Source organism: Amblyraja radiata, chromosome 41 (genome assembly GCF_010909765.2).
Source record: "Amblyraja radiata isolate CabotCenter1 chromosome 41, sAmbRad1.1.pri, whole genome shotgun sequence".
NCBI lineage: Eukaryota > Metazoa > Chordata > Chondrichthyes > Rajiformes > Rajidae > Amblyraja > Amblyraja radiata.
In genome coordinates, this window is record NC_045996.1 from 7,588,628 (window position 1) to 7,711,023 (window position 122,396).

Here is a 122,396-nt window from a genome sequence, read left to right on the forward strand (position 1 = left end):
CGGCCCTTCGAGCCAGCACCATCATTCAATGTGATCATGGCTGATCATCCCCAATCAGTACCCCGTTCCTGCCTTCTCCCCATATCCCCTGACTCTGCTATTTTTAAGAGCCCTATCTAGCTCTCTCTTGAAATCATCCAGAGAACCGGCCTCCACCGCCCTCTGAGGCAGAGAATTCCACAGACTCACAACTCTCTGTGTGTGAAAAAGTGTTTCCTCGTCTCCGTTCTAAACGGCTTACCCCCTTATTATCACCGCTCCCTCCGGTAAACCAGCCCACTCTTTCATCACAACCGCTGGTGGTGAGCCGCAGAGCCGGGTTCAGCCCAAACCTCCAGCGACCCGGGTTCAATGTGTGCTGTCCGTGTGGAGTTTGCATGTTCTCTTTGTGGCCGCCTGGGCTTTCTCCCTCAATGCTCCAGTTTCCCAAGGAGGTGGGGCTGGCAGATCAGTTGCCCTTTGCAAATTGCCCCTGGTGTGTGAAATGTGTGTGAGGAGGTGATAGAATCGTACAGGAACGGGCCATTCGGCCCACAGTGTCTATGCTGAACATATTGCCGAGTTTAACCTCATCTACCTCCATATTATCCATATCCCTCCATTTCTCCATATCCATGTGCCTATTTAAAAGCCTCTGTCTCCACCATCAACCCTGGCAGTGTGTTCCACCCACCCACCACCCTATGTTAAAAAATATTGTCCACACATCTCCTTTAATAGTAAGATTAAACGAGAACTTACCAGTTTGAAGTTTGATCTGTATTTTATGAGGAGTTACGATGAGGGATTACGTGAAGAACCCGTTCAGCGCGCAGGCGCGGCATACTTCCAAGCAGCGGTGTGGAATCACAGATAGACACAGTTATTTGAAGTAAACATAGTAAAGATAAGGAGACATCAATTTATTAGTTTGATCCATATAATGAGGGTGGGAGCGGAGGGCACGTAATCCCTCATCGTAACTCCTCATAAAATACAGATCAAACTTCAAACTGGTAAGTTCTCGTTTAATCTTACTATTTTACTTCGGAGTCACGTGAGTGACTACGTGAAGACTTCAAAGCTCTGTGATTTCAAACCGTGTAACAGTTTTATTTCACTCACTGCCGAAGTTCTTGAGGGAGGAAGTGTTATCGTAATCAACCAATGAATCTATTTGTAGAAAAAAAAAAAACACAATGGTATTTTTTAAACAATAACAACAAAGAATTAAATTGCTCCCCTGGGCTTAAATTAAATATTTGCAGTCCGTAATCTTTACTGCAAATAAAACAGGTTTTGCCAACGGCTTATTATAAAATTTCTGAACAGTCTTTTCCCCCCACCATCCTGCTGTAGCCAGGATGTGGTCTATAGGCATGTCCATTCTTTTAGCCGTCGACATGGATGCTGCTCTGGTGGAATAAAATTTGTACATGTTAGTGTTTATCCCAGCAGTTTTTGGCACCTGCTTGAGCCATCTCGCAATGGTTTGGCTCGTCACCCGACCATAAGGTTTTTATGACTGACCCACAAGGCTTTTCATCTCCCTCGAATATTTTGGTTGTGTCTATGTAGGATAGTAGGTGGGTCATGGCACATAACCGTGGTTCTGGTGGGTAAGCCTGGAATTCCACGACTGGATTAGGTGTTCCTGGTCTGCTCTGTTTGATCAGTCGCTGGATAACGACAGATCTGGTCTGGAGCTGTGATCATGTTGTCCAGTCGCAATAGGTGTAGTGACTGGACCCTCTGTGCAGATACAAGTGCCATCAACATGAGTGTTTTGAGCATAGATTGTTCCAGGTTAAGGGGTCTAGCTGGTGGCCATCCCCTGAGGTATGTCAGGACCACACTGACATCCCATGTATGGGTGTACCTTGGTCTAGGGTTTAGAGTTGTAAATACCCTTTATTAGTTTGACCACCAGCAGATGGGACCCCATTGCCTGTTGTCCTGGATCTGGTTTTAAATAGACAGGCAGGGCACTTCTAGCTGTGTTGATGGCTCTGTAGCTGAGTCCTTCATCGTGGTGAAGGTTCGCCAGGAATTCCAGTACGTTGGTAACTGTAGCGGTTGAGTAGGTGGTCCCTTTATCCAAGCAGTACTTCTCCCATTTCTTGATGCTGGACAAGTGCTGTTTTTCAGTGGATGTTCGAAGGGATGCTGACATGGTGTTGATGGTTTGTTCTGATAATCCCAGTCCCAGAAGTGTTTTTTTGTGCAGAATCTGCAACCCAGGAGTTTGATTTTCATGGCACGGGTGGCTTGTGCCCGACACTGGGTGTTAATAACTCTGGGTCACTGGGGATACCATCGGAGTTTCAACAACCATGTCATGGAGTTTTAGGCCAGTCGGGTACTATCAAAATACCTGAAGCAGAGTCCATTTGTATTGTGCGTAGTCCCCAACTGATGAGGCAGAAGGGAGGAAATGCATAGAAGAAGAATTTCCCCAATCCAGCGCGAACGCATCTACCGCTGCTGCCTCAGGGTCTGGTTCCCAAGCGACATACATAGGTACCTGGTGATTTAGCCTTGATGCAAATAAATCGATATCTGGCGTGCCATATTGCATGATAACTTTGCAAATTATTTGGGGTTTAACATCCATTGTCATTAAATTTACGTGACCTGGTGTCTGCCACTGTATTTAGCTTACCTGGCAGGTAAGTTACTGATAGCCAACTATGTCTTTCGACACACCATTGCCAAATTGTGTTGACCAACTTGTCGCATGATACCGATTTTATGCCGCCCATATGGTTAACGTAGGCTGCCACCGTAGTATTATCTATTTGTGACCGTACATGCAAGTGATGCATATTTGTGCATATGCTTTTAAACCATAAAATTATGCCAAACATTTTTTGCCCACCACTGTAGTTATGATATTGCTTCAGTGGGTGACTTCAATGACACGATCATAATGACCTGTATGTCGTTTTGGTGCCTGTACCTTTGCTCTTTGTAAGTTTTGACAGTGCAAAGGTCTGAATTGTGTAGCCGGAAATGCTGCTACCATATTCCCAATTACTCTGTTACTTGTCGAATAGTTGGGAGTACGTGGACCATTAATTGCTGCATGATTGTGCCAATTCAACTGTTTTGTCTCTTGGCAAAGTTACAGTCACGTAGACTGAATTAATTGTGAAGCCCAAGTAGTCCATGATTGTGGATGGCTTCAACCTAGATTTATCTGGATGTAAGACAATCCCAGGGTTTCGAATAACTGTTTGGTAGCTGATACAGCTAACATAGTCAATTCCATGGTCTTGCCTATTTTCCCATTGGGTAACGCTTTAAATTGCCATAGCTGCCCCATCCAGGTAAATTTCAGGTATCTGCGATGATCCTTGTGAATGGTACTAAATTAGTAAACATCTTTAAGATCAATGCTTGCCATGAAGTATCCTTTGGAAATTAGTTGTTTGGCAGTAACAACCGTTTCCATTTTGAAATGTATATACTTAACAACCATATTTAGTGAAGTTAAGTCAATGATGATGCGACATCCACCATCTTTTTCGGTTTAGTGACGAATATTTGATACGAATTCCAAGGGTTCATGTTTCCCATGATACCCTTTGTAATTAGTCTCACCAGTACAGCTTGTCCCTCTCGTTTCTTTAACGGAGAGGGAAAATACCCTCTGGGGTAAATGTTGAACTGGTGGCAATTTTTCTAGTATGAATTTTACTTCGGAGTCACGTGAGTGACTACGTGAAGAACCAGCTCAGTGCGCAGGCGCGGCATTACGCCAGCAGTGCAACAGCGGCAGCGGGAGCTAGGCACTCCCACAACAGATGAAACGGACCGTCAGGTGAGTATCCTGAGGTCGGGTTTCTTTTACAGGGGAGCCCCTTTTTCTGCTTGTGTTTTACAGGCAGAGAGAAAAAGGCTCTGGAACAAAACTGTCCCCCGTTCGAGGAGGAACGTTTCCCGTCGGGGGGGAAGGGGGGCAGCAACAGGCGGTAGGAGCGACCCGGTGTTCCTCTATTCCCCGACACCATGCCGAGCCCAGCCCGCTAGCGGGCTGGATTATAGCCACCCGAAGAGGCATCCGGCAGGTGTTCCCGATTTGGGACGGGACGTCTCTCCACCCGCACGGGGGGAGAGAGAGCCGCCTGAGCCGCTGGAGCGGCTCTCGGAGCAGGTGCCTGCGAGACGCGCTGCTTGAGGGGCGCTCTCGCTACTACAAGGCACAAAAGCTCCAGAAGAAGGCGGTAGGAACATTTAACCGGGCGTTCCGCTATCCCCACACCGCGCCGAAGCCAGTCCCGCTAGTGCCTGAGCTGCGGGCTGGATGTCTAGCCATCCGAAGAGGCATCCGGCTGGTGGCTTCCGACTTGTCGGAGGGGACGTCTCTCCACCCGCAGGGAGAGAGACAGCCGCCTGAGCCGCTGGAGCGGCTCCTGGAGCAGGAGCTCCTGCGAGACACGCTACGTGAGGGGCAGTCTCGCTGGAGGGTTCAGGCATACCCTCCACAGTGCCTAGGCACTGCCCATCGCTTCCTCCTTAGTGTGGTTAGCTTTGGGGTGACCAGTGGCTGGGCTGGTCATGAAGAGGGGTCACTGGCTGAACAATATCGGGAGTATGCTTGAGGTACAGGATCAGGAAGAGCTGCTGGGTGTGGCCGCTATGTGGCTCCACCACTAGCGAGATGGCTTTTCAGTCTCAACTGATGGCCAGCTTACTACCTGTCTTTTCCAAAAAAACCTCTCCAAGACAGGTAGCCATGAGGCGTTGGTTTTATCACGCCTCCCCTAAATTGCATTTACTCAAAGTGCCCGCCATTATTGGGGGATACATTGAGCAGCGCGTTTAACCTAAATATTTTAAAAATGCATTTGGTACCCTGACGTCGGCTATCATGTCCACCTGCTCATTCCAGAAGGGCAGGGTAGTATGGCAAAACACCTGACCCTACTGTTCAACGGTATACCTCATAACTTCTGAAATGAACTCACAAACCTGCCCTCAATCTATGAAATTAACAGGACTATGAGAACGCCGACCTCATAAGCACAGATCCTGCTACCTGGCACTTACCAAACCAGTCCTAAAAAACTGGACGAAGTGTTCAAACTATTCGGCACAAGAGGGCAGAGTCTGGAATGAGCACCACACTAAACCAGACAGCAGTACCTCTACGTGTCCACCAGGGGCGTCTACCTCATGGTACTGGTGAAAGCTCGGGGCCTGCATGCCAAACCTGTAGCATTTTAGGCCACGGCCCAGAGCAGGCCCCAGGGGAAAATGTGCCACCCCCCAACAAACATCGTCCCTACAAGAACAAGGAACCAGAAACCGAAGAAAACAACAATGAAGACAGATAAGTATGGTTCCTACCATCACATAAAGGTTAAGGGTTGTACTAACAAGGGGTGGATGAATCACGCCTGGTTAGGAAGCTATCACTCTTGGTAGTTATATACCAAAAAATAAATACAAGGGGAATAGAATTAATATCTTGCCACCAATTCAGCAAGCACCCCAAGTGGTCTACCCTCCCACGATGGTGAATGTCGCACCATCGTTGATAAACCACTTGAGTATTTCACCAGGTATACCCATTCATGGGATTTGTAACTACTACCATGGATCCAAGGATACTTTATGGTAGACATCGACCTTGAAGATGCACACTATTCAGTACCTTCTCATATAAGTTTCGGATATACCGCAATTACCTGGATGGAGTAACCATGATGAGCGTTGCAGCATTTAAGTCAAAGTTATCCAGAATCAACTAGCCCTGACACTTAGAAACATTCCGTCATGGCATGTCTATATATTAACGACAAACTATCCTTGGATACAGCTTTAGCTGCATCGCTTCTCGGCCTTTTGGCTAAGATCAAGTGTAGTATCTGTTCTTATCAGTTTAATAATCTGATACGTCCCTTATCTAGGGACCATATATTAAATTGAACTTTGGAACAGGGAGATGGAATAGGGGCTTGCTCCGTCCACTCCACGCATCGACCCAGTATTGCAGTGCCTCTGGGAACGGTGCACAAAATATATATCCAGATATTTACGTTGACCATCCACAACGTTGTTATCTGGTATTCATTAAGACTATCAGTCATGGTGCATTAACCACCAATCAACTACGTGGCAAAGTAATTGGGATATAGCAGCATTACCAGCTACTGAACTTTGTACCTTTCCTATGAGCTGAGATACTAGTGTTCAAAACTATCTCCATACCTGTAATATGGGGGCAAATGGATTAATCTGTAGTGTTATCATGGAATTTATCGGCAGGAAGGATTATGGTTGTACACTTCCACCTGTTTTGAGTAACATCTTATGTGTCCTGATGTGTTACTGAGCTTGTAATACTTAATGCCAATATGAATTGACTTAAACATGTTATATATTAACTTACTTAATTCTAGTGAAGCATTTGCTCAGTAATCCACCAAATTTGCATGTTCGTTTATAAGATAACAACATCAGTGGTGGCATATACCAAACCACTTGGCGGAGAACATCGATATTAGGGGACAATTTATTAACAATTGGAAACCGTATGTCGTCAAACATGTTTGACCATCAGTAACTCACCTATCAGGTGAGCTAAATACTGTAAACATACATTTAAACCAAAAATATTTGCTGAAATCACTAAGCAATATGGACACCAGATATCGATTCCTTATATCCAATTAAATCACCACGTACTAACTTACGTCACATGAAACCAATCTCAAGGCAGCGGCAATGGAGACATTCCCGCGTATTGAGGGGTGGGGGGAACCTAATCTCTATGTTTTCCTTTCCTTCTACCTCTTCAATAGGTACTACGGCTTCATCAGTCGGGTACTACGCAAATTACAGTGGACCAAGTCCACAAGCATGGTTCCCAGTGATCCTCGACATGGTCATTAAAAGAATTGCAGAATTGGGAAGACCATTGCTGTGCTTGGATCAGGAGCACTATCAACCTGATGACAGCATTCCGTCGCATATCCTAGGGAACATACCTGAGGAGCATCAAGAAATGGTACACTGTTTCCAAAACAGGAATTACACATTCAACTATAACAAAAAACTGTACTGGAGCTCCTGGCAGGTCTTCACCACAATGAAGGACATGTTCTGTTAGCCTACTCAACTTGGGTACCGCTCACTGGTGATCAGATACAGGAGAGGTATATCAATCCATTCCCCAGAAATAGGTACACCCAAATTGGGATGTCAGTGAAATCCTGACATACCTTAGGGGATGATCACCAGCCAGGTCACTCACCCTGGAACAGCCTACCCTGAAGATGGACATGCTGGTGGCCTTACATCAACACAAAGAGCCAGCTCTCCCATCTACTGCGATGGGACAACATGGTTATAACACCAGATAGTGTCACATGCCCATTCAAGGGTTGGCCAAACAGAACAGACCAGGAACATCAGGTCCAGTCATGAAATTCCGGGCATACCCACCTGAACCACGTTTTATGTGTCATGACCCACTTAGAGATCGACACAATAAGGAATACCGAGGGAGAGGAAAAAGCCTTATGGGTCAGCCACAGGAAACCTCATGGTCGGGTGACGAGCTAAACTATCTCTAGTGGCTCAAGCAGGTACTGGGAGTTGCTGGAGTAAATACTAACGTGTATAAAATCTTATTCCACCAGAACAGCTTCCACGTCAGTAACTAAGAGGATGGACGAGCCTATGGACCACATCCTGGCTACTGCAGGGTGGTCTAGGGAGTATACGTTCCAAACTTTTATAACAAACCACTGACAGAACCTGTATCGTTTGCAGAAAAAGAATCTGCAAAAAATATATAATTTAAGCCCGGGGGAGCAATTGGTCTTGTTGTTGTTAATAACACCATTATTGTTTTTACAAACAGATTCATGGTTGATTACGATAACATACTTCCTCCCTCGAATGACTTCGGCAGCGAGTGAAGTATGAACTGTTACACGGTTTGAAATCACAGAGCTTTGAAGTCTTCACGTAGTCACTCACGTGACTCCGAAGTAAAATAGTAAGATTAAACGAGAACTTACCAGTTTGAAGTTTGATCTGTATTTTATGAGGAGTTACGATGAGGGATTACGTGCCCTCCGCTCCTACCCTCATTATATGGATCAAACTAATAAATTGATGTCTCCTTATCTTTACTATGTTTACTTCAAATAACTGTGTCTATCTGTGATTCCACACCGCTGTTTGGAAGTATGCCGCGCCTGCGCACTGAGCGGGTTCTTCACGTAATCCCTCATCGTAACTCCTCATAAAATACAGATCAAACTTCAAACTGGTAAGTTCTCGTTTAATCTTACTATTGTATTTTGTATCCACTAAGCCATTGAGTATAGTGTTCAAAAGCGAACTGCAGATGCTGGAATATCGAAGGTACACAAAATTGCTGGAGGAACTCAGCGGGTGCAGCAGCATCTATGGAGCGAAGGAAATAGGCGACGTTTCGGGCCGAAACCCTTCTTCAGACTGATGGGGGGTGGGGAAAGAAAGAAGGAAAAAGGGAGGAGGAGGAGCCCGAGGGCGGGCGGATGGGAGGGTGGGAGGAGACAGCTAGAGGGTGAAGGAAGGGGAGGGGACAGCACAGGCTAGCCAAATTGGGGGAATTCAATGTTGATGCCATAAGGGCGCAAGGACCACAGACGGAATATGAGGTGCTGTTCCTCCAATTTCCGCTGTTGCTCACTCTGGCAATGGAGGAGACCCAGGACAGAGAGGTCGGATTGGGAATGGGAGGGGGAGTTGAAGTGCTGAGCCACCGGGAGGTCAGGTAGGTTAAGGCGGACTGAGCGGAGGTGTTCGGCGAAACGGTCACCCAACCTACGCTTGGTCTCACCGATGTAAATTAGCTGACATCTAGAGCAGCGGATGCAGTAGATGAGGTTGGAGGAGATACAGGTGAACCTTTGTCGCACCTGGAACGACTGCTTGGGACCTTGAATGGAGTCGTGGGGGGAGGTGAAGGGACAGGTGTTGCATTTCTTGCGGTTGCAACGGAAAGTGCCGGGGGTGGGGGTGGTGCGGGAGGGAAGGGAAGAATTGACGAGGGAGTTGCGGAGGGAGCGGTCTTTGCGGAAGGCAGACATGGGGGGAGATGGGAAGATGTGGCGAGTGGTGGGGTCACGTTGGAGGTGGCGGAAATGGCGGAGGATTATGTGTTGTATTTGCCGGCTGGTGGGGTGAAAGGTGAGGACCAGAGGGACTCTGCCCTTGTTGCGTGTGCGGGGATGGGGAGAGAGAGCAGTGTTACCGCAAGAAATGCAACACCTGTCCCTTCACCTCCCCCCTCGACGCCATTCAAGGTCCCAAGCAGTCGTTCCAGGTGCGACAAAGGTTCACCTGTATCTCCTCCAACCTCATCTACTGCATCCGCTGCTCTAGATGTCAGCTAATTTACATCGGTGAGACCAAGCGTAGGTTGGGTGACCGTTTCGCCGAACACCTCCGCTCAGTCCGCCTTAACCTACCTGACCTCCCGGTGGCTCAGCACTTCAACTCCCCCTCCCATTCCCAATCCGACCTCTCTGTCCTGGGTCTCCTCCATTGCCAGAGTGAGCAACAGCGGAAATTGGAGGAACAGCACCTCATATTCCGTCTGTGGTCCTTGCGCCCTTATGGCATCAACATTGAATTCCCCCAATTTGGCTAGCCTGTGCTGTCCCCTCCCCTTCCTTCACCCTCTAGCTGTCTCCTCCCACCCTCCCATCCGCCCGCCCTCGGGCTCCTCCTCCTCCCTTTTTCCTTCTTTCTTTCCCCACCCCCCATCAGTCTGAAGAAGGGTTTCGGCCCGAAACGTCGCCTATTTCCTTCGCTCCATAGATGCTGCTGCACCCGCTGAGTTCCTCCAGCAATTTTGTGTACAAGCCATTGAGTATATACTGATCACTTGTGATAGACTCCTGTGCTTCTTAAAACAGGTGGAATCTCCCCTGTTAGTATTAAGCCCCTATTTTGTATACGTTGGTAGGAACCAGACCCACCTACCTCCATGGTTATGGGTATTCTTCTGTTTCCTGCCGGTCCAACGAGTCTTGTACGTTGTCTGACGTGGTGGTGGTGTTGAGGGGTGGTGCATTTTCCATGGGGCCTGCTCTGGGCCTTGGCCTGAAAGGCTTACGGGTTTGGCATGCAGGCCCCGAGCTTTCACCAGTACCATGAGGTGGACCCTCCTGGTGGACGCGTTAGAGGTACTGCTGACTGGTTTACGTGTGGTGTTCATTCCAGACCCTGCCCTCTTGCGCCGATATTTTGGACACTTCGTCCAGTTTTTGTGAGGTCGGCGTTCCTTGAGGGCAGGTTTTGTAACTTCCTGAGAAGTTGCGGAGCACTGCGAACAGTCGGTCAGGTGTTTTGCCATACTACCGTGACCCTCTGGAAGAGCATGCGAAAATGATAGCCGACGTCAGGGATATCAAATTCATTTTTTGATTTTTGGCTTTTTTAAAAAGCGATGCTCAATGTACCCTCAATGGGGTGGCCACTTTGAGTAAATGCAATTTAGGGGAAGCGTGATGAAATCCAACGCCTCATGACTACCTGTCTTGGAGATTTTTGACAGAACAGGTAGTAAGCTGGCCATCAGTTGAGACTGAAAAGCCATCTCGCTAGTGGTGGAGCCACATAGCGGCCACACCCAGCAGCTCTTCCTGATCCTGTACCTCAAGCATACTCCCGATGTTGTTCAGCCAGTGACCCCTCTTCATGACCAGCCCAGTCACTGGTCACCCCAAAGCTAACCACACTAAGGAGGAAGCGATGGGCAGTGCCTAGGCACTGTGGAGGGTATGCCTGAACCCCCAGCGAGACTGCCCCTCGCGTAGCGTGTCTCGCAGGAGCTCCTGCTCCAGGAGCCGCTCCAGCGGCTCAGGCGGCTGTCTCTCTCCCTGCGGGTGGAGAGACATCCCCTCCGACAAGTCGGAAGCCACTGGCCGGATGCCTCTTCGGATGGCTAAACATCCAGCCCGCAGCTCAGGCACTAGCGGGACTGGGCTCGGCGCGGTGATGGGGATAGCGGAGCGCCCGGTAATTGTTCCTACCGCCTTCTTCTAGAGCTTTTGTGCCTTGTAGAAGCGAGAGCGCCCCTCAAGCAACGCGTCTCGCAGGCACCTGCTCCGAGAGCCGCTCCAGCGGCTCAGGCGGCTCTCTCCCCCCCGTGCGGGTGGAGAGACGTCCCGTCCGAATTCGGAAACACCTGCAGGATGCCTCTTCGGGTGGCTATGCATCCAGCCCGCTGCTCAGGTACTAGCGGGCTGGGCTCGGCACGGTGTCGGGGAATTGTGGAACACCGGGTAAACGCTCCTACCGCCTGTTGCTGCCCAGCTCCCCGACGGAAAACGTTCCTCCTCGAACGGGGGACAGTTTTGTTCCAGAGCCTTTTTCTCTGCCTGTAAAACACAAGCAGAAAAAGGCTCCCCTGTAAAAGAAACCCGACCTCAGGGTACTCACCTGACGGTCCGTTTCATTCTGTAGCGGGAGCGCCTAACTCCCGTTGCAGCCGCTGTTGCACTGCTGGCGTTAATGCCGCGCCTGCGCGCTGAGCGGGTTCTTCACGTAGTCACTCCGTGACTCCGAAGTAAAATCTTACAGCTATGACCTCTAGTCTTTGACATGTCCATCCTGGGACAAAGGTTCTGATTGTCTACTCTGTCTATGTCTCTCATACTTTTAGTTTATTTAGTTTAGAGATACAGTGCGGAAACAGGCCCTTCGGCCCACCAAGTCCGCGCCGACCAGCGATCCCCACACATTAACACCATCCTACACACACTAGGGACAATTTTCACTTACACCAATCCAATTAACACACACACATGCACGTCTTTGGAGTGCGGGAGGAAACCGAAGATCTCGGAGAATATCCACGCAGGTCACGGGGAGAACGTACAGTATAAACTCCGTACAGACAGCACCCGTAGTCGGGATCGTACCCGGTTCTCTGGCGCTGTAATGCAACAACTCTACCGCTGCGCCACTGTGACTCCCTCTCACTTTTATATACTTCTATCAGGTCTCCCCTCAACCTGCGATGATCCAGAGAAAATAATTCAAGTTTATCTAATTATTTAACTTAATTATTTCTAACTTCAATTATTTTACGTTGAAGTGATTGAAATCCAAGTGAAGTTTAAATGGCATCAGAAAAATAAAACCTCCAGAATGGATGATATTCATTATGTGGTTGGTTGGAGTCAGTATCAGCACAATTACTATATTAAACTTTGAATCTTCAGATGTCCTTGTTGCAGGAACCCTCTAATCCAGGCAGTGTTCTGATAAGCCTTTTGTGCGTGCTCTCCAAAGCCTTCCTGTAATGGGATGACCAGAACTGCACGCAATACAGTACTCCAAATCCAGCCTAACCGATAATAAGGATTAGTGTAAATATACGCTGGGCTTGGTAGGCTGAAGGTGTGTTTCCTTATTTTGCTGTGAGATCAAAGTCAGATCACAGCACGGTTTGGGAACAGCTCCATCCAAGACCACAAAAAAATTGTAGACGCTGCCCAGACCATCGCACAAACCAACCTCCCTTCCATTGCCTCCATCTACACCTCACGCTGCCTCGGCAAGTCCAGCAGCATCATCACAGACCAGCCTCACCCCGGCCACTCCCTCTTTAAATTAAACCAAACTAAAGGAATTTCTCAATTGAGATCAGACATCATATACATAATTGGGCTCTTTGACGGATTACATTTCTAAAGGCAATTCATATGTAACTAAATCAAAAATTATTTGTAACCAAACCTCACAAGGTAACCAAAATTTGAAACGGCATATTCAAGTCAAGTCAAGTCAAGTCAAGTTTATTTGTCACATACACATACAAGATGTGCAGTGAAATGAAAGCGGCAATGCCTGCGGATTGTGCAAAAACAACTGAACAGAATAGAACAGAATCAGTATTCACATTTTAGAAAACAAAAAGACAAAACAGTGAGTTAGTCCCTGGTGAGATAAGAGTTTACAGTCCTGATGGCCTGTGGGAAGAAACTCCGTCTCATCCTCTCTGTTTTCGCAGAGGAGGCGTTTGCCTGACCGTAGCAGCTGGAACAGTCCGTTGCTGGGGTGGAAGGGGTCCCCCATAATGTTACTGGCTCTGGAGTTGCACCTCCTGATGTATAGTTCCTGCAGGGGGGGCGAGTGAAGTTCCCATAGTGCGTTCGGCCGAACGCACTACTCTCTGCAGAGCCTTCTTGTCCTGGGCAGAGCAATTCCCAAACCAGATCGTGATGTTACCGGACAAGATGCTTTCCACAGCCGCTGAGTAGAAGCACTGAAGGATTCTCAGAGGCACTCTGAATTTCCTCAGCTGCCTGAGGTGGTAAAGGCGCTGCCTTGCCTTAATGTTTCAATGAGATATCCTCTCATCGTTCTAAACCCCAGAGTGTACAAGCCCAGCTGCTCCATTCTCTCAGTATATGACAGTCCCGCCATCCTTAGTGTTCACACCCGCCCTCCCTCCCCCAATCACCATGCCTCAGTAGCTCACTAGAAGATCGGTCCACATTTACCAATGAGTTTGATGACATCTCCTTGCGCTGACATGAATGTGCAGTTCTAGGAAACGGTGACAACCACATTGTCTGTGGTGGAGTTCGTCACTGAAGCCCCTTATCATAGACATCCTACACAGAGGCTGAAGATAGACACAAAAAGCTGGAGTAACTCAGCGGGACAGGCAGCATCTCTGGAGAGAAGGAATGGGTGACGTTTCGGGTCGAGACCCTTCAGACTGAGAGTCTGGGTGATTTGTGGGAGATTTCAATTTTCCACACATAGACTGGGAAACACATTCTGTAAATGGGCTGGATGGGTTGGAGTTTGTAAAATGTGTGCAGGATAGTTTTTTGCAACAATACATAGAAGTACCTACTAGAGAAGGGGCGGTACTGGACCTCCTGTTAGGAAATGAGATGGGTCAGGTGGCAGAGGTATGCGTTGGGGAACAGTTCGGGTCCAGTGATCACAATACCATTAGTTTCAATATAATTATGGAGAGGGACAAAACTGGACCTAGGGTTGAGATTTTTGATTGGAGAAAGGCTAACTTTGAGGAGATGCGAAAGGATTTAAAAGGAGTAAATTGGGACAGTTTGTTTTATGGGAAAGATGTGGAAGAGAAATGGAGTACATTTAAAGGTGAAATTTTAAGAGTACAGAATCTTTATGTCCCTGTTCGGTTGAAAGGAAATCGTAAAAATTGTAAAGAGCCATGGTTTTCAAGGGAAATTGGACACTTGGTTCGGAAAAAGAGGGAGATCTACAATAGTTATAGGCAGCATGGAGTAAATGAGGTGCTTGAGGAGTATAAAGAATGTAAAAAGAATCTTAAGAAAGAAATTAGAAAAGCTAAAAGAAGATATGAGGTTGCTTTGGCAAGTAAGGTAAAAGTAAATCCGAAGGGTTTCTACCGCTATATTAATAGCAAAAGGATAACGAGGGATAAAATTGGTCCATTAGAGAGTCAGAGTGGCCAACTATCTGCAGAGCCAAAAGAGATGGGGGAGATATTGAACAGTTTCTTTTCTTCGGTATTCACCAAGGAGAAGGATATTGAATTATGTGAGGTAAGGGAAACAAGTAGAGTAGCTATGGAAACTATGAGGATCAAAGAAGAGGAAGTACTGACACTTTTGAGAAACATAAAAGTGGATAAGTCTCCAGGTCCGGACAGGATATTCCCTAGGACATTGAGGGAAGTTAGTGTAGAAATAGCAGGGGCTATGGCAGAAATATTTCAAATGTCATTAGAAACGGGAATAGTGCCGGAGGATTGGCGTACTGCGCATGTTGTTCCATTGTTTAAAAAGGGGTCTAAGAGTAAACCTAGCAATTATAGACCTGTTAGTTTGACGTCAGTGGTGGGCAAATTAATGGAAAGAATACTTAGAGATAATATATATAAGCATCTGGATAAACAGGGTCTGATTAGGAACAGTCAACATGGATTTGTGCCTGGAAGGTCATGTTTAACTAATCTTCTTGAATTTTTTGAAGATGTTACTCGGTAAATTGATGAGGGTAAAGCAGTGGATGTTGTGTATATGGACTTCAGTAAGGCCTTTGACAAGGTTCCTCATGGAAGGTTGGTTAAGAAGGTTCAATGGTTGGGTATTAATGGTGGAGTAGCAAGATGGATTCAACAGTGGCTGAATGGGAGATGCCAGAGAGTAATGGTGGATGGTTGTTTGTCAGGTTGGAGGCCAGTGACTAGTGGGGTGCCACAGGGATCTGTGTTGGGTCCACTGTTGTTTGTCATGTACATCAATGATCTGGACGATGGTGTGGTAAATTGGATTAGTAAGTATGCAGATGATACTAAGATAGGTGGGGTTGCGGGTAATGAAGTAGAGTTTCAAAGTCTACAGAGAGATTTATGCCAGTTGGAAGAGTGGGCTGAAAGATGGCAGATGGAGTTTAATGCTGATAAGTGTGAGGTGCTACATCTTGGCAGGACAAATCAAAATAGGACGTACATGGTAAATGGTAGGGAATTGAAGAATGTAGGTGAACAGAGGGATCTGGGAATAACTGTGCACAGTTCCCTGAAAGTGGAATCTCATGTAGATAGTGTGGTAAAGAAAGCTTTTGGTGTGCAGGCCTTTATAAATCAGAGCATTGAGTATAGAAGTTGGGATGTAATGTTAAAATTGTACAAGGCATTGGTGAGGCCAATTCTGGAGTATGGTGTACAATTTTGGTCGCCTAATTATAGGAAGGATGTCAACAAAATAGAGAGAGTACAGAGGAGATTTACTAGAATGTTGCCTGGGTTTCAGCAACTAAGTTACAGAGAAAGGTTGAACAAGTTAGGGCTTTATTCTTTGGAGCGCAGAAGGTTAAGGGGGGACTTGATAGAGGTTTTTAAAATGATGAGAGGGATAGACAGAGTTGACGTGGAAAAGCTTTTCCCACTGAGAGTAGGGAAGATTCAAACAAGGGGACATGACTTGAGAATTAAGGGACTGAAGTTTAGGGGTAACATGAGGGGGAACTTCTTTACTCAGAGAGTGGTAGCTGTGTGGAATGAGCTTCCAGTGAAGGTGGTGGAGGCAGGTTCGTTTTTATCATTTAAAAATAAATTGGATAGTTATATGGATGGGAAAGGAATGGAGGGTTATGGTCTGAGCGCAGGTATATGGGACTAGGGGAGATTATGTGTTCGGCACGGACTAGAAGGGTCGAGATGGCCTGTTTCCGTGCTGTAATTGTTATATGGTTATATGGTTATATGGGTGGGGAGGGACATAGGTAGAAGGTACAGGAGCCTGAAGACTGCAACGACCAGGTTCAGGAATAGCTACTTCCCCACAACCATCAGGCTATTAAACTCAACTCAAACAAAACTCTGAACATTATTAGCCCATTATCTGTTATTTGCACTTTATCAGTTTATTTATTCATGTGTGTATATATTTATATAATGGTATATGGACACACTGATCTGTTCTGTATTCATGCCTACTATATTCTGTTGTGCTGAAGCAAAGCAAGAATGTCATTGTCCTATCTGGGACACATGACAATAAACTCTCTTGAATCTTGAATTCTTGAATATATGGAAGGGCAAGGTGTGAAAACACAGCTTAAAGGAAACAACGATCAAGGAAATATAAAATGGAGAGACGGAATAAGCGACGTTTTAGATCGAGACCCTTCTTCCGACATCAGTCTGAAGAAGGGTCTTGACCCGAAACGTCACCTATTCTTTCTCCCCAAAGATGCTGCCTCACCCGCTGAGTTTCTCCAGCATTTTTGTCCACCTTCGATTTTTCCAGCATCTGCAGTTCTTTCTTAAACAAAGGAATTGTAAAAAGGTACATTGTTAACTGAGGGGAAGGTGACAACGAGGCATACAATCAGTTATATTTAATCAGGCAAACAAAAAAACAGTCAGGGAAGTAGGATTGGGGAGGGATAGAGAGAGAGGAAAACGTTGCCCGTTCCTTCTCTCCAGAGATGCTGCCCGTCCCGTTGAGTTAAGGGCCTGTCCCACTTGGGCCGTCACTTACGCGACAGGACGGTCGCGCGACGGTCCCGCGAGAGTCGCGCGCGCCATCATGAGCCCGCACAGCCGTCTGAAGCGCGTGATGTCATTTGAAGATGGGCACAAAATGCAGGAGTAACTCAGCGGGACCGGCAGCATCTCTGGGAGAGAAGGAATGGGTGACATTTCGTGTCGAGACTCTTCTTCAGTCTGAAAGAAGGGTCTTGACCCGAAACGTCACCCATTGCTTCTCTCCAGAGATGCTGCCGGTCCCGCTAAGTTACTCCTGTATTTTGTGTCTATCTCCAATCGCCTTGGCCACGCTCTGGGTGTAGAAGTCGGGTGCGGATCCGGATCCGCAACAACCGTGAGCCCCAGGCTGAGTTCGGCCATCGTTTGCCAAGCCGGCCATCCATCCGCGAGTCACAGCGCCAGGTGGAAGAGGGCTCTGCCCGAGCCAGATGCCTGCCCCTTTCCCGGGGTTACGTCTGCGCCCGGGTGGTGTTAGAGAGGGACATCATTGTATTGTAGTTATTCAGTATATTTGTAAGGATTGTAACATGGTTGTTTGAGAATGTAATGACTAGATATTTTGGTGATGTTGTACTATGGTGATGGTTTTGTATCATCATCCTAATGAAATAAATATAATGAAATAAATTATTTTTGATAGAAGAAGAAAAAAAACATGTCATTCCATCAGTATGTGGCATCATCGGGCAACACACCATCGGTTACTTGAAGTTAGAGAAGTCAATGTTCATACCGCTGGGGTGTAAGCTGCCCAAGTGAAATATGAGGTGCTGCTCCTCCAATTTGCGCTGGGCCTCACTCTGACAATGGAGGAGGCCCAGGACAGAAAGGTTAGTGTGGGGATCGCCTAAGCCGAGGCAGAACGATCGCCGAGCCTGGCGCTTGGACCCGCCGATGTATAGGAGTCCACACCTGGATCAGCGGATGCAGTAGATGAGGTTGGATGAGGTGCAAGTGAACCTCTGCCTCACCTGGAAAGACTGTCGGGGTCCTTGGACAGAGTCAAGGGGGGAGGTAAAGGGACAGGTGTTGCATCTCCTGCGGTTGTTTAGTTTAGAGATACAGCGCAGAATCAGGCCCTTCGGCCCACCAGGTCCGCACCGACCAGCGATCCCCGCACACTAACACTACCCTAAACCCACTAGGGACAGTTTACATTTATACCAAGCCAATTAACCTACAAACCTGCACGTCTTTGGAGTGTGGGAGGTAACTGAAGATCGCGGAGAAAACCCACGCAGGTCACGGGGAGAACGTGCAAACTCCGTACAGACAGCACCCGTAGTCGGGATCGAACCCGGGTCTCCGGCGCTGCATTCGCTGTAAGGCATCAACTCTACCGCTGAGCCAGCACCACCGGTTGCAGGGGAAGGTACCTGTGGAGGGGGGAGGTTTGGGCTGGAAGGGATGAGTTGACCAGGGAGTTGCGGAGGGAACGGTCTCTGCGGAGAGCGGAAAGGGATGAAAATATTCTTCATTCTGAATAAAGTTGAAGTTGGGTTTTTTTTTAAATCCGACCCGTAACTCACAGAACGGTGACCTTTCAAGTCACAAGAGTTTTTTTAACACAACTGACACAAAGTGAGCCAACACCTTCAAGAGCGAGAATGTGCTTGGATGGTGGAAAAATGGTGAGGTTGCTTCTGCAGAAACACACAATGGCAAATCCTAGAAAAACCTAAAGGAACATGAATCACAAACATATTTAAACAGCGGTAAAATGGTGTGGGGGGGGGGGGGGAGGGGCAGCACAGTTGCGCAGAGATAGAATTGCTGCCTCACAGCGCCAGAGACCCAAGTTCGATCCTGAATACGGTCGCTGATGGTATGGAATTTGTACCTTCTCCCCGTGACCTGCGTGGGTTTTCTCCGGGTGCTCCGGTTTGCTCCCACACTCCGAAGACGTGCAGGTTTGTAGAGTAATTGGCTTCGGTAAAATTGTAAAATTGTCCCTCGTGTTAGTGTAGGGGTGCTGTTAGTGCGCGGGGATCGCTGGTTGGTGCGGACCCGGTGGGCCGAAGGGTCTGTTTCTACTCAGTATCTCCAAATTAAACTAAACTAAACTAAACTAAATTCTGGGGCGTGGGTTTTCTCCGAGATCTTCGTCTTCCTCCCACTTCCAAAGACGTACAGGTTTGTAGGTTAATTGGCTTGGTAAATGTAAAAATCGTCCCTAGTGTGTGTAGGATAGTGTTAGTGTGCGGGGATCGCTGGTCGGCATGGACCCGATGGGTCGAAGGGCCTGTTTCCGTGCTGTATCTCTAAACTAAACTACACTAGTAAGTAAGTAAGTAAGTACGTTTTTAAGAAGGAACTGCAGATGCTGGAAAATCGAAGGTACACAAAAAAGCTGGAGAAACTCAGCGGGTGCAGCAACATCTATGGAGCGAAGGAAATAGGCGACGTTTCGGGCCGAAACCCTTCGTTTATTGGCCAAGTATTCACATACAAGGAATTTGCCTTGGTGCTCCGCCCACAAGTAACAACATGACAAACAGTGACAGTTACGAATGACTCAGAAAACACTAAACATTATTAATAATAAAACATTAAGGATAAAACACCATTGATCAAGCATGTGAACCAACAAAATACCAGGTCAAAGGGAGGCTACAGATTTTTGGCTGTTGAGTAGAGCTACTACTCGTGGATAAAAACTGTTTTTATGTCTGGCTGTGGCAGCTTTGACAGTCCGGAGTCGCCTTCCAGAGGGAAGTGATTCAAAGGGTTTGTGGCCAGGGTGAGAGGGGTCAGAGATGATCTTGCCCGCTCACTTCCTGGCCCTTGCAGTGTACAGTTCATCAATGGAGGGAAGGTTGCAGCCAATAACCTTCTCTGCTGATCGGACGATTCTCTGCAGCCTCCAGGTGTCGTGCTTGGTGGCTGAGCCAAACCAGACCATGATGGAGAAGGTGAGGCCAGACTCTACGATGGCCGTGTAGAATTGGACCATCATTGCCTGTGGCAGATTGTGTTTCCTCAGCTGCCGCAGGAAGATAGAACGAAGGAACTGCAAATGCATCAGGAATGAATGTGGCCACAACCAACGAGGGGGTCGGTGTGGTGGTCGTTGAGGTCGATGGTGGTCGCGGGCACCGCTGGTTGTGGACAGTCCACGTGGGAACCGGAGGATGCGCCTCCGGGAACAAAGGAGGACCCGGCGTGGGGGGACTTTGTAACTTTCTCTGCGCCCTTTATGTAGCAACTCTTTGCATACCTTGAGTCCGCAAAACAAAGAATATCACTGTGACGTCACATGTGACAATAAAGTATTCGTTAATTAATTTATTAATTCATTCATTCGTGCTGCTTTATACCGAGGATAGACACAAAGGGCTGGAGTAACTCAGCGGGTCAGGCAGCATCTCTGGAGAGAAGGAACAGGTGACGTTTCGGGTCCAGATCCTTCCTCAGAACTGCTGCTGCTGATTTACGCAAAGGGACACAAAATACTGGAGTAACCCTACAGGTCAGGCATCATCGAAACCATTCTTCACAACCCGAAATGTCATCTATCCATGTTACATAGAAACATAGAAAATAGGTGCAGGAGTAGGCCATTTGGCCCTTCGAGCCAGCACTGCCATTCAATGTGATCATGGCTGATCATCTCCAATCAGTGCCCCGTTCCTGCTTTCTCCCCCATATCCCTTGATTCCGTTAGCCCTAAGAGCTCTCTCTTGAAAACATCCAGTGAATTGGCCTCCACTTCCATCTGTGGCAGAGAATCCCACAGATTCACAACTCTCTGGGTGGAAAAGTTTTTCCTCATCTCTGTCTTAAATGGCCGACCCCTTATTCTTAAACTGTGACTCCTGGTTCTGGACTCCCCCCAACATCGGGAACATTTTTCCTGCATCTGGCCTATCCAACCCCTTGGAAATTTTATTTGTTTCGATAAGATCCCTCCTAATCCTTCTAAATTCCAGTGAGTATAAGCCCAGTCGATCCATTCTTTCATCTTATGTCAGTCCCGCCATCCCGGGAATTAACCTGGTGAACCTACGCTGCACTCCCTCAATCGCAAGAATGTCCTTCCTCAAATGCGGAGACCAAAACTGCACACAATACTCCAGGTGTTTAAGAAGGAACTGCAGATGCTGGAAAAATCGAAGGTTAGATGAAAATGCTGGAGAAACTCAGCAGGTGAGGCAGCATCTATGGAGCGAAGGAATAGGTGATGTTTCGGGTCGAGACCCGAAACGTCACCTATTCCTTCGCTCCATAGATGCTGCCTCACCCGCTGAGTTTCTCCAGCATTTTTATCTACCTACAATACTCCAGGTGTTCTCCAGAGATGCTGCCTGACTCGTAGAGTTGCTCCAGTGTTTAGACTTGTTTTGAACAAACCAGCATGAACAAACCTTCCTTTACAGGCTCACTGTGACCTCCATGTTTTTGGACTCTCTGCCTCGGTGTATAAAACCTTTGATCTCATACAGATTTGTCAATAGCTTTCTAAATCTGCCCTGCCGTGCAATGAGCCACTTGGTACGGTGCCAACCATGAATCACCGGTCCGAACAAGGCAGACATCTAAGCGATCAAGTGAGGCAAGGTTGGAGAAGCCTGTTCCAAAAGACAGCAGGGAACATGTTAGTGAAGATAGACACAATAAGCTGAGGTAACTCAGTGGGTCGGGCGGCATCTCTGGAGAAAAGGAATTGGTGAACCTTCTTCAGACCTGAAACGTCACCTATTCATTTTCTCCAGAGATGCAGTCTGACCCGTTGAGTTACTCCAGCTTTTTTGGTCTTGAAGCCATCTTGAAGCAGTTCCTAGGGAACATGTTGGCTGCAGAAGCAATTTGGGAGGTAGAAGATAGGGTGGCAGGGTGGCACAGTGGCAGAGTCGCTGCCTTATAGCACTTGCAGCGCCGGAGACCCGGGTTCGATCCCGACTACGGGCGCTGTCTGTACGGAGTTTGCACCTTCTCCCCGTGACCGCGTGGGTTTTCACAGAGATCTTCGGTTTCCTCCCACACTCCAAAGACCTGCAGGTTTGTAGGTTAATTGGCTTGGTGTATGTGTAAATTGTCCCCAGTGTTGGGGTGGGGAGATTGCAACCTTCACGTGGTCCGCCCTGTTTCGACGAATGCAATCAACCCAGCGTGCACAATCAAATAAGATTAAATAGAACAAGTTGTCCTACAACTTTAGGCTGTGCACGCCATACACAAGAAGAAGATGTCCCTAGTGTGTGTAGGATAGTGCTAGTGTGCGGGGATCGCTGGTCGGCGCGGGCTCGGTGGCCCGAAGGGCTGGTTTCCGCGCTGTATCTCTAAACTAAACTAAACTAAATAAAACTAAGGATAAAAAGCCATTTGGAAAGATGCACGCAACAGGTAGCCAGGTCTAGTCACTCACCTAGCTTAATATCGCCACTATCATTGATGAGAATGTTTGCGCCCTGCGTGTTGTACGTTCTCTCCGTGACCGCGTGGGTTTTCTTAGGGTGCTCCGGTTTCCTCCTGCACTACTAAAGGGCCTGTCCCACTTTCACGACCTAATTCGCAATCTTTTTTACTCGTGGACATTTTTCGACTGGCATCACGGCCTGCTACGGCCTACCTACGACCTTGTGATGACCATGCTGTGAGTATGAGTCAAGGGCAAACTCGGCAGAGGTCGTGAATTAGGTCGTGAAAGTGGGACAGGCCCTTAAGTCATAGGAGCAAAAGTAGGCCCTTCGATCCTTCGAGACCACTCCGCCATTCAATCATGGCTGATCTGTCTTTCTCTCTTAACCCCATTCTCCTGTCTTCTCCCCATAACCCCTGACACCCATGCATTGCCGCCACAGCCGTCTGTGGCAATGAATTCCACAGATTCACCACCCTCTTGTTAAAGAACTTCCTCCTCATGGTACGTCCCTTTATTCTGAGGCTGTGCCCTCTGGTTCGAAACACTCCCACTAGTGGAAACATCATCTCCACATCCACACTATCCAGGCTTTTCGCTGTTCGGTACGTTTAAAAGATTCCCTCCTCATCCTTCTAAACTCCATCGAGGACAGGCCCAGTGCCATCAGGGCAGAAGCAGATTAAAGGCACAATAGGATGACGTGTTTTATTCAGCGCCTGGTTTAGTGATACAGTCACTGTGGTGACATTGCGAACCCTAGATTGATTGATTGAATGAATGAATGAATGAATGAAAGATATATAGCAGGGAAACAGGCCCTTCGGCCCACCAAGTCCACACCGGCCATCGATCATCTGTTCTCATTTTCACACCTTACCCTTCCTTATCTTTGTTTCTCTCTCTCCCCTGACTCTCAGTCTGAAGAAGGTCACCGATTTCTTCTCTCCAGAGATGCTGCTTGTCCCGCTGAGTTACTCCAGCATTTTACAAGATTACAAGGCCAATTCCACTTAATCCCACTTACAAGGTTAATTCCCGGGATGGCGGGACTGTCATATGCTGAGAGAATGGAGCGGCTGGGCTTGTACACTCTGGAGTTTAGGATGAGAGGGTATCTCATTGAAACATATAAGATTGTTATGAAACATATAACATATAAGATTGTTATGGGTTTGGACACGCTAGAGGCAGGAAACATGTTCCCGATGTTGGGGGAGTCCAGAACCAAGGGCCACACAAAGTTTAAGAATAAGGAGTAAGCCATTTAGAACGGAGACGAGGAAACACTTTTTCTCACAGAGAGTTGTGAGTCTGTGGAATTCTCTGCCTCAGAGGGCGGCAGAGGCCGGTTCTCCGGATACTTTCTAGAGAGAGCTAGATAGGGCTCCTAAAAATAGCGGAGTCAGGGGAGAAGGCAGGAACGGGGTACTGATTGTGGATGATCAGCCATGATCACATTGAATGGCGGTGCTGGCTCGAAGGGCCGAATGGCCTACTCCTGCACCTATTGTCTATTGTCTATTTTGTATTTATCTTTGGTGTAAACCATTATCTGCAGTTCCTTCCGACACAGATCACCTGTTCAAATGTTATCCCACTTTCTCATCTTCTCCCTACATACGCATGGGTGGAAATCCGGGGGGGGGGGGCTGTCGTCCCCTGTTTTGAGAGGTGGGGGGCCAATTCCCCCCCATGTTTCGCCTGCGAGCCCTCGGACTGGCTGCAGTTCCCAGGTCAAGAAAACTAATTTTTTTTTAAAAGGCCTGCGGACCGGATGATTTCTGCTTACGTGGGCCTAGGTTACTGACCCCTGTCCTAGATGTTAAGCCTCATTGTGTCCCCCCCATGTTTCAAAAGCAATTTCCGCCCATGACGAGGGGCAATTATGTTTAACCATTGAACATTGTGTTTACAGGTCTGTTAAGGGCCTGTCCCACTTTCCCGAGTTATTCGCGAATTCTCCCGAGTTTTCCCCTGATTCAAACTCGCAGGATGTTCGTAACGAGTCCGTAGGAGGCCGTAGATATATCGTAGCGGCTCGTTATGCCAGCCGTAGGTACTTGCGGCATCAGGTAAGTCGGGACGTTTTTTCCAGCCCGATAAAAAATGTCGACGAGTAAAATAAATGGTCGGGATGAAAGAAATTGCAACTTTTTACTCGTAAGGAGGGCATCGAAATAGTCGTGGGAATTCGTAGACATACTCGTAGGAGTTGGTGAACATAGTCGTGGAAGGTCGTAGGAGTTCGTAGATTAGTGCCATCTTGATTTTATTTTAGGTCCTTTAAACGCGGCAGAGGTTTTGAATTAAGTTGTGAAAGTGGGACAGGCCCTTTATGCTGCTCCAAGTTAAAATGTCATTGTTTCGATTTCAGTGCAGATGAGAATTAAATACTCTTGACTTTCGACAGTCTCTTGCGGCCAATTAACCTACAAACCCACACGTACGTCTTTGAAGTGTGGGAGGAAACCGGAGCACCCGGAGAAAACCCACGTGGTCACAGGGAGAACGGGCAAACTCCACACACAGACAGTGCCCGAGGTCGGGATCGAACCTGGGTCTCTGGCGCTGTGAGGCAGCAGCTCCACCCGCTGCGCCACTAGTACAGTGCTGGCGAGTCCGCTGCTTTTCTGAACTACAGTGTTGCGAAATGTTTTCAGTTCCCAAGAAAAGCTATCTTAATCATCTCGTGTGAAAATGACACCTCTGACAGCATAACACTCTCTCTCTGTACCACAGTACAGTATCAGCACAGCTATTTATGTTCCTGCCTCGAGACCTAGGCAGGGTCTAAGGGCGTTGACGGTGGTGCAGCGGTAGAGTTGCTGCCTCACAGCGCCCGAAACCCAAGTTCGATCCCGACTACGGGTGCTGTCTGTACGGAGTTTGCACGTTCTCCCCGTGACCTGCGTGGGTTTTCTCCAGTTGCTCCGGTTTCCTCCCACACTCCAAAGACGTACAGGTATGTAGATAAATTGGCTTGGTGAATGTAACAAAAATTGTCCCTTGTGTGTGTGTAGGGCAGTGTTAATATTCGGGGAAAGCTGGTCGGCACGGACTCGGGGGGCCGAAGGGCCTATTTCCGCGCTGTATCTCTAAACTAAACTAAACTAATCTCAAGACTCCAAACCTCGAAATCATAAGCCGCGACCAACATCAACAGTGATGAATATGCGGCCCAAACAACGATGGGCCGAATGGCCTAATTCTGCTCCTATGACATATGAAGCTATCTAGCTCTATCACTCTGAAGTGAGTAAATTTAAAAAAAATAATCAGACATTTGGAGCAATTGGAGTATGTATAGCCTCCGAGAATGTTGGATGGAGTCTTGTCATGGGCCTGTCCCACTTAGGCGATGGAAGACAAAAGTGCTGGAGAAACTCAGCGGGTGCGGCAGCATCTATGGAGTGAAGAAAAAAGGCAACATTTCGGGCCAAAACCCTTCTTCAGACCTCAGTTGCCTATTTCCTTCGCTCCATAGATGCTGCCGCACCCGCTGAGTTTCTCCAGCACTTTTGTCTACCTTCGATTTTCCAGCATCTGCAGTTCCTTCTTGACCACTTAGGCGATTGTTTAGGCAACTACAGGCGACTAGTTTGCCGCCACGTTTGCCGGTGGATGCCGGGTGAAGTCATCTCAGTCGCGCAAAAAGTCGTAGAGTCTTTCTATCGCCGCGACAGTGGGCTTGATGCCAATGAGCGTAGCGTGACTTCTCCTGACGTAGGTGCTGTCGTAGGTTGTCACCAGGATGACGTAGGTCATCGCCAGTTTTTCAGCGACCTGCCACGACTATGACAGTCACCCGCAGTTGACTAACAAATCGCCAAGTGAATAGGCCCAGAAGTATCATGTATTGGAGATCGCTTCGCCCAACACCCCCACTCGGTTCGCAATAACCAACCTGATCTCCCAGTGGCCCAGCACTTCAACACCCCCTCCCATTCCGAATCCGACCTTTCTGTCCTGGGCCTCCTCCATGGCCAGAGTGAGTCCCACCGCAAATTGGAGGAGCAGCACCTCATATATCGCTTGGGCATTTACACCCCAGCGGTATGAACATTGACTTCTCCAATTTCAGGTAGTCCTTGCTGTCTCCCTCCTTTCCCGTCCCCTCCCCAGCTCTCCCACAGCCCACTGTCTCCGCCTCTTCCTTTCTTCTTCCCGCCCCCACCACCCCCACATCAGTCTGAAGAAGGGTCTCGACCCAAAACGTCGCCTATTCCTTTGAAGAAGGGTCTCGACCCGAAACGTCACCTATTCCTTCGCTCCATAGATGCTGCCTCACCTGCTGAGTTTCTTCAGCATTTTTATCTACCTTCGATTTTTCCAGCATCTGCAGTTCTTTCTTAAACAAATGTATTGGATATATGTATATCTCGAATAAAATATATTTTTAAATGTACAAAATACAGTGAAGGTGCAGCAGGCAGTGAAGAAAGCGAATGGTATGTTAGCATTCATAGCAAAAGGAATTGAGTATAGGAGCAGGGAGGTTCTACTGCTGTTGGACAGGGTCTTGGTGAGACCACACCTGGATTATTGCTTACAGTTTTGGTCCCCTAATCTGAGGAAAGACATTCTTGCCATAGAGGGAGTACAGAGAAGGTTCACCAGACTGATTCCTGGGATGTCAGGACTTTCATATGAAGAAAGACTGGATAGACTCGGCTTGTACTCGCTAGAATTTAGAAGATTGAGGGGGGATCTTATAGAAACTTACAAAATTCTTAAGGGGTTGGACAGGCTAGATGCAGGAAGATTGTTCCCGGTGTTGGGGAAGTCCAGAACAAGGGGTCACAGTTTAAGGATAAGGGGGAAATCTTTTAGGACCGAGATGAGAAAAACATTTTTCACACAGAGAGTGGTGAATCTCTGGAATTCTCTGCCACAGAAGGTAGTTAGGCCAGTTCATTGGCTATATTTAAGAGGGAGTTAGATGTGGCCCTTGTGGCTAAAGGGATCAGGGGGTATGGAGAGAAGGCAGGTACAGGATACTGAGTTGGATGATCAGCCATGATCATATTGAATGGCGGTGCAGGCTCGAAGTGCCGAATGGCCTACTCCTGCACCTATTTTCTATGTTTCTATGTTTCTATGTTAGTAATCCATTTCTTAACTGCTTCAAAGGTATTTCCGTTCTTCTATACACAAGCAAACCAAAACTATGCGCGCGGTACCTGAATGTGGTCTTGCCAATGCCCTGTGCAAATGAAACATAACTCCTCTTTGTTTCCAATTTTCCCAGCAGTAAATAAAAGGATCCTGTTCACTTTCCTAATCACTTGCGGCTGCACATTAATCTTTTGTGAGTCAGGTATTTGGTCTCGCAAGTTTCCTGGTAGCTCAATCTGTAATCTCTTATTGTCTAAACAACATGCATCTTTTTACTCATTTTTCCTGTGAAATTGGATGATTTTTCATTGACCCACCTAGTTCTCCGACGACCTTTTCATTGAATTGATTTGCCCCTCTCTGCAGTATCCTTGCATCCTCTTAAGTCATGTCAAGGCATGTTGAGTTCAGTTTAGTTTAGTTTAGTTGAGAGATACAGCGTTGAAACAGGCCCTTCAGCCCACCGAGCCCGCACCGACCAACGATCCCCGTGCACTAGCTCTATCATTCACCCACTAGGGACAATTTACACTTATGCCAAGCCAATCAACCTATAAACCTGTATGTCTTTGGCGTGTGGGAGGAAACCGAAGATCTCGGGGAAAACCTACGCAGGTAACGGGAAGAGCGTACAAACTCCGCACAGGCAGCACCCGTAGTCGGGATCTGAGGATATGACATGGACATCACACGCCGCATTGAGGAAATTCAGAGTGTCTCCGAGGATCTTCCAGTACTTCTACTAAGCGGCTGTGGAAAGCATCTTGTCCGGAAATATTACCATCTGGTTTGGGGAATTGCTCTGCCCAGGACAAGAAGGCTCTGCAGAGAGTAGTGCGTTCGGCCGAACGCACTATGGGAACTTCACTCGCCCCCCTGCAGGAACTATTCATCAGGAGGTGCAACTCCAGAGCCAATAAGATCATGGGAGACCCCTTCCACCCCAGCAACGGACTGTTCCAGCTGCTACGGTCAGGCAAACGCCTCCGTTGCCATGCGGTGAGAACGGAGAGGTTGAGAAGGAGTTTCTTCCCAGAGGCCATTGGGACTGTAAACTCCTATCTCACCAGGGACTAACTTTACTGAACGTTTTTCCTTCCGCCCACAATATTTAATATGTAAAAGAATATGTGATTCTGTTTGTAGTTTGTTTGTCTTTGTGCACAAAGTCTGCGAGCATTGCCACTTTTCATTTCACTGCACATTTCGTATGTGTATGTGACGAATAAACTTGACTTGACTTGACCTGGGTCTCTGGCGCTGTAAGAGCAGCAACACTACCACTGCGCCACCGTGCCGCTCTCGGAAGAAGAGTCTCGACCCGAAACGTCACCTGTTCCTTTTCTCCAGAGATGCTGTCTGATCCATTGAGTTACTCCAGCACTTTGTGTCGATCTTCAATATAAGCCAGCATCTGCAGTTCCTTCCTGCACAGGCTGTGTTCATTGTCAGATGCATAGGTATGATGAGGTGCAGTTACAATGCAAATCTAGCTTGCAGCAGCATCACAGGTACATAGACTCAAACAGCATTTAGAAATAGAAATAGTATATAAATTACTCATAACACTATGACTTATATCTTCATGTTCATAAGTGAAAGGAGCAAAATTAGACCAATCATCCCATCGTCGACTCCACCATTCAATCATGGCTGATCTATCTCTCCCTCCTAACCCCATTCTCCTGCCTTCTCCCCATAACCCCTGACACCCGCACTAATCAAGAATCTATCTATCTCTGCCTTAAAAAATATCCACTGACTTGGCCTCCACAGCCTTCTGTGGCAAAGAATTCCACAGATTCACCACCCTCTGACTAATAAAATTCCTCCTCATCTCCTTCCTAAAGGAACATCCTTTAATTCTGAGGCTGGGCCCTCTGGTCCTAGACTCTCCCACTAATGGAAACATCCTCTCCACGTCCACTCTAACCAGTGAACTCTAACAAGCAAACAGCGAAAAGAAACACACTGTTCAAGAAACAAGATGGGGGGCCACGGTGGCGCAGCGGTAGAGTTGCGGGTTCGATCCCGACTACGGGTGCTGTCTGTACGGTGTTTGTACGTCCTCCCCATGACCTGCGTGGGTTTTCTCCGAGATCTTCAGTTTCCTCCCACACTCCAAAGATGTACAGGTTTGTAGGTTAATTAGCTTGGTATAAATGTAAATTGTCCCTAGTGTGTGTAGGATAGCGTTAGTGTGCGGGGATCGCTGGTCGGCGCGGACTCGGTGGGCTGAAGGGCCTGATTCCATGCTGTATCTCTAAACAAAACTAAACAAGACATTAGCAAACGCACAATTAATGAACAAGTCCACATTTGTGCAAGAGGCGTGGTGTTGTGTCCAATTGCCGAGGTAAGATTAGGCTCCGTCAAGAACTAGATAGTTGTAGGAAAGTATCTGCTACTGAACATGGTGGCGTGCAACTTCAGGCTTCTGTACCTCCTGCCCGATGGTGGCAGCGAGAAGATGGCACGGCCTGCGTGGTGGGCATCCTTGATGGTAGATGCCATCTTCTTCAGGCAATGCCACATGTAGATGCTTTCAGTGACTTTAGACCACCAAGGTCTAAAGGATGGCCACCAAGCGGTCACAGGAGTGGAAGGCAACCTCATCTCCATTACACAGCTACATCTCTTCACCAGATAAAAGCTGTCCAGGGTCTGACCTCCCCAGAGGAGCGTGGGTGAAGCTCAACAGACTTGGTACTGGAGTTGGGCATTTCAATGCCAGCGTGTGGAGATGGGGGCTCCCTCTGCCAGAGTCCAGCCTGTGAATGTGGAGCAGAACAATAGACAGCCAACCATGTCATCTCTGGGTGCCCGCTCTACCACCCACCAAATGCAGCTCAGGGTCTGGCAGACATCGACGCAGAGACAACAACCAGGCTGCTCAACACCCGGCTTGAGATCTAACTATTCCTTTGGTTTATTTATGTTTCATTCCCACGAAGAAGTAGACTTTAGACTTTAGAGATACAAACGTAGACACAAAAAGCTGGAGTAACTCAGTGGGACAGGCAGCATCTCTGGAGTGAAGGAATGGGTGATGTTTCGGGTCGAGACCTTTCTGCTAACCGAGTCCGCGCCGACCAGCGATCACATCGTACACTAGCACTATCCTTCACACTAGGGGCAATTTAACAATTACAGAAGCCAATTAACCTACAAACCTGTAGTGTAGGAATTAAACTGCAGATGCTGGTTTACACTGAAGATAGACACAAAATGCTGGAGTAACTCAGCGGGACAGTAATGCCCCTGTCCCACTTAGGAAACCTGAACGGAAACCTCTGGAGACTTTGCGCCCCACCCAAGGTTTCCGTGCGGTTCCCGGAGGTTGCAGGTGGTTGCCGGAGGTTGCAGGTAGTGGAAGCAGGTAGGGAGACTGACAAAAACCTCCGGGAACCTCCGGGAACCGCACGGAAACCTTGGGTGGCGCGCAAAGTCTCCAGAGGTTTCCGTTCAGGTTTCCTAAGTGGGACAGGGGCGTAACTCAGTATCTCTGGAGAAAAGGATTGTGTGACGTTTCAGGTCGAGACCCTTCTTCAGATGTCTCGACCCGAAACGTCACCTATTCCTTTTCTCCAGACTTGCTGCCTGACCCGCTGAGTTAAGGGCCTGTCCCACTTGGGCTTCATTTGCCCGTCACGCAGATGGCGCGCAAAGATTTTTATACGTCCCAAAATCCTGGGGAGCCGCACGCGACTGCGCGTCACTGCCTACGTCACCATGCACCACGCATGCGTAATGCGCCGTCACGCGTAAATTATGTCGCATAAATGACGCACAAGTGGAATTTGGTGCCAGCCAAGCCACGGGCTTGCCTGGCACCCCCGCCTAACACAGTTGCCAACATGTTTAGCAAACACACCTTGGGCTGTTTCACACACTTTGCCAAATGTGGTTCCACACCTAGAACCTCAATACACGTTCCATCTTGCCAGCTCAAAAAAAGATTGTCCTTGTTTATTCCCTGTTTAGACAGCTAATCTTTGAACCGTGCCAATATGTTTGGGTTTCTCCAGTATTTTTGTCTACCTACGCCAATATGTTACCTGCTTTGAGCACAAGAGACCGGAAATCATCTTGCAACTTTCTAGAAGATAGACACAACATTTATAGTCTGAAGAAGGGTCTCGACCCGAAACGTCACCTATCCCTTTTCTCCAAAGATGCTGCCAGACACACTGAGTTACTCCAGCTTTTTGTGTCTATCTTCAGTTTAAATCAGCATCTGCAGTTCCTTCCTACACATTGATACATACTGTCCATACATATATATACACACACACACACACACACACGCACACACATGCACGCACACACGCACGCACGCACACACACACACACACACGCGCACACACACACACACGCACACACGCACGCACACACGCACACACATACACACACACACACGCTCGCATGCACGCACACACACGCACGCACGCACGCACACACACACACACACGTACACGCACACACGCGCGCACACGCACACGCACACACATGCACACACGCACACGCACACACGCACACACGCACACACGCACACACACACACATAAGAAGATAGACACAAAATGCTGGAGTCACACAGTGGGACAGGCAGCATCTCTGGAGTAAAGGAATGGGTGATGTTTCGGATCGAGACCCTTCGTCAGACTGATGTTATTTCAAGATTCAAGAGAGTTTATTGTCATGTGTCCCAGATAGGACAATGAAATTCTTACTTTGCTTCAGCACAACAGAATATAGTAGGCATGAATACAGAACAGATCAGTGTGTCCATATACCATTATATGAATATATACACACATCAATAAATAAACAGATAAAGTGCAAATAACTGATAATGATCTATTAATGTTCAGAGTTTTGTTTGAGGAGTTTAATAGCCTGATGGCTGTGGGGAAGGAGCTATTCCTGAACCTGGACGTTGCAGCCTTCAGGCTCCTGTACCTTCTACCTGAAGATAGTGGGGAGATGAGTGTGTGACCAGGGTCCTTGATGATGCCAGCCTTTTTGAGGCAGCGCTTGGTGTCTGTGTTTGGGGTAAACCTACATCTGCAGTTCTTTGTTCTTACACTTCAAGCTTCTTATTGTGCCTGCCTCACCCCCCTCCCCTTGCAGCTGGTTCCAGGGACCTGTTGCCGTGTTTGCGGGCTGTGAATTACAAATGTGGGCATCATGAGTGGCTGTGTAGGCGGTGACACAGCGAGGAGTCATCGCCTCTTTCATTCAGCGCCGCGGGGTCATTGCAATCTCACCCCACCCTACCCCACCCCACCCATGTAGGAGGCAACACGGCTTCCCCTTTTAACAGAGGCAGCAAGGCACGGGACTTTCAGAAGCCAAGGCTGCAGCAGCAGCTAGTGACCAGTGGTGCCGACCGGACCAGCCATGGAACTGAGTGTCACCGCTGTGATCTTAACTCTGACTGCAATCCTCTGTCTTTACTACTGGAACAACAGGGGGAGGAGAAGCCGGCTCCCCCCGGGACCCCCGGCCCTCCCACTCATCGGCAACTCGCTACACATCGACAAGCGAGCCCCCGATCGCTCACTCATCCAGGTAAGGGCGCTGTTATTTCACTTCAGGTCTCTCAGTTTCAACGTTGTATCATTCCCAATATGAACAAGGGCTAGGTCATTTATATTAGTATCATATATAATATAATAACATATAAAATTCTTGGACAGGTTAGATGATGGAAAAATGTTCCTGACGTTGGGGGAGTCCAGAACCAGGGGGTCACAGTTTAAGATTAAGAGGTAAGGCCATTTAGGACTGAGATGAGGGAAAACCTTTTTCACCCAGAGAGTTGTGAATCTGTGGGATTCTCTGCCACAGAAGGCAGTGGAGGCCAATTCACTGGATGAATTTAAAAGATAGTTATAGCCCTGTCCCATGGTGTGAGTTCATTCTAAGAACTCCCGAGGTTAAAAAAAAATCAAACTCGTGGTAAGCACGGAGAATGAACGTAGCGGGTACGTCGGAGCTCGGGGACGTCTCTTAGCGGCTCGTAACGCTAACGGCAGGTATTCGGGAAGACTCGCTAACGGCAGGTAAGCACGGGAAGACTCGTGAAGATTTTTCAACATGTTGAAAAATGTCCACGAGAGCCCCGAGTACCGACGAGAGGCCATTACCGTAAATCTCCGAGTTCGAATCAGGGCAAACTCGGGGAGAACTCTTGGAATGAACTTGTGCCGTGGGACAGGGCTATTAGATATAGCTCTTAGGGCTAACGGAATCGAGGGATATGGGGAAAAAGCAGGAACTGGGTACTGATTTTGGATGATCAACCATGATCATATTGAATGGCAGTACTGGCTCGAAGGGCCGAATGGCCTACTCCTGCACCTATTTTCTATGTAAGTGCAAAGTGTAATTTCACTGTAGGTACTTTCCTTTTTAATCTATCCTCCTTAAAGATCAAAGCACAAGGAACTGCAGATGCTGGATATATCGAGTCACAGAGTCTTACAGCAAAACTGGCCCTTCGGACCAACTTGCCCACACCGACCAATATGTCCTATCTATACTAGTCCCACCTGCCTGTGTTTGGTCCATATCCCTCCAAATCTGTCCTATCCATGTACCTGTCCAATTGTTTCTTAAACGTTACGATAGTCCCAGCCTCAACTACCTCCTCCGGCAGCTCGTTCCATACACCCACCCCCTTTGGGTGAAAAAGGTTACCCCTCATATTCCTATTAAATCTTCCCCCCCCCCCCCCCCCCCTCACCTAAAACCTATGTGTAGGAAGGAGCTGGTTTAAACCGAAGATAGGCACAAAAAGCTGGAGTAACTGAGCGGGTCAGGCAGCATCTCTGGAGAGAAGGAATAGGTGACGTTTTGGGTCGAGACACTTCTTCAGACTCCAAAAGTCTGAAGAAGGGTCTCGACCCGAAACGTCACTTAAACCTATGTCCAGTGGTTCTCATGTAAAGTATTTGTTTAAAATCTGCTCTGCAATCAAAATTCCAGGAACTTCCTTTAAAAAACAAGACGAGAAACAAGGAACTGAAGATAAACACAAAATACTGGAGTAACTCAACGGGACAGGCAGCATCTCTGGAGAGGAGAAGGTTTCGACCCGAAACATCACCCATTCCTTCTCTCCAGAGATGCTGCCTGTCCCACTGAGTTACTCCAGCATTTTGTCTCTATCTTCGGTTTAAACCAGCATCTGCAGTCCCTTCCTGCTCAAGAAACAGCAGATGCTGGATAGTTTTAGTAAATAAAATTTCATTCTGCATACACAGCCTTTAAAAATAAAGACAGAGGCAGAAGGAACTGAAAATGCAGAATATTTGTAAAAAGAAACATTTTACTTTTCAACTAAAACTGCATCCACTTCCTTAAAAAAATAACTTTCCTTAAATATAGAGGCAGAAGGAACTGCAGATGCTGAAATCTTAAGCAATAAACAAAATGCTGGAGGAACTTAGCGGGTTTGGCAGCATCTGTGGGGGGAAATAGGCAGATGCCATTTTGGGTCATAATCAGTTAGATGAGACAAGAGTCTTTGATTTTCACGTCCCAAAACAGAACTATGAAATTCTTACTTGCAGCAGCATTGTAAATATAGAATCCTGTAAAACTTGTAATAAACCGAAAAAATTCAGTGTGTATCGGAGTTTGTTTGGAGGTTGAAGTGTTTAATCTCTTTGAACTTCTTCTTCTTGCGAATGAAACATAAATAACCAAAGGAGTAGTTAGATCACAAGCCGGGTGTTGAGTGCCAGGTTGTTGTCTCTGTTGGCGTCAATGTTGCCAGACCCCTGACACAGCTCAAGTCAAGTCAAGTCAAGTCAAGTTTATTTGTCACATACACATACGAGATGTGCAGTGAAATGAAAGTGGCAATGCTCGCGGACTTTTGTGCAAAAGACAAACAACCAAACAACCAAACAAACTATAAACACAATCATAACACACATATACCTTTACATAATAAATAATGGAAGGAAAAACGTTCAGTAGAGTTAGTCCCTGGTGAGATAGGCGTTTACAGTCCGAATGGCCTCTGGGAAGAAACTCCTTCTCAACCTCTCCGTTCTCACCGCATGGCAACGGAGGCGTTTGCCTGACCGTAGCAGCTGGAACAGTCCGTTGCAGGGGTGGAAAGGGTCTCCCATGATATTGTTGGCTCTGGAGTTGCACCTCCTGATGTATAGTTCTTGCAGGGGGGCGAGTGAAGTTCCCATAGTGCGTTCGGCCGAACGCACTACTCTCTGCAGAGCCTTCTTGTCCTTGGCAGAGCAATTCCCAAACCAGATGGTAATGTTCCCGGACAGGATGCTTTCCACCGCCGCTGCGTAGAAGCACTGGAGGATCCTCGGAGACACTCTGAATTTCCTCAATTGCCTGAGGTGGTAAAGGCGCTGCCTTGCCTTACTCACGAGTGCTGCAGCGTGTGATGCCCATGTCATATCCTCGGAGATGTGGACTGCCAGGTATTTAAAGCAGTTCACCCTATCCACAGGATCCCCATTTATCCTCAATGGAGTGTACGTCCTCGGATGATGTGCCCTCCTAAAGTCCATGATCAGCTCCTTAGTTTTTTTGATGTTCAAGAGGAGGCTGTTATCCTGGCACCAGAGTGCTAGATCAGCCACCTCCTCCCGGTAGGCCTTCTCATCGTTGTCTGAGATCAGGCTCACCACCACAGTGTCATCAGCAAACTTAATTATTGAGTTGGAGCTGAACCTAGCCACACAGTCATGTGTGTACAGGGAGTACAATAGGGGGCTGAGGACGCAACCCTGGGGCGATCCTGTGCTCAGGGTGAGGGACTTCGATGTATTCCCTCCCATCTTGACTACCTGGGGCTCCATTTGGTGGGTGGTAGAGCGGGCACCCAGAGATGACATGGTTGGCTGTCTATTGTTCTGCTCCACATTCACATGCTGGACTCTGGCAGAAGCCCCCATCTCCACATGCTGGCATTGAAATGCCCAACTCCAGTACCAAGTCTGTTGAGCTTCACCCATACTCCTCTGAGGAGGTCAGACCCTGGACAGCTTTTATCTGGTGAAGAGATGTAGCTGTGTAATGGAGATGGTTGCCTTCCACTCCTGTGACCACTGTTACAGTTTTCAGGGAAGATATCGCTACACTAAACTAAGCTAAAAACCAATGTTCAAGATGAGATGGGGCACAAGGTGTGAGAATCACACTCCCTGCTTATCCATAAGCCCCTTAAATGCCACAGTCGTATCGGCCTCCACCACCAACCATAGTTACATTGATTCTATGTTTAGAGATATTCGGCCCACCGAGTCCGCGCCCGCCAGCGATCCCCGCACACTTACACTATCCTACCAACACGAGGGACAATTTACAATGTTAATCGCTGCGTATCGTGACGTATCGCGTACGCACGCTGACACATTGGCGTTGCACGCTGGCGTACCGACGTCTCACGTGTATGGTGTGGTGATGCATGGTTACATCACCATGCGTAACCATGCGTCACTGCTGGGTACTCTAATGACATCACGCGCACCAGACGGCATGATGACGCGTGATTTGCGCGTGACGTAGCACGTAACAACACGTCTACCTATTTTACATGAGGCGCAAATGATGGCCAAGTGGGACAGGCCCTTAAAGTGCAAGGTGTACAGTAGTATATGGATTATCCAGCAATGGGCATTGCAGTGGGTGTTGTATTGTCTGGGTCTGTGTGCCACAGCCACAGGTTGTTCTACCCTCCATGTAGCCCCATTGTCACCTTGACGGCCCGACCCCGGTTCACAGTCGGTTGAGACATCTCCAGTTCGACCAGTGTTCATCAGCACCTGGTGGTAAGCGCTCGGCTGCTGGTATGTGCCCATCTTGGTGGAACTAGGAACAGTGGCTAGTCTGTTCTTCCACATCTGGAGGTGAGCTTCAGTTGGTGTCGTTTCCAATGGGGTGATGCTGGTTAGGGGGCTTGTATGGGATTCTACCCGCCTAGGAGGGGGCACATGGTGGTCTATCGTCTGTCAGTTCTGCCCTACTTGCACACAAAACACTGGAGTAAAGGGCCTGTCCCACTTTCCCGAGTTATTTACGAATTCTCCCAGGTTTTCCCCGTGATTCAAACTCGCAGAATGTTCGTAACGAGCCCGTGGATATATCGTAGCGGCTCGTTATGCCAGCTGTCGGTACTCAGGGCATCAGGTAAGTCGGGACGTTTTTTCCAGCCTGATCAAAAATGTCCACGAATTTTAAAAATAGTCCCGAGTACCTACAGCTGGTATAACGAGCCGCTACGATATATCCACGGACTCCTACGGTCCCGTTACGAACATTCTGCGAGTTGGAATCGAGGGGAAAACTCGGGAGAATTCGTGAATAACTCGGGAAAGTGGGACAGGCCCTTAACTCAGCGGGACAGTTAACTTCAAGATGGAGAAGTCGATGTTCATACCGCTGAGGTGTAATATGACCTCCAACTTCAAGTAGCCCTTGCTTTCCCTCTCTCTCCATCCCCTCCCCCTTCCCAGTTCTCCCACCAGTCTTAAGGGCCTGTCCCACGAGCATGCGACTCCATGCGGCAAGCGCGACCTAACGTGGTCGCTTGAGCCGTACGGCCTCGCGGGGCCGGTCCCACTTCGATCGCCGGAGCCGTATGGAGTTGTGCGGAGATGGTCCCGACATCGCGCGGGGCTCCGAAAAACTGACCGTGTTCAAAAATGCCGGCCCGCAGCTGCCTCGACGGGCTTCGACGCCATTCGTCACGCGCGAACTTCCCGCGGACTTCGCTCGAACTTCACGTCACTCACTCGACCTCCGCGCAACCCCCGCTTCTGGTTTGGTCGCGCTTGCCACATGCAGGCGCATGCTGGTGGGACCGGCCCTGTACGGGGATCACTCGACCTCCGCGCGGCCCCCGCTTCCGGTTTGGTCGCGCTTGCCGCATGCAAGTCGCACGCTCGTGGGACAGGCCCGGCAACATTTTATCTCTGTACCGCCCACTCCCCTGACATCAGTCTGAAGAAGGGTCTCGACCTGAAACGCTCCAGAGATGCTGCCTGTCCCGCTGAGATACTCCAGCATTTTGTGTCGATCTTACAGTGGCGATGTTGGCTTGGCAAAAACGTCCAGCATTTTCCTTCCTCCACCCCCCCCTCACTAAAGATTGGCAGCAACTTCCGCTCTGCCTATCTTGGTTAATTTTCCAAGTATTTTTACACCCCGACGCCCAACAGGAAATACTTAATGATAGCAAAAGCCAGCAGGCTCGAGTCAAGAGTGTTTTATTGTCATAGATACTGAAACGGAACAGTAAAATTCTTACTTGCAGCAGCACAACAGAATGTGTACGTCTAAGATAGGCACAAAATGCTGGAGTAACTCACCGGGACAGGCAACATCTCTAGAGAGAAGGAATGGGTGATGTTTCAGGTTGAGACCCTACTTCAGACATATCTCGACCCGAAATGTCACCTCTTCCTTTTCTTAGGGAGTTCGCACTGTGTCCGGCTACACAGTCATGAGTATAGAGTGAGTACAGCAGCGACTGACCACACAGCCTTGATTTGCTGATGGTTATCAAGGATGAAGTGTTGCAGCCAATTTGTACAATGGATACAATGGTCTCAAGGACACAAGAAGATAGGAGCTGGGGTAGGCCACTCGGCCCATCAAGCCCACCCTGCCATTCATAAGAACGTAGAACATAGAGCAATACAACATGGGAATAGACCCTTCATCCCACAATATCTGTGACAAACATGATGCCTATCCAAAAACCTCAAACACCACTGTCATATCTGCCTTCGCCAGCACCTCTGGCAGTGCATTCCACACATCCACCACCCTCTGTGTAAAAGAAAACTTGCCCTGCACATTTCCTTTAAACTTTGTCCTTTGCACTTTAAGGTTATGCCCTCTAGTCTGAAGAAGGGTTTCGGCCCGAAACGTTGCCTATTTCCTTCGCTCCTTAGATGCTGCTGCACCCGCTGAGTTTCTCCAGCACTTTTGTCTACCCTCTAGTCTTTGATATTTCCACCCTGGGAAAATGGTTCTAATTGTCTACCCGATCTATAAAATACCCACTGTGGCGCAGCGGTAGAGTTGCTGCCTTACAGCGCCAGAGACCCGAGTTTGATCCTGACTACGGGTGCTATCTGCGTGGAGTTTGCACGTTCTGTGTGGGTTTTCTCCAGGTGCTCCGGTTTCCTCCCACACTCCAAAGACGTACAGGTTCGTAGGTTAATTGGCTTGGTGTAAATGTAAATTGTCCTGAGTGTGTGTAGGATAGTGTAAGTATGCGGGGATCGCTGGTCGGCATGGACTCGGTGGGCCGAAGGGCCTGTTTCTGCGTTGTTTCTCTAATCACTAAACTCCATCTATACGATAACTCATCATTTTATATACATCTATCAGGTCTCTCCTGAATCTGTTGATGTGATCATGGCTGATCCAATTCAGGCTTTGACTCCTTTCCCGTACCAAATATCCACAGCCCTCAATTCCCTGATCTTTCAAAAAATGCCTCCGCAACTCCCCAAATAACTCCAGTGAAATGAAGTTTAGGTCATTGAATACGTCTGTTACTGATGTATTGACATCTGCTAGAGATGATGTTGAAACCACCAGGAATACCCAGCTTTCCAACTGATGAACAACAGGGCAGTAATCTGACCGCTCTGCCTGGCCTGGTCAACATCCGACTCCTGAACAGCTCGTGGAGTTGGTAACTGAAAACTGTAATGTCCAGGTTCAGGAGCAGCTTCTTCCCTACAAGCATCGGGCTATTGACCACTGCGACCTCCAAATAAGCTCCGAACTACATAGACGGGGGCATTATTTCATCTTTGTTCATTTTCATGTCTGTTTATTTGCTTGTGCCGGTGTGCACACACACACACACACACATTTTTTTATTTTTTGTCCATGTGTCCATAAATAAGGGTGCCACCCTGTGACATGGGTGGCTAAATTTGAAAGTTACTAAGTCATATTGAAATACCACAGAATTAAAAATGGGCCTACCTATGACCCTTTTGAGCTAATTTGAGATCAAAATTTAAAAATTTGGGGGGAAAAACGAGAATTAAAAAAATAACAAAAAAAAATCTATATATACACACACATGCACACATATATATATATCTATCTGTGTGTATATATACACACACATTTATATATCTGTATATATATATATATACCACACACACATATATCTGTGTGTCTGCACGTGTATATATATACTCACATAGATAGATATGTAAAGTTCAGTGTGCTTGTATTTATATACATATACACTAGACCAAGTGCTCCCCCAACACAAGATTCCACCACTCACCCGTTCCCCCAACACAATATTCCACCACTCACCCGTTCCCCCAACACAATATTCCACCACTCACGCATAGCCCCCAATTGCGCAGGCGCGGCTCATTTCTCCTCACCCCCTAGCACTCCTTCCTCCACTCTTCACCCTCCCTCTTCAATCCCTTAGAGGGAGAGGGGTAGAGAGGGAGGGTGGGGTAGAGAGGGAGGGAGGGGGGTAGAGAGGGAGAGGAGTAGAGAGGGAGGGGGTAGAGAGGGAGGGTGGGATAGAGAGGGAGGGAGGGGGTAGAGGGGGAGGGGGGCAGAGAGGGAGGCGGTTAGAGAGTGAGGGGGATGGGAAGGGGATAGAGAGAGGGAGGGGCAAAACATATACATAAACATAGTATTATGTAAAACCCATAAGTGTGTATATACTGTATATATACACACACACACACTCAAACACAGACACACTCAAACGCGCACACACACACACACTCAAACACACACACACTCAAACACACACAGACACACACACACACATTAACACACACACACATTAACACACACACACACATATATATATTTTGGGGCATATGATAATGAAACACTGTAGACTCATGAGCTTGGGGGAAGCAGTGTTGGGTAATAAGTGCTGTGTGAACATCCGTACGTACTGTAGATGATATCAGTAGCAAGGTCTATGCTCTGTAACAGACAGTGTTCTAGTCATGAACGAGGGAGCCCTCATTTGTCTCCTGTTCGTGCCAGTTAGACCAGAATTGAGCCATGGTGGTTAGTGTCAGGTAACAGTGAGCACTGCTGCATCTGACTACTGTCGGGGGCGGGAAGGTCGGAGCAGTAGGCCCATCTTCCTTATCTGCTAACAGTGGAATTTATAACCCGTCTGCTGGGTTATCTGAGCGACTCATCACCTTTTTCACAACATTGCCTAATGATGGGATCATTGTTTTTATCAGCCGTCAGAAAAACATTACGATCATAAAACAATCAGGGAGACTCAAGGCCAGAATTCTGCCACACCCTCTCTCGGTTCAGTTCAGTTTAGTTTATTGTCACAGGTACCGGAAAAGCTTTTTATTGCGTGCTATATACATGATAAGGGAATAAGGTTTAGTGCAAGGTAAAGCCAGTAAAGTCTGATCAAAGATAGCCCGAGGGTCACCAATGAGGTAGATAGTAGTTCAGCACCGCTCTCTGGTTGTGGTAGGATGGTTCAGTTGCCTGATAACAGCGGGGAAGAAACTGTCTCTGAATCTGGAGGTGTGCGTTTTCACACTTCTGTACCTTCTGCCCGATGGGAGAGGGGAGAAGAGGGAGTGGCCGGGGTGAGACTGGTCCTTGATGATGCTGCTGGCCTTGCCGAGGCAGCGTGAGGTGTAGATGGAGTCAATGGAAGGGAGGTTGGTTTGTGTGATGGTCTGGGCTGCAATGTCCACAATTCTCTACAATTTCTTGTGGTCCTGGATAGAGCTGTTCCCAAACCATGCCGCGATGCTTCCCTCTGCGATTCCTCCTGCACTCTAGCTCTATGGCCATGTTTTAACACACTCACTACCTCAGCCCTAACAATGAACCATTCTACATTTCCTTACCCTCATCTGCTTTGATCAGTCATTTTCACACCTTACCCCCTCCACCTGGAGTATTGCGTACAGTTTTGGTCTCCAGATCTGAGGAAAGACATTCTTGCCATAGAGGGAGTACAGAGAAGGTTAACCAGACTGATTCCTGGGATGTCAGGACTTTCATATGAAGAAAGACTGGATAGACTCGGCTTGTACTCGCTAGAATTTAGAAGATTGAGGGGGGATCTTATAGAAACTTACAAAATTCTTAAGGGGTTGGACAGGCTAGATGCAGGAAGATTGTTCCCAATGTTGGGGAAGTCCAGGACAAGGGGGTCACAGTTTAAAGATCCTTTAGGACCGAGATGAGAAAAACATTTTTCACACAGAGAGTGGTGAATCTCTGGAACTCTCTGCCACAGAAGGTAGTTGAGGCCAGTTCATTGGCTATATTTAAGAGGGAGTTAGATGTGGCCCTTGTGGCAGGTACAGGATACTGAGTTGGATGATCAGCTATGATCATATTGAATGGCGGTGCAGGCTCGAAGGGCCGAATGGCCTACTCCTGCACCTATTTTCTATGTTTCTATATCTCTATATCCCTCTCCCCTGACTCTAAATCTGAAGAAGGGTCTCGACCCGAAACGTCTGGAACAGAAATGCTGCCTGTCCCGCTGAGTTACTCAAGCATTTTGTGTCTACCTTCGAATGAAACCAGCATCTGCAGATCTTTCCTTCTCATTCTTTCCCACTGAGTAAAGGAGTGTTTGTTTTCCTCAGTGTTTGTTTACCCGCAGCATCCTGTGGAAAGAAAATCTTGTTCCTTCTCGACATACACAGTAAATTCTCCGTTTCCCTGATGGACCGCAGCTGTTCGACCAACTATTCTCGTGTTCCCGTCCCTAAAGGCGATCTCCAGCGCTGGTCTGCAGTGAGGTCAAAGTATCCAACTGGCGGTCAGAAGCTTTGAACGCCACGGAAGTGATTTGAAAGTGTGTGTGTGTGTGTGCGTACAAATATTTGAACAGCAAGGTGCGGCTGGCTTCTGCAAGCAGAATCATAGGCAGCAGTCACAGGCAAAGATCTTAGAGCAGAGATCTTTGGTCACAGGCAGCGTATGTCAAAGCAAACTATTTCTCTTCTGATTAGAAACATAGAGAACAGGTGCAGGAGTAGGCCACTCGGCCCTTCGTGCCAGCACAGCCATTCAATATGATCATGGCTGATCATTCAAAATCAGTACCCCGTTCCTGCTTTCTTCCCATATCCCTTGATTGCGTTAACCCGTAGAACTAAATATCACGCTCGCATGGATTAGGCCCGCAGATGTCCCACCCCACTCTTGCCTGCATGGTGGCACGGTGGGTAGAGCTGCCACCTCACAGCGCCAGAGAACTGGGTTCGATCCCGGCACACGTAATACTGGCAATTATTTCAAGAGGGCTAGAATACAAAACAAAACAGGGATGTAATACTGAGGCTCTATAAGGCGCTGGTCAGGCCACATTTGGAATATTGTGAGCAATTTTGATCCCCATATCAGAGGAAGGATGTGCTGGCTCTGGAGAGGGTCCAAAGGAGGTTTACAAGAATGATCCCAGGAATTAATGGGCTAACATATGATGAGCGTTTGACGGCACTGGGCCTGTACTCGCTGGAGTTTAGAAGGATGAGGGGGAGGACCTCAATGAAACGTACAGAATAGTGAAAGGCCTGGATAGAGTGGATGTGGAGAGGATGTTTCCACTAGTGGGAGAGTCTAGGACAAGAGGTCATAGCCTCAGAATGAAAGAACATTCCTTTAGGAAAGAGATGAGGAATTTTTTAGGCAGATGGTGGTGAATCGGTGGAATTCTTTGCCACGGAAGGCTGCGGAGACCAAGTCAATGGATTTTTTTAAGGCAGAGATATATAGATTGTTGATTAGTACGGGCGTTACGGGGAGAAGGCAGGAGAATGGGGTTAGGAGGGAGAGATAGATCAGCCATGATTGAATGACGGAGTAGACTTGATGGGCCAAATGGCCCAATTCTCCTCATAGAAACATAGAAAATAGGTGCAGGAGGAGGCCATTCAGTCCTTCGAGCCAGCACCGCCATTCATTGTGATCATGGCTGATCGTCCCCTATCAATAACCCGTGCCTGTCTTCTCCCCATATCCCTTGACTCCACTAGCCCCTAGAGCTCTATCGAACTCTCTCTTAAGGTCATAAGTTCTCCTATCACTTCTGACCTTATGACATCGCTTCCCACTCTTAAATCTCTACTCCTACAGCAATATTTCTTAATTTAACTATGATCTTCTTAAAACCCTTGGACTATCCTTGATCGGACTTTGCTGGCTTTACCTTGCGCTAAACGTTATTCCCTTATCATGTATCTGTACACTGTAAATGGCTCGATTGTAATCATGTATTGTCTTTCTGCTGACTGGTTAGCGCGCAACAAAAGCTTTTCACTGTAACATGACCATAAACTAAAGTAGACCTGATAATGAACCAAAGTAAACAAAAGCCAACTGTATCTCTGTCTACTGGCTGTAGAATGTACACACCAGAGTGGTACGGTGCACAGCGGTAGAGTTGCTGCCTCACAGCGGCGGAGACCCTGGTTCGATCCTGACTTGGGGTGCTGTCTGTACGGAGTTTGCACGTTCTCCCCGTGACCTGCGTGAGTTTCCTCCGAGATCTTTGGTTTCCTTCCACACTCCAAATACGTGCAGGTGTGTAGGTTAATTGGCTTGGTATAAATGTGAAATTGTCACTGGTGCGTTAATGTGCGGAGATCGCTGGTCAGTGCAGACTCGGTGGGCCGAAGGGCCTGTTTCCATGCTGTATCTCTAAACTAAACTAAACTAGATCAAGTGCAATCAAATGATAGAGCAGACTCGATGGGCCGAATGGCCGGATTCTACTCCTACATTTATGGTTATTGGTCCTGATCTGAAACATCACTTCTTCATGTCCTCCAGAGATGCTACCTGACCCACTGAGTTGCTTTTCATGTTCTCTGCAAACCCACATCTGGGTCTACATTCCATATACATCACCATTCCCTTATCGAAGGGAGACACAAAATGCTGGAGTAACTCAGCAAATGAGGCAGCTTTGATTCCTTCTCTCCAGAGATGCTGCCTCACCCGCTGAGTGAAGCCTCTGTCCCACTTTCACGACCTAATTCACGACCTTTTTTACTCATGGACATTTTTCATCAGGCTAGAAAAATGCCCCGACCTACTTGATGCCACGAGTACCTACGACTAGCATCACGGCCTGCTACAACCTACCTACGACCTCGTGACGACCATGCTGCGAGTATGAGTCAAGGGCAAACTCGGCAGAGGTCGTGAATTAGGTCGTGAAAGAAGGTCCACCTTCGATTTTACCAGCATCTGCAGTTCTTTCTTAACCATTCCCTTATCCCTACTGGGTCAATATCCATGATATTCACCGCTAACACCACTGTTTTACCTCCAAATATGACACAGAAGGATGCCATTCGGCCCATTGCGTTCATACAAGCTCCCAGCAGAACTCATTAAGAAGCCGTTCCTCCATCTGGTGGTGCGTGTTTTCAAGCTTCTGTACCTTTTGCCCAAAGGGCAGATCATTCCACGAGTACATTAGCCAATGCAAAAGAGAAAATAAACAGAGTGCAGAACATGATACATATTTTTATAATGGAGGTGAAGAGGAATTTCTTTAGCCAGAGGCTGTTGAATCTGTGTAATTCATTGCCACAGACGGCTGTGGAGGCCAAGTCATCGGCGTATGTGTTCAGGTGGAGATTGATAGGGTTTTCATTAGTAGGGGCGTCAAATGTTACAGGGAGAAGGCAAGAAATCGCAGAGAATTGTGGACATTGCAGCCCAGACCATCGCACACATAAACCAACCTCCCTTCCATTGACTCCATCTACACCTCACGCTGCCTCGGCAAGGCCAGCAGCATCATCAAGGACCAGTCTCACCCCGATCACTCCCTCTTCTCCCCTCTCCCATCAGGCAAGAGGTACAGAAGTGTGAAAACAAACGCACACCTCCAGATTCAGGGACAGTTTCTTCTCAACTGTTATAAGACAACTAAACCATCTTATTAACAATTAGAGAGCGGTCTTGAGCAACTATCTACCTCACTGGAGCCCCTCGGACTACCTTTAATCGAACTGTATTGGACTTTATTGAGCACCAAACGTTAATCCCTTTATCCTGTAGATAGGATGGCTCAATTGTAATAGACAATAGACAATAGGTGCAGGAGTAGGCCATTCGGCCCTTCGAGCCAGCAGCACCATTCAATGTGATCATGGCTGATTATCCCCAATCAGTACCCCGTTCCTGCCTCCTCCGCATATCCCCTGACTCTGCTATCTTTAAGAGCCCTATCTAGCTCTCTCTTGAAAGTATCCAGAGAATCTGAGGCGGAGAATTCCACACTCACCACTCTCTGGGTTTCCTCGTCTCTGTTCTAAATGGCTTACCCCTTATTCTTAAACTGTGTGTGGCCCCTGGTTCTGGACTCCCCCAACATCGGGAACATGTTTCCTGCCTCTAGCATGTCCAAACCCTTAATAATCTTATATGTTTCAATAAGATAATCTTTCCGCAGACTGGTTAGCATGCAATAAAAGCTTTTCACTGTACCTCGGTGTACATGACAATAAACTAAACTAAACTAAGATTCGGACGGAGGGAAAAATAAATCAGCCATGATTGAATGGCAGAGCAGATTCAATGGGCTGAATGGCCTAATCCTGCTCCTAGATCTTAAGTCTGTCTTATAGATTCCAGAGCGGCCAGTGAGTTTTGGATTCCCACCTTAGCTGTGTAGAAGGGATCACTCAGTTCTGAAGAAGGGTCATGGCCCGAAACGTCACCCATTCCTTCTCTCCAGAGATGCTGCCTGTCCCGCTGTGTTACTCCAGCGTTTTATGTTGACCTTCAGTGTAATCAGCATGTGCAGTTCCTTCCGACACATACGGTTTTAGCTTTTAGTTTTAGTGATGCAGCACGGAAACAGGCCCTTCGGCCCACCGAGCCTGTGCCGACCAGCGATTCCCGTACACTAACACTATCCTACACACACACATAGGGAGGATTTATAATCTTCACCACTGCCAATTAACCTACAAACCTGTAGGTCTTTGGGGTTGGGGGGGGGAAGTGGAGCACCTGGAGAAAACTGAGCACAGTGGGTGCGTGCAAACTCCGTACCGACAGCACCCGTAGTTAGGATCGAACCCGGGTCTCTGGAACTGTGAAGCAGCAACTCTACCGCTGTGCCAGTGTGCCCCCTGGGGTATTGAGGGAAGCAGGGCAGGCGTGTGTGCGGCGTGAGAGACTCTGAGGCGTTTTCCACTGGGCGAAGGCCCTGGGTACAAACATGGCCGCCTGGTGCCTCGGCGGTTACCGTGACGACACTGACCTCCGGCACTTTGTTCCCCGCAGCTCGGCAGGAAGTACGGCCCGGTGTTCACCATCTGGCTGGGCCCCAGGCCCGCCGTGGTGCTCTGCGGATACAAGGCCGTGAAGGAGGCTCTCGTCGACCAGGCAGACGATTTTGGTGCCCGGGGAACGATCCCCTCGATCAGCAAGGTGACGAATGGATACGGTAAGAACTTGCTCAAAGATGGCCCTGTGCCCCCTGACCCCTGACCCTAGCAACAGCAGGAAGTTACAAAAGGTGCTTTGGAAACGTGCGATCATGGGTTTAGTTTAGTCACCCACGCTCCAAAAACGGACAGATTTGTAGGTTAATTGGCTCGGTATAATTGTAAATTGTCCCTAGTGTGTGTAGGACAGTGTAAGCTGGGATCGCTGGGCGGCACGGCCTCAGTGGGCCGAACGGCCTGTTTCATTGCTGTATCTCTAAACAAAACGTAACGGAAACTAATTGGTGGAAGGTGAAGGCGAGGAGGGGAGAGAAATTAGAATTAGGAATCTAAAGGCCAAAACCTATATGAGTGTTGTAGGACTGGTGGAGGTTAGGGGGGGGGGGAGAGAAGGGGAAGGGGAGGGGAGAAGAGAACGGAGAAGGGAGAAGGGGGGGAGGGGAGAAGGGGAGGGGAGAAGGGAGAATGGGAGGGGAGAAAGGAGAAGGGGAGGAGAGGAGAGAAGGGGAGGGAGAGAAGGGAGAAGGGGATGAGAGAAGGAAAGTGTGAAGTTGAGTGGAATGGATGGAAGGGGGAAGAAGGAGGGGGGTAGGGAGGAGGCATGAGGGGGAAGATGTGGGGAATGGAGGGGTGGAAGGGGGGAGGGGAGAAGGGGGACTGGAGATGGCGGGAGGGGGAGGGGAAGGGAGGGAGTTGAGGGGAATCACGCTGAATCACGTGCGTTGTGGTGCAGGGATCGCCAGCAGTAACGGCCCGCGGTCCCGCCAGCTGCGCAGCTTCGCCATCACCGCCCTCGGTCACCGCGGCAACGGCACCTCGACGCTGGAAGGGTTCGTGCAGCAAGAGGCTGAGACCCTGGTGGAAGCCTTCACAAAGACCCAAGGTCAGTTCCCTCTTCCGTCAATGCCAGTGCCTGTGCAGCACCTCATAAGGTCATAGGTTCTTGGAGTTCTAGAATTAGGCCATTCGGCCCATCAAGTCTACTCCACCATTCAATCATGGCTGATCTATCTCTCCCTCCTAACCCCATTCTCCCCATAACCCCTGACACCCGCACTAATCAAAAATCTGTCAAAGTCCGTCTTAAAAACATCCACTGACTTGGCCTCCACAGTCGTCTGTGGGAAAGAATGCCACAGATTCACCACCCTCTGACTAAAGAAATTCCACCTCATCTCCTTTCTAAAGGTACATCCTTTTATTCCGAGGCTGTGATCTCTGGTCCTAGACTCTCCCAATAGTGGGAACATCCTCTCCACACCCACTGTGGGAAGCGTAGTGTAAGGTTATAAGTGATAGGGGTAGAATTAGGCCATTCGGCCCAACAAGTCTACTCCACCATTCAATCATGGCATTGTGGATGATCAGCCATGATCGCATTAAATTGTGGTGCTGGCTTGAAGGGCCGAATGGCCTACTCCTGCACCTATTGTCTATTGTCTATTGGGTAGGATAGGTTTTGTGGGCAAGTTGGGTTGAAGGGCCTGTTTCCACACTGTTATCACTCTATGACTCTATGCTGCCTGACTCGTTGAGTTACTCTGGCATTTTGAGTATGTCTACGATGGCTGATCTGATTACTTCCTATCCATTGCGAGCCCTGCACTGATTCATTGTCAAGCTTTTAAAACAAAAGTTTCTGTGGTCAGAGTGTGTCATAGCTGGAATTGCGCGCAATGTTGCAATCCTATCCAACAATGACTAGGAAGCAGGTCAACCCTTCAATAAGGTTGTTCTCTCAACACACCTTGGAGTCTGAACGATGTGAGCTAACAGTGACTGCAGTCAGTATCATACAGGTAGATACACACACCTCCTCAGTCTGAACAAGAGTCTCGACCTGAAACGTCACCCATTCCTTCTCTCCAGAGATGCTGCCTGTCCCGCTGAGTTATAACCATATAACAATTACAGCACGGAAACAGGCCATCTCGGCCCTACAAGTCCGTGCCGAACACTTATTTTCCCCTAGTCCCATCTACCTGCACTCAGGCCATAACCCTCCATTCCTTTCCCGTCCATATACCTATCCAATTTATTTTTAAATGATAAAATCGAACCTGCCTCCACCACTTCCACTGGAAGCTCATTCCACACAGCTACCACTCTCTGAGTAAAGAAGTTCCCCCTCATGTTACCCCTAAACTTTTGTCCCTTAATTCTCAAGTCATGTCCCCTTGTTTGAATCTTCCCTACTCTCAATGGGAAAAGCTTATCCACGTCAACTCTGTCTATCCCTCTCATCCAGCATTTTGTGTCTATCTCCAGATACACACTGTGTGCGTAGACATGCAGATACAGCCGGAGACAGGCCCTTCGGCCCACTGAGTCCGTGCCGACCAGTGATCCCCGCACGCTAACACTACCCTACACACACCAGGGACAATTTACACATTTACACCAAGCCAATTAACCTGAAAATCTGTACGTCTTTGGAGCGTGGGAGGAAACCAAAGAAATCGGAGAAAACCCACGCAGGTCACGGGGAGGGCGTACAAACTCCGTGCAGACAGCACCCGTAGTCTGGATGGAACCCGGGTCTCCGGCGCTGTGAGGCAGCAACTCTACCGCTGCGCCACCGTGCCGCTATTGTAACCCCACTATTTACAAAGGAAGGTTGAGGGAAAACAGGGAACGACTAACTGGTTCAGGATTAGTAGCAGGGAGAATGTCGGAGCTGTTGTAAACAATGAGTTGACAGGACACAATATCAACAGGATGAGACAAAGTCAACATGGATTTATGAAAAGGAAATGGTGTCTGACAAGCCTGCAAGATGTAACTGGTAGACTAGCAAACATCATGCCAGTGGCTGTTGTACATTTGAATTTTCAGGTCACGTGGAAAGGGGCCCTTCGGCCCCACTATCCCATGGTGATCAACATGTCCCATCTACACTAGTCCCACCTGCATGCGTTTGGCCCAAATGCCACTAAACCTATGCTATCCATGTACCTAAATGTTTCTTAAACGTTGCGATAGTTCCTGCCTCCACTGCCTTCTCCGGCAGCTCGTTCCATACATCCACCACCCTGTGTGTACAATAGTTAACCCTCAGGTTCCTAAACCTTTCTCCCCTCACCTTAAACCTGTGTCCCCTGGTTCTGGTTTCCCCTACTCTGGGCAAGAGACTCTGTGCATCTACGTATTGAGGAGACAACAATAATAGTCTGAAGAAGGGTCTCGACCCGAAACGTCACCTATTTCCTTTGCTCCATAGATGCTGCCTCACCCGCTGAGTTTCTCCAGCATTTTTGTCTACCTTCGATTTTTCCAGCATCTGCAGCTCCTTCTTAAACAATTACCCGATCTGTTCTTCTCTTGACCATGTACACCTCTACAAGATTATCCCTCATCCTTCTGCCTCCAAGGAATAAAGTCCTAGGCTGCTCAATCGTTCCCGATGGATCAGGTCATTCAGTCCTGGCAACATCCTCGTAAATCTCCTCTTCATCTTTTCCAGCTTGACAACATCTTTCATATAACATGGTGGTATAACAGGGGGGATCTTATAGAACAGGGGGGATCTTATAGAACAGGGGGGATCTTATAGAAACATATAAAATTATAAAAGGACTGGACAAGCTAGATGCAGGAAAACTGTTCCAAATGTTGGGCGAGTCCAGAACCAGGGGCCACAGTCTAAGAATAAAGGGGTAGGCCATTTATGACTGAGGTGAGAAAAAACCTTTTCACCCAGAGAATTGTGAATTTGTGGAATTCCCTGCCACAGAGGGCAGTGGAGGCCAAATCACTGGATGGATTTAAGAGAGAGTTAGATAGAGCTCTAGGGGCTAGTGGAGTCAAGGGATATGGGGAGAAGGCAGGCACGGGTTATTGATTGGGGACGATCAGCCATGATCACAATGAATGGCGGTGCTGGCTCGAAGGGCCGAATGGCCTCCTCCTGCACCTATTTTCTATGTTTCTATGGTGACCAAAACTGAACGCAAGACTCCAAATGTGGACTCAACAATGTTTTACACGACCTCCCAACCTCCATGTCACTGAAAAGATTTAAGAAGGCATCAAGGAGCTGGAATTCAGTTTAGTTTATTGTCACGTGTACCGAGGTACAGTGAAAAGCTTTTGTTGCGTGCTAACCAGTCAGCAGAAAGACAATACATGATTACAATCGAGCCATTCACAGTGTACAGATACATGATAAGGGAATAACGTTTAGTGCAAGGTAAAGCCAGCAAAGTCCGATCAAGGATAGTCTGAGGGTTTTAAGAAGATCATAGTTAAATTAAGAAATATTGCTCCTCTCGCCACCGTCTCCTCAGTTAACCAGTCTCAGTGTCTTCCGTCTCCTTCCCTCCCCAGAGTTGCCCTTTGACCCCACCTTCCGGCTCACGTGTGCCACGGCCAACATCATGTGCGCGGTGGTCTTTGGCTGCCGCTTTGACCACACGGACCCCAAGCTGCTGGCTCTACTCCACATGATGGATGAAAACATGAAGGTCATCAGCAGCCCTTGGGGGCAGGTGAGCCCGCGAGTCGAGAGCGTTGTATTGTCACGTCTCGTGTGCCCCCACCTCCACCACAATCAGCCTGAAGAAGATGTCTTGACTCAAAACGTCACCTATCCATGTTCACCAGATTTTGTTTTGTTGAGATCCAGCGCAGAAACAGGCCCTTCGGCCCACCAAGTGTGCGTGCCGACCAGCCATCCCCACACACTAACACTAAACCTACACACACACTCAGACTCAGAATCAGAATCACACTTTATTCACCAAGTATGTTTTGCCACATATGAGGAATTTCACTGGCCAGGTCAGTCATACAATTCAAAGCAACAGATCACTCAAAAACACATTTTAACATGAACATCCACCACAGTGACTCCTACACATTCCTCACTGTGATGGAAGGTGAAATAAAGTTCAAGTCCTTCCCTTAGTTCTTCCTCGGTCGTGGTCCTCGAGACCCCCGTTGACGGGACAGTCTTGACTCCCATAGCTGGCGGCGTTAGGGCCCTCTGCGTCGAGGCGATCAGCTCCTGCATCTGGGGGGATGTCAGCTCCCCCGCGCCGGGCGGTCGAACCTCGCGTCGGGGCTGGTCAAACCTTCCGCGGCGTTGGAGCTCCCGACTCAGCCTCACCCGAGACTGCGAGCCCTTGGTGGTGATTCCGCGGTGGGAGCGATCCCAGGCAAGGGATCCGCTCCGATGTTAAGTCCGCGCCCCGCGGTGGGGCTCACGACAGTCCAAGGAGGCTTCCAGCTCCATCGATGGTAGGCCGCAGAGCCCGGAGAATGTGATCCGAAAATTGATCACATCTCCAGGAAGGTAAGAACCTGAAAAAAAGTTTCCCCCGATCCCCTCCCCCCCCTCCCCCCACATAAAACAAACCGAAGTACATTAAAACAAAACTTTTATCAAACTAAAAAATAACAAAAAGAGTGAAAAGACGAACAGACTGCCGGCAGGGCATCCATCTCCCCGGCGCCCCTGGTGGTTCCAATTGTCCACTCGGGACAGTTTACAGTCAGACCGAGCCAATTAGCCTACAAACCGGTTCGTCTGTGGGAGGAATCCGGAGATCCCGGGAAAAAAAAAACCCACGCAGGTCACGGGGAGAACATATAGACAAGCACCCGTAGTCAGGATTGAACCCGGGTCTCCAGCGCTGTAAGGCAGCAACTCTACCGCTGCGCCACTGTGCTGCCCCTATCTTACACTCTCTTGTGAGGAGATGTCAGAACAGAGGCCTGGCCAAGTAAAGTGGGGAGATTTTTTTCCCAAGGGGAAAACCAGTGAATCAGATGGTTTTCGTGATAATCCTGGAGGTTCCAGGTCATCGGGCTGGGATTTGGAAATTCGGTTGCGTCATGCTATTCCGTTTAGGTAATTAAAATCTGGCTTTACTGGAAAGTAAACAACATAATGCAATCTCTTCTCAGTAGCTTTGAGATCATTTGAATAGTTTGACTGGACACAATGATGTTGTAATTTCCTGTGAAACCTTACCTTCAAGGAACTTGTGTACCTTTTCCTGGAAGTAGTATTATCATTAATATAACCCTGTCATGATGGGTTGGGGTAGAACAATGAAGGAACTGGCATGGGGGAGGGGGAGGGTGGGGGGGAACAAAGGGGAACTTTGCGTAACAGGAAGTAAAGGGAAATGACTTTGTAACGTTGCCGCTGCCCTTTATGTGGCAACTATTGGCAAACCTTGTTGACGCGAGCAAAGAATTTTACTGTGACTTGTCACATGTGAAAATAAAGTATTCCATTCCATTAAACCAGGGGGGTCGGCAACATGCGGCCCACGGGCCGAATCCGGCCCGTAACCCGAAATCATCCGGCCCGCAGGCGTTTTATTTTTCAATTAGTTTTCACGACCTGGGCGCTACAGCCAGTCCCGGGGCAGGCGAGGGACCCTAGAACTGCAGAAAACACGTGCAAAACACTTTGTATCTTTTCTGCAAAAGCACAATCGTCCATGAGAAAAGGTCTCATGAATAAACCTGGAGACCATAGTGGGAGAGGAAGCTCTGTGCTGAGACCACGGGGGTGCATGCTGGCACCACAGGGGAGCTGCGTGCCGAGACCACGGGGAAGCTCCGTGCCGAGACCACGGGGAAGCTCCGTGCCGAGACCACGGGGAAGCTCCGTGTTGAGACCACGGGGAAGCTCCGTGCTGAGACCACGGGGAAGCTCCGTGCTGAGACCACGGGGAAGCTCCGTGCTGAGACCACGGGGAGCTCCGTGCTGAGACCACGGGGGTGCGTGCTGACACCACGGAGAGGCTCCGTGTTGAGACCGCGGGGGTGCTCCGTGCTGAGACCACGGAGGAGCTCCATGCTGAGACCACGGGGTGGTCTGTGGAGGGAAATTGAAAAACACGTGAATACTAATGGGAAAAACAACACCAAGTGTCACACTATGGCAATGGATGTGGCCCGCCATCTGCTCACAGACATGGGTCCTGGCCCCGCTGCAGAACAAGGTTGCCGACCCCTGTTTTAAACACTCCAGGGACAATTGGATTTTGGAAACGGGCTCACCGATTCCACACCGACCAGCGATCCCCGCACGCTAACACCATCCTACACACACTAGGGACAATTCTACATTGATACCAAGCCAATTAACCTACAAACCTGGCCGTCTTTGGAGTGTGGGAGGAAACCGAAGATCTCGGACAAAACCCACGGGGAGAACGTACAAACTGCGTACAGACAGCACCCGTTGTCAGGATCGAACCCGGGTCTCTGGCGCTGTGAGGCAGCAACTCTACCGCTGCACCGCACACAGATAGAACAATGAAATCCTTACTTGCTGCAGCACAACAGAATGTGTAGACATAGTACTCTGTAAACAATATGATAAACAAGAGGAATACGTTCTGAGTATATTAGGGGCAGCACGGTGGTGCCGTGGTAGAGCTGCTACAGGTTTGTAGCTTCATTGGCTTGATAAAATTGTAAATTGTCCCTAATGTGTAGTGTGCGGGGATCGCTGGTTGGCACCGACTCGATGGGCCGAAGGGCCTGCTACTGTGCTGTTTCTCTAAACTAGACTAGACACAAAATGTAGGAGTAACTCAGCAGGTCAGGCAGCGTCTCTGGAGAACATGGATGGGCGATGTTTTGGGTTGATTGCAGGGGGTGGGGGGGGGAAGGAGGGGACTGGAAGCAAGAAAGGACCAGGACAAATCGGGCCGGCAATCGGGCCGGCAATAGATGACTTCAGGAAAGGAGGACCCCTGATGGGCCTATTTTTGGCTTGGGGCGGTGTGATCCCAAGAGGGATACATCTTGGGAACTTTGAACTGGTTAGCTGAATGGAGGAAGAGGGGGGAGGGGACAGGACGGGGGAGTGTATGGTCAGGCAGCATCTGTGGAGGGAAATGGCCAGGCGATTTCCCAACCTGAAACCATTGCCTATCTATTTCCTCCAGAGATGCTGCCTGACCCGCTGAGTAATGCCCCTGTCCCACTTAGGAAACCTGAACGGAAACCTCTGGAGACTTTGCGCCCCACCCAAGGTTTCCGTGTGGTTCCCGGAGGTTGCCGGAGGTTGCAGGTAGTGGAAGCAGGTAGGGAGACTGACAAAAACCTCCGGGAACCGCACGGAAACCTTGGGTGGGGCGCAAAGTCTCCAGAGGTTTCCGTTCAGGTTTCCTAAGTGGGACAGGGGCATTACTCCTGCAATTTGTCTAGTTTAGTTTAGAGAAACAGTCTGAAGAAGGGTCTCGACCCGAAACGTCGCCTATTTCTTTCGCTCCGTAAATGCTGTCTCACCCGTTGAATTTCTCCAGCTTTTTTGTCTACCTTCGATTTTCCAGCATCTGCAGTTCCTTCTAAAACGCTGAGTTACTCCAGCATTTTGTGTTTTGTTCATGATTCCAGCACCTGCAGTTTTAGTTTTAATTTTTTTAGCTTTAGATTTAGAGATACCAGCTCGGAATGAGGCCCTTCGGCCCACCGAGTCCGTGCCGGCCAGCGATCACCCCGCACTAGGGACAATTCACGATTTTTACTGAAGCCAATTAGTCGACAAACCTGCACACATTTGGAGTGTGGGAGAAAACCGGAGCATCCGGAGAAAACCCACACAGGTCACGGGGAGAACGTACACACTTAGTACGGACAGTTCCTGTAGTCAGGATCGAACCCGGGTCTCTGGCGCTGTAACGATATGATACGATAGAACTTTATTCATCCATCCTCGGAGGGAAATTGGTTTGCCAACAGTCATAACACACAATGACACTTGAAATTAAAACTTAAATGAAAAGTGAAAGTGTATAAAAGTGCTGTGCAGTAAAGCCCCTGTCCCACTTAGGAGACCTAAACAGCAACCTCTGGTGACCTTGCCCACCACCCAAAAAATAATCAAGGTTGAGGTGACCTGCAACCTCCTACCACCTCCCACGCACATGTTGAAAACCTTCCTCAACTATGAAGAAAACCGGCTTCGACTAGACCTGCGACTAAAAAATGATCGATTTTTAAAACGGCAACATATTTTTAGTCGAGGCCGGATTTAATTATGATGAAAAAATAGCAGCTACCTCGATGAAGCCTCGACCACGCGGAAACCACTTTCCACCATTAGGGAGAGTGACCAAAACCTCCGGTGACCTCATGGTGACCTTGGGTGGCGTGCAAGGTCACCAGAGGTTGCTGTTTAGGTCTCCTAAGTGGGACAGGGGCGTAACTGTCTTGCAGCAGCACCTTGTGCCTCCATTAAACACTTGCCATCTCCTCTCTCCAGCTCTACGACCTGCTCCCAAACCTCCTGGACTGCCTCCCAGGTCCACACAACAGGCTCTTCGAAAATGCGAATAAAATAAAGAGCTTCCTGAGAGAAATGATCCAGCTGCACAAGGACACGCACAGGGAGGGCACGCCTCGCGACTTCATCGAGAGCTTCCTCGCCAAGATGGACGAGGTGAGTGCAGAACCAGGCTGTCCTTACAACAACTCGAGCGCGGTGGTCCTGAGCCACTGTCTACCTCATTGGATGGCTCGACTGTAGGTAACTAAAAAACCCTCTGCCCCCTTTCGTACCCCACCTCTCCGGCTTTCCAGATAGCTCCCCATATCCCTTGAGCTAGATAGGGCTCTTAAAAATAGCGGAGTCAGGGGATATGGGGAGAAGGCAGGAACAGGGTACTGATTGGAGATGATCAGCCATGATCACATTGAATGGCGGTGCTGGCTCGAAGGGCTGAATGGCCTACTCCTGCACCTATTGTCTATTGATTCTGTTAGCCCTAAGAGCTGTATCTAACTCTTAAAAACATCCAGTGATGAATTGGCCTCCACTGCCTTCCATGGCAGAGAATTCCACAGATTCACAACTCTCTGGGTGAAAAAGTTTTTCCTCATCTCAGTCCTAAATGGCCGACCCCTTATTCTTAAACTGTGTGACCCCTGGCTCTGGACTCCCCCAACATGGGGAACATTTTTCCTGCATCTAGCCTGTCCAATCCCTCAAGAATTTTATATGTTTCTATAAAATCCCTTCTAATCCTTCTAAATTCCAGTGAATATAATTCCAATCGATGCAGTCTCTCATCATATGACAGTCCCGCCATCCCGGGAATTAACCTGGTGAATCTAAGCTGCACTCCCTCAATAGCAATAATGTCCTTCCTCAAATTAGGAGACCAAAATTGCACACAATACTCCAGGTGCGGTCTCACCAGAGCCAGCTTTTCACTGTACCTTGGTACATGTGGCAATAAAGTAAACTGAACCACAACTCTCTGGGTGAACAAGTTTCTCCTCATCTCAGTCCTAAACGGCCGACCCCTTATTCTCAAACTGTGTGACCCCTGTTTTTATGTTTTTCTTTTTCTCAGGAGAAAGGTAACCCGAGGTCGGAGTTCAACGATGAGAATCTTCTCCTGTCCACGTTTAACATCTTTCTTGCCGGGACTGACACCACGGGCTCCACCATGCGCTGGGGGCTCCTGATCTTTCTCAAATACCCAGAGGTGCAGGGTGAGTACACACACAGGAGCCCGGCAATTCCCGCACATTATCCCGGCCTTCCTTCACCCTCCTCCCTGGGGTCTGCATTCCCTGGGATTATCCTGTGGGTGGATCAGGGCTTGGACACGCTAGAGGCAGGAAACATGTTCCCGATGTTGTGGGAGTCCAGAACCAGGGGCCACAGTTAAAGAATAAGGAGTAAGCCATTTAGAACGGAGACGAGGAAACACTTTTTCTCACAGAGAGTTGTGAGTCTGTGACAGTGGCGGACTGGGTCTAAAAATATTGGTTGCCAGGAGACAAAGGGGGCCCACTTCATCAGGGACCCACTTGCCATCGGGCAAGCTGACACCCTGGCCAGTCCGCCACTGGTCTGTGGAATTCTCTGCCTCAGAGCGCGGTGGAGGCAGGTTCTCTGGATGCTTTCAAGAGAGAGCTAGATAGGGCTCTTAAAGATAGCGGAGTCAGGGGATATGGTGAGAAGGCAGGAACGGGGTACTGATTGGGGATGATCAGCCATGATCACATTGAATGGCGGTGTGGCTCGAAAGGCCGAATGGCCTCCTCCTGCACCTATTGTCTATTGTCTATCACAAGTTAAGTCCCGTTCTCACCTAGCCCACACCTAACAAGTTCAAATGTATTTGTCACATGCACCATTTTTTTTATATATCAAAAAATGTATTCACTTATTAAAAAATAATATTACACTACAATAAAACAAACCAGAACCCACCACCATAATACAGTACAAATATATATCCATAATAAACTACTATACAACTATGTTACATAGAAACATAGAAAATAGGTGCCATTCGGCCCTTCGAGCCTGCACCGCCATTCAATATGATCATGGCTGATCATCCAACTCAGTATCCTGTACCTGCCTTCTCTCCATACCCCCTGATCCCTTTAGCCACAAGGGCCACATCTAACTCCCTCTTAAATATAGCCAATGAACTGGCCTCAACTACCTTCTGTGGCAGAGAGTTCCAGAGACTCACCATTCTCTGTGAAAAATGTTTTTCTCATCTCGGTCCTAAAGGATTTCCCCTTTATCCTTAAACTGTGACCCCTTGTCCTGGACTTCCCCAACATCGGGAACAATCTTCCTGCATCTAGCCTGTCCAACCTCCTAAGAATTTTGATAGTTTCTATAAGATCCCGCCTCAATCTTCTAAATTCTAGCGAGTACAAGCCGAGTCTATCCAGTCTTTCTTCATATGAAAGTCCTGACATCCCAGGAATCAGTCTGGTGAACCTTCTCTGTACTCCCTAGAATGATTCCTGGGATTACATAAGGTTACAATCCTTATTGAGGATACATTCAACACCTTGCGGTCCCGGAACTCCCCCAGGGTGCCCGTGGACAGGGCGTAGTCCCTTTCTAAACCCAGCCGGGCACGGATGTAACCCCGGAAAAGGGGTAGGCAGCCGGCTCGGGCAGAGTCCTCCACCGCCTGGAGATTTTTTCTCATGGACGATTGTGCTTTTGCAGAAAAGATACAAAGTGAGATTGATCGGGAAATCGGGATGGATCGCACACCGTGCATGGGAGACCGGGAGAAGATGCCATACACCAATGCCGCCATCCATGAGATCCAGCGATACGCCAACATTATCCCTCTCAACCTCCCCCACACCGTCACCAGAGACACAGAGTTCCGGGGATTCCTGATCCCAAAGGTAACGCTTAGATGGTTTTCCTCTCCTTCTACCCATATAGATTGGGTAGACTCTATGGATGGAGTGGATGGGTAGGCACATGGATAGAGTGGATGTGCGGAGAATGGTTCCACTAGTTGGAGGATCGAGGACCAGGGGCCACAACCTCGGAATATAAGAATGTCATTTTGAAAACGGACAAGTTTCGGTGATGTGGAGGAATGAAAGGACATACTTTTAGAAAGGAGATGAGATATTTCTTTGGTAGATAAAAATGCTGGAGAAACTCAGCGGATGAGGCAGCATCTTTGGAGAGAAGGAATAGGTGACGTTTCGGGTCGAGACCCTTCTTCAGACTGATGTGGGGGGGGGGCAGGAAAAAGAAAGGAAGAGGCGGAGACAGTGGGCTATGGGAGAGCTGGGAAGGGGAGGGGAAAGAGGGAGAAAGCAAGGACTACCTGAAATTGGAGAAGTCAATGTTCATACCGCTGGGGTGCAAACTACCCAAGCAAAATATGAGGTGCTGCTCCTCCAATTTGCGGTGGTCTTCACTCTGGCCATGGAGGAGGCCCAGGACAGAAAGGTCGGACTCGGAATGGGAGGGGGAGTTGAAGTGCTGGGCCCCCGGGAGATCAGGTTGGTTAATGCTAATCAGATTGGTTAGTGCTAAATTTCTTTAGTCAGAGGGTGGTGAATCTGTAGAATTCATTGCCACAGACAGCTGTGGGGACCAAGTCAATGGATATTTTTAAGGCCTACATTGAGTTTTTTTATTAATACGGGTGTCAGGGGTTATGGGCAGGAGAATGGGGTTAGGAGGGAATGATAGATCAGCCATGGTTGAATGGTGGAGTAGACTTGGATGGGCCGAATGGTCTTATTCTGCTCCTAGAACTTATGAACATACCTCTGGCCTCACCCCCCCATGGTGGAAATGTCAACAGCCAGAGGGCATAGCTTTAAGGTTAGAGGGCAAAGTTTAAAGGCACAACAGAGGATGTACTTCCTACGGCAGCTGAGGAAGCACAATCTGCCACAGGCAATGATGGTCCAATTCAACACGGCCATCGTAGAATCTGTTCTCACCTTCTCCCTCATGGTCTGGTTTGGCTCAGCCACCAAGCACGACACCTGGAGGCTGCAGCGAATCGTCCGATCAGCAGAGAAGATTATTGGCTGCAACCTTCCCCCCATTGATGAACTGTACACTGCAAGGGCCAGGAAGCGAGTGGGCAAGATCATCTCTGACCCCTCTAACCATGGCCACAAACTCTTTGAATCACTTCCCTCTGGAAGGCGACTCCGGACTGTCAAAGCTGCCACAGCCAGACATAAAAACAGTTTTTATCCACGAGTAGTTGCTCTACTCAACAGCCAAAAATCTGTAGCCTCCCTTTGATCTGGTATTTTGTTGGTTCACCTGCTTGATCAATGGTGTTTTATCATTAATGTTTTATTATTATTAATGTTTAGTGTTTTCTGAGTCATTCGTAACTGTCACTGTATGTCATGTTGTTACTTGTGGGCGGAGCACCAAGGCAAATTCCTTGTATGTGAATACTTGGCCAATAAACTTACTTACTTACTTAAAGGAGATGAGCAGGGCAAGTGGGAGCCTGAAACATACTACGCGGGTTGGTGGTGGAGGCAGATATCTTCTTCTCAGGCCCCCTTCGGTCATGGGTGTCTCCATGGTGTTCATCCCTATATCAGACAGAATAGGTGATATCCCAGGTAAAGTCAATCATGAGAGGCAGCCCACAAATACATCAATGATCTAAACTACAACAGAATCCACAGAGGCCAGCAGACTTAAGGGCCTGTCCCACGAGCATGCGACTGCATGCGGCAAGTGCGACTTAACATGGTCGCTTGAGCCGAAAGGCCTCGCCGGGCCGGTCCCATTTCGATCGCCGGAGCCGTATGGAGTTGTGCGGAGCTGGTCCCGACATCGCGCGGGGCTCCGAAAAACTGACACTGTCTAATAATTCCGCGCGGCAACGGCCTGCCGGCCCGCAGCCGCATTGAGGCCATACGCACCGCCTCAACGTGCGTGCGCAGCGTCTTGACGCCGTACGCAGCGTCTTGACGGTGTACACCTAGCGCGAACTTCCCGCGGACTTCGCTCGAACTTCACGTCAACTTGTACGGGATCACTCGACCTCCGCGCGGCTCCCGCTTCCGGTTTGGTCGCGCTTGCCGCCTGCAGTCGCATGCCCGTGGGACAGGCCCTTCAGGGAGATGATGTTAAGGCAACTGGTGCATCATTGCCGATTATTATCTAACCAACACCTCTCAACTTTGTGCCTTTATCTTTCAGGGAATGCTTGTGATTCCACTGCTTTCTTCTGTTTTGTACGATCCCAGTTGCTGGGAGACTCCAAAATCGTTCAACATCAACCATTTTCTGGATGAGAGGGGTCAGCTGAAGCACAAGGACGCCTTCCTGCCATTTTCAATAGGTTTGGCCAATACCCATTTCTTGCATGTACAGCGTATCCCATTTGTTTGCAAAATTCGGCGAAACGGTGGCGCAGCGGTATAGTGACTGCCTCGCAGCGCCAGAGACCCGGGTTGGATCCCAACTCCGGGCCTGTCTGTACAGAGTTTGCACGTTCTCCCCGGGACCCGCGTGGGTTATTTCCTCCCACACTCCAAAGGAAACACTTGTTCACAAAGAGATTTGTGAGTCTGTGGAATTCTCTGCCTCAGAGTGGAGGCCGGTTCTCTGGATGCTTTCAAGAGAGAGCTAGATAGGGCTCTTAAAGATAGCGGAGTCAGGGGATATGGGGAGAAGGCAGGAACGGGGTACTGATTGGGGATGATCAGCCATGATCACATTGAATGGCCTTTTCCTTCGCTCCATAGATGCTGCCTCACCCGCTGAGTTTCTCCAGCATTTATGTCTACCCTGTTCAACACTCCTCACTCTCTCTCCCTCGCCTTCCCTAATTACTCTCTATCCATTCCTCTTTCTCACTCCCTCCCCTCCAGCCCCCTTCCTCTCCCATCTTTCCTCCTTAATCCCGTTCCACTGCCTTTGTTGATGGTGTCAGCAACAGGAGTTGGTGCTGGGAACCTGTTCATCTCTAATCCTGGGCGTTGATGCCTCATTCATGCCTCAGGGAGTGTCGTTCTGCCTTTTAGTTTAGTTTAGTTTAGAGATACAGAGCCAAATAGGTTATTTGGCTGACCCAGTCTGCCCCGACCAGCGATCCCCGCACACTAATGGGCCTGTTCCACTTAGGTGATTTTCTTGATGACTAAAGGCAACTGCCGCAAAATTTTCAACATGTTGCGAATTTTTCAGGCGACAGTGGTGACAATTTTTGTTGTCGCCGGGTGTCGGAGTTGTTGTCGTAGGTGAATTCCATTAAAACTAGTCCCTGGCAGTCGCCTAAAGAGTCTCCCAAGTTGGACAGGCTCTTAACACTATCCCACGCACACTAGGGACAATTTACATTTACACCAAACCAATTAACCTACAAACCTGCGCGTCTTTGGAGTGTGGGAGGAAACCGAAGATCTCGGAGAAAACCCATGCAGGTCACGGGGAGAACGTACAAACTCTGCATAGACGGCACCCGTAGTCGGGATCGAACCTGGGTCTCTGGTGCTGCAAGCGCTGTAAGGCAGCAACTCTACCGCTGCTCCACCGTGCCGCATTGATGGTGGATGGGTTGTGGCGGGGAGGGGTGGAGTTTGAGATGCCCCTTGGTGGGTGACAAGCCTCGTGAGTGGGCGCGGTGGATGTTGTCACTGTAGTGAGCCTGGCCCTGGGGGCGGGTGGATGGGGGGGGGGGAGCGTCGACTGGCTTATTCCCTCCTCCTCCCCCACCGTGACTTTGTCCAAGGCTCTCACGCTGACGCTGGCGGTGGAGGCCGATTCTCTGGATACTTTCAAGAGAGAGCTAGATAGGGCTCTTAAAGATAGTGGAGTCAGGGGATATGGGGAGAAGGCAGGAACGGGGTACTGATTGGGGATGATCAGCCATGATCACATTGAATGGCGGTGCTGGCTCGAAGGGCCGAATGGCCTACTCCTGCACTTATTGTCTATTGTCTATTCTAGTCACAGTCTAAGTTAAACTGATCTCATCTGCCTGTACTTGATCCATATCCCTCTATTCCCAAGATTTGACATAAATCTCTCTAAGCCTATATACCTGTGCATGTTTTGCAGGGAACCGAATGTGCATCGGTGAGAAGGTGGCTGAGATGCAACTCTTCATCTTCCTAACCACCCTGCTACAGAAGTTCACCTTCAGGTCGCCGGTGGAACCCTCTGCCATTGACATCAGTCCCCTGTCGAGTGGGTTTTCCACGCTGCATCACCCCTACCAGCTCTACTGCATTCCCCGCCGGCCAGCACGAAGGCCAGCCAGCGAGTGAAGTTGCCAAGACCGCCACACGCACACACACGATCCGCCAAGTGTTGGCGCGCTACAAGTAAAGGCAGGAAATGCCGGAAACCCTGATCAAGTCAGGCAGCATCTGTGGAGAGAGAATCGACGTCAATAGTTCACCGTGACGATTTTCATCAGACTAGGATATTTTGAAAAACGGACAAGTGGTGGAGAAGTGGGGAAATTGGAGCATGTCCCTTTAGGAAGGAGATGAGGAGGGATTTCTTTAGCCAGAGGGTGGTGAATCTGTAGAATTCATTGCCACAGAAGCCTGTGGAGGCTAATTCAATGGATATTTTCAAGGCGGAGATTGACAGATTCTTGATTAGTACGGGTGTCAGGGGTTATGGGGAGAAGGCAGGAGAATTGGGGTTGAGAGGGAACGATAGATCAGCCATGATTGAATAGACCTGATGGGCCGAATGGCCAAATTCTGCTCTTATATCTAAACAAAACGTGAATTAAGACCATAAAACATAGAAGCAGATTTAGGCCATTCAGCCCATTGAGTCTGCTCTGCCATTCGATCTATTTTTCCTTCTCAAACCCATTCTGCCTTCAAACCATCATCACCCTTGACGCCCTTGATAATCAAGAACCTCTGCCTTAAAAGTGCCAATGTCTTGGTCTCCACTGCCATCCGCGGCAATTAATTCCACAGATTTACCATTCTCCAGTTAAAGAAATTGCTTCTCATCTCCATTGTGAAGGTACGTCCTTGTTTTCTGAAGGGAATATATGGCAGAGCATTCGAGCAAATACTGTAGACACTGCCTGGCATTCTTGGCATTCTCCTTTATGTCAGCAACTGTTACTTTCTCCATCCAACCTTTCCAATAATGTGTAGGAAGGAACAGCAGATGCTGGTTTGGACTGAAGATAGACACAAAAAGCTGGAGTAACTCAGCGGGGCAGGCAGCATCTCCGGATAGAAGGAATGGGTGACGTTTCAGGTTAAGGATGTTTAGAAGGATGAGAGGGCATCTCATTGAAACAGATAAGATTGTTAAGGGTTTGGACACGCTAGAGGCAGGAAATGGTTCCCGATGTTGGGGGAGTCCAGAACCAGGGGCCACAGTTTAAGAATAAGAGGTAAGCCATTTAGAACGGAGCCGGGGAAACACTTTTTCTCACAGAGAGTTGTGAGTCTGTGGAATTCTCTGCCTCAGAGGGCGGTGGAGGCAGGTTCTCTGGATGCTTTCAAGAGAGAGCTAGATAGGGCTCTTAAAAATAGCGGAGTCTGGGGATATTGGGAGAAGGCAGGAACGGGGTACTGATTGGGGATGATCAGCCATGATCACATTGAATGGCGGTGCTGGCTCGAAGGGCCGAATGGCCTCCTCCTGCTCCTATTGTCTATTCAGACTGATCCAGTCAGTTCAGTGTGAAGAAGGGTCTCGACCCGAAACGTCACCTATTCCTTCGCTCCATAGATGCTGCCTCACTCGCTGAGTTTCTCCAGCGTTTTTGTCTACCCCTTACTCCTCTCATCCCTTTCCTCTTTATGCATCCAAAAACAAAGTTGCCTACTCACTTTTTCACTTCTGATGAAACGTCATTGATCAGAAATTGAGTTTCTCACTCCGTAGATGCTATCTGACCTGCTGGGAATTTCCAGCATTTTCTGATTTTATCTCAAGATTTACAGCATTTTGTTCTGCTTTTTTTATTCATCGTATAAGGAAATAAATGTTTTTTTTTAATCGGTTATATTTGGGAATGTAGACCATCACTGTGCCTGTTTTATTATTAGGACCCTCCGGGACAAAATGAGAGAAAGATCATTAAAATAAAATGATTTTTTAAACAAAGGTTTGTTTTCTCATTCAAATAAATTGTAAGATAGCAAATCTAAACTGGATGACTAGAAATGGGAGATTCAGTACACATTGACGGCAGCATGGTGCCTGTATTTTAACATCATCCCATCCCTAACACACCACTGAACTTGCAAATGGTCGCCATTCTGAATCCTTTACTGCAGAAGGATTTCTCCTTTGGCACCAATGAATTCTTCGGACCAGCATGAATTTAGACAATAGATAATAGACAACAGGTGCAGGAGTAGGCCATTCGGCCTTTCGAGCCAGCACCGCCATTCAATGTGATCATGGTTGATCATCTCCAATCAGTACCCCGTTCCTGCCTTCTCCCCATATCCCCTGACTCCGCTATCTTTAAGAGCCCTATCCAGCTCTCTCTTGAAAGCATCCAGAGAACCGGCCTCCACCACCGACCGAAACAGAGAATTCCACAGATTCACAACTCTCTGTGTTAAAAATGTGTTTCCTCATCTCTGTTCTAAATGGTCTTAACTGTGTCTGTGTCTTAAATTGTGTCTTAAGCCCTTAGTCATTAAACTGTGGCCCCTGGTTCTGGACTCCCCCAACATCGGGAACATGTTTCCTGCCTCTAGCGTGTCCAAACCCTTAATAATCTTATATGTTTCAATAAGATATCCTCTCATCCTTCTAAACTCCAGAGTGTACAAGCCCAGCTGCTCCATTCTCTCAGCATATGACAGTCCCGCCATCCCTGGAATTAACCTTGTAAACCTATGCTGCACTCCCTCAATAGCAAGAATGTCTTTCGTCAAATTAGGGGACCAAAACTGCACACAATACTCCAGGTGTGGTCTCAGTAGGGCCCTGTACAACTGCAGAAGGACCTCTTTGCTCCTATACTCAACTTACTTCTTAAAACAGCTTCTGCAGTGTCTTATATCCCCATTATTTTCTTAATTACAGTTATTTAAATGGTTAATGCAAATGTTTTTCAGGTTATTTAGAGTTCAGCATCGAACTCTTTGTATGAATTTACATATGAAAGATCTTTATCAGGGGTATCACATTAACTACTGTATCTCCAGCTGAACGTATTGCTCAAAGCATAACTGCCCCCCCTACTGTAAGAAGGTGGATACTGCAGAAGCTGCTTCATAATCTGAGAAGAGTTTTATCTTGCCTCTGCCTCCTCTTGTTTTCCATTGGGGACTCTGTCGCTGTGTCACTGAGCGGCCCATAGTTCTGTATCACATGCATTTCTTCCCACGCCCCAAAGACGTGCGGGTTCGGAGGTTAATTGGCCTTCTGTAAATTGCCCACGATGTACAAAGAGTAGATGAGAAAGTGCAATTACGCCCATGAGAACAGGTTATCGATGGTCATCGTGAAGTCATGCTGCATCTTTAACCATAAAACAATCAAAGTTCTCTATAAGGCTTTTTTTTTAAAATATGAGTCGAACCAGGATTTTAGCCTCAGTTGACCAGTGAGAGACATGGTACAGAAAGAACAATTTCCCACTTGGTTTAAAACCTATCCTTTAATGGCGATTGTAAACCTCTGGACATATTGCCTCATTCACATAGATGCAGACTTTATTTTGAGCAAAAGACACAAAGTGCTGGCATAACTCAGCGAGTCAGGCAACATATCTGGAGGACATGGATAGGTGACATTTCAAGTCAGGACCCTTCTTCTGACTGATTGCGGTGTGGGGGGAAAAGCTGGAAGAGGGGTTCGGGCAGGACAGCGCATGGCAAGTGATAGGTGGATACAGTTGAGGGCGGGGTGGGAGAATGCAACCTTCACGTGGTCCACCCTGCTTCGACTGATGCAAACAATCGACGTGCACAAACAAAAGATCAAACAGAACAAGTTGACCTACAAACTTTAGGCTGTGCACGCCATATACACAAGAAGAGGGTTGTTGAGGGTGCTTTTTGATCGGCACGTTTGGACAAAGGCCAGAGATGAAAAGACAAAAATGAATAGAAGAGGCGTGAGATGTGAATGTGGAGTTGAGTTGGGAGGTACAGTATAGGTGGCAGGGGACATGGAAAATATGGGTACACAACCAGGAATGCAAGGGTGAAAAATTGGGAGCGGGATGGGGGGAGGTGGTATTTATAGTTAGTTATCCAAAATTGGAGAATTCAATGTTCATACCATTGGGTTGTAATTTACCCAAGTCCATCCAATCTTCCCTGTCCTGCCTGCAATTAGTTCCAAACGCCGCAACGAGACTTCTGACGGGTACCCGTAAATAGGACCACATCACCCCGATTCTGGCCTCTCCACTGGCTCCCAGTACGGTACAGAATCAACTTCAAGCTCCCTCCCCCCCCCCCACCCCATATCAAACAGCTACTAACCCACCATTCTACCTCCAGGTCCCTCAGGTCGGCTGACTTGGGGCTACTGACCATCCCGCGGTCTAGGTTTAAGCTCAGGGGTGACCGCGCTTTTGCGGTTGCAGAACCTAGACTGTGGAACAGCATCCCTCTCATCAGAACTGCCCCCACCATCGACTCCTTTAAATCGAGGCTCAAAACCTATTTCTACTCCCGAGCGTTTTTGCGGTCCTCTGAGGGGGCGCTGTAAACAGTTCATGTACGTATCGTTAGGTCTGTGTACCATTGTGTGTAGCACATTAGTATCTGCTCTGATGTGAAGCACTTTGGTCAATGTGAGTTGTTTTTAAATGTGCTATACAAATAAAATTGATTGATTGATTCTCAACAGATTGGGAATTCATCTGTTCCACATTTCCATCCCAAATTTACAATTGTGGATTCATCGATAGTTATGTTAGTGCAAAGCTAGACAGCCCTGTGTGTCTGTTCAAGGATAGAGAAATCCTGACTGAGATTCCAATCCAGGGCTAATAATGAATGAGGATATCCAGCAGCTGTTCTGGGTACCTTTTCATACCTCTAGTTCCCCTCTCTCCTGACTCTCAGTCTGAAGAAGGGTCTCAACCAGAAATGTCACCTATTCCTTTTCTCCTGAGATGCTGCCTGTCCCGCTGAGTTACTTCAGCATTTTGTGTCTAATCCCACGTCTGGTCTCACCACATAACCGTGTAGCTTGCAGCTACAATCAGCCATGGTAAATCTAAGGCAGAGACTGTTGGCATTATTCAGCAGGTCAGTCAGCATATGTGCAGGGATAAACCAAAGATCCTAGAGCGGAGCAAGATAGACGACTCATGCTAAATACAATGGGCTGACGTGTAGTACGCAACAGAACGGAACGTGGGCCTTTTTTTCATCCATTTCCGTAACCCGACCCGACTCGCAGTGTAATCAACATTGCCGGGGAACAGTTTGTGTTAATAAATTAAAATTATGAAAATGAGGTGGTTTTTCCCAAATAACTTTTATTTTTACGAGGATGTTTCCGTAACCGGCTTCCGTCTCCGCACTATTATCCTACGGGATCTTTGGTGTGGAGACGGAAGCCGGTTACGGAAATGGGGCCGAAAATTACCCATGAATCTGCCCATGACCGTACTACGTCTTTTTCGTCGAGTGATCTATCTTGCTCGCTGTAGGATCTTTGGGATAAACCACGGACAAGGTTGATTTCCTAGATTAGTTTTTAAAGTGCACATCTTACTATTTTTTCTAAGCAATGGTTCCAACCTCTGGTCCTGAGTTCTAGACTTCTATCGCCCACTAGTTGAAAATACGTTTAATCAAATCCCTTTGAATCCTGTTAATCGACTTAAATGTACGAGCTTATGTAAATTTCAACTCTAAGGGAAGTGGAACTATACTACTATTCTTAATTACTCATACTTGATAACTAATATATAACATTTTAAAAAGATTGTTATCCCAACCACTGGAAAGAGTTGGAAACAAGGAACTGCAGATGCTGGCTTACAAAAAGACACCAAGTGCTGGAGTAACTCAGTGGGTCAATCAGCGTCCCTGAAGAACATGGATGGGTGACGCTTCGGGTCGGTACCCTTGCGTGGATTCAGCAGGTAATAAAGTTGAGGGCCATTGCAGGTTTGGATGAGTGAAGTCCAGAGCTGTGAGAGAGATAGAGCGAGGGGCTGATGTGCCAGCGCATGGCTGTGTAAAACACAGTCGCAACTGTTTGCATTTCAGACCTGATGCTCCCATTTTAGTTTGCGTGTCAGTGTACCAGCATGGCTGACATTAATAAGCAACCAGCAAATTGAATTACTTCCTCCAAACCTAAGACGAGTGTTACAAGATGGGAAATTTGGTCAAAGTAATAAGACCTAAACAGCACGGACACAGAACTTTCGGCACAACTCATCCATGCGGCCAAGATGCCCTATCCAAGCTAGTCGTTTGTGATAGACAAAATGCTGGAGTAACTCAACGGGCCAGGCAGTATTTCTGGAGAAAAGGAATAGGCGATGTTTCGGGTCTAGACCCGTCATCAGACTAAGAGTCAGGGAGAGGGACACTGGTGGCATAGGCTGTGTGTTTGGCCCATCTCCTTCCAAATGCTCTTCTCGTACTTGCTTCAACTGTCTCTGGATTTGGTCTTGCTTTGGTCTTGGAAAACAGAGCCTGATATCAAGTTTGAGATACAAAGGGTTGCAAGATATCAAACGGCGAGTTGGCCTTTATAGCTTTGAGTACAAATATAGAGAGCCCTGCTGAGACCCCACATTAAATATTGTATATAGCATTGGGTTCTCCCTCCCAGAATGTACGAGCAATGGAGGTTGTTGAACAAAAGTTCATCAGATTCCTGGGATGGGCAGCAGCAGTGTTGATGGTTTTCTCATTAGAAATTGAGAACGCTGAGCAGGTACTGTCTTGAATATGACAAAAAGAGGCGATCTCTGACACACAAAATTCTAATGAAACTTGACGGGAAATGTATTCCCTGGTTTGTGTGTCTGAAACCAGTAGTGAATTTCCTGTAAAGACTCCACCATCAATTCTAAGGTTTGGAGTCACTTCAACTAGAATTCAGCGAACACAAAGCGCTGGAGTATATCAGAGGGTCAGGTTGTATCTCTGCAGAACATAGATAGGTAATGTTTTGTGTCAGGACCGTCTAAACGTCACCTACCTACAGTGCCCTCCATAATGTTTTGGACAAAGAAATTACAGCAGTGTTTATACATAGTCCCATCTTCCCCCCTCCCTCCCCCATTTCAAGGCCCATAATGTTTTGGACACAGCAATGTAATGTAAATGAAAGTAGTCATGTTTAGTAGTTCTAAACACATTTTCACTTCTTCATTCTGGGGTATTGTGTGTAGATTGATGATAAAAAGAAAATGAATTTAATCCATTTTAAAATAACATAACAAAATGTGGAAAAAGTGAAGGGGTCTGAATACCTTCTGAATGCACTGTATGTCCTTGTTCACTGATGACAAATTCCTTTGCGAGTCCCCCGAGAATGTGAAAAGTGGTGTGAAAATACAAATAAAACCTGTGATATCTCTCGCACTAATCAATCCAACAAATAGTCTTCAGTTTTACCACATACGTAAAGGCAGGTATGCAGCCTATCTGTTTTCCAACCAAAGGGTAGTATCCAGAGATAGAACAAGCATCAAGGAAGTCTCTGGGAATCTTGCTGGATTCACATCTCAGCACAAGCAGCAGTTGGGATGAAACCTTCAGGTATTGATTCCCGGTACACCTGTACAACTAAAGGGGCTGTCCCACTGGGGCAACCTAATCCGCTAGTTCTGGCGAGTTTCATACTCACAGCATGGTCGACACGAGGTCCTAGGAGGTCTTCGTAACTCTCCTTCATGCTCGAGAGTGGTCTCCTCGTACTCGAGGCCTCAGCTAGGTCACAAAGTTTTTTTCGATATGTTAAAAAATGCCCACGAGTAAAAAAAGGTCACCATGGAAAAAAAATGGATACTTTTTTTACAGGTAGGTTTAGTCGTAGTTAGTTAGTCGTAGGTAATTGAGGGTAGTCGAAAGCTAGTCGAAGATAGTCTTCATCATAGTCGAAGGAGATCGAAAGAGGTCGTCTTCACTATTTGGTGTTCAATTTTCCCAGTTAGTCGTAGCTCGTTGAAGGAGGTCTTATTCTACATAGTCGAAGGAGGTCTTCAACATGTCATTTTTTTCAAACTCTTCTAAACTCGCCAATTAGGTCGCCCAAGTGGGACAGCCCCTTTAGGATGCAGCAATACTTCCACCGATAACATGCTGGACATCCTTGGCCCCTCTCAGGTTTGCCAATAAAAAGGTGAACGCAGGACTAGAATCCTAAATTGGACCCGTTAGAAACCAAACCAGTCACAACTACACATGGAAGATCCAGTTTCATTATCCCACAGGGTGTCATTGAGGTCTGAGGGACCCAGCTGCTGAACATTCGAACAACTAATTGCAAACAATGTGCAGCTGAGTTTAATAATGCATGTTTTAATAACTTTTTTTCCGATGCGACATAATTGTTCAGTTTTAGGCAGAATAACAAAGCACCAATGTAATCACAGAGCAACAAGTTCAGTACTTATCCAAAGGTAGCGTTAAATAGCAGGCAGCGTTAGGGAAAGGAAGCACGCAGTCTCATACTGTGAAGCATTTAATCTAGATCAACAGCCTGACCGTACATAGGCATTTCGTGATCACATTTGCAGTAGAAACCAATGGGATAAAATTCTTGGCAATAACTAGTCTTTGTCGAGGTCAGTCTTCTATTCTAATAGGCAAACAGTGACTAATGGAAAACAAAATTCACCAATTTTTTTTCTTCACAATGCAACATACCACAACAAACAATTTCATGTCTATAACTATGAACTTTTAAATTAAATGCCATCAAGAGAATACCAGCTACCTTGCATTCCTCCTAGGGACTTTAAATCTCCCATCAGAACCCTTGGTTTGGTACCTCATACTGATGACCTTCAAACCACCCTGTGTTGGTCATCACTGATAACAGCATGGCAGCTTGTCACTGACATAGCATCAATAGGCAACATAAATTTACCTACGTTCTGCTTTGTGGGGCCAACCCGGTTAGTTTAGAGATACAGCGCGGAAACAGGCCCTTCGGTCAACCGAGACCATGCCCACCAGTGATCCCCGCACAAACACCAGCCAACACACTCACACCAGGGACAATTTATACATTTCCCAACCTAATTAACCTACAAACCTGCACGTCTCTGGAGTTTGGGAGGAAGCCGAAGATCTCGGAGAAAATCCACGCAGTCACGCGTAAAACGTACAAACTCCGTACAGACAGCACCCGTAGTCAGGATCGAACCTGGGTCTGTGGTGCTGTAAGGCTGCAACTCTACCGCTGCGCCACTGTGCAGCTTGTTACAATCTTTCAAAGCAAGTATGTTTCCCATGGCTCTCACTTACCTTTCCCCCAAGATCCCACACGACATTTAAATTGAAATCCATGGACTGAGAAACCAAACATCGTGCAATCTACCCCACCTGGCTACTGTGTTTGAAGGATAGTGTCTGATGAAGGGTCTCGACCAGAAACATCATCTATTCCTTTTCTTCAGAGATGCTGCCTGACCCACTGTGTCCATCTAGCAGATTACTGCCTAGGCTGTGAAGATAGCACTAATGCCCGTGTCCCACTTAGGAAACCTGAACAGAAACCTCTGGAGACTTTGCGCCCCACCCAAGGTTTCCGTGCGGTTCCCGGAGGTTGCAGGTAGTGGATGCAGGTAGGGAGACTGACAAAAAACCTCCAGGAACTTCACAGAAACCTTGGGTTGGGCACAAAGTCTCCAGAGGTTTCCGTTCAAGTTTCCTAAGTGGGACAGGGGCATTAAGCTAGTTATAGTTCGTCCTCCTAACCACACACCGATTGGGAATCAAAGCTGGAATATTTCTGGCATGTAATGTTCTGCAACTTATTCAGGGATCATTTATTCACCATCAAGGGAAGTCGACAATTTCTATGCCCTGGGATAAGCTTCCACACTCCAAAGTGACAGCAAGCTGATGTATAATCAAAGGTTACAATGGCAATGGATCCAAATTGAACACAGTATGTCAACTACCCATTTTGAAAATGACACCACACAGAAAGAAGCTATCCAGCCTGCTACAGTGATGGTTAATTTAGATTTGGAATAAGTGGGTAAGTCGGACAAACACAAGAATCAAGATCAGGAACATGTGGCCATTTCAGACCAAATAGGTTCCTATTTTTGATTACTTTGACAATGCAAGGCAGAATGAAAGGCTGGAGTCACAGCTCCATATACACAGGGAGACAACTAGCCAAATCACCTCACCTGGAGGCGACTCTTACAAGTATCTCTCACACGCCTGCTTGAAGTCTAGAAAGCAAGTGAGGTAAAAAACACCCAAAGCTGAAAGATAGGCAGATTTGATTTTATTAACAGTATGTTTGTCCGCTTCTAGTGATGGAAGACAACTTTTCAGTTTGCTGGCCAAACTGGCGGTGAAAGAAATCAAATGCCTGAAAGATATTCTGATGTGTTTTGTTTGTACATATATATCTGGAGTGTTTGTTTAGTCGGCTGATTTCCCGTCTATTTACAAGCGAAATCAGAGATAGTTCTGAGCATTCCTTGTCAAAACAATACTAAAAACCAATGTCACCATCAAAGATATTCCTCGAGGCCTTCATTAGACACGGCGTAAACACAAATCCTTGTAAGACATAATCGAGAGCAATAACACCAAAAGCTTTGTAGGTTGTTAAATCTTAACTTTATCCCAGATACAAAAGCAGTTTCAAACAGACTCAACAGAAAAGCACAAGCAAAGACATGAACCTTATACATTATATAAAAAAGTTAACATATTCGAAGTATCACCCAATTGTTTTTGAAGTTTTGTCATTATTTATCTTGACAAAATAGCTTACCGACAAGTAAAAAGTTACATAAAAATCTAAAAAGACGTCATTACATTAAACATCTCAGAATCTTAAATTGTTTAATTATTCCTTTTGCATCTTTTCTTTAATTTTACAATCACTACTACTATATGACACAAGAAAATGCCAGAAAATTGAGGTGTGTCACAGACCCAAACAGAGCTTTTAAATCTTTGTACAACCGACTGCTCATAGAATTATTCTGTTTTTCTTTTTAAAAAATGGTTTGGGCAAAAGCTTCAGCATTTACTGTGTCCCGGAGCCTTGGGATCCTCCTGAGTAATTCCCATAGTTGTAGTTTCCGTAGTATTGATTCCACTGATTCTGGTTCTGGTAATACTGGCTCCACTGCTGCGCATACTGGAGAACAAACAAAATATGGACAATGTTAAATCAGCAGAGAACCGAGACATTTCGGAGTGAGTCCAAGAAGAATGAAAAAAAAAATCTTTAAAATAAATATTTCATTAGGTCAGGGTATTGGTTCTAGGAGTCACATGGTTTGAGCATGCTGACCGGTTGCATCGTGGCTTGGTTCGGCAACTTGAACGACCAGGAGCGGAAAAGAATGCAGAAAGTTGTGACCACTGCCCAGTCCATCATCGGCTCTAACCTACCCACCATCGAAGCGATCTATCGCAGTCTCTGCCTCAAAAAGGCAGCCAACATCACCAAAGACCCACACCATCCTGGCCACACACTCATCTCTCCGTTGCTATCGGGAAGAAGGTACAGGAGCCTGAAATCAGGAACATCCAGGTTCAGGAACAGCTTCTTCCCCACAGCCATCAGGCTATTAAACACGACATCAAACAAACTCTGAACTATAACAGCCTACTGCACTTTATCTGTTTATTTATATGTGTATATATATGGTCTATGGTATACAGACACACAGAACTGTTCTGTATTCCGCTTACAATATCCTGTTGAGCTGCACCAAGCAAGAATTTCATTGTCCTATTTGGGACACATGACAATAAAACTCTCTTGACTAAAACACAAAGTACTGGAGTAAAGGAATTCTGGGTGGCATGGTGACGCAGCAGTAAAGTTTCTTCCTCGCAGCGCCCAGAGACCCACGTTCGATCCCGTGATCTGTATGGCGTTTGTACGTTCTCCCCGTGGGTTTTCTCAGAGTACTCCGGTTTCATCCCATATTCCAATGACATGCAGATTTGTGACATGGCACTTGGCCTCTGTAAATTGTCCCTCGTGTATAGGATGGAACTAGTGTGCATGGGTGATCATCGGTTGGCATGGACTTGGTGGATTTTAAGACCCATTTCCACGCTGTATCTCTAAACTAAACCACTCCACTGGCGTGTAGTCCGCCATTTTAGGAATAAGACCCCGACCTCCATTATGCCTCTGTTTAAACCAACTCCCGCTCTTACGTCACATGCACCGAGGTACAGTGAAAAGCTTACATTTGCATGCTATCTAATCTGATCAGATAATACTATATATAATTTTATTTGTCAAACTCAAGAACATGAGATGGATTCCCTGGAACATCGAAGGTTGAAGATAGACGATGGAAGTACATATTATGAGTCATATATAGGGAAGGCAATCAGAACCTTTATCCCCAGGGAGTTAATGTCCAACTAAAGGCATCGTTATAAGGTGAAAGGGGAAATTTAATGGAAATGCAAGGGGGCAAGTTTGTGTTTAAAGCACAGAGTGACGGAGGCCTGCAACAGATCGGCAGGGGTGGTGGTGGATGCGGACAAGAGGATTTTAGATAGGCACATGGAAGTGGAAGGAATAGAAGGATATGCATCAGGGAGAAGCGACGCCCAAGTCGGGGCAGCCCGGCCAGAGGGAGAAGCGACGCCCATGTCGGGGCGGCCCGGCCCGGGGGAGGTTCGGCGCCCATGTCGGGGTGGCCCAGCCTGGGGGAGGTTCGGCGCCCATGTCGGGGCGGCCCGGCCCGGGGGAGGTTCGGCGCCCATGTCGGGGCGGCCCGGCCCGGGGGAGGTTCGGCGCCCATGTCGGGGCGGCCCGGCCCGGGGGAGGTTCGGCGCCCATGTCGGGGCGGCCCAGCCCGGGGGAGGTTCGGTGCCCATGTCGGGGCGGCCCAGCCCGGGGGAGGTTCGGCGCCCATGTCGGGGCGGCCCGGCCCGGGGGAGGTTCGGCGCCCATGTCGGGGCGGCCCAGCCCGAGGCTGAAGACGGTACGGTACTCACGTGAAGGTGGCTGGGACGGTGTTCTGGCGGTGGTGGCCTGAGTCCGGGGTTCGGCCGCGGGCCAGCGGCTGCGTCTACAGGACTGGTGGGCGGCAGCTTCAACCACCCCGGGCCGCGGTGTTTGAGCCGCGGGACTGATTTGTAACATCGCCCGGGGGTATCGCCTCAGCGCAGAGGGAGAAGAGGAGGGAAGAGACTGCAGACCTAATTTTGCCTCCATCACAGTGAGGAGATGTGGGGTGGACTCACTGTGGTGGATGTTAATATGTGTTTATTGTTGTTTTTATTGTATTATATGTATGACTGCTGAACTTTCGTTGAGACTTCGGTCTGAATGACAATAAAGTCTGTCTGTCTGTCTGTCTGTCTGTCTGTCTGTCTGTCTGTCTATCTATCTATCTATCTATCTATCTATCTATCTATCTATCTATGTACAGATCAGTTTAACTTGGCATCATATTCGGCACAAACATTGTGGGGGCTGAAGGTTCATTTTCTGTACTGTACAGTTCTAAGTTCTAAAGAGCAAAGGGAAGATGCAAAGTGCAGAATATAGTTCTCTGCATGTAGCACACCAGTTCCATAGACAAAGTGCCATGTCTGCAATGGGGTTGGGGTGAATCGGAGTTTGTGCTTTATTCAAACATGTGTGTTTTACTCAATGCTTTTGAGAGATTGGGCATAATACCCAATTTGCCCAGACATCCATAAGAGCACAATCCACTCCAAAAACCAGGGTCTGCCCTGCCCCACTTCAATCATCTCAGCAGCCTGTTTCTGGCCTGGCCATGCACTGGCTTCAAATGGCCCCGTATTAAGTTTGCCAACAATTAAGGGACTAGTGTAGATGAGACACGTTGGTCTGTGCGGGCAAGTTGGGCCGAAGGAACGAACTGCAGATGCTGGTTTAAACCAAAGATACAGAGGCATAATGGAGGTCGGGGTCTTATTCCTAAAATGGTGGAAGTGACATTCCGTTGCGTACTACACGTCAGTCCATTGGATTTTGTAGGAGTGGTCTATCTTGCTTGAGTATATTTGGTTTAAACCAAAGATAGGCACAAAAAGCTGGAGTAACTCAGCGGGACTCATGATTTTATAACAACCAGATGGCCTAGAGAACAATTCAGGCACTCACCTGCTGGTACTGGTTTGGATATTGCTGGCTGTAGGCCTGTGTTGCAGCTTGGGGCTGAGTGTAGGTTTGGTTGTAGTTCCCATAGTTGCCATAGGTGCCGTAGCTATAATTAGGATTGTATGCTTGATTATAGCTCTGGGCATAACTCTGCCCGTAGGTTGCTGGAGCCGGGGGAGCTGGCGCCGGGGCAGGAACTAGCGGTGCAGGTGCAGGGGTCGGCGTGGCCGTCGGTGCAGCTGGCGCTGGCTGAAGTAGGAACAAAACATGTAAAGTTTGTTTTTTAGTTTTTGAAGAGATACAGCACGGAATCAGGCCCCTTCAGCCCACTGCCCATCATTCACACAAGGTTTATTCCATTTTCTCATCCACTCTACACATGAGGGCCAATTAACCTACAAACCGCACGTCTTTGGGATGTGGGAGAAGACTCATGTGGCACAGGGGAAACGTGCAAACTCCACACAGGCAGCACCTGATGACAGAATCAAACTGAGGGCTCTCGTGGCGTGAGGCAGCGGTTGCAGAGTTCAACTGTTTAAGATGTTTAGTATTATTGACACACAAATAAATTCAACCGAGGAAAGATATCCAGTACAGGAAGCACTGGCTGACAGGTGAATGAATATTAAGTCAGTACCTCTCCCCACAGATGCGCCTGGCCTTCCCCGTGGTCCCTTTCCCCCTGTTTTTGGGCTATGTGTTTTTGGTTTATTATTGTCACTTACACTGAAGTACAGTAGGAAACTTTGTTTGCGTGCGATCCAGTCAAATCATGCCCTACGCGAGCACAATCAAGTCATACATAAGCATAACGGGTTGTGCAGAGAAAAATAAAGAGTGGAGAATATAGTGTTACACCATTAGTAACAGAGAAAGCGCAAATTGAAAAATAAGTACGAGAGGCAGGCTGGAAGATCAGGACTACACCCGAGCTTCTGGGAGGACTGTTCTGTAGCATGGTGACAGTAGTGAGGGGGGGGGGTTTGACGATTGCAACCTTCACAAGGTCCGCTTTGTTTCGACGAATGCAATCAACCCGGTGTGCACAATCAAATAGAACAAGTTATCCTACAACTTTAGGCTGTGCACGCCATACACAAGAAGAAGTAGGGAGGGGGTCACTCCTGTATAAATGCAAGCTCTTCCTGTTTTCACCGCTGGCATTGAGAGAAATCCTGCAACATTGCTGCTCACTACTTCCTCCACCTTCCATAAAAATTGAAACGCTAATTTCCAGATGACTGACCCGCTCTCGTCCATTTAATTATTTGACAGCAATTACCAGGCTCTGGGTGTAGGCGGTCTTGTTGTAGGTGGTTGGACGCGTCTGGTTGTAGCTCGGGGAGCGACTGTAGGTACCGCGACTGCTGTTGTTGTTGTTGTTGGGCCAGCGGTTAGGTGGGTTACCTGCATGGTTAAAACCTACATTTAAAAAGAGACATGCAAGTTGTATGCATAACAGGCAAAGGACTATCCACCAATTGTTAAATAGTAACAAGTAGTGGGCCTGTCCTACTTACGCGACCTTTACAGGCGACTGCTGGCACCCGTCATAGGTCGCCGAAAAATTTCAACATGTTGAAAACTCAGCAGCGACCAGAAAGACGCCAAGACTCTCACGACCATACAGGCGACCCCTGGCGACCTCTCACGACCATACAGTCTGTAGTCGTGAGTGGTCTCCCATGGTCGTGAGAGGTCTCCAAAGAGTCGTAGCGTCTTTCTGGTCGCCGCTGAATTTTCAACATCTTCAAATGTTTCCAGTCGGCTGCATTTTTTTGAGGAAACAAGCTCTTGGTTTTTATGAGCCTTCACACGAGTGCTTCAAACCTGAAGGATCTGGTGTTATGTTTGGCATATAGTCATTGGGTTATAACGGCAGTGAACCAGGCCATTCGACCCACCACGTCAATGCTGACAATTAAGCACCCAGTTTCACATTTATTCTAACCCATCTTATTCTCTCCATATTCACATCAGTTCCCTGCTAGATTCTGCCATTCAGATATACATCAAGGGGCAATTCACAGTGGTCAATTAGCCTACTAATCCACACATTTTTGGTGCATGGAATGAAATCCCAAGTTGGCATAGGAAAATTCTTGTTTCGTCAGGACGTCAAAGGTTACAGTGAGAAGACAGGAAGGGAAAATAGATCAGCCACGATCGAACGGCGGAGCAGACCAAATGGCTCCTATGTCTTATGGTATTTCACAGGTGATTGTGCAAACATCACGCAGACAGGAGTTCAGGATTGCACCCAGGTTGCTGGGAGCCATTGAACAAGAGCTTCACTAGCTATGCCATGGCGCTGCCCAGGTAATGATCGGGTCACTGGAAATAAAATTCTCGTTCAGCATCTAGTAAAATTTCTAAACGGAACTGTATATAAATAATATTCACAACTTCCAAAGCAGTTCAGCATTAACTGGGATAGTTTATGTTCATAAGTTCGAGGAGCAGGACTAGGCCATTTGGCCCATCAAGTCTACTCCTCCATCCAATCATGGCTGATCTATCTTTCCCTCTAAACCCCATTCTCCTGTCTTCGCCCTGTAACCCGACACCCGTACTAATCAAGGATCTGTCAATCTCTGGCGTAAAAATATATATTGACTTGGCCTCCACAGCCGTTTGTGGCAACGAATTACAGATTCACCACCGTCCGACTTAAGGAAATTCCTCCTCATCTCCTTTCTAAAGGTACTTCTTTTTATTCTGAGGCTATGGCTTCTGATCCTAGACTCTCCCACTAGTGGAAACATCTTCTTCACATTCACTCTATCTAGGCCTTTCACTATTCTGTAAGTTTCAATGATGTCCCCTCATGCTTCTGAACTGCAGTGAGTACAGGCCCAGTGCCTTCAAACGCTCATATGTTAATGTGGAGCAATAATTACTAACCTCCTCGGAACCCACCACGGGTGAAGCCACGAGATGCCTGCCCGCCGCGATTGTCAAATCGGTTGAAGTTTCCGCGCCCGCGGAAGCCTGAAGACCGGTTGTCGAAGCGTTTATCGGGGGGAGGGCCGGCCCTCTTTCCTTCATCATTGTACTCGCTCACCAGCTTCTGCGACTCCTCCTTCTGCAGCTCCACGTAGGACACGCCATCGAGGAACTCGTCCACCACGGGCAGGGTGAAGTTCGCTGCATGCCACAAAAGAGAAGACAAGACACAGCGAGAAGGTACAAGTTAATGGCATCACCCAGAACTGGCAAAACCTATAAATCGAGCCGCCACAGGACGGACCTTGGCGCCAGTGTGCCAACACCACTTGTCACTGGGAGAAAGCAGGGTTCAAAGAAAATAAAGGTGCTGCAGACTCCAGAAAACTGGTTCTTAATTTCCATTTGGCACAAAATGGAAACTGGTTATCATCAATGCATTTATGGATATCACATCAATCGGAGAATCTGGTGATCCCCATAACATTCTCAGTGTACTGACCTCAGCTCTACAGTACGTCTGGCAAGAGGGAAGAGATGGTGAAATGGGTTTGATGCGGGATAAGTAACAAAGGATGAAGGGGAAAAGAGCTCTCTGACTTGATGCTTTTTTTTCCTTCCAACTGTTTTTTTATATTTAAAAAAACAGGATTTGCATTTCTAGATTCCTACCTTTCATTTCTAAAACTGCATGATCAGGAACATCCTTCCCTTCCTCATCAGTGCGCTTTATTGTTCGTTCTTTTAAATCGTCATCCGTGGGACAAATTACAATAGCCTTGCGTTGAAACCCTTCAAAAGGACGCATTTTTCGTCTCTGTGCTGATCCATAAACATTTGTCTAGCAATGGTGACAAAGAAGAGGCAAAATTGTTGATTATTTGTTGCTTGGCTTGCAGACAATGAGGCCTGTAAACGACGAAATAAACACTTTTACCCCCTCATAGCTCACGCTTGCAGGCAGGGTGGCCACCTCTGCTCTCTCTCTCTCTCTCAAAAGAAACTTACCACTGGATTTAGAGGCTCCGTACTCAACGTTTTAAACGTTTACATAAATCCGACGTGGGCTTGTGTGCAAGGCGGAAAGAGATTTAAGAAGAATCCTTGCTGCTCCTTAATTTGGGCGATACTAAACCAATAATTCAAGATAAACGGCAAGAAACTGGAACATTAACAGTTGCTGTGCAATTTGCCTATTATTTCCAGCATTTGCCATATATTTATTTTACGGGATATACAGATTTACAGTTTACACCCCAGCAGTATGAACATTGACTTCTCCAATTCTAGGTAGTCCCTGCTTTCTCCTCCCCTTCCCAGCTCTCTCTCAGCCCACTGTCTCCGCCTCTTCCTTTCTTCTTCCCCCCCCCCCCCCCCCCCACCCTCGTTGAAGGGTCTCGACCCGAAATGTTGCCTATTTCCTTCGCTCCATAGTTGAGTTTCTCCAGCATTTCTGTCTACCTTTTATTTTACGAGAGTTTATTTTCAACATATGGTCTTAGGTTCTACAAATTGATATTCGATACAAATTGCCAAACAGGCGATCTCAACATCTGTTAAAGGACTCTGAACACTTGGTCCTATGACAGTAATTAAACTATTACAAAGCAAATTCAACAAAGACTAGGCAAAATGAACAACACTACAAGCATCCCCTGCACAAAACCGTTCAATTTGACTAATACAAAGTCCAACTGGCTCACAGTTTAAATGTGTATAATTATAAATCACAATTAATGAACAGAAAATGTTGGTAAAGTAATTTTGCTAGAATACATCTAAAGAAGGGTCTTGACCCGAAACTTCACTATTCCTTCGCTCCATAGATGTTGCTTCACCTGCTGAGTTTCTCCAGCATTTTTATCTACCTTCGATTTTTCCAGCATCTGCAGTTCCTTCTCAATCATTCATTGCATGTTCCTTTTCCATCATTTCACCTTAAAATTTGTCATTAAAACTAACAAGTACTAGTTTGACAAATGTATCTGAAAATGGGGGCAAGTATTTTTCTGAAATATCTGTTCAGACTCCTTTTGGTTCCAAAGGATTGTAAATAATACCGCTAGTCCATCTAGAATGATGATGGTTGAATAGCTGTCCACCACACAAGTACATCATGATTTATTGTTGTTATTTGTATTGTGGAACTGTATTCCACGTTGCAATTTGCTGGATAAATAATCCTAGTGTTAACAGGGCACCCTGTTGTATGTTCAATCATGAGCAACATTTAAGTAGACAATGCTGTGTAACTAAACAACCAACTCTTTGTTAGTCTCTGCACTGCTTGCAATTCAGAATATGATATAATGGTTTAATGATTAGGGTTTTTAAAGACCAGCTTGTTTTGCACTGCACAGAAACATTAGTATCCATATCAGATCTGAGGGGCTGCTTGTTCCTGACATTATGAAAATCCTTCCATCAGCAACTGCCCACAAGTGCTACCTGACTACAAATAACAATAATCCTGGTTGAGAATTTCAGCCTTTCTGTGCACTGAATGAACCAAGCAACACACAACCACAACTCTCCCCAGATCCAACACCATTGAATAGAATTATTAGCAGATCATTGAGCCGTGCAGCACAGAAACAGCCCCTTAGGCCCACACCAATCATCAAGCGCCCATCTACATTCAACATTTTTGATCATTGGATGTGCTGCCCACCTCCAAATTGGCCACATCAATACAGCCAACCCTCTACTAATATAGTAAACACACAGCCAGGACATAGCTCCAGCTTTTTAGAAACACTGCCTCACTTGAAGAAAGGCAGCTTGCAATTAAAAGTATCACATCAAATGGGATTTAAAATTACACTGCCCACTTGTGTCCATGCTTTGTTTAGTTTAGAGATACATCGTGCAAACAGTCGCTTCGGCCCAGAGTCCATGCTGACCAGCGATCCCCGTACACTAACACCACCCTACATACTAGGGGCAATTTACATTTTTTCTCAAAGCCAATTAAGCTACAAACTTGTACGATTTTGTTGTGTAGGTGGAAACCGGAGCGCCCGGAGAAAACCCATGCGTCATGGGGAGAGCGTACAGACCCTGTACAGACAGCACCCATAGTCAGGATCGAACCCGGGTCTCTGGCGCTGTAAGGCAGCAACTCAACCACTACGCCATTGTGCCTTTTGTAATTCATAAAGATTCCTGATACCCTAATACTCCAGATTTCAGATGATTTATTAATTGAACATGCCGGTGAAAAAGTTTAGGTTTTTGTTTTCCTCTCCCCTAGATGAGTTCTTTTCCATTTCTACATTCTATCCTATAGCTTGTGGAATAAATTTTGTTTTTCCAATATTCACACTCAAACTCATAAGGCAAGGCAAGGCAAGGCAAGGCAACTTTATTTATATAGCACATTTCATACACGAGGCAGACTCAAAGTGCTTCACATAAAAACATGTCATACAATAAATGAAATAATAAAATGAAATAAAATAGAAGAACTAAAAGAAAAGAAAAGCAAAATTAAAAATGCATTATAAAAAGTGCAAAAGTTAAAAGTGCAATGTAGTTAAGATTTAGCTGAAAGCTAAAGTAAACATAAAAGTTTTCAGTCTTGTTTAAAAAGTGGTCAAAGTTGAGGCAAGTCTTAAATCTTCAGGAAGTTTATTCCAGCTATTTGTTGCATAGTAACTAAATCCTGCTTTCCCATGTTTTGTATTTACTCTGGGAATCACTAGCAGATTGGTTTCAGAAGATCTTAGCGGTCTAGAAGGCTTATATAGTGGAAACATGTCAGTGATATACTTTGGCCATAAACCATGTAGTGATTTATAGGTGAGCAGCAGGATTTTAAAATCAATTCTCTGACATACAGGGAGCCAATGTAAGGATTTAAGAATTGGTGTAATATGCTCAAATTTTTTGGTCTTTGTTAGAACTCTAGCAACAGCGTTCTGAACAAGCTGTAGCTGCCTGACAGTTTTTTTTTGGAAGACCTGCAAGGAGACCGTTGCAATAATCTAGCCTACTATTAATAAAGGCATGTACAAGTTTTTCTAAGTCTTGAGCTGACATGAGTCCTCTTAATCTTGCTATGTTTTTGAGGTGATAGTAGGCCGATTTTGTTTGATTTGATGTGACTGTCGAAATTTAAATCTGAAACCATAATGACCCCAAGATTTCTGGCTTTGTTTGCAGTTTTCAGGGACAGAGAGTGAAGGTGTTGGGTTACTTTAAGCCTTTCTTTTTTAGCACCAAAAACAATTATCTCCGTTTTGCCCTTATTTAGTTGGAGAAAATTTTGGCACATCCAGTCTTTGACTTGCTCAATGCACTGGCACAACAGATCTATGGGGCGATAGTCATTTGGTGATAGCGCTACATAGATTTGAGTGTCATCGGCATAGCAGTGGTGGTCAATATTATTATTTCGCATGATTTGCCCTAGTGGGAGCATGTAGATGTTGAATAAAGAGGGCCCTAAGATCGAACCTTGCGGTACTCCACACGTCACGTTGGTTGGTTCTGATACAAAGTCGCCAATGGAAACAAAATAGTTCCTATCTTGTAAATATGACCTGAACCAACTTAAGACTGCGCCTGAGAGCCCCACCCATTTTTCCAACCTGTCCAAAAGTATTGAGTGATCAACAGTGTCGAATGCAGCACTGAGGTCTAATAGCATTAATATTGAAACTTTGCCAGAGTCTGTGTTAAGACGGATGTCGTTTACAACTTTAATAAGAGCGGTCTCGGTGCTATGAAGAGGTCGAAATCCTGACTGGAAGTTGTCGTAGCAGCCAGTTGAAGCCAGGAATTGATTAAGTTGCTGGAGGACAACTTTCTCAATGATTTTACTTATGAAAGATAGGTTTGAAATTGGTCTATAGTTGTTAATAATAGAGGCATCTAGGCTCCGCTTTTTAAAAAGAAGTTTAATAACTGCAGTTTTCAAGGCTTTTGGGAAATTGCCTGATTGAAGAGAGCTGTTAACTATTTGCAGTATGTCTATTGCTAGGCAGTCAAAAACATTCTTAAAGAAGTTGGTAGGTAAAGCATCAAGGCAGCAGGTGGATGGCCTTAGTTGTGTCACCGTTTCCATAAGAGTTTTAGAGTCTATGACATTAAAGCATGTCATCATTGCCACGTTACCTTTGCCTAAACAGGGTGGTGATCCAACATTTTTGTTTGAAGCGGTGATATTAACTCAAATCAAAATCTACAGTTGTCAAAATACTTCTGCTTTATGCTTCTAGTCAGAACCCAGTCTTCCAGAGACCCCACTGAACATCTAGGACCCCATCTTTGTGCACTAGTTAAAATTCTAACATTTAGATTTTTTCAGTTGCTCCAGCCTCCTTTTGCAAATTCCTCCAGTTTCAGCTTTGCCTGCACGCTTGATGGCCTGACTGTAACCAGTTACACGTGAACCTCTTCCAACCGGATTTTAATCAGGATAACTTCCAATTCCTCACTTTCTTCAAACTTATTTTGCATTGCTTGCCATCCACTTCATTTTTATCCACTCCGTTTGCAAGACAGCTAAGAGGCATTATCAAATCAAACATGCACTTGCAGAAAATTAGTATTTATACCCCTCCCCTATTCATCAGCATTTCTGTGTCATATGAATATACTCATTACTTTTCATTCTCAAAATGAATTAGTTAATGCCACACACACTGAACCACAGATCACCCTGACCATCCTACTCTAGAGTATTTTACTTTCTTCCTTGCAAACTTCCATTTGTCCCATCAGCAACGGCTACTAAGCAACAGTTACTATTTCTAGCTTATTAGCTTACTATCTCTATTACTACATCTGTAAATACCGAACTGGCCCAAGCTATGACCCTGGGGTCCAGAATCAGTTGTTACCCCACCCTTCCAAAAGCAAGTAATGACCATCTCTAACTTAGTTTCCCACCCATTCTTCAATCTATCCTCTTGCACCACAAACCTGAGTGTGTCAGCTGTGAGGCAACAATTCAATACTTCCTGAAAAACCATTCAAACTATGCCAACGCTATTATCCAGTCTACCAAAAACTAGTGCACTTGTGAAATACAACTCATGCAAGAGCTGGCTGCCTGGACCACCCCAAGTGTTTCTGGTGATTAAAGATTTTAATCCACCTGATCACAAGAATGTTCTCAACATTCACCCTGGTGTAACTCATCTGCCAGCTTACCATTCATTTTCTTCAAGAATAAATCAATATCGTGGTTCATCTTTGGTCCTTGGCAGTTTTTGATAGAGAAGATTTAGGAGTTGTGTTTAAAGTTCCTGCCATCTCCTGTGGCTTGCGTTAAGAGCCAATGGTGCATGCACCAAAGTCTAATAACTTATCCACATTAAAGGCTAGCCTGTTTGAGAAATGACGTCCTTTCACACTATTTTCCTGACATGAGAGAAAGAAGTATAATAAAACAAATCTGTCTCCATTTCTAATCTTCCAATTTGGAATTTCTCAAGAAATAGAAGAAAGCTTGCAAGGTACCTCGAGGTTAGTTTAATTCAAATGTTCATATTGAAGTTACAGACAATAGGGTGATTTCACGAAAGGTCACTGGAGCATAGATCCTCACCCACATGACTGCAAAATCCAACTAGGGTACAAGCGTCACTTCCGGTACATGTTAGTGATGTTGAAAACGCGCACTTTCACACCCGTTAAAAACCGCGAAAACGGCCCATTTTTGAGCTGTAAATAACTGTGCCAGTCGGGGTGACCGTGAGACAGTTATCTAACTTTACAGTCCAGAAGATAGATAAAAACGAAGGTAAATACAAGAGGGAGCTGAAGGGGCAAAAACAGCGGAAGTGGTTAGCGGACATTCGCCGCGGAGATATAAAGATCGAAAATATCGGGAATTATCGCGTTTGCTCGCTGCATTTCATCAAAAGTAAGGCATTATTGACGTTTTATCTTTATTCATTTGTTATATGAAAAGTTTTAAAAGTGAAAAATCCGTCAGTAAAATTGCAAAATCGCCCATGGTTCTCAGGTGGGTTTTAACATGCAAAATGAAAACGCCTCTGAAGCTACATTTACCATTAAAATAATCGTAAACTATCAATGCGTTTTGAAATAAATTTTACTCAGATGCAAGCTAAGGAATGGGATAATTGTCAGCTGGCTCACTGGGTGCCCAATCAGGAATGGTGACATCATTCCATGCTGCAGGCTTGTCTGTTATTAGATGATAAATAAATAGGTAGTTTGGGTGATTGTGCAGGCTTTAAACAAGAAACATTGAGAAATATATTTTGGCAAATAATAAAATGTCCTGATTTTGTCCAATTAACAGCTGACAATTATCCCATGCTCCAGTGACCTTTCGTGAAATCACCCTATACTCAATTTCGGCAACTTTCCATCACACCACCACTCACGTACTTGGAATAACAGATCTTACTATTTTTGTTGGTATCCCATTTTATTCTAATCTGTACCAGCCTCTTAGTATTATTACCACCAGCTTAACAGAAAGATTTACTTAAAACCAAGCAAAATTTGGCTGAATAGTCCATTCCCCATCTAAATTTAATTCTTAAGCTTGCTTTGTTGGAGCCACTTACATTTTTTGAACTTGTGTTCAAGTTCACACAGATAGCTTTTACAGTTTCTGAAGACTTATTTTCAGAGTATTCATCTAAATATTCACAAAAATACCTCTTGGAAAATTAATTTTAGAAAGTTATAACTGAGATAAAAATTAAAATGAAACACAAAGCACAATTTGTTAAATTCAAAGACAAGCTATTTCAGCTCGACCATTAGAATATGTTTTCTCTTGGCATGAATAGGACTACATAAAGCAATCAGTTTAGCCAGCTAATATCAATCTAAAAATCTAAGTATACGAAATGAGAAAGCACAAATTCCATCAGGTTTGCAACGGTATACTTCTAGTACAAAACAAACATAGCATCCTTCAGGGAACATACTTGAAGAACATGGATAGGTGACATTTCGGGACCGGACCCCAAACATCACATATCCATGTTCTCCAAGGCTCCTGCTTGATCTGCTGCGTTATTCCAGCACCGTGTCTTTATCTGCGGTAGATAAGCGCACCAGTATCTGCGGTTTCTTGTTTCTACACGACTTCCTGCAGGCAGTTTTCCAACAAGCACAACTATGCACAATTCCTTTTCACAGTACTGCTGGCAACATACAAGCCACAAACCGACACAGTAGCGGAAAGTTTATTAAATCTGTTCAGCAGTAGAATTAGATTGTAACTCATTTCCATTCCTCAAGCACTTTTACGCTGGGGTAGAGAACAATACCAAGCCATTTTCAAAAGTACATTTAATCTTCTCTGAAAGTCGGCATATTAGCAATTTGAGCCACCATAAAATCTGTCTGATTTACATTTAGAATTCAAAATCTTTTCACACCAGCATTGTAGAAATTATGGAGCAGCAAAGAATGCAAAACCTTGGCAGTAATGAACTGCAACAAACACATCAAACATGCACGTGAAATTCAGAAACTGCACAAAGCTTTAACGTATTTCAAGGAGCGATATTGTGATTTCTTTAGGGTATGTGGAAGATGTAATTATTTAATTCATTTATGATGTAAGAAATATGCTTCTAGATTGGAGAATATTTTTTACAACAATCCCATTAATTTTCTCAAATTTAAAAAAAAAACAAAATTCAATGAAATTACATCAGGACTTTTGAAAATAGGACAAATTGAATAAATATAATAGACCACCTTTGTGACACTGACAGCACGTAGTTGACTCCGTTCTAGGGTGTGGTTGGAACCTGGAAATATAACTAGGATCCCATTCTTTACAGTTAAATGGTCAAATTATTCCCCAAAACACTGCCCTTAAAAAGAGTCTATTTATTGTTGATCCTGCCTGCAACTCCACATACTTACCTCTACTCGCCAGTTCTTCAACAGAGCATCTGTCCCAGACAAAAACAACATACAACTACTTACCGGGGTACTTACAATTATCCTGCGCCAAAGATTATTCTTTAGACCAGTACTTACCATAGCCATCTTGCAGGTTCTGGAAAGTCAATGTTCATTAGTATTAACTTACCTGCACACCAATTATTTAACAATCAACAAAGTTCCAATCACTACCTTTATTTTACAAATTATTTTACTTTAAAACTCATTAACAATGGAGATCATCACTTACTCACCACAGATCTTTTACTTTCTAAGCAGCACACCATTAAATCTTGATTTTTTAAACTTTTGTTCTTTACTTCGTGTGGATATTTTCATTTGATCCCCAAGCAATGAAATAAAATCCATCTATATTTACAACGTATTCACAAAATGTTACAAGAGATTTACTTATGATGCAACGTCATGTTAGCGTTATTTTATCGTCGTATGCAAGCTAACTCGGGTATCTCATCTAATGTGTCAGAGATCCATGGAAGCACAACAGTACCTGATCAAGAATGTAGTTGCGTTTCTTGCGAGCTGCAATCTGGATGAGACGGTTCAAGCACTGTGTGGCTTGCTGAATGAGGACGTCCCAACGGCCAGCATAATTACGTTGACGCCGAAGTCCCATCACCTGTGAAAATGGCAAAGATGCCTGTTGAAAGGATTCTTTGGCTCTCAGTCACCACTTTTTTTCAGTGAAAACTCACTGTCTTGTAACCAACGCAACTGGGGTACCCCATCTTTGAGAAAATGTCAGCCAATCTCGTCTGCTGAAGTCATCAAATGTCCTTTAACCAAGCTTCTGCTTTTACAATCCCTGTTCCTGACAAAATGGGGGGGGGTGGGGGGGGGAAGGAGAGACAATTTGCAATTCATGCAGAGGAAGCACTTTTGACATTCATAGGAATGACGGATTAAATAACATTTAAGACAAGTTCAGCCTACCCGCAGCGATTATTCAACATTTGTGAATGCACCTGTATTATGGTATTCTGTAGCAGAATAAAAAAATTGAAAATATCACCGCATTAACTGCAAACTAATCTTTGACCCTCATACAACACTAGTGTTAGAGCTTTATCACAGAATTACAATTCTACTACATTCCTCCCACATTTGGACAAAGGCATGTGAAAAATCCAACCAGCATACAGAATTGCTAATATACAGTTACCTCCCAAAAGTACTTTTTACATGTTCACTTTTTGTAAACTTCATATTTGCAAACTGGGCCAGTGTTTACAATATTGTTGGGAAAAGCAGAACACAATGAAGTCATCATCAGAGCTCCGTACAATTCAGGACATGTTAGAAAACGGGCCACTCCACACGCTGTGTAGCTACCTTCATCTTTTCCATTATGGCGTTTGTCCCGAGGATGTTGTACTTCTTCCGTGGGTTGCTGGCCGCATGCCCTGCAGCCCATGTTGTTTTCCCCGCTGCAGGTAGGCCAACCATCATCAGGATCTTGAAACAAAAAGACAACATTGTGCACTTTCAAGGTATGTCTCTTCTCATTTTTGCCAAACAACAATTATCATTAGCATTTATTCAATAAATGAAGCCTTGCAAGAACTTTTATTGCATCTCCAGTATGGAAAAATTAATGTTTCCATTTTGGGCAATATTAACAACATTTGACACTAAGTACTCAAAGAATTCGTCCAGTGGGGAGCTGGAGACACGGAGTGGAATAATGAAAATATTAAGGATGCAGTTCTCTTCCTATTGTGATTTTCCAATTATCATGTTTCTACCATGGCAAGCAACAAACATCCACTGTAGTAAGAGCGGTGTTAGGGATGGTACAGTGTAGTCACGGAGCCTGTTCATGTGTACCTGTCAGCACAGTCCCATAAACTTAATGGGAAAGAAGTTGTTGACACAATGCTACATTCCATCCTATAGTCAATATATTGCTTAGACATTTGTATGCACAAAATAACACATATCTGTGCATTTCATCAATCAAGATTTATCAGTGGTACACAAAAAAGCTGGAGAAACTCAGCGGGTGCAGCAGCATCAATGGAGCGAAGGAAAAAGGCAACGTTTCAGGCCGAAACCCTTCTTCAGATACTGTTTATGGCTTTGGTTTAATGTTGTGCATCTAGCGGATGCAGAGAGGATGTTTCCAGTAACGGGAGTTTAGGACCAGAGGACACGGCCTCAGAATAAAAGGACTGCACCTTGAGAATGGAAATGGAGGAATTTCTTTAGTCAGAGGGTGGTGAATATGTGGAATTCAGTGCCACAGATGGCTGTGGAGGCCATGTCATTGGGTAGGTTTCAAACGGATTGATAGGTTCTTGATTGGTGAGTGTGTCAAAGGTTATGGGGGGGGGGGGGGGGGGGGAAGAGGCAGGAGAATGGGGTTGAGAGGGAAAAACAGGAGAATGGGGTTGAGGGAAAAACAGTTCAGCCATAATCGAACGGCAGAACTGACTCGATGGGACGAATGGCCTAATTCTGTTTCTATGTCATGATCTTATGAACTAAATAGTAATTATCAGCAACTCAATATCTGAATTTAAACCATGATATTAAAATTAAGCAGATGGCCTTGGAATCAGAAACAGCACAAGAACATCCTGTCCAATAGATGCAGAGATAGCAAAAGCAGAATTGCAATCTTTACAAATTCTCTAAATTTTAAAAGGAGGGAGGGAGGGTGTGCGTGCGTGCGTGTGTGTACACCTTCCCTGCATGGAGGGACTACAACTAGAGGGGATTAGTTTCAGAATGTGGCCTGCTATAGTTGCTATTTCTCCGTAACCAATCAGCTATGCTGTGGGGGTTCAATAGACTGACTCAAGTGTCAGAATGCAGTGAGTGGCACAATGGGACAAATTAGGAATGTATAATAACAGCAAAGGACCTCAAACATGAAATGTTAACAGTTTTGCCTTTCCGCAGATACTGTCTTAGCTGACAGGGGGTCCATATTCTTCTACTTTTATTTCAGAATTCCAGCAACTGAAGCTTTTGATTTTCAATGGATATCTTGTCAGCAATATCCAAACACACAAATGAACAGAAGTCAGTATTGGGCAAGTTTAAAGAGAGACCTGAGGTGGGAATTCAACAAATACCTACTTCACACTCTGACTTTGACTTTGGTGCTGCTGTGCCTGTCATCCGCTGATCCAAGGGCACATGCTGAATGTATGTGAATCCATCGGGAATTCTGCACCATGGCTCCTTCTGCCCAAAGTTGAATTCTATGGCGCAGTTTTTTGACAACACATGCGGGAACAATGGACGTCCGCCAAGAGTTGTTTTCTTGGCTCTGAACGCAACACCAAGCCACCTTCCGTTCTTCGTATAGGACATCTCCACATCTTCACCAACGTCATAGTTCTAAAGATGCAAAGGACAGTAAAGCTGGAATGTTCAGCAATGAAATGTTTCAGAACTGGATAAAGCAGCAATTACAAGCCAACAACAAATTTGCTTTCACACCAGCCTGCGGGTGCTGCCTCGGGTAGAGTTACCAGCCTGCACCTGGAGACCAAATGTTATTCCTGGCAATCTACTCAAGACTTAATGTGACACAATGTTTTTTTTTAAATTTGTACCCTCACTGTAGCTAACACTATATTTGGCAAAAAGAAAAAAACAAATTGCTGGAAGAACTCAGCAGGTCAGACAGCATCTGTGGAGCAAATTCAAAAAAATCTGCCCAATCCACTGAGTTACTGCAGCAGTTTGCTTTTTGCTCAAGATTCCCACATCTGCAGTTCCTTGTGTCTACACTATATTCTTCATTTGGTTTCTTTTTTTCTTTTGCAGCTCATGTATGGTAATAGTTTGCCTGGACAGAATGCAAAACATCAGTACACGTGACAACAATAAGCAAGTACTAACACCAATAGATGTTTTGATATTAAGGGAACCAAGGGATATGGAGTTAGCACTGGAAAATGGTGCTGAAAGAAAAGCTCAGCATGATCTTATTGAATGACGGAGCAGAAGTGAAGGACCACTTGTCCTGCTCCGAGTTCTATTTATGTTATGTTCTTAATACAACATAGATTCAAGCTGACCAGCACAGACCAAATGGTTGTAAGCTCCATCACAGATTGATGTATGAACCTTGTGAATAACCACAAACCATGCTGGGCAGCAACCACCAACTCCAGGGGAAGCATGCCAATACAATAGTTACTACAGTTTACCCAAAGACATTCGGTGGGCGGCGCGACTCTCGTCAGCAGCGGCCTCTGCAGTCCGTCTGCGTTTTTATTATTTTATGTCTATGTTTTTATGTAGTTTTTGTTATTTTTTGTTGGGGTATGTGTGTGGGGGGGTGGGGGAGGTGTGGGGGGAGGGGGTAACTTTTAAATCTCTCCCTGCACGGGAGACCCGACCTTTTCTTTGTCGGGTCTCCGTTGTCGTTGGGGCTGCAACGAGGAGCGGCCTCCAACAGGAAGACCGGGGGCTGTGGTGCCGACTACTCACCTCACCGTCGCGGAGCTGGCCGAGTCCAGAGCGGGTGGAGCTGTGGTGGACGCTGCTGCGGCCCGACCCCCGGAGATTCGGTGGCTGCAACTGCGGGTTTGGCGGACAGTGACACCGGGAGCCCGCGGGTCCCTGGAGGGAGACCGCTTTTCGGGGCTTCCGCAACGGCGACTTCTCCCGCCCGAGTTGCGGGGTTGAAGAGCTCCTGGAGCGGGGCCTTACAGCACCGCCCTGCGCGGCTTGGAATGGCCGCGGGATTTCAAGCGCGCGCCGGGGGCTCTAACACCGGGTGATGCGACCTTGCATCACCCGGCGTGGCTTTAATGGCCACGGGACAATCGCCATCGCCCGCCGGGGGCTTTGACTTTGACTTTGACATCGGGGGGGGGGGGGGAGTGCAGTGGAGAGAGAAGTTTTTTTGGCCTTCCATCACAGCAATGTGATGGATGTTTATGTAAATTATGTTGTGTCTTGGGTCTATTTGTTTGTAATGTATGGCTGCAGAAACGACATTTCGTTTGGACCTCAAGGGGTCCAAATGACAATAAATTGAATTGTATTGTATTGTATTGTTGTATTATTCCAACTTGAAACCGGTCTTCTAATATCCTGCAACATTTTAATTATCTTTTGTCGTATTGCTCTAAAGGGAACATCAAGCTAATTCAAAAACAAGTCGTAGTCAAATGCCAACCGTCACCTGTCACACCAGTCTTTAGGTTTAAAGAAAGAGAATATAACACAATGCAGCTACAAGATAGCATTTTAAATAAAGAATTGACTTGTTCAAATCATAACTCCAGGAATCCCTGCTTGTGGCCTTGAGTGAAATGGTATTGTCAAACGTTTAATTCAATTATATTTTCAATACTTACAATTAGACACCCCATCACATCGTTTTCAGAAAATCGTTCCCCGTAGTCCAGAAATTTGCAGTTTGATGACTTCTTTCCTGTCCCTCCAAACCCATATGAGAATGCTTCCTCACCTAAAAAGGACAATTAATTTGAGATTTGAGATTTGAGAGGCTAAATAATAAAACTTCACAAATTTGCACGATCAAATTCTGGTGATTTGCTGGATGTGTTTTTATAGCCAATCAAATATGCATCTTACTGACATTGGATGTATGAATATGAGAAATATCCTGAAAATATTTGGGCTCGGGTTCAATAGCACTCATGAAAATAAAGCAATATATAAAATTCAGTCCAAAAAACAAAACAGTAATCCAAGACCTGGCATCTTCCAGTTGCATGCAATCACGGTTAGCATGGCAGCCAGCACTAGATCATAAAATGTGTGACCAATAGAAAACAGACATGCAATGTGGGATAAAATATAGAATTCAGAACGGAAACAGGCCCTTCAGACCAAAATATGTGCTGAATGGTGCCATGGTAGGTCAATAAACATATTCTAGAAAAAAACTTACACTAAAATCTCTGCTTCAGTCACAATATTCAGACTATTATAGTACAACACGGAACACGATAAATTGAATCCAACAACATCAATCAAATAATCGAACCAAGACCATGTCAGTTGAGAGGATCAATTTCAAATGACATGGCACTTTTTTTAAACCAACCTCAATCTATGGAATGTATTATAGATCAACAGGATGATGGGATACATTTTTAAAAGACTCAGCTTAAATTCTATTTGTAATTCTCTTTTTCCCTTCCAAGAACAGGATACCTGCTGTGTTACTCCAGCTTCTTGTGTCTGTTGATGAACAGGTAGCTCTGCAAGAAGGATTAGAATGGATTATCTGATTCTACAACTAATTGTTGAAGTGGGTGAGAGGCCATTAAAGAATTAAAAAGCAAATGTCCCCATCAGGATTCTGGAGGAATGCGTGGTGCACAGACGTCAGATGAGCTAACCTGCAAAGAGCAGCCTGCTGCATTGGGATATGAAGATGGTAAATCACTGCTGCACGAAGCATCACTATCTGCTGAGAAAGGAACCACCAGCACATGCTTGAGAATTCTAGTGTTGAAGAATTATAATCTACATCTAATATCATGTACAAAAAAGGAAAAACTAGTAAATAAAATGTAGAAAACCACAGTCAAGTAGAGCCCATCTTGAAAACAGAGCAATGAGTTTGCTCCTCGATATGACAGATCCCGTCTCATCGTCCAAATATTTTACTTTTTCTTCAGTTTAGTTTAGAGATACAGCGTGGAAACAGGCCCTTCAGCCCACATCGACCAGCAATCCCCACACATTAACATCACCCTATACTCTCCAGGGACAATTTTACATTTATAATACCAAGCCAATTAACCTACAAAGACCTAGTCTTTGGAGTGTGGGAGGAAACACAAGATCTCGGAGAAATCCCATGCAGGTCACAGGGAGAACGTATGAAGTCCATAAAGACAAACACCCGTAGTTAGGAGCAAACCCGGGTTTCTGGTGTTGGAAGGCTGTAGCTCTACCGCTGCGTCACTGCGCCGCCCACAAGGACACAAAAATCTGTGCCATGGGAAACACATCCAAAGCCAAGCAACAGGCAGATGGCATAGAACTGCATGCAGTCCTACAAGCCTGGCACGGTTCAATGCCTTATGGGAGACTGAAAATTCTGAAATCTCCCACAAGGAGAACCAGGAAAAAGTAGAATAGAACAGTAGACCAGTGAGAAACAAAAAAACAGAGCTTCTGTACATAAGTAAAAGGCAAAAGAAGATCAGCCGAAGTTAATGTGGATGTCATACAACCAAGGCAGGACAAGTAAGTAGTAAGTAAGTAAGTACATTTTATTTATATAGCACGTTTAAATCAACTCGCGTTGAAACCAAAGTGCTTTACATAGAAGAAATCATTAAGGTTCCGTACATCCATAGAAAAATTTAATACAGAATAAGAAAAGAGTAGAAAATGTTTTATGTATTTTGAGTGACACAGAAAATGTTTGCAAGACAGTGGAGGTCTACTGTGAACAAGCAGCAGAAAGTCTTCTACAAGATGGCACACAAGGCGCTATTAAACAAAATTGTGAATGATTTGAGAGTAACATACTGGCAATATATTGAGGAATAGTTAATGGAGAGAAAACACAGTAAAATAAATGTTTGGGAGCGTGTGATACTGCAAGGATCTGCAGAAGCCCCAGCTGCTCACCATTTATAGCGCTGATTTGGAGGGCAGAGCCAAGGCAATATCTCCAAGTTTGCTGAAGATACATAACCAGGTGGCTATAAATGGGCTAGATGAATGATAAGGATATTGTGCATGGAACAATGTGGAAAAACACAAGGTCACCTCAGGTGATGGGGAAAAATATAGAGGAGGAGGATATTTTATTTCAATGACGAGTGATTGGAAAGTGTTGGTTTTGACAAGTCACAAAACTTTACGTGAAGCACGTGAAGCACAAGTGAGAATGCAACCAATATATTGCACCTCTATTATGTGAGATTTTGAGTGTAGAGATGTCAAGCTATAACTTCACTGGGCGCGAGGCAAGACTGCGTTTGTAAGTGGCCAAGTCTAGTCTCCCTTACAATGGATCCACTTCTGATGGAGGGAGTACAGGAATGGTTCAGTGTTGATTCCGGGGATGGAATAAGAGTTGTACTGGTGGTCTTCACAGGAGGAGAATGTAAGCAGACGGCTGGCTGTTAGAATTTGTCGAATGAGAGGTAATCTCATGGAAGCATACAACATTCTTACAGGTTTTGAAGGATAGAAATGTTCCCCCTGGTGGACATGTCTGGAACCAAGAGCAAGTTCAGAGGATTGAGAGTGACCTCATCATGTTTAATTTTTTTTTACAAGCATATGGCATGGTAGATGCAGAGTGGGTTTTCCTGGATAGGATGTCTTGAATCAGAGGCCACAATTTCAATGTAAAGCATCAGCCTTTCAGGGCAGAGATGAAAAGAAATGTCTTCACCCAGGGGGAAGTGAATCTTTGAATATTTTTATTGAGGGATATGGTGTTACTGCACGAGGGTGGTACTTAGGTAAAAAGCTAACGAATGGTGCAGCACTCACAAGAGGCTTAATGGGCTACTCCTGCTTCTAAAGTTCTTCATGTTCTCAGTAATGCTCCCTCACACAAAAAACTAATTATCTTCATCACTCCTTTCAACATTAATACTTTATTGCCATCACTTAAGGTAATAAGTGATAAGAGCAGAATGAGGCCATTCAGCCCATCAAGCCTACTTCACCATTCAATCATGGCTGATCTATTTCTCCCTCCTAACCTTCACCTCATAACATCAAACAAAGAAAATTACCAACATGTATGAGAATAACCTCCTTATTAAAAAAAAGAATTCCTCCTCTGTAAAGCATCAGTAATGTGGAAACTGCCGCTTCTATCAGCAGCCGTGGCAAAGCTTACAAACCTGAACAACACCATCTATCCAATTACACGGCCACCAAAACAAAATATAACAATGCTCAAAAGTTAATTACTAGCAAAATCTGTTTTTAGACAAGCCTGATCAATCTGGAAAGCTATTTCCATTACATCTTAAGAAGACCAAAATATCTAGAAATTCATTGAGTGTATTTTACATCCGGTCACAGACTGATTCGACATTTCAATGCTTATGACAGCATAGATTGTGGTGGTGCATCACTTCATTCAATTGCCGTTAGGATCTCACTGGATTTGCACAATGAACAAATGCATAATGGAGATTCCGGGAAAATAACTTTCACCAACTGCTTTCCCTCAATGTGATTTGAATTGACGGGCACAATATAATATAAAAAGCTAATATCAACGTTGATGAAAGTGACGGGTGTTAAGTCAAAATAACAAAGCAAAAGGGATCAACTGACTACTTGGGATCAAAGCAAGTCAACAGCCAAAAACTAATGTTGTACACTTCAGCTGGAAGCATAAGTAGTAATTGCATAACTAACAAATAGACAAGAAATCTAATGATAAAAGACTGCATTTAGTACCTTTCTAAACTTATGTCACAGGATATCATTAAAACCATGATTTGAACAGAAAACAATCTAGTTTAGTAATAAGATACCCGATGAGATGGCTAATACAAAGAAAATATAGAGGAACTAAACAGACAACATCTAAGAATTAAGAATAGTCCTGCCAGGAAATTAAGAAGCAAACCCAAATCAAAATATGGACACAGGATAGAGCTCGATTTGTCAAGGAACTGCTTTGGTCTTCTTTCAGAAGCTTCTGTCAAGAAGCATGCCAATGGATTTGGAACGCAAATCCCAATGTGTTAGAAAAGCCTGCACTGCATCCGATTGTAAGAATAATGCATAGCAAATAATCTAAATAAATTCCTTTTACTTTCCATTCTTTTCATAAAAGAACTCAAATTCTTGAAATGAATTTGAACTCAAAGTAGGCGTCATCACTGACACAACACTAAATTGTGTTAGTTTCGAAGCATGATTCTCTTTCAGTTCGCATAATGGATTCAACCGAATAAGCTTTGACCTAGAAAACTAGTTGGCACAATACTTCCACCAAAGCACAGCATAAATCCACATTGTATAATCCAAGTCACTTATTTAGATACCTGAAACAAATGAAGGGTTAAACATAAAACAAACCCCAAATCAAATTCAATATAATGAATAAGCATTTATGGATTGTAAAAAGATTAGAATTAATTTGCTTACCTAACTGCGTACTGCATGAATCAAGTGACCAGCCAACACGAACGACATGGGGATCAGGCTCGGTTGAAGGAAGATGCTTAACTGGAATCTCTTCGTTAATCTAGAAACAAAATTGGGAATTGCTAAAACTTAATTAGTATTACATACTAAATTACTAACTGAATTTAAAAACGAAGAATGACAACATAGATTCTGAATTAAAAGAGTCAGTTCAGCAAAGAGCACAACAATCACCATCTGTGTAAAACTGTTTCTACAACAATTCAATGCTAAATAGCTGATTCACAAATCTGGAGTTCATTTCCACTACTGTTTCTCTACATATTACTAATAGATTGCTTATTTCCTCCTGTCACCAAAGAAACATTGCTTATATCTCAAACACTGATCACTGATGCAAGGGATAAACATAATATTAAGCTATTAAACTGGAAGGGCATAAAAACCAACTGTCCTCCATATCCACACAATAACTTCCAGCAAAAGTCAATGGATAACTATTAGAAAAGGGTACCCAAATTAAGATTCTATCTTTAAAACTGAAGGACTAAGGGTATTTGTAATATCTCAAATGAACTCAGCATGACTGAATCTGGGCCTTTCTACTCTGGACACCTCAAATATCCATTGAAGCATTTGGGTACAAGGAGTCAAAGCACCAAACTCACATGTATTTTCTCTGCAATGTGGGCAGCTTCTGAAGAGAAATCCCATACTTTTCAGTTGTTAACACAAAAAAACTTCTCAACCACCAAAACTCAGTGGAACACAAATGAGTTTTACATACTCTTAGAATGCAATCATTAAGAGCTTGATGCCCTCTTGTGAACTTATGGTGTTCCTCTACAATATCCACTATTTTTTTGAAGTTTGGTACCCAACTGAATATACTGAGCCAGCTAAATTCTGATTAATGGAATAATTCCATATGATTATATAATTTTGAGATAAATGCGAACATTGTGCACGGTATAAAAAATTTCTTGATCTGTCAATCTCAAAAATCTTTTTGCTCTCATGTAGTAACTAGATTCTCTTTACAACGACAAGAATTCAGGCATCCTAGAAATAATTATATCCCTCTTTCCAGCATTCTAATCAAAGCTTAGTGCAGTCATTGAAATCTTTTAATTTTCCTTGCTAACTTTTTATTCCCCTATAGGCAGATATGCAGCTCACTGCGTTGTGTAATCTTTAAACTGGAAAACAACTTTTGTTCCTTCTAATGCATTATACAGTAAACCCTTGTTTTAACCAACCCCTTTATAACAGATTTTGGTTATAGCGGACGGATCTGCCGATGCCACTCCCGCCCGGTTTACACCGCCTCCCAGCTACATACAGCCCTGACTTCCAACGCCACCCCTGGCTCACAAGATGCACCAGCCCCAGGGAACAGCGTTTCTTCAGGCTGCTGCCATCAACACGACGTGCTGGGTCACCGTGGAGCTCCCTCCCCTCTCATCAGCTGCTGCATATTTCTTGGAAGGTGCTGGCGAGTGCAGGGGAGAAGGAGACAGCAGCGGAGCGGGGTATGGACAAAGCGACGGCCGACAGGAAGAGGCGGCAGCTGCTGGTGAAAGGGGAAGGAGCCCCACGGTGACCGAGCTCAACTTGTCAATGGGAGCAGCTTGAAGGAAGAGCTGACGGCCAGGGACTACAGCATGAGCCACAACAACAGCCATGTCAACTGGACCATGCGGTGGTTGGCGAAGATGTACTCGCTGGTGTAGACCAGAGGCATCGGCACCTAGTTTTAAGGTGAAATGGCACACAATGCTGGAGTAACTCAGCAGACTGAATCAGTCTGAAGGGTCCCGACATCACCTATCCATGTTCTCCAGAAGTGCTGCCTGACCCGCTGAGTTACTCCAGCACTCCTGTCCTTATGTGTATTAACCATCATCTGCAGTTCTTAGGTTCATCTACATACTATGATTATACCTTACTCGGTTATCCCAGACAGTCGGCAATAATGAACACCACCCCCCCCCCCCCCCCCACCTTCCCCCTTAATGTGGAACTGAAAATACAAAATGTAATAGAAAACAACTCAGGATTGCATAATTGTTAAATAGCTTATATCCCATATGGCACCATCCAACAAGTACTTATTTTGCTGATCCACTGCATAAGCTTGGTCAATAAGGGATTTAGTGAAATATTCTGACGTGCAAAAAAACACAGTTCATAGCAGAAACACCTGCACTGCAGGAATGTTATAAATCTGAGATTAATCCAAAGTAAAAAAGGTTTGGACCTTTCATAGTCAATCTCACCCTTGACATATGATTTACAGTTAACGATTTTACCATTGCCAATAACCTGCAACATGAATATCCTACATGATTTCTGTAATGAAATATTGCAATGTAATAGTCGGACAGTTATCGTCCAAAATTAATAAAACAGGCAATTAAATTGCAAATTTTAAAGTGGCATTACAACAGAAAGCTACAAAATGCTCTTATAACAGCCTTAATAACCCACCTGTATAAAGCCTAATAGGACAGTTGAGTAATGAAAAGAACGTTGGTCCAGGATGAAAGCTTTCATAATTAAAGTTAAGATATTATTCCTTTTGCCTCTAAGATCTTGGGAAAACTGAAAGGCTGCATAAGAAAATGTCCATTCCAAAAGCGGTTCTTGCAAAATAAATGGTTTTGCTCTTTGCTTTCATAGCTTGCCATGATCTCCCTTCCCATATAAAGCTAGCAATTGGGCAAGTCATCACTGCAACATTTTATCCAAAGTGTTCAGATCAACCTCCGTCATTCAGTTACTGGCAAATAACTAATGACCCAAGAGAACTTTTAACATTCCATGTAAATTACTTCACCCACTCACGCACGACCAACTATTCATTACCCCCATTCCATCCGCTCAAATTCAAAAATATATCAGCATTTATCCAATCTGTTATTAAATAGTTCCACCAGAAATATCGGCAACCTTCTAAGCCATCATAATCAAATCCTTACCGTCGCCAGATTACTCGTATTAAATCACACTCCTTTTTCACTTATGTCCACAATGAATTATGCAAAATCCCTGCCCCTGAGCAATTAATTTAGTGTTAACAACCCATGTCACACCCTGGATCCATTACAAACTTTCATACCCGTTGCTCTCCAATGCTGTTCTGCTGTACCTTTGCCCATTCTTTGCTCAGCACCGTACAGTTTTCAAAATGTACCAAATTCCTCACCTCCACCATATTGAATAACATCTTTCATGATCTGTTACAAGATTCTCAAAACCCATCTCATGCTCAAGTTGCATTAAAGCTACTGTTTCGTTCAAAGTTGACTTTGCTGAAGTGAGTATGTTTCTTTGGTACCTGTTAACATTAGGCTGGGTGCGTTTTCTGCCTTCCTAGGAATGATACAACGACTACATTGAACAGGACGGAACTTTAGGAAATGCATTTACTAAAAATACAGTTTCATTAAAAGTTTGATTATTTGCAGGGCAATTTTAAATGTGGAATAATAACTTTTGCCTAAATCTCAATGGAAACGTGGCTCAATACGGGGAGTTCCAAGTCAGCACAAGGAAATCCAGGGATTCAGAAATGATACCACCCCTCCCACCCTGGATTCTTACTCCGAACAGCACTACTGGAAGCAGTGAACAAAGTTCAGACACATCACTATTGGCGCAGGAAGGAAGAATCGGGGTTCTGTAGGGTCACTGTCAAGTACATCCCAGCAAGTGGCTCATGAGCAACACTGGCAGAGATCCAGGAGCAGTTCACTTGCCTAGCCAGAGGTACTTAGGAGACACGTACGGGGAGAAAAGAAAATGGGCGTTGCCATGCCCTCAAAAGAAAAATGTAAGTACCTTAACTTCAAAACAAACTCTCCCCTTGTTGACCCCATATGTTGCTCGTGCTCCTGACCACAGATATGCAAATCCTTCAATAGTCAATGGGTAGCCACTCAAGCGGTCTCTAGCTACTTTAAAGTGCAGATCACAGTTATCTAGGATGGAAAACAGGGAAAATGTAAGACAGTGAAACAAGAAAATATTAAATTAAACCAGTTAAGACGAGCCTGAAAATAGTTTGTTACCAAGGCACCATCTAATACTTACAAGTATCAATGGCCACACAAGTTTCATCAAATTCTTCCTCATCATCCTCTGCTGGTGGCTGGGGAGATTTTGCTCTGTAAAAAGGTCGTGAGAAAAAAGTTATTATCAGCTCCATAAAGAACAACCGCATACCGGCTCAATTCATGATCAGAGATGACAGCTTTTTCACCACTTTTTAGTGCATATTATTCTTTTTGGCAATAAAGTCCCAAGTTAAAACCTTTGATTTGACTTTATTATCAACCAAAATTGCTGACATAATTATGTTGTATATTGATTAAAATTCCATTTTCTTAACGGTCCTACTGATTTCTTAATTCATAGCGAGACCAAAACTTTAAGAAAACAAACCTAATTCTAATTTCAAACATAATCTCTAATTTCAGGTACTTTCTCCTTCCCTTCTCAGCTCTCCCTCAGCACACTGGCTCCACCTCTTCCTTTGTTCTTCCTGCCCCCCCACCCTCACATCAGACTGAAGGGTTTTGACCCGAAACGTTGCCCATTTCCTTCGCTCCATAGATGCTGCCACACCTGCTGAGTTTCTCCAGCATTTTTGTCTACCTTCGATTTTCCAGCATCTGCAGTTCCTTCTTCAAACCTTTGAACTGCATTTTTTAAATATTCTCCTTTGGCACTAGACTGTGACCCAAAGGATCAGTCCTCATAAAACTGAATATTACGCTGATTACACATGAACTATTACGGTCACTCTCCGGCACGGGGAGAAATTACCATTCAGTCTATCCAACTGCTCTGGGCCAAGAACAACAAACATTGAAAACCCCAATCAAAGTGAAACCACCACACTATAAACAAACTATATACATCCTTCCCACCAAGAAAGCAGCAATGGGAAATGAAAACACAACTCGATTATTTCAACTTGTTCCATCATGACATTCGGAAGCAAGGCAAGAGCTATTTTCAGGGATAATCTTACTGAAATGGGTTAGTCAAACATTGCACAAATTTCACTGGCACACTATGAATCTGTTACCTTTTCCATTCAGAACAGTGGTTGAAATGAATGAGCCAACTATGGAGATAAAGTGAATGATCTTCAAATTAAAGTCATTATTATCTTGTAATTCTTTAACAATAAACTCAAGAGGGGATTTAAACCGAGAGAGCAGACGTTTCCAGCATTTACAAAACCAAATCGTCAGCAAAATGGGTGGTCCTGATGAAGACTAGCTTAGTTAGTGTGTTACTCACCGACCATAACTCCTGTCCTCTCTGTATTCATAATATCCATGCCCTTGGTCAGGAAAGGGTCTCTTTCTGCTTGGCGGTATCGACTGTTTGATTGCAGATTGATCCACAAATTCCTCCTTAACTTCAACTGGTTGAAATTCTATACAAACAATACTGTATATTAGACAAGTCGCTCCATCTACTGCAGGTCTTGTTCAAAGAACCTGAAGCTGCCATACAGGCAGATTTCAAGTGATTAGAATACACATTTCCATCGGAGAATAATAAGAGTAGATAAAGAAGAAAATTGGTCATGCAATCTGTTGTAATTACAACAATGGTCAAATACAGCTCTCGAGACACTTCGGAAATGTATTTAAATCCAAGCGAACATTGGAAATTAATGGCCTTACCAAGACAGAGCTCACCAAGACAGATGCTCAGATTCTGACTATACTAAATTAACTTGCCAACTGACAGTTTTAGGCACCAGCCCAAATTTAGTATTGCTAATAAAATGATACATGTTATTAGTTTTGTCCTTGTTTTAATACTTGAATAGAGCAAAATCTCAGGTACAGCTTCTCTACTGTTTAGATAACAGACCCACAAAGTTTCACAAAGATTTGTATGACGCAAGGGCTTGCATCTATTTGGTGAGCCAATTACAACATCACCATGCATTCCGTTTCTGGATTGAAATGACAGGTCCTGTGCATAGAAAGCTACACTCTATCCTGCAAGGAACAAGGCTCACTTACAGTTGGTTTTGGCACAGAGATTAAAGAAATATCTGAAGGCCTTAAAAACATGATTGGCTTGAAAATGCATGGGTGCCATACTGCAGTGATGGAAAGTCACTCAATTATAATAAACTAGTGAATAGCAAACATATCCTACAATTCTCCCATGGAGAGATTTGGAAATCAGGAACAAATCAGGAACTGCTTGGAAGCAATGTTGAAAGTTAAAAAGGAAATTATATGGTAACTATAGCAACAAAATATGGTGGAAATATACAACTAAGAAAACGTTCCATCGGGAGCAGCTTTATAATATTTCTGGTTACAGGGTTCTAAAAATAAAATCAGGGTGTAGGAAAGCTTGGTTTTTAACAGTTGTGGTATAATCTAGCGTGAAAATTAACCAGCAGATTTGAATTATTAATGTTTCCCAGACAATTTTCGACATTAGACAAAAGAACATTCTAGTGGGCTTTCAACTGTATGGTTAAGGATGTCATGGATAGTTGTAGATTAAAATGGACATAATATTATCGACAGTAATGAGCAGAGAGATTGGACAGTTTTCCAACGAATGATCTGAAAAACATGGTAGGGAAAAGATAAGAGATTAAATTGTCAAAAATATGTCATGGGATAGCTTTGGCAGAGATTAAGGAGACTTCAATGTGATTTTAAGGAAGGAACAAGATAAGGAGCCCTCAGAGACTAAGTGGACATCTATGTGTGGAGATGCAGGAGATGAACACTTCACTTCAACTTTTACTGTGGAGAAAGACTGAGGGAACGCAGGAAAGATCATGGGGATGTCTTGGAAAGGTGGTGTATTAGAGGTGGTGCTGGATGAATGTAGGTAAATATTCGGATTTGGATCAGGTACATCCAGAAATTGAGAGAAACAGAAGAAATTGTAGAAGCCCTGGCTGAGATATCTTCATCATCATTAACATGGATGCAGCCGCAGAAGACTTGAAGTTTGTAAATATCATGCCTTTATTCAAGAAAGGCTATTCAAAAAAACTGGGAATAATAGACCAGCAAGCCAAATATCTGTGTTGGTAAATTACACCCAGGAATTCTGAGGGATAATATATACATATACATTTAGAAAGAGGGGTTGATTAGGAACAGCCAGAAAGGTTTAGTGTGTGGGAGTCTAGTCTGATCATTCTGAAGAAAACCCCGACCTGAAGTATCACCTATTCATGAAGATAGGCACAAAGTGCCGGAGTAACTCAGCGGGTCAGGCAGTGTCTCTGGACAAAAAGGATGGGTGACATTTCGGGTTGGAACCCTTCTTCAGACCAATTAATGTTCCCCAGAGATGCTGGCTAACCCGCTGAGTTACTCCAGCACTTTGTGTCTGTTTGGTTATGAATGAGGTTCAAGTGACAAATAAATTGTATTGTGTATTGTGTAAAGTGTCCAGCAACCGGCAGATCAGGTAGGTTCAGGCGGGCTGAGCAAAGGTGTTCCGCAAAACGTTCTTTTTTTTCTGCGTTTGGTCTTGACGATGTACAACGGTCTACATCTTGAACAATGGATACAGTAGATGAGGTTGGAGTAGGTGCAAGTGAACCTCTGCCTCACCTGAAAGGACTGCCGGGGTCCCTGGACAGAGTTGTGGGAGGAGGTATAGGGACAGGTGTTCATAACAGGACAATAAAAGCAATTACCTAGTTTTCAAGTGAGAACTTTAAAAGATGGACATAAGGAAGGCTGTTTAGTGATTATTTAACGGGCGTTTATAGTGCACCAAATCTGTATGTCAACAGATTGAACAAAGTGCATTATTAATAACCAATAAAATGCATTATTCTTTTAAAATTCCAGAGAATTGTTCAGAAGCCAATTTCTCTGTTAAATCAGAAAGCTCAATTTTCTATAGCAACCCACTGTATCATATCACTGTACACACTCACTATAATTCTCTAATTGAATAATCACCCTGCTACCTATAATTGAAATAAAGAAATTCATAGTGCATCCAGTCACAAATAAATAATCTGAACTAGGTTACTGTTATTATTATTAGCTGCAAAAATGCTTTAAACATGCATGGGAATCTTTGAGTAAAGTCATATTTTTGCAAGTCAGACCAATCATAATACAGGTTGAGATATCACTTTTTGGGGAATCAAGGAAAATGTGGCAATTAATGCAGCCAATGTACAGGATGACCATGATCTTACTAAAGAGTGGAGATGTCTAACATAGTTTACATATGCTTTTAAAGATTGCTAACTTAATCGGCAAACCATAAACAAATAGATATATTCACCTAACTAGGTATTCAAATTGCAGACACTAATCTAAAAGCATGATACAAAATAACTGCATTTAACAAAAACATCCATAGACAGGTGTGTCTACACAGACAGTCTTCCAATCATTCATACTGAGCGTGTGAAACTAGTTAATCGGGAACTTTGGTCAAAAGACTGGTAATTAAAATCTGCATTTCACAAAAAATAAAAAAATAAAACGTGTGTGTTTAAAATAATTCAGAACCACTTGATTTAATAGGCTTACCCTGCTTTGTTGTTGCTGCTTGTTCGATGGCTGGTGCCTCCCAGCTTCTGTCGACATTTCCTTGCCTGGACCCTCCAAAATCACTGCATTGATTATCACACTGATTAAAAGAGTTCACAGTACCATCATAATTTGAATCACCAGCATTAGTCCCATCATCTGAAAGAAATTGAAAATAAACCAAACTGAAAAGATGCAGATAGAATTTTAAAAGAATAATGCATTTTATTGGTTATTAATAATGCACTTTGTTCAATCTGTTGACATACAGATTTGGTGCACTATAAACGCCCGTTAAATAATCACTAAACAGCCTTCCTTATGTCCATCTTTTAAAGTTCTCACTTGAAAACTAGGTAATTGCTTTTATTGTCCTGTTATGAACACCTGTCCCTATACCTCCTCCCACAACTCTGTCCAGGGACCCCGGCAGTCCTTTCAGGTGAGGCAGAGGTTCACTTGCACCTACTCCAACCTCATCTACTGTATCCATTGTTCAAGATGTAGACAGTTGTACATCGTCAAGACCAAACGCAGAAAAAAAAGAACGTTTTGCGGAACACCTTTGCTCAGCCCGCCTGAACCTACCTGATCTGCCGGTTGCTGGACACTTTACACAATACAATGTATTTGTCACTTGAACCTCATAGAGGCTCAAATGAAATGTTGTTTCTGCAGTCATACACACAAGAAAAAAAGACCCAAGACACAACACAATTTACACAGACATCCATCACAGCGCATCTCCTCCTCGCTGTGATGGAAGGCAAAAAAAATTATCTCTCCCCTGCACTCCCCATTCCCCTCCCGATGTCAGAGTCAAAGCCCCCGGCGGGCGATGGCAATTGTCCCGCGGCCATTAACGCCGCGCCGGGTGATGCAAGGCCCTGCTCCGGGTCTTGTTGTTGGAGCCCCCGGCGGGCGCTAGCAAAGTCCCGCAGCCGTTGAAGCCACGCCGGGCGGTGATGTAAGGCCCCGCTCCAGGCACTCCTCGACCCCGCGACTCGGGCGGGTGAAGTCGCCGTTGCGGAAGCCCCGAAAAGCGATCTCCCAGCAGGGACCCGCGGGCTCCCGGTGTCACTGTCCACCGGGCCTGCGGTATGCCTCCGAATCTCCGGGGTCGGGTCGCAGCAGCGCACCACCACAGCTCCACCCGCTACGAACTCGGCCAGCTCTACGATGGTGAGTAGGTCCGCAGCTCCGCGTTGCAGCCCCAATGACAACGGAGACCCGACAGAAAAAAGGTCGGGTTCTCCGTGCAGGGGAAAGATTTAAAAGTTTAAAAGAATAAAAGTTTCCCCCGCACCCCCACCAAAAAAAAATAAAAACTACATTAAAACGGGACAAAAAATAACAAAGACAGACGGACTGCAGAGGCCGCTGCGACGTGAGTCGCGCCGCCCACTAATTCTCCTTCCCATTCCCACACCGACCTTTCTGTCCTAGATCTCCTCCATTGTCCCAGTGAAGCTGATTTGATTTGATTCAATTTATTGTCATTGCACTTTTCAGTGCAACGAAATGGTTTAGCCTGCAGTCATAACATAGAATAAATAGCAAACACTCAACACAGTTTAAAGTTCCAAAGTCATTGTCTCTTCCCTCCTTGCTCTCCCTCTGCGCTGAGGCAATCCAAGCCTCCGATGTTGTGACCCCGCCGGGTGATGGTAGGTAAAGTCCCGCGGCTGAATCCGTGCTCCGCAAATTGGTGGAACAGCATCTCATATTTCGCTTGGGCAGCTTACAGCCCAGTGGTATGAATATTGATTTCCGGCAGCCCCGGCATTCCCTCTCTCTCTCTCTATCCCTCCCACACCCAAGTCGCGCTAACTTCTCATGTTCACCCTACAAACAGCTAACAATGGCCTTAATCATCGTTACTTTTTTGCATATCTTTCATTCATTGTTCTTTATCTCTCCACATCACCGTCTATAACTCTTGTTTCCTTTATCCCAAACCAGTCTGAAGAAGGGTCTCGACCTGAAACGCCACCTATTCCTTCTCTCCAGAGATGCCGCCTCTGTCACTCCAGCTTTTTGTGTCTTTCTTCGGTTTAAACCAGCATCTGCAGTTCCTTCTTACAAATTGCTTTTATTATGTGTAATCCAATAAGAAATGTTATCTTGCACCGGCTAAAGACAAGACTGGATGCCAAACCAGCCAAGGAGATATTTGAACTAAAGACATTGTTTTTTATGGAACCGCTTCAGCTTTATAAAACGTTGGTAAGGGACAATTTGGAGTTCTGGTTGCCCCATTACTGGAAGGATGTGCAGGTTTGGAGAGAGTGCAGAAAAGGTTTATCCAGATAATCCCTGAAAGTTTTCTGATCAGCCTGAAGGCAAGTCACGACCCAAAACATCGTCCATCCAATTCCTCTACAGATGCTGCCTGACCTGCCGAGTTCCTCCAGCACTTTTGTTTTTTGCTCAGAAATTATATCTCATTCGTTTCAAAATTCGGTGACCATCTGACCCATCTGATCAACTGGAAAACTGGAGCCAAAAACTTCGGGTTCTGACCAAGTCTGGTAACATTTTGATTATACAAAAGAGAACTCTCGACCTATCCGCACACTGGAAGTATCTTCACACAGCTGCAGAAGTTGCCACCATTTTTTCCAAAGCTAGGGATCAAGCCCAACAAGATTTAACCACATCTAAATTAGCAATCTAGGATGGCATTAATGTATTACTAAACTGGTGATCCTGGGTGAATGCTCAAGATTACATAGCACTTTAAGACAACCTAGAACATTTTTCGTGGTATGCCAATCCTCAACCACCTTCATTAAGTTCTGATCATACATCTTTCCAGAGTGGGAATTTGCATTTAGATTGCTGCCCTCTTCAAAGTTGCACCTTTCAGACAAGTTGTTAAATTCAGACCATCTATCGGTCAGACAATGAATACTAGACAAAGGTAGACGTAAAATGCTGGAGTAACTCAGCAGGACAGGCAGCATCTCTGGGGAGAAGAAATGGGTGACGTTTCAGGTCGAGAGGTCTCGACCCGAAATGTCACCCATTCCTTCTCTCCAGAGATGCTGCCTGTCCCGCTGAGTTACTCCAGCATTTTATGTCTACCTTCGATTTAAACCAGCATCTGCAGTTCTTTCTTATACAAATGAATACCAGACAATATATACTGGAGAGTTAGGATTTTGCAAGTGTAATAACACTAAAATAATGCAAGTGGGAATGCTTCTATTCAAAATATGCCTTTAGGCCCCAAAAACAACTCAATACAAATGCAAGTTAATGGTGAGTATAAAATACTCAGAACATTGGATGCTGCCTGGACCATGATCCAGTTCAAATGTGAATCACACTACCCTATTGTATCATGCAAGGCACAATGTATCACTATTCTCAGAGGAGTATTGTTGTTGTCAACTTCCACGCAAGCAGCACCACACATTAAATAACTACTGAATAGCAACATGTCGACTTGCCATATTGGCGTACAACTGTTAAATGGAACTAGCCCATCTCCTCAATGCAATAGGAAAGACATGCCACACTCAAATAAAAGAATCTCACTCAAAAATCTATTTTTACAGAATGTTATAAAGCCTGTTATCCAACATTTCGTCCTAATAATGTATTCCCAAAAGTAATTTGTAGTTAGCATTAAATTCTTAAAAACCATTGGACACATTTTCTGATAGAAAATAAGTTTATAATTTCCAATTGACATTGCTGATCAATAAAACTAACTCCTTGCAGAATTTCTGTTTACTACCTCAAAAAGCTCCAAGATCCAAATGTACAACTCTTGATTTTAGTATGTTATTTAATGACCAAGATGAAATGCCATTTCTAGTGCTGTTCATTAAAATCTTTTCAGAAACCACAATGGTTAGATGAAAGTGCGAGTCTACAGACATAAAAGGATTAATTTTAAAATCTGGAGCCATTTTAGAACCCAGTCAAGAAAGCAACACATTCTAAACCATTTCTGGTGTTGGAATATGTAATATCTTATTCTCTGCTACTCAAAATGCCATTCAAACTCCATTACAGAATGTATTCAAATTCCATACAGAATGTATCCATAAATTAGATCACAACACAATTAATCCATTACAAAATATCAAGCCTGCTATTGCGTCATCAAAATGTCCAACTGGTTCATACCCATCCTGTTCGACATTCTAGTCATGATGAACAGCCAAATCCAGTTAATTACCCTAGTTTGCCATTAATCTGTGTCTGGAGATATCTGGAAATACCAATAGATGTTTACATATCAATCCTATCCAGTGCTTTTACAACCATCTACTTAAAACATTTTTCAAAACTAGTAAACTTTTCAAGCGACTCCTCAGCTTGGCCAGCACAGCCTTACATTAAGACAGCAGCATCAGGTTGATGGGAATCTACAACTAGCACAAGGTACAACAAGGTGGAGTCAATGCTCTCTTTACTGGATGGTTTGAAGATAAAAGATCCACTGTAAGATATGACCACCAACACTTCACGCAACCATTATCAAAATTTGTATTGAACAAGATATTTTAGATGCTTCTTCACAACACTACTGGCTATTATGGTTACCTAGCTGTAAAGTGAAGTGTGGAACAAACAACTCTTCCCACTTTCTTCATAGTCTTAAGTGCTGGAGAAACTCAGCGGGTGCGGCAGCATCTACGGAGCGAAGGAATAGGCAACGTTTCGGCTCGAAACGTTGCCTCTTTCCTTCCCTCCGTAGATGCTGTCGCACCCGCTGAGTTTCTCCAGCACTTTTGTCTACCTTCGGTTTTCCAGCATCTGCAGTTCCTTCTTAAACATTATTCATAGTCTTTACCTCTTATGCAAGTCTTTGACAGTTTACCAGTGCAAGCAAGACCCACATACCACACACAAGTGCATTTCACATTTATCACAGCACTAGAAGCCACAAGGCCATTGTCTATGCCAACCTCCAACAGAGCAAGTCCATTAATCTCATTCTCATTAATCATATTCCCCCGTAGACCTGCAACTTATTTTATCTCCTATGCTTCACAACTAAATCACCAAATGCAGTGAAGCAATATCAATATGCTGAAATACTGCATCATAAAGTAACAATTCATTACTTTATAGTTAGAATTTCCAGCAAATATCAAAGACCAGCTGATCCAACATACCATGACTGGCAAAGCCAAGAGGGTAGATAGATAATCTGTCAGAGAGTGCCTTAATGTTAATCAATCCAGCCTGCATTTTGACAACAAAAAACTTATACTTTCATATTCCAATTTTAAACAGCAATTCAATAGATCCATCATTTAAACATATGAATGAAATAGAACACAATTCTATGTTGAACATGAAAAATTACCCACCTATTCTCTCATTGGATCAACTTGCTCATGACAATGAACTAAGTGGAAATGTCAGCATGAATAGGGATGCAAAGCACACGTACCAGCTGAGAGTGGGTAGCAACATGGCACACAAAATACAATGTGGATAAATCTACGGTTATGCACTTCGGATAACAATAGAAGGCACTTAATGTTGATGATATTTTAAATGGGAAGAGGGTTGGGATCGTTAATGTTCAAAAGGGACCAGGAGTAATTGTATACAGTCGCTGAAAGATAGCACGTAGGCTCAGCAGGTAGTTCGAAAGGCAAGTGGTATACCGTGGCTTGTGTGGGAAGGATTTAAAAGTACAGATGTCTTACATTACATTTTTACATTAGATCAGTTGGAATATTAGGTACATTTTTAATCTTTATGCTTACAAATATATATGTACAACAAAGATTTAAAATGATAGACAAAGTGCTGGAATAACTCAAAGGGGTCAGGCAGCATAGCATCTCTGGAGAAAAAAGATGGGCGAGACATTTCCAGTCGGGACCCTTCTTCAAAATGTCTCCTTGAATGGCAGGAGCTATATATATTTTTGCCTCCACCACAGTGAGGAGGTGCTTGGAGGACTCACTGTGGTGGTGTTAATTTGTGTTTATTGTTGTTATTATTGTATGATTGTATGTATGACTGCAGGCACGAAATTTCGTTCAGACCGTAAGGTCTGAATGACAATAAAGGCATTCAATTCAATTCAATATATGAGAAGACACCAAGATTTATTCACCTCTGATTGAAAGTTTGTAAGAATATGAAGAGACCTCATTGAAACATACTACAGAGTTGATATGGATAGGATGTTTCCCTAGCAGAGAATCCAGAGCAAAGGGAGGTCATTTCAAAACAAAGAGTAAGCCATTCAGGTTTCCAGGAAGGAGGTACATGGAGTCAAACAGCATGGAAATAGGGCCTTCAGCTCAACCTGTCCATGCTGACCAAGATGCCCCATCTCCACTGTTTCGATCTGCCTCTGTTTGGCCCATAGCTATGTCCCCTTGTTCTTGATTCCCCTACTCTGGGTACAAGACAGTACATGTACCCTATCCGCGAGCATTGCCACTTTCATTTCACTGCACATCTCGTATGTGTATGTGACAAATAAACTTGACTTGACTCTATTCCCTCGTGATCTTATACACCTCCTATTCCCTCATCATCCTGTGCCCCAAGGAAAAAAGTCCCATCCATCTTCGAAAGAATGGTCAATTTTGGAATTGTTAACTCCCAAAGGCTCGGTCATATAAATCTGAAATTGACAGACTTTTCAGCATTAGAGGATCCAGGGAAATTCAGGAGAAGAGTGTTATACAAGGAGATCGGCCGTTACCTGGTTGCATGGGAAGTAGATTCAAGGCACTGAAAGATTATCTCTCATTTCTACATAATGTTTCCCTTGAAGTACTGAACAATTCACATAATTAATTGTCACCCACATCTTTGAATAGTACTGAATGTATTCATCTGCAGTTCTTTTTAAGGCTGAAAAGAACCATGGTACTTCTGGCAATGTTTCAGAGCCTGTGTATGGGCACAGTTTCAAGTAGCTCATATGATTTAAAGTTTTTGGTGAAAATCTAAACTTGCACCCAGGCAATCGATTTCTATGCGTCAGATCTATTTTCATCCAAGGTCAAAAATCTGAATTTACAGTGCAGATTCTCAAACTTCTTCCTGGCTCATAAGGTTATAGATGCTCTCACCAGTGTGTTAGATTTTGTAATAATCCATCAGCTGGTCATTAATTTGTTCTTATTCATTCCCGATATAGCAATTTACATTCCAATAACACAGCTAACATTGTGAAATATCCCAAGGCACTTCATAAGAGTTGAGAACAAACCCTCACATCACGCAAAAAGAGACAACATAAATGTTACTAAACATAATTAGCAAAAGTAGGTTATCCAGTTCTTTTAAATTGCTCCATCATTGCTCCTCCACCTCAACTCTATTTTTCTGCACTCTCTGAATTCCCTTAATATCCAGAAATCTACTGATCTCTGAATGACCTCAATATCTAAGCATCCACAACTGTGCAGGGTACAAAATTCTGAGGATTCACCATCCCGATGAACAAATGTCTCCTTATCTTAGTCCTACACATTTTGAAGGGGTGATATGATTACAGTATATAAAATTATACCAGGCATAGATCGGGTAGAATATCTTATCCATGGTAAGGGTATTGAAAACAAGAGGTGAGAAGAAGGAATAAAAGTGTTCTGAGGAGAACGATTTATACACAGACGATGGACACAAAATGCTGGAGTAACTCAGTGGGACAGGCAGCATCTGGTGAGATGGAACGGGTAAAGTTTCGGGTCGAGACCCTCCTTTTATACACAGAGCCATTGTTGAGATCTGGAATGCACTGCCAAAGGAGGTGGAATCTGATTCAAGCACTCCATTTAAAAGACATCATATGCCTAAGTAGGCAAGGCATAGAGAGATACGGATCTAGTGTGAGTTAATGGGATTAGCGTAGATAGCCTAAAAAGGTCAGCGTGACATTGTGGGCCAAAGGGACAATCTCTAACCAACTCTATGATACAGTACGTCTCAACTCTGGTGTATTCGTTTGCATTCTTTCCTCCGAATGTTTGTTCTTACAGGATCCATTACAAAAACTAGATACTGCAGTGCAGTAATGTGGAGGTACCTAACTGACTGTAATCTTTTGTCTTACTTACTGTCATCTTTTAAATCAAATGTCATAAAGGACCCATCTGCATTCGCAGAAGTTCAAAATAAAAGTAAGGTTGTATTGGAAGAATAAGTGTTAGTGTATATTTCAGACCAATGCTCATCCTTCAGTGTTAGTAAAACAGACTAATATTCAACTGGGAGCACGAGTTGGTCCACCAGGCCCCTCAATCCTGCCCTGCCATTCAATATGGTCATGGCTGGTCTATGTTGGCCTTGCTTCATTTCTGTGCCAGTTCTCCATAATCCTCAATTCCTTAATTTTTCACTTAGCTTTGCCATCCCCTTGTTTCTGGCTCCCTTGAGCAAAAACATTTCACCGTCCAGCCTGTCAAGCTTCCTTGGGATCTTGTATGTTTGAATAAGGTCACCGCTCATTCTAAACTCTATTCTAAGGAATACTGACCTAAACTGTCCAGCCTCTCTTGATAGGACAACCTTCTCATCCCAGGTCATTTTCAAATTACAATGTGTGGGAGCTTGCATATCTACATTTGATGGAGCGATATGATCATTCTTTAGCCTGAGTGTTTCATTTGCCTATGGTCAGAGAAATTTTTGTTCGGTATCTTTGCCCCTCCGCCTTCTCTTTCATAGCAAACAATTGTGTAATTAACTCTTTGAACAAATGTTTGCAATTACATAGTGCCGATTGGATCACACCTGGTGTATCGTGTAGAGTTTTAGCAGGCTAGTTCCTGGAATGATGAGATTATATAAACTTCAGTGTTCGCTCCAGTTCAGAGGACTTAAAGATGATTTTATTATTTCCAAATTCTCAATGCTTGAGTGATGTTTCCGCTGAGTTACTCCAGCATTTTGTGTCCATCTTCTGTGTATAAAACGTTCTCCTCAGAACTTTTATTCCTTCCTCTCACCTCTTGTTTTCAATACCCTTACTATGGATAAGACATTCTACCCGATCTATTATCTATGATAATTTTACACACTGTAATCATATCACCCCTTAGCCTTCAAAATGTGTAGAACCACCCATTCCTTCTATCCAGAGATGTTGCCTGACCCGCTGAGCTACTCCAGCATTTTGTGCAGCAGGGAAAACAAGCTCAACCTATTCAATCTCTCTGCATCACTGAATTCCGCCAAAGCCAGCAATGTATCGAACAAAACTCACATTGAATAAAAAACAAAACAGTTCTTTCTGCACATGGAGACACCAGGAACTGCAGATGCTAGAATCTTGAGTAAAACACAAAGTGCTGGAGGAACTCAGCAGGCCCAGCACTTTGTGTTTTAGGTTTAGCTTACGTTTATTAATGTCACATGTACTGAAGGTACAGCGAAAAGCTGTAACTCAGCGGGACAGGCAGCATCTCTGAAGAGAAGGAATGGGTGTGAAGAAGGGTCTCGATCTGAAAAGTCACCCATTCCTTCTCTCCAGAGTCCCGCTGGGTCTATGTTAGGCCTAGGGCAGAAGTGTGCGGGAAGGAACTACAGTTGTTGGTCTACACCAAAGATAGAACACAACAAAACTGGAATAACTCAGCGGGACAGGCAGCATCACTGGAGAGAAGGAATGGGTGACATTTCGGGTCAAGTCAAGAAAAGTTTATTCGTCACATACACATACGAGATGAGCAGTGAAATGAAAAGTTGCAATGCCAGCAGACTTTGTGCAAAAAACAAACAAACAAACTACAAACAGAATGGAACAGAATCACATATTCTTTTACATATTGGGGGAAAAAACAGCAATTAAAATTTTTTTTAAAAAGTAGAATGGTGCAGTTTCGAAATGTACAGAATGGTACAGACCGTTCTTCAGAAAGGTCGGTGTGGGAATGGTGGGAGGATCTGGAAATCTCTAGGTAGAGCATCACTCAGCACTAGGGTGAGGTGAAGTGTTTGGGAACTGGGAGACCGTGTAGGCCCAGGCGGGACTGACTGAGCGATGGTGTTCAGTGAAGCAATCGCCCAGTCTGACTGAGGGAATTAATGCAGGGTCTGGGAGTCGCCTAAGTTCATGTTGACAACACTGACAACTCCACTCAGCCATGGAAGCGGAACTGCGGCTCCCCTCTCCCTCTCCCCGCCGCGGCCTAGCAACAACTCACCGTCCGCGGCCCTCGCCTGCAGCTCTTCCTCTTCCTCCTCCTCCTCGTCCTCCAACAACAAATGCCCCTCCATCGCCTCCTTCACCGGGTACCCGTCGCTGGCCGAGTCCGGGTCTTGGTCGGGGTCGTGGTCGTGGTCGTGGTCGCGGTCACGATCGCCCCCCCGTCTCCGCTCCTCCTCCTCCTCCCCCCCGAGCCCGGCCTCGGTGGCGGCGTCTCGGTCTCGGTCGAGCGCGGCCTGCAGCCGCTCCTGCAGGTTGGCCTTCAGGCCCTTTGTATCGAGGCCGCGCTTGTGCAGGGCCTCCTTCAGCTCGTTCACTCTCAGCCTCCGGATGTCCACCGAACTCATTCTCTGTGTGAGAAACTTTTTGTAAAAAAAACCCTAAACACCCCCACCCCCCCCGGTCGCGGAAATAAATAACTCCTTCTCCCGACGACGACAACCAGTGCTCGGACTATCGGTGCGAAGATTAAAAGGGAGGCAGTGGGTTTGGAATGAAATTCTCCTCAGAAGCCGGAGCGCCAGGCGGACAAAATGGCGGCGCGCTGCCTTCACCCTCCTTCAGGGCGCCAGCAGGCCGGGCCGACGCGCCTCTGTCACAGCCCTTCCCATTGGTCATCAGGCGCTCACAATACCCCCGCTGTGAACACACGGCCAATGAGCGGCCGCCTTACAGCCCGGCGCCGCCAACTCCCGCCACGCCTGTGTCGCCCCACCTCATTGGTCACCGCCTCCCGCGGGTGGGCGGGCCGATTGTATCTCAGCCAGTCGGACGCGCCGTCTCATGCGGGCAGGTGGGCGGCGCTCCAATCATCTGCAAGAACCCATGGCTGAGGTCCCGCCCCTTTATGATAACTAGATAAACTAACATCCTGATTGGCCCCGCTCCCTGTCAATCACCCTGCACAACTTACCCTATTCGTTCCACTGCCCGTCAATCATGACGCCACGCCCCCTTGTCGGCTAGCCCCCCCCCTTGCTGATTCGCCCCGCCCACATGCAAATCCGTCCCCACCACCCACTTACCCATCCAAGCCAACCCCTGACATCTCCTTCTTCAAGCATCTTGACAATGTTTTAATGGCAACCTGAGGGGCAACTTTTCCACACAAAGGGTGGCGGGTGTATGGAACGAGCTGCTGCAGGAGGCAGTTGAGGCTGGGACTATCCCAATGTTTAAGGAACATTTGAACGACAACATTGGATAGGACAGGTTATGAGGGATATTGGCCAAACACAGGCAGGTGGGACTAATGTAGATGGGACATATTGTCGGTATGGGCAAGTTGGGCCGAAGGGCCTGTTTCCACGCTAGTACACTCCATGACACGGAAAACAAATATACACATACATCGTTTGGGGTTGTTCTTTTCAACCATGGATATATGGAATTAAATGTCATATAACTATATAACAACTATATATATATAAATATAGTTATTTTCATTATTTTCTTAGGTAGACAAAAGTGCTGGAGAAACTCGGCGGGGGCGGCAGCATCTGTGGAGCGAAGGAAATAGGCAACGTTTCGGGCCGAATCCCTTCTTCACACGGATGTAGGGTGGGGGCGGGAAGAAGAAAGGAAGAGGAGGAGCCAGAGGGCTGAGGGAGAGCTGAGAAGTGGAGTAGTCAGTGAGGGCTACCTGAAATTGGAGAAGTCAATGTTCATACCGCTGGGGTATAAACTGCCCAAGCGAAATATGAGGTGCTGCTCCTCCAATTTCCGGTGGTCCTCACTCTGGCCATGGAGGAGGCCCAGGACAGAAAGGTCGGATTCGGAAGGGGAAGTTGAAGTGCTGAGCCACCGGGAGATCAGGTTTGTTATTGAGGACCGAGCGGAGGTGTTCGGCGAAGCGATCGCCAAGCCTACGCTTGGTCTCACCGATGCAGATCAGCTGACATCTAGAGCAGCGGATGCAATAGTTGAGGTTGGAGGAAGTGCAGGTGGCCTCTGTCGCACCTGGAAAGACTGCTTGGGTCCTTAAATGGAGTCAAGGGGGGAGGTAAAGCGACAAGTGTAGCATTTCTTGTGGTTGCAAGGGAAAGTGCCCGGGGAGAGGATGGTACGGGTGGGAAGGGACGAATTGAGCAGGAAGTTACGGAAGGAGCGGTCTAACATCGCAACAGGTCAACATCGTGAACATTTTTCCAGCATCTAGTCTGTCCAATCCCTTAATAATTTTATGTTTCTATGAGATCCCTTCTCATCCTTCTAAATTCCAGTGAATACAAGCCCAGTCGACCCATTCTTTGGAGGGCCGTCGGAGAGCGAGGATGGCCGCTGAGAGTACGCTGAGGGAGGGCCGCTGAGAGTGGGGGGGGGGGGGTGCTGGAGAACGAAGGGGTCCCAGCGGGGGGGAGGGGGGTGCTGCTGCCACGTGTGCGGCGGCAGAAGGTAGGTCTGTTCGGTGACTTTGTAACTTTGTCAGCACCAAAGCATGGCCCCACTTGTGTGCTGCTTGTGAGGTCTGCTGTATGATGTTACCGGGTTGTACGCAAAACAAAGCATTTCACTGTACCTTGGTACACGAGACAATAAAGTATCTTTGCCAGTACATCCCATGGTATTAATAAAGGTAGCAGCTAATGGTCATGGAAGAGCAAGGCTGTGGCTTAAATGGAAATTAATTTAAAGGCTATTGCCAGAGAATAGGACAATGGAATTAGTTTGAACGATACAGGGTTCAAGTTCAAGTGAGTTTATTGTCATGTGTCCCTGATTGGACAATGCAATTCTTGCTTTGCTTCAGCACACAGAACATAGTAGGCATTTACTACAAAACAGATCAGTGTGTCCATATACCATAATATAAATATATACACACATGAATAAATAAACTGATAAAGTGCAAATAACAGATAATGGGTTATTAATAATCAGAGTTTTGTCCGAGCCAGGTTTAATAGCCTGATGGCTGTGGGGAAGTAGCTATTCCTGAACCTGGTTGTTGCAGTCTTCAGGCTCCTGTACCTTCTACCTGAAGGTAGCAGGGAGATGAGTGTGTGGCCAGGATGGTGTGGGTCTTTGATGATACTGCCAGCCTTTTTGAGGCAGTGACTGCGATAAATCCCCTCGATGGAAGGAAGGTCAGAGCCGATGATGGACTGGGCAGTGTTTACTACTTTTTGTAGTCATTTCCTCTCCAGGGCGCTCAAATTGCCGAACCAAGCCATGGTGCAACCGGTCAGCATGCTCTCTACTGTGCACCTAGAGCAAAGCCAGGCGATTTAATGTCTATTTGAGCAGGGGATTATGGGATTAGCGCTGCATTGATACAGGTTATTCAGCA

The 122,396-nt window shown here is 45.7% G+C and overlaps 2 protein-coding genes and 1 non-coding gene across 4 annotated transcripts; 2 read left to right on the forward strand and 1 right to left on the reverse strand.

The window, feature by feature from the left end:
- Positions 1–5,813: 5,813 nt before the first annotated feature.
- LOC116967922 lies at positions 5,814–6,005 on the forward strand. The gene has a single exon (XR_004410358.1). It is a non-coding gene; the product is annotated as a U2 spliceosomal RNA (small nuclear RNA).
- A 26,801-nt stretch (positions 6,006–32,806) lies between these two features.
- On the forward strand, positions 32,807–64,795 carry LOC116967715 (cytochrome P450 2C42-like). The gene is made up of 9 exons (XM_033014319.1): positions 32,807–33,058; positions 47,795–47,957; positions 48,692–48,841; positions 52,285–52,445; positions 57,191–57,367; positions 58,284–58,425; positions 59,918–60,105; positions 62,405–62,546; positions 64,268–64,795. The coding sequence occupies exons 1-9, from the start codon at positions 32,888–32,890 to the stop codon at positions 64,474–64,476; spliced, it is 1,503 nt and encodes a 500-aa protein (XP_032870210.1). The 5' UTR covers positions 32,807–32,887; the 3' UTR covers positions 64,477–64,795.
- Positions 64,796–74,596: 9,801 nt separating this feature from the next.
- hnrnpul1 (heterogeneous nuclear ribonucleoprotein U like 1) lies at positions 74,597–119,692 on the reverse strand. Of its 2 annotated transcripts, none has more exons than XM_033014428.1 (15): positions 119,106–119,692; positions 108,961–109,119; positions 105,707–105,845; positions 104,489–104,562; positions 104,237–104,376; positions 100,394–100,493; positions 95,635–95,747; positions 93,395–93,658; positions 91,643–91,765; positions 90,801–90,929; positions 82,070–82,238; positions 81,356–81,598; positions 79,734–79,858; positions 78,452–78,697; positions 74,597–75,481 (listed from the first exon to the last, which is right to left on the reverse strand). In XM_033014428.1, exons 1-15 carry the CDS (start codon positions 119,452–119,454, stop codon positions 75,368–75,370), a joined length of 2,487 nt encoding a protein of 828 aa, XP_032870319.1. In that variant the 5' UTR covers positions 119,455–119,692; the 3' UTR covers positions 74,597–75,367. The 2 variants fall into 2 exon arrangements, with proteins under 2 accessions (XP_032870319.1, XP_032870318.1); XM_033014427.1 differs by having other exon boundaries at positions 79,734–79,873; positions 119,106–119,687.
- Between the last annotated feature and the right edge of the window lie 2,704 nt (positions 119,693–122,396).

Coding starts and splice junctions, on each gene's coding strand:
- LOC116967715 (XM_033014319.1), top strand. CDS start 32,888: ATGGAACTGAGTGTCACCGCTGTGATCTTAACTCTGACTGCAATCCTC. Junction 33,059..47,794: donor CCGATCGCTCACTCATCCAG/GTAAGGGCGCTG, acceptor TGTTCCCCGCAG/CTCGGCAGGAAGTACGGCCC. Junction 57,368..58,283: donor TCCTCGCCAAGATGGACGAG/GTGAGTGCAGAA, acceptor TCTTTTTCTCAG/GAGAAAGGTAACCCGAGGTC.
- hnrnpul1 (XM_033014427.1), bottom strand. CDS start 119,454: ATGAGTTCGGTGGACATCCGGAGGCTGAGAGTGAACGAGCTGAAGGAG. Junction 105,846..108,960: donor AGCAGCAACAACAAAGCAGG/GTAAGCCTATTA, acceptor TTGTTTGTATAG/AATTTCAACCAGTTGAAGTT. Junction 82,239..90,800: donor GCAACTACATTCTTGATCAG/GTACTGTTGTGC, acceptor CACCATTGCTAG/ACAAATGTTTATGGATCAGC.